This window comes from Sander lucioperca, chromosome 13 (assembly GCF_008315115.2).
Source record: "Sander lucioperca isolate FBNREF2018 chromosome 13, SLUC_FBN_1.2, whole genome shotgun sequence".
In the NCBI taxonomy this organism is placed as follows: domain Eukaryota; kingdom Metazoa; phylum Chordata; class Actinopteri; order Perciformes; family Percidae; genus Sander; species Sander lucioperca.
Genome location: NC_050185.1, coordinates 9,746,702 through 9,890,880, shown reverse-complemented (window position 1 = coordinate 9,890,880; position 144,179 = coordinate 9,746,702). Strand labels below are relative to the sequence as shown.

Genomic DNA, 144,179 nt, shown 5'->3' with positions numbered 1-144,179 from the left:
ATGGAGCACTATTTGTTCAGAGGATAACCTCTAACATGTCATGCGTGTCATGTATTAATGCATACCTGTTTTCTTTGTTGATGCATTTGTTTGCACAATGAATTTCCTCTGGGCTCTTAAAGCTGAATTTGGCAATCTAGTGCTTAGTTTGCATGTACATTACACACTCTGGACTTTCAGAGGATGTCTTCTTCTAAGTGTTGATATATAGTGGACTAAACAAATTAAGTCCATCTGCCTTGAACAGAATATTTCAAATATAATTTCACTAAAGGACAGAATTGAGCTCTTGCCACCCCCTAACAGCAGACCCTGTTTCTATTAGATTAAGCTGTACGCGTGCCAAAGCTTTGGTCCACTCAGTTATATGCACCCATCAGAAATGTTTTGGCTACACTAGAGACACATAGCAGGCTGTAAGGCATTGTTAAAACCTGCCAGAAAAGGCAGAGATAGCCATCTAAAAGCATCTGACCTTGAAGTTGTTATCTCATCCCCTGTAGGAGGGCAATCTAGTTTATTCAGTAATATCAAAGAAGAGCTTCAAATCCTCCTTGTCTCAGTCCCCCATTATGTTCCATGCAGCCTTTCGGGCCGGTTTTGTTGTGACGTATCTTTCTTCCTTTTATCAGTCTTGAGAAAACGATTCAGATAGAACGTGCTTTGCATGAAGCTATGCCCTTTCCCAAAGCCTGTGAAATTACTGTGACTCGATGTTACTCAGCCTGAACCACAAGCTCTTCTTTTGACCATTTGTGGTAGAATGGGGGCTTATCTAGAGCTCATTATTCAGGCTGGATGCACAGTATTTACACGTACCAAGATGGATTAAGTTTACACAAAAAAGGGTGAAAACGTGAACATTAATTTACTTTTAATACATACACATAAACATCAGCACAAAGTATTTCCTAGTTCTTTCTACTTAAGAGGAAGTGGAAAAGCAGAGGTCAAGAAGGAGGTGTGAAGTCAGCACTTGCTCCTCAGAGAGTTGTGTGTGTTTACATGTATGTATGTATGTATGGGTTTGTGTCCCTCCTCCAGCTTCATTCACTGCAGAGCCAGCTAGAGTTCCAAGAACAGTCCATGGTGGAAAAGTCTCTTGTGTGCCGTCAGGAGGCCAAGATCCGTGAGCTGGAGACCAAGCTGGAGTATGAGAGGACACAGATCAAACGCTTGGAGGTGAGATAATCCCCTTTGTCTTCTAAGTGTAAAAGACATGCTTAGTAAACATATGAATGCAAATTTGACATTACGTTTTCTATATATCAAGATGTAGAAATGATATAAAATGAGGGTATGAAGCCCCTTGCATAGCTCCATATCTTTTAGTTGCTGGTTAAGAAAAGCATCCACCATGGGAAGTTTTGACGTGCTTTAAGGGACAAACATTTAAGAGTAAATACAGAACAAAGGAGATCATTGTATCACGAGTTGTTCACTTGTCCAATTTTGTAAGTACAAGTTCTCTCACTTCACCTCAAATCCTCTCCAGAACCTGGTGGGTCGTCTAAAGGAGAACCTCGAAAAGTTGACAGAGGAGAGAAACCAACGCATTGCTGCAGAAAACAGGGAGAAGGACCAGAATAAGCGAATGCAGAGGCAGATAAGAGACATGAAAGAAGAAATGGGAGAGCTGTCCAAGAAGGAGGCCGAGGCCAGCCGGAAGAAGCATGAATTGGTAAGGCTTTGAGTGCTGGGTGACTTGATACGATTCACTGGAGTTCACACTAGAAGAGGTAACACGTGCTTCTTCTATGCTGTGATCCTTTCACCAGGAAATGGACATTGCGAGCTTAGAGGCGGCAAATCAGAGTTTACAAGTTGACATCAAACTGGCCTTCAAGAGGATAGGTGACCTGCAGGCTGCCATAGAGGACGAGATGGAGAGTGATGACAATGATGACTTAATCAACAGGTACAGCGCAGCTCTAACCTTCTCCGAAGAAAGATACAATTGCCTTTGCTTCAATAGATCTGTAATGTGTGCTTGGTACATCAGGGGAAACTGTGCTGTAGCTAGAGGCCTGAGTACCAGCGCAATAGGGGTGCACGATTCAGAAAATGTCACGATTCAATTCAGTATCGATTTTCAGGCTCTAGATTCGATTCAAAATCGATTTCGATTCAAGAACGATTCTCGATTAAAAAAAAAAAAAAACAATTCACAGTCTGTAACTGTAGTTACTTTTCCCATGTGATTGCAGTAGACATACAATTAAAAAAAATAATTAAAAAATATGAATCGATTTTTGGAATTCTATGAATCGATTTTGCACACCCGTACAGCGCAAGTTATCTTGCTGCACGAAACTTAGAAAATGAGAGCTGCTAGTTTTTTTAAGTAGCCTGTCAATCTCAACTTGCGTCTTTTCATTCTCTATTTCCCACATCTTCCGACATCAATTTCTCCCTAACCTCCTCAGTACTCTGTGAGTCATTCACTCCACTCACACATGGTTCATTCGGCTCCCTGCTTCTAACCTTTTCTCTTTTGCGCTGGTTTCCCCTGTTTGGTAACTTATTCCCTCTTTGCAGAGGGGTTGAGGTTATGCTAGCTCTGAGCCCACTGTGGTAAACACTGACTGCAGTAATACAGACCTTTAAAAAGGAAGACATTACACACAACACCTTTGATCGAGATGAGGCCGGCTACAGCATGAGTTGATTTACAGAGTCAGTGTTTTACAATAGTTATTTTATGTGCCTGTGTAAGTGTAAAACTATTTATTTGCTGTTATCTCAGTTTTTCCTCTTTTTGCACTGTTTGTGTATCACCTTCTCTTTTTTCCCTGTTCCCCCTTTTGATGTTTTCCACACTTCTGGCAGTTTGCAAGACACGGTGACAAAATATCAGAAAAGAAAGAACAAAACGTGAGAATGGAAAATGCATCCTTTGTTTCTGTTATTATGGTTTTTTTGCACGTTTTTCTTTCTCAACCACAAGAGGGAATAATGCAGTATTCCTTATCATCTCGGTTTGTGTTGTTCACAATAACACTGTGAGGAGAAGTCATTTTAATTGAATTGAATGGAAAACTGTGTCTGTGGTATACATCTCTGATAAAAGCTTGGCTTCAAGGATGGCCCCGGTGTTTATTTTAGTTTTGTTTTATTTTGTGCCAAGTGTCCGGAGGTGTCTGTACACAGTCGGCCTCGTTGGAGATTCCAGGGCTTGTTTTTCTATCTTCAAACATCAAGAAGTTATTTGAAAAATCTGATGGCACACAGAATACTTTGCAGGATGTAAACTAGAATGGCAAATAGACTCAAAATGGCACCGGCATTCTCCTTTAAGCCAGTCTCACTGCTATAGAAAATATGAATAAAAAACAGCAGTGTTACAGACCTGCGGTAATACTGCATCATTGTCTCCATGAATATGTTTTTTTGCATCAGACATTTGCAGCCTCATCATACACCTTCATCATGAATTCATTTGGATCTTGGGTTAAAGCTGTTTTGCACCAAACTCCACTGATTGTTACCCGTCTTCTGCTCCTCTGATGGTTTTTCAAAGCACATGCAACCACAGGCCACATCTCACTGAGTTTGTACGGGGAATACACTGTGCATTATTTTCACTTTATATGTCCATTTAAAATCAAAAATATAACATGTAAGCAAATTTCCAATATTAGTTGTTTGACATTTTAGAAAAAAAAAAAAAGTCTTATGTTTACATATGATATGAAGCGAGAAGAGTATCAGAAATCATTACAGTAAAACAAAATTGTGCATACTGTATGCTTTTACAAAGAGTAGAACTAAACATCCTATGCATTTTCGCGTAACTGTGATGCTTGTGACTGTGAAATGATTGCAGCACATTGTCTGTCCACAGCTGCACAGTCAGCAAGTGGGGCATGACCGTGATCGCATGGTGCACTACTGAAATGTTTTCACCCAAAAGCTGTTGATTTCCATGCATGCAGGTACTCCACTAATTCAATTTCATTGCATTGTGTTGTGAAACATTTAACTTTAAATACAAACGTTCACCTTTCTTGCTTGTGAAATGTGTAGTCATTGATTGCGAATGTTAATGATATTCTTTTGACTGACTGAATCCCTTTTTCTTTCCGTTTTTATACAGTGAAAGAAATCCTTGTGGCATGTTAAATAATTTAAACCTTCATCAGAGCGTAGTAAATAAATGTAGTCTTCAGTTTGTAGCGGATATACCCATCCATAATTTCCCGCTTTATCCTCTGATTGCTTCTTCAGAGAGACATGGCGTCACACTCTTTATATGCTTTTTTTTGTTATCCATTTTTCATCAGACAACCCGTGTGTATAAGCTCTTTTCTTTTTGTGCAACTCAAGGAAAAGAGCAATGATTTTTTCCTTGTTTACTTAATTGCATTTTTCCCTCCTTCGACATCATTGCATTAGCAGCATGGATGAACAATAACGGAGGAGGTGATTTTCTTATAATTATGAAGTGGATTTTCCAGATGATTTACATTACTATTCAGTATTTTTGTAGTCAGTGCTTCAAAATAGAGGTTACAATAGCTGGATTATTATTATTGTAGAGGGAGATAATAGAAGTTGAATTAGTGTTTTTCAAGCTGGACTTCCATTACAGACTGCAGCAGGCTATATTCAAATACAGGGGTTGCATATAATGTAGGACTGTGTAGTGCAAATGATGTAAGGGCTTCCATCAATGTGGATTGACTGGAATTGTTGCATTTGTTTCACCTTTTGTACGAGCAGTGTGCAGTGTACACAATTCTTTTTAACATAAATTGAAGCCCAATGTGTTTTTTTTTCATCAATATATAATTAGCTCATGTTGAACAGTTACCTTTTAAACATGGTACCACGAGTGCTAAACTGATAGAACCAAGCCATACGAGATTTGATGCTGAGTCTTAGTATTTGTGACAAAGATTTACAACCAGTGCAGGCCAATTGTCAGAAGCTATTAATGTTCACTTCTAAATTCTTGGGGCTTGTTTGTATCTACGAGCCTCAGGACTGGTTAGCTAGTAGTGTGGGGCCAAGGACAAATCGTTTGTGACACCATTTGCACAGCACTCAATTGCAAGCCACCTTTTATTTTGTGTGTGTGTGTGTGTGTGTGTGTGCGTGTGCGTGTGCGTGTGCGCGTGTGTGTGTGTGTGTGTGTGTGTGAGAAGGGGAAAGAGGGAGATAATTTTGTTGTGGGCTGGTTTCAGTATTTTGTTGTGTGATATATCATGTTGAAAAAGTCACAGTATCACAGAGATGACAAATGGGCAGCATGTGTAATCAACTTTCTAGTATTAATGAACCTATTATCTTGTTTCGGTGGGCGTTTATCACTTGTATTTAGCATGCAGTAGAGAAGAGAGGCAGTGGAAAATAAAGGGATGATATAACAGCTGAACTTGGACTCACAATTTTAGCTCGCTGCCTCTTGAAGCACTCTCAAACTCTGAAATAAACAAGTTTTCCTGTAGAAAATAACATAATCAGGCCATTTAGTCTCTCTGGGATCATCATTACCTTCCGCCCAGAAAGCCTGGCTCCGTAAGGTGGATGATGAGAAAGTTAAATGTGTTAATGCTCTTAGAAATCTTGAAAGTCTGAATACCATTCAGTCCAAGAATCCGAGCTCTGTGCTCACTCCCTCACAAAAGACACACACCACCGGCGCCGACACCTCTCTTGTGTAAAAAAAAAAAACAACCTAGCTTTTAGGCAGACCACCAAAAAAATTGAAGGGACACTTTGTTCTCAGAGGAAACATGACTGAATATGTGACACAAAGCTTGGTGACAAAGGAAATGGTATGATGTTCACTGGGAGACCTACATAGATGGATATGTGGTATGTGGACAAATGATAGAGCTCGGCAGTCTGGCTGTCATCTCACACCTCTTTGAATATTGTGTTTGCTCCTTATAAACATTTTTCCAAGATTTTGAAACATGTTTCAAGGCTCAGATGGATAAGCTAGTCCGAGAATAAAAATCAGGAATTGAAAATTGCAGCTCCTCTACAACAACCCTGTCATCATTGCCACTGTTCGCCCTGCTACAGTGTGTTTACTATACAGTATGTTGTCCTGCTCTGAAACCAAAAAGTATATAATGGAAAATGTAATTTTCTCTGACAGAGCTTACCCAAGCAACACAAATGTCAAAAGTCAAATGTAGTTAAGCCTGTGTGAACATATGCATCTCTGTGAATGTGAAAATTAATTTTCACACACCATGTAGGCAAGGAATACAGTGTATATAGCACTATAGTTGGAAGCAGTGTGTGCTCAAATAAATGGAGGATTCTTCATTAAATTCAGCTCCCCAATACATTTCGACTATGATGGCAGTTTTGAATTAGATGCTAAGCCACTCTACCTTCCTCTTCCTCACCATTTCTCGTCACATTAACCTTCTAGGACAACAGGATACATAATTTAGAAAATGTACCGTGCATTTGGAATGAATGAGGATTGATCTTATCCAGGTGGGATCTGCACAGCTTTTTCATTGGGATCCACAAGTCTCTGTATATTGATTGTTATGTCAAGCATAGGGCCACGGGGCTGTCTTCTGGCTCCACTCCAATAACAATCACCAGGAGCAGGTGACATGCCACACAGATGCTAGCAGCCCAGAACCAGCTAATTATGCCTCCAATAGCTTGATCTATATTCTGCCTAGATCACTCATCCACAACTGCTGAACATTTTGTCAAAAAACATTATTATTATGTTATGATTATGTTATTATTGTATCACATAATCATGCTTAACCCTGGTCTGTTTGGATTGTCTTGCATCATACTGACCTTTAAATATAATAAGAGAAGGAATACAATTGTGACATGACTAACAGAAGGTTGTGATATGTGAAAACTAACCATTATTTTTGCCTGTGTAATTCCTGCGAGGGTACACTGCATAGAATATTCACACAATAAGTCATTTAGTCTCATTTCTTGTCAGTAAATCTACTTAAATTGATTCTGAACTGTTGCACAAGGCAGATTAAGGCATATTATTTTAATAGTATCAAGAAGTATCGCTCTCCCATTCACCCCAATAACACCATTGTCAAATTTGCTGCCGACACCACCATAGTAGGCCTGATATCTAACAACAGTGAGTCAGCCTACAGAGAGGAGGTTCAGCATTTGACGAACTGGTGTCTTCAAAATAACCTGGATTTAAACACTTCCAAAACCAAGGAAATCATAAAGGACTTTAGAAGATCAAGGCGCACTGAGCACTCTGCCTTCTCCATTCATGGAGAGGAAGTAGAGAGGGTGTAGAGCTTTAAATTTCTTGGTGTGCACATCTCGGCTGACCTCACCTGGACTATGCACATCTCTCACCAGTTGGGAAAGGCACAACAGAGCCTCTACTTCCTAAGGAAGCTAAAACTCGCTCACCTCCCTCTCCACCTGCTGACCAACTTTTACCAGTCAGTGATAGAGAGCATATTAACCTATTGCTGCAATGTGTGGTTCTCCAGCTGCACAGAAAAGAATATGAAGGACCTACAGCGTGTGGTTAGGGCTGCTGAGCACGTCATTGGAGCACCATTGCCTTCACTCACAGACATCTACAATGGTAGACTGCAGAAGAAAGCCAGTTGTATCTTCAAGGACATTACACACCCTGGTCACTCTCCGTTCTCTCCACTGCCCTCTGGTAGGAGATTCAGGTCCATCAAGTCCAAATCAAACAGGTTAAAAAACAGCTTCTATCCAAAAGCTGTCAAATCCATAACACCAAATGGCCACTGAAAAAGATAACTGCTATCACACATGGGACTGTTCTGTTTGTGCGTGTTGCTGGTTTGTCTGTCTGTTAGCACTGTATGCACGTTCATCTACCCTAATCCCTTATGCAACTTTTTAACTTAAATCTATTTATTTATTTTATCCTGGCATGAATGTTGTGTTTTTAATATTGTGTTATGCCGTCAATGCAGAGCTGCTAAACTGCTTTTTGTTGTCTGCAAAGCAATGACAAATAAACTATTCTATTCTATTCTAAGCTCAGAGGGGATTTAAGAAATTGTTAAAGGAGGTTGATTTGAGTTAAAAACAAGTGGAATTATCTCAGTTGAATGCAAGATTGTTGCACTCGAAGATGCAATATCTTTGCTGTCTTGTCTTGGAGTCAAAGTCTAGCTGATTCCTTTTCTTCACAGTGGGGATGAGACGGAAACAGATTCCGAGGTGGAGGACCGGGTGGATGGAGTTAAGTCTTGGCTCTCGAAGAACAAAGGCTCCACCAAAACCCTGTCTGATGAGGGAAGTCTGAAGAGCACCAGGTTAGTGCCCACATCCTTGTGCGTCATGACAGATAACCATGTACATTCCTGTGGTATCACAGTGGTAAAAGTTCCCACATTCCCATCCGTAAAAAAGGCCCAGGATAACCTGGGGCAGTTTGCAACAGAAGAACGGGTATTTCATGTGATTAAAGGTGTCATCTCTCTCTCCCAGTAATCTGTCTAATGACAGGAGGTGGAACAGGGAAGAGGCTGCTGTCATATTTATTGAAGTGGCCCGTAGCCAGTTGGCACGCCTGCTTAATGACGCCTCTGCCACAGTAGATAGATCTCCTCAATGGTTGACGGCCTCACTTTCTACAGTGTATATTGGAGTAACAGCAATACACTTTTGACTGGTCCCAAGGACATAATGAAATAGACCAAAAGTCTCAGTTACCATTACAAATTTCTTCTTTAAGTATGTGGAGATCTGATTTCTTTTCTTTTTGTCTTCTGTTGGTTGTCTCTGGTGTCCATTTTAATGTTACCCTTTAGATATTCTGCAAATGCAGATAGCAAGGAGGTAAAAGAAGGTAAGGAGAAGATGAATGACGGCAGTAAAGACGTGAAAGAGGCAGAGCAGAACAGATCAGTGTCTGTCATGAGTTCCTTAAGCTACAGAAAGCGATCCAACCTGAAAGACTCTATAGGGGGGACAGGCGATGAGAGCTCCTTGTTCAGCACTCTCAAAGAACAGCCTGACACACCAGACCAGGCCTCTATTCGCAAAGCCAAGTCAAAGTCTGGAGGGCTTCAGGAGGATTGGAAGAGGAGCCAGTCGCAGGACGACTTAGACGAGAAAGGCTCAGTCATCTCCTTGGCCTATTCTGAAGCTACCAGCAGAGCCAGGAAGGGCCTGGAGTCCCGCTGGACCTCCCGCAGCAGCCCTGAGTTTGATAAGGACTCCATGGTGTCCTCTGTGGCTCCCAGCAGGATGTCCACCAGGAGGGGCATGTTGGACATGGATGATGACAATAAGTCGACCATCAGCAGCGTGAGCCGCTCCAGCCCCCGCTCACTGCATCGCAGCAACTCTTGGAAAGAGGACAGACGCAGTGGCTCACGCCTGTCCCTTGCCCGCAGCTGTGGCCTTAGTGAATTCGGCCTGCATGGACATGATGACGACGACGATGATGATGATCGTAGTGTGGCTTTTACTGAAGGGGGGACTTCATCTTTCAGTCCCCTCTCCCGGAGCTTTTCTACCCCAGCCCAGCCACGCTCCTCAGATGGCACTCTGCCAGACTCATCTGATGTTAAAACAGTCACCCACCGCAACTACTTGGACCCTGACTTGGAGGCTGCCATCAATGAGGTGTTGAGCTTCAAACCCATTAAGTTCAAGCGCAGTAAACTTGATGAGTCTAGTGGTGAGGAAGAGGATGAGAAGAAGGGGCCAGGAAGCGAGGACAGTAGGAAGAGAGGAGAAGACGAGGGGCTCGGCTGCAGCACATCCAGCCTGCGTCGCTCTGCATCCGGCTCTGCTCTGGACTACAGCAATCGGCCATCCAGCACCCTGAGCACCAGCAGCTCCCGCAGTCGGAAAGATAAAAAAAGCAAAGTCTCTCTTTCCGACGACTCCTCCTCAGACGATCGTCACAGCAGAAAGAGCTCATGGGGGAAGAAGGGCAAGAAGTCCAAGAAGAGATCTAAGAAGAAGCAAAGTGAGTCTGAGGATTCCTCTTCTTCCTCAAAGTCGTCCTCTTCCTCCGACTCGACCATCTCCTACCGCAGCTCCAGCAGTGTTAAAAGGGCCCCGAAACAACCATCTGATGATGACGAGGAGCCTGCACGGCGTGGGCCATCTAGCAAGATGGAAACCAAGAAGAAGCAGAAGAAGATTGATAGCTTGGTGATGAAGTACCGCTACAAGCCTGATAGTGACTGATACCGACAGTGGAAGGTGATGCTTGGTGTGATAATAACCCAGGAGCCTGGCATAACCAAAACTGATTTGGGATCTTTCACTGAACGTACTAACTTAGTGTGCCGTGTGTGAATGTTTTGTAATTCTTTTGACTCTGATACGCTAATGCTGACTTGTAGTCTACTAGATAAACCCTAGCTACGTGTTTCGAAGGTCACATTGGCCAATTAGTGCATGCCACTGTTTGTTTCTCTCTGCTCCCGCCAACATTTGTCCTCATTTAAGAAGATCACCAATTTACTGCAGCACACTGAAGTTATTCCTCTAGTTTGCCTTACTGACAGTCACTTCAGTTTTATATTTCTATGTCATTATAAACAGCTGCAGATACATTTAATTGAGGATTGCAGTGTTTCTCTTGATGTTGTGTTTGATGCTTTTATAATGACATAGTGTTGAGAGAGGGTAGATGGCTGTGGCTGTTCTTCAAGCACAAACAGATGTTGGCAGTTAGGCAAAAACTAAATTAAATTTTTTTTTTCCTCTAACATGTTAACTGACAAGAGTTCAAAGATGTGTGACATGACTGTTGATATTACTTGATGTGAATACTTTGCATTATAATTAAAACGCTACGTTTAGCTCTATGCTTCAAAAGCCTATCTATTTTCAGAGTAATTTTACTGACAGTTTGAGCATCTCTGCCTCCTGCGTGATTTTCAAAAATGCATGTCAGCGGGCTTTTCATTTTTTTCTTTGTCCTTGAACATGTTTGCTTCTCTAGTTAGTTAGCACTGTCTCTTTCTATCTATTTAAAGGTGCAGTAGGTAAGACTTATAAAACTAACTTTCTGTCATATTTGCTGAAATTTACCCTATGTTTGAGTAGGACTACATGAAGCAGGTAATTAAAAAGAATCTGGCTCCTCTGGCACCACCTACAGCCTGTAGTGCGATTTGCAAAAATCCACAGCTCCCTGTTCAGATGCACCAATCAGGGCCAGGGGGGGTGTCTAACTGTGTGTCAATCACTGCTCATGCACACGCATTCATTCTCCCTTGTTGGGGGAGGAGCTTAGGAGAACATTTTGGGCTTCAGCAGAAAGTGGGGAGGGACTGAGAAGTCGTTGATGTTCAAATTTTTTGGCTCAGTCCTGGATCTTCCCAATCCTACCTACAGCACCTTTAATCACTGTTGGATGAATTAGACCGTTTAAGTGGACTGAATATCCTAGTGGCCATGTCAACAATATAACTGTTTTCATGATCGTACTAAATGACAGTGTTTTAGTTCGGAGTCACTGTTTCTTTTGAGCACTCTGAGTGTGTTCAAAATGTAATCTGTAACACCACTAGAGAGCTCCCACACTTACCAGTTTGCCAAGATCACTGTGCAGCAACAACAGCTAAACCCAAAGAAATGACTAAAACACCTCCTTAAAACAAAGTGTTACTTTCACTGTAGACAAACACGCCTGTAAGTAATTTCAGTTCTCATTCATAGCACTCGTTTTCATGTCTCGATATGGGAACGTCATGCTTGTTTTGACTAATTAAACATCTTGAAACACCGACATGCAGCAGTTTCTATGACAAGGCTGGAACACCGAGTGATTAAGCCTTTTTCAAATATCTAATACTTCAAAATACATAGGTATTAGGTTGTGGATAATTGCAAATAGAGTAAATACAGTTCAGCTTGCTCAATGCGGGTGTTATTGTGCTGAAAGGACATGTTTCAGTTTTTTGTGTATGTATTAAAGGGCAGTGGTCATGGCAGTGTGGATGTATAAAAGCTCTACAGTTGGTATTCAAGTAATGCACTGAGTGCTTGTCATGTCATATGTTGTCATGACAACATAATCAAAGGATGTAAAGCCCTGGTTTTAAATGACCTTTAATAAGTGTGGTCGATGATGACACTGGACATTTACCTTATTAACTGCACAAACTATTTACTAACATGTGAGCCACATGCATGGCTTTCCTTATTTTGTTAAAAGATAAGATTTTCTTGTGATGATTTCTGTGGGTTAAACCCAGTAACACTGTTTCATCTAGGACCATGGATAAATAATCTTTGTGATGCATTTTTACTATATGCTAATTAAAAATATAAAAAAAACAACCATGGTAACAATGTGCACATATGCTATGCACACCTCAGGGGATGTGTTGTTTACTGCCTGGGGAAGAGTGTAATCTCACAGCCTAAATTGCTTGTGGTTTCCCATGCCATATTTTTATAACAGCTCCCCCCCCCTTCTCTACACCTTTCAGTTTTGTTTCCACTGTAAGTAGCCAAGTAATGATATAATGGTGTGTCTGTGTGTGTGTTGACCCCTGTAGCCCTTCTGTGTGCCGCAGACACCTGAGTCTTGGCAGGTCTGATGAAGAGGATGAGGTGGACAGAGACTCCAGCAGGCAGTCGCTGAGACAGAGCGACAGCGAAGGCACATTGGCAGAGAGCACATCATAACCCAAACTCAGGTCACCTCGTGTTTTCAGTGACATCCAACACACAGGAGGGACACAATTCTTTTCCCACAACTTTACCACAACTTCTCAGCCAGCAGGAGAGCTGCATGGACAGAGAAAGAACACTGTTTTCAGATAGTTTAACTGGGGCTTTTTATCGTATTTCACTTATTATGGCGCACTAATTCACATCATAAATTGATGTTGCTTCTATGGTAAACGTGCTTTTTTCTGTTTTATTGAATACAACATATTGAATAAGTTAGTTAATACAGAACAGGGAACTTGAGTGCTATCAAAAGAACTTTTGCTTTATTTATAAGAGCTGATTTTCAGGAAAATTTAAGCTCTCCTCTGCACTCTCCTCTGACTATTCAGATAGCTTTGCCAGGAGGATTTAGATAAGCCCGCTCTGGCTACATTTCTCCAAGAAGTTCTGACCAGCCATTAAGACCGCTCTTATCTCTTCCTCATTAATGTGGACTAGCGCGTTGGGAGGAATTAACCCATTTTTAATTAATTATCTTGCTGTACGTTTACATGTGGCTCTTGTTCCAAGTTGAGATATCCATAATTTGAACAAAGTGATGCTAGGCTATGATGGCTGACATCAAATTAAAAATAATTTTGGAAAATACATTTCTATTTGAACTAAGCTGTTAGATGTAATGCATATGTTTGCATATGGATTTAAAGCAACGTCTGATCTAAACGTGTATAAATAGTATACATACAGTAGATATATAATATATGTGGAATGAAAGCCTTTACATTAAGTCTTTTATTAAGATAAGGTTAATGTCGTGTCGCTGATTTATTCTTATCTTTTGGTGGAGTTCATGACATAATACTTTTGGTGTGGCTCTCTTGAGGCTCAGTCTTGCTTTTGTCCACTTGTGTCATATGTATTAAGGATCAAACAGATTGCATTTCTTTGCTATTATACAGGAGCTTTCTGTAGAGCCTTTGACACCTTGCAGATGCAGAAGTGCAGAGATGTGTGGTGTTTTTTTAGGATGCACAAACACTGGATTTCTACTGTATATCATGAATTAAAGCTCCTTCTCATGTTGACTCCTGCAGAATAATATTCCAGTATAATGAACTCCATTTTAATGTTTCAATTGCATTTTGAAATTACTTGTTAAATGTGTACAGTGCAGATTGTCTTGAACTGAGGGATTTTTTTTTCGGCCATATTGGTAAGCAGAAAAATAATTGCATCATTTTCATCACCACATGGTCCTCCCATTTTAAGGTGCCAAAGACTATGTTCAATAAACTGGTGATATTTTGCAAATGATAAAATTTGGGATTGGGACTTTTAGAAGTTATTTGTGACTGCCAATGAGCAGCACTCATATTATGATATTGAGTTATTCCCAGGCTGTGTTTTCGAAGGGTTTTCCATGTCAGCTTCTTGTTTATTTGTACTCCATCTGACATGTGTCTGGACAGCAAGGATGCCTCTGTACTCTGTATTAGACAGCCAAAATACTGCCAAAATGAAATTAAAGACTTAAAGACTGCTCTTACATGTCAATACCTTTATTTGATTTGTTGCCGTCCAGACACATTAATCTTGCTAGTTATTTCTATATTTGGCCTTACAGAACCATAACAATTTCCTAAGACCTTATGAATTTTAAACTCTATTTAAAATGCATGGAGGTAGATTTGAATATAAAAGCATATGCAGCATATGTGCATGTGGACTGTCTGCTTGTGGGCAAAGAAAAGATTCAAGTGTCTGGATTGTTATTTGCATATCTTCTCAGAAGAGGCTAATCTGCATTTCATGTGTTATTTTCTTTGCTTCGCACATGAATATTAATGTGGAACACAAGAAACTTTGATGTCAGTGATTCAGAATAGACTTGTTAAACAAAAAATATATATTTTAAGTGTCATTGCCTCCAAATGTTTGTTCATACGTTTCATTTTATCATCTTTTGAAAAGGCCTATGTCTATTTTCATTATTGAACAGATCATTTGTGATATGAGTGATTTTGGGATTTTTTTTTGTAAATATATTCAGCTGTTTGTTTACAGAATCAGTGTTCTTCGCTTGCTGTAATTGCAAAGAGGTATAATGTGGAAGCATATTTGTTTCACATTCACCACCGTCAGACAGTTGGAGAAAAGGAGGCAGGACGTTTTTTTTTTCTGCAAAACAAGCCATTGATGTGTTTGATTAATTTTAGCACATCCACCTCAGAGTAACTTCTCATCATACCCATCCACTTTTCCCACGAGACTACAGAGGAAACAAACAATTCATTGAAATGATTAATTCTGAGCCGTTGGAATACTGAATTGCTCGCACTACCTTTGCAACACATGGGTTGTTAAAATGCACAGCTACACAGTTCAAAACCGTGCTTGGGGCGAATTCAGGAAGATCAAAAACCGAGAGCAAGCACAGTCTTCCTCCCTGCATCAGTCTTTATTTTACATAGGTGAAGCTTAGATAGATTTAAAAGGATTGATGGTTTTAGATTACCACCTTGGTTGACATTCACACACTGTGTTTTGTTTTAAAGAATCCCCTATTTATCCAACCAATCTGTAGTCCTCAGTCATTCCTATACACAACCTGTTCTGGCGCTTCACTAGGTGCCAGGGAGCTTTGGCTGTAATTTCACTTGACTTGCGTGCACCCTCTGGGTGGCTGCATGTTTCTGCTTAAAGGCTTTCCATTGAGTGACAGATTAAATTCTGCTCCTGATTTTAGTTATTTTGGCTCTAACACTGTTTCACAAGCCACTGGAGCAGCAAGTCATTAGCTCGACAAAGCCAAGCAAGCCTGTGTTTACCGTGCCACCCTTCCTGTTATTTAGACAGAATGGTTTGGTCACCGACATTTGCTGCACTGGAAGTCTATCCATAGACAGGGCTACCATATGTAGAATGCCACTAATCTTAACTTTAATGCACTGTAAATATGCAAAATGCAAATTGTGTACTTTTCTTGATATATTCATGGAAACCACTTGCCTCTTCAAACTAAATTCTAGGCCAGTATGGACAAATATGCACCTTTTAAAAGTACAAAACAGATGGAGAACAGCCAAACTAAGTCAGAACTGACTCTTAAATCAAACCGTGTGCCATTTTAGTTATTTTTTACATAAGCTGCTCTGTTTGCCAAGCAGCTCCACATTTTGACCTTGGTTAGAGGCCACCCTGCCAGGCAGTAAAATATGTGGGGGGGAGCAGTTAGAGGGGAAAATGTGTTTATCAGGCATCATCTTCTACTATTAGCGCTCCCAGTTTTCTGCTGGATGCCTGCTGACAATAAAGCCCTGATTGGAGGCATTGGGACACTGCCTGCAGGGACCAGGTGAGGCTGCATTCATTTGCAATTCTGAGATGAAAAGACGCAGCAGCGTGCTGCTTGGGAGCCTCTCTTTGTTTGCACATATCATTTCCACTCTAATGAACACTGCACAGTAGTCGGTCCTTGTAACAAGGCTCAAAGGTAGGCTCAAACATTGTTTACATTTTGCATAGGTCTTTGCCGGGAACTGGGGAACAATAAAAGCACTTTTTTTCTCTTCCTGTACCATAAAGTGAAATCCGTTTTAGCACCCACAGCAATGGAAAATCTTTGATATATTTTGTTTAATGCGACTCCTCATACCTTAGCACAGTTTAAACCTTGAAAACAAATTTGCTGACATCTTTGGAGTGGAAAAAGGAAGTGTTATAATGTCTATCACCAATTTCAGTTTTGGATGTGTCGCTCTATCTCCACTCCACAGTATGCAGGTGGCCAAAGTCTCCTGCTGTGCTCAGAGCTGTTCAGTTCTTAGTGTTCCTGCCAAAGGAGAGTTGCTGCCCCTGTCGTTGGTGTGTGTGTGTGTGTGTGTGTGTGTGTGTGTGTGTGTGTGTGTGTGTGTGTGTGTGTGTGTGTGTGTGTGTGTGTGTGTGTGTTCTTGTTTAACTATATTCGTGGGGTCCAAAAACCAGGAATACAGTATACTTGTAGGGTCCGGACAGCTTTATGGGGCCAAAATGCTGGACCCCACAACTTTAAAGGGCTGTTTGATGGTTAAGACTTGGTTTTAGGATTAGGGTTAGAATTAGGTTATGGTTAGGGTTAGGGTAAGGGTTAAGGTTAGGCATTTAGTTGTGATGGTCAAGGTTAGGGTAAGGGGCTAGGGAATGCATTATGTCAATGACAGGTCCTTACGAAGATAGTGAAACAAACGTGTCTGTGTGTGTGTGTGTGTGTGTGTGTGTGTGTGTGTGTTGGGGGGGGGGAAATGTATGTATGGATGTACTCTACAGCAGTCCACTACATCTGATGGATTTAAAAGAGGTGCAAATGGTCCTTTCCTCCCAGCCTCTCAGTGGGAAAGTGTTAATTTAAAAGATAATTTACCTGTTTCCCAAATGCCTTGAGCTTTTGCTTCCATACTGTGGTGCGATTTCATTTCTGCCATCTTTCTCCTTACATTGCTTTTATTATGTTTTTAGCCCTGCAAATGCAGAAACCTATTCAAATGTAGACAGAAGATACAGGGGCATCCTGGAAGCCCATTGTGTTAAGGCTGTATCATATAACTACAATGTCCTATCTGGCCAGGGACCTCTTTTGCATGTAGTTTCCCTTTCTCTCTATCCTGGCAGTCTACTGTTACCTCAAAAACTGAGATTTAATGACAAAAAAACATTAATTCCTTATATACAGAGGGGACCTAGGGTGTGCTGTATCCCACACTCTTCAGCATAACACTGAACATGTAAAGAGGCAAAATATACCTGCTTTGTGCATATGATTGGTGATTAATTGCTTCACAATGTGCTGAGATTTATGACTTGTACTCAAATCTGATTACTTTCAGATTTGGAACGACACCTACCCACCTGTTATTATTTCAAAATATAAACCTACTGTTTGGCCTACTTTTGTTTTCAGCTGCTGAGTTATGAAGAACAGTGCTGAGAGAGAGAGAGAGAGAGAGAGAGAGAGAGAGAGAGAGAGAGAGAGAGTGTCATTTTTGTTGCAAAACCTAAAAAGCTTCATTGTCATGCCCAAATGGCCCATGACAAAGCACTTTTATTGCATCAGTTTTTTTAATCTCTTGGCTCTCTTTTCTCATTAGCTCATTAAAATGCGACTCTATTGTCCATTTTTATTTTTGGCCAACCAGATGGGAGGATTGACATGGGTGGGGGTGGTGACATACTTTTGTAGGAGGCTGCTGCTGTTGGTCTTCCCTCTTGCGCTGATCAATGGAGTGATAGTGGTTGAATAGCTCTTTAACTAGAAGAGGCAATGGGAGGCAGCGAGTAAGTATTATGCCAAATTCCTATTTGCAGCAGATTTTTTTTAACCGACTGAGGTGCTAAGTTATTGTACAGTTCCCTATTTTCTCTGCAGCTATTCATGTATTAAGGTCTTTTTCTAATGATCCTTGAATCTCATGATCCCACTTCCAACCAGGAGGCCCTGCTGCTTCCTGAGAGCTGCTGCCAAGCTGTCCAGTTCCACTTCATGGTCATCACATTCTGCACAGGAGCTTGTCCCTTAGACATTTTCTTGGCAATCCCATGCAGTGCAAGAATATTTTTCTTGATGAAACTTGAAACTAATTCATTCCTAAGAATGCTGAGGTTTTTTATTGATCACAAATAAAACAAGTGAAGTTTGAAAGTAAGTGTGGAAACATTCAGCATGGTGACTTTACCAGACACTTAATAAATTCTTCAGCTCTGTCACTGCACAAGTCATTGCGCTGAGAGATAAAATGTTCTCGACTGGGTGCCAGCACTTGACAGCCTGGTGGTCTTTGCCACCAAACTCACGAGCTATAAACGGATAGATAGCAGGAATTAACTATGCATCTAATTGCAGAATTCACAAGCATAACTCACTGAGCAGATGGAAGTCATTGGTGTGTTTGGAGTCCCTTTATTCAAACCCCAGGATATTGCACTGCATCACAGTCCAGAGGAACATATTCCTCTCCAAAGTGGGATTTATTTAAACTAACACAAAAGCCTAGTGGCCATTTGGCTCTTGCCTGGTTTTGTGTCATTGAGTCTTGGCATGTGCAGAGTGAAAATGACACAGCTCTGCTGGAATCTATACCAGATCTGGATGGCTGTGATAGACAATATGCATATCAGTGTTGTCAGGGGGTGGATTCAGTGGACTGTACTGTATAATCCTGTATAATTGAAATCTAAAATGTAAACAACCTTTAGTGGTTGAAATGTTTTGATTCAGGAGAAAGCATCACCTCAAATGTTATGGATAATTACTGCATCACAGTACACAATTTAACAAAATTAAATGTGTCAGATATTTTTATTTTAATGAAAAGTGACTTCACTGGATCATTAAATTAGACGCTAATATCAATGGAATTATCAATTCTGATAAATATTCACAGAAATTATAGTGTAGAAGAGTAAAACACTAGATCCGTATCCAAATCAGTCATCTGTATTGTGTTTTTGTTTTTAAATACAGCTTCTATATCTCAAGATGTCTGATATTTGTACAGTAATGATGTATTTTAAAGGTATAACTTTTCATTTCTGTAGTGATTGGAAGAAAGATTGTATTCCTGAATCTAAGACATCCTTTCTTTTCCATTTCAACTTAAATCCCCACTGAAATTGGAAAAAGCAAATGTGAACCTACAGCCAATTGGAAGACCTTAAGCAGCCATTCAAGGAGGAGAACCAATCAACATCCAGCAGTGAGGTATTGAATGGTGATAATCAAGCACTGAATAGAAATTCGGAAATGCATAAAATGCTAAAGTAGCGCCTCAAACATATCTGGAGATTGACAGTCAGCCGCTGAGTGAGTCAGACAGGATACTAATGTCTGTCCTGTCATTTGGTCTTCCATTTTAGCGGGCTTCATCTCACTGTCCATGTGGGACTGAGCCTGCATGACAAGCCACTGACATTTACAATCCTTTAGTCTCAAAGTGTGGGCAAGCATGCCTGTATCAAAATGTGATGGCAGTGGATGGTCTGAGTCATCAATAGTGAATTTTATATATTGTGGACATGCATCCTTATATTACTGCTTCTTCATTATACTCGATAATGTTGTTGATAATGTGTGCACTCGTTTTGTCCCATCTGTTTTCAATCGACCGGAATATTTCTCCATCTTGCTGAAACTCATCGTTCATGTCACATATTTTCAGGTATACACACCAATAGTAAAGTACATCTGGGAAAAAATAATGTTCTAATGGTGGAAATATAAAATCCACGTCATCCAAGTTATTCTAAGAATATCTCTCCATTGTTACCCTGATGACAGACATACATAATGTGCTTAAATTACAGGCTTCAGTCTAGGACTACTGCATGGTAATGTTTACTGTGTGACGCTACCTGCAGTCAGAAGTGCTTTTGTGACAAAACCCCTGAAGTCTAGCAATGTTGCTAGGAGACTTTATGTCCAGGCAAACGCTAGACTAATAGGAACTGAATTATTCAGTATCACTACTTAAGGAAGGTTATATCAGCGTAAAAATGGGCTGCATGACTGGAAGTTCAGGTGGATCCATCTATTCACTTATTGAAGGGCATGCAGTCAGAAGGGCTTCTGTGTTCTCTCTGCTCTCTTTCTCTTTTCCAAATCGATGCTCAAGCTTCATACAGTACAGTACTGTATGTGCATGGAGCATTTGCCATGCCAGTGGCACAAATTAATCTACACCGCCTGTCCACCTGCAACAGACCTCATACAGTACAAGGGCACATGCATTTATTTCACTTCTTCCTACGGGCCAAATATACAGAGACATATAATTTAGAGCTGTCTCTTGCTATCTGCTTTTTCTCTGGCTAAACGATACAGAATTTCAATGAGAGGTAAGCTCTTACCTGTACTATTTACACCTTAAAGGCTGGTTTCCCAAAGACATGAGCAATGTGACTATAAATCTCTAGCATTAGATATAATTAATTGCAAACCTCCTATTGGAATCTGCGGCAGGTACTGTATATATGGTGCTGTAGTCTGTAATTCTTAGAAATAACTGTTGTACAGTATTAGTTGTGATGCAGCACTTACAATCTGCTGTTTCTATAACTAGGAGCTAAAAGGAAATTGCGTGTAACATTTTTTTCAGGATAATAACAGATTGCAGACATGTTGAAACAGTGCTAGGACTTCTTTGAGGTTCAGTCTAAGTCATGTTTAGTCAGCTACAGTATGCAGTGCACATAAAAATAAGTGGTGAAGGTGAAACTACAGTGTATATAGAGAGGTGGAGCCATATGATATCATTACATCTGTGACAAAGATGCATTTGACACAACAGCGCCATTTATTTACTCCATCTCACAAAAAAAGATAAATTAGAATTTTATGTTTTTTTTATGTCATCCAAAACCAGTTTAAAAATGACTTAGAAAACCACCCCCCAAAAACCCAATATATACTATATATATATATATATATATATAAATATATATATATATATATATATATAAATATATATATATATATATATATATATATATATATATATATATATATATATATATATATATATATACAGAATATGTATATACTATTGTATATACCAGATACTGGGGGACCACAATAGGCCTTTAATTTATTTTATTTAACATCAGGGGCCATCACTCAGCAAGGGGCCCTGTATAGTATGTCCCCTCTTTCCAATATTAAGGGATTAACATCAGCGTTGGTTAACGATAAGGCTGATTTTATCAAATGATTTGAACGAGTTTGCAAATCATAGCAATGCCAGCTAACTCATGAAACTGATTTAGTTCTGTGCTTGATGGTGCATTGTAGCCAATATTAGATCCTTTCCTAGGAAAGGCGGTGAAAAGATTGTGCTGAGTAAATTGAATATCACATTATGCTGTTCAAAATGGCTTCTTACAGTAGGCTGCATGTTGAATAAATCATTACCAGAAACATTTTGAGACAAAATTATACTAAAGAAATGACATCATTGCTGAGACAGTTGGCAGAATTTGACATTGTGTGGCATCTATTGAATTGGATTTTGCAGGAAATCTGTAGCCTTGTTTTACAACACAAAACAGAAAAAATGGCTGCTGTTGAACCAGCACAAACGTGAAGCATTTACAGTGTCTGGCTTTGGCAAAACCCTCTTTGTGGCAGAAAAAGAAACAGTAGCACTGACAATATGATTGCAACATAATAGAAGCTAAAAATCAGTTCTAAAGTATAATTATAGATTAAACAACGATTTACTGATGTTTAAAATACACAAGGACCTTGAATGTTTGGCATGTGGAAGAATTTCTTCTCGTTTTCAGGATAATGCTTTTCGGGAAACTAAGAAACCGCTTTAATCATGGATTCATTTTCATTCATCCAAAAATACCCCAGTTGTTGTAGAACTAGACGACATATATGTAACCACTGCAAGATTCCTTCTGATTGGACCATTAAAAGATGATTTGCTATGCTGTACTCAGTCTGCAGTGGATCCGACTCTGTTAAGGCATGGGTCTCTCTCAACCACAAAACACCAAGATTTTTTCATCTGCTAGAAGACAGTAAATAACACCTTTCTGAGTGTAAGTTAAAAGTTTAATGGAAAAGTTTCAACAACCAAAAAAAACAATGAGAACCAAAATCAACTCAACTGAATGTGTCTGATGACAGTTTACCTCCGGACACTTCTGACCTGCGTATACTGTATAGTGCTGAGCTTATGAGAGGTATATAGTGTATATGTAGCAGGCTCTGTCACGAGCTCATCCCTAAAGGGCCGGTGGCTGCGGCAATTCTCAAAGTGCCTGCCTCAAATCGAGCGGTCTGGGTGACGGATTGCCTCCAGCATGATGTATGGCTGCTGCTTTCTTCCCAAAGGCCTGCATGGGTTGTGTTTGGTCAAGTGACCTCCGCATCCAGTGCATCCCATCAAGTCCCTGCAGCCCCGATCTGCTTTGTGGGTGTAAATATGATCCATGGTACTACATGGCAGACGCTGAGCGATGGGCCTCATTGTCTGTGCGACGGAAATCAGATTCTCCTAGGTTTGTTCCAGCAGGCTTTGCACTGAGGCACACTCCTCGGCAGAGTTGGGACTCACTTTCAGGTAATGCAGAACTAGTGTTGCGCAGATTTCATGCACTCTAGTCTTTACAGGATAAAGAGAAGACATATATAATTATACTTTATTTTACTTTATAATGTAAAGGGCAATGTGACTGCATTTAAGCATTACTAATCAAAGTCATTAAAAAGTGAAAAGATAACTTGCAACTCTATTTGGGACTATGAATTCAAGTCTTGGTTTAATATTTCTAGCTGTAGGACGTGCACACAGAGTGATAAGAATGTTCAGGTCTGTTAGAAAACAAAACATATGCCTATACAGTCCAGCTGGAATCCATATAGCACAGCATGACCTTTTATTGTGTCCAAACCTTTAATCAGCCAGCCTGTGAAATACTGGAGTCAAATGTGTGTAATTCATTATTTCTCAGTATACTATCAAGTCATTTTACGATTCTTACTTTTGTTGCCATGCACTGCAGTGCACACCACACCACTAAATAATGGGTCACTGAACTTCAATAACAGAGAGAAGTGCCAGGCGCTGACACAATACATTTTCCCCTGCAATAGCTACTCTGGTAAATACACACACTGAGAAATTAGATTTGGCAGGACATTCAACTCTCCCCCTAGGGATCTGCAACTTTGCGATTGCAATGTTTTTTTTTGCAGCTCAAAATAAACAGTTCACCTCAAATGCTCCAAGTGTTTTGCAGATTTGACCATTTCCTTTAACCTCTCGAAATCTTTCAAGGCAGTGACAAGAACTGACAAAAAATATCTCACCCACTAATCAAAGAGCATGTAACAGTAGAATTACAATTTCATCCTTGACCTTTAACCATTCCGAAACTCTACACTTTTACTGCGAGTAAACAGAGCGACTTGCCAGAGGCAAAAAACTCCTGAAGGATGAATTTTGATTCATGATGATCATTTCTATCAGATTTTTATCACTTTGGCTGAGCAACAGAAATAAAGAGAGAAACAAGAAAAGTGAAGGTTTCAAAGCTGAAGTTTGCTCCGTCTAATTTAATGATGGAAAAGCTGCTGCTTCTTTTGCTCCACTGCTCAAGTACATTTCAGCGGCATTAGCCTCACCTCTAACTTTGCCCAGAGCTGGTGGCACTGCTGGAGGATAAAGTCCTGCTCACAGATCTTCCAGAGTATTCATGTATGTCCACTGCAGCTCCCTTGGCAACAGTGAAGGAAAGGACCGCGTCATTCAACACATGCTGCTCTTAATGCTGAGGTCTCTAGACAACATGCACTTCACTAACAAAACCACACAAGTGTTCAGAATAAAAGTAGTTTAATTTGGAAGGGTCGTGTTCGGCGGGATGATTAGGAAAGGCGTAGTCTATATCCATGACGTTCCACTTCCGGGATTGCTCTTATTCTGCCAGAAATTCCGCCAAATGTCACTCTTTTCGGCCGGATGTCCGTTACCTTCCGCTTTCTTTGTGTTGTAATTTTAAACTCTGGTGGATTTATGAGGACTATGGTTAACTGCTCCTCAGATCTCTGCAGGGTAAATCCAGACAGCTAGCTAGACTATCTGTCCAGTCTGAGTTTTCTGTTGCACGACTAAAACAACCTTTGAACGTACACATGTTCCACCAAAAACAAGTTCCTTCCTGACACGGCACCGTGGCTCCGCTTGGCACTTAGCACCGCCCATGACGATTGTGATTGGTTTAAAAAAATGCCAATAAACCAGAGCACATTTTTCTCCCATCCTGGAATGCTGTGTGGACTAGCCAGTATCTTCCTCCGCAGCGCTGGGAGGAAGGTCTGGCAATGCAAGACTAGGAAAGGGGTAAAAAAGGGGGTGAGAGGATGAATGGGGTCAAACAACGCTGGAACGTCTGGGAAGGCACAGTGTTGGGTACACCTCGATGAACTTCCGGCTTCATCATAACCCCTGGTTTAAGTCCAGGATCTTCTTGTTGTAAGGCGATGGTGTTAACCGCCGAGCTGCCATGGTGCCCTACTGGGGGGGGGAGAGAGGAGTGAAAAAGGGTTTGTGAGAACTGAGACGAACGGGAGAGAGAGGGTTAGACACATATATAGGTCTGGACAGTCAGTTAGTGAGAAGCAGATGATTTGAATTACTGGGAGTGTAAAGAAGAGGCAACGCTTGATACTGAACCTCAGTTCAAATAACTCCATAATGAGAGGGTGAGACATTTAAAAAAAATTTAAAGATGTAATTGTTGGTCCATCCATCATTTATAAATACTTCAGATTCATTAATGCTACTACTGTGAGCAATAGACTACCGTTGTCAAGACAAAGCACAAAGAGAAGCATTGCCATCTGACATTTGCTGTTTCCACAATTCCATCTCCCTGGTTTGTTTATCCTGTGTAGCAAAAGGCTTTAACACTGCTGACATGACAGGAGCAATTGGATTGTCTGCCTGATAAAATACATTGTTTTCATTTCAAGTTACTTTCTCTGTTTTTTAAAAGATTACAATTTTCTCATACTTTTCCTATTTCTAGTTGACACAAGCTGCATGCAGGGTTAACATTTCCGTTGCCCTTTTTAAACCTAGGGCTACTAACACCTGGAAATCCACTGAACCTGAAAATGTAAGCGCTACACGTGGATATACACATTGACATCATTACCTACAAATCACTTCCACAGTTGTCATGATTAATAATGTCATAATAATCATCTTCATCAACCCCACTATCACTGCTGAGTGGTTTAAAGGGGCCCTCTTCCAATTTGACACATTAAGGTCAACCACTTTGGTTCTCTAACTACTGGACAGACAGAGATGAAATGTTATACAGAGATTCATGGTGCAGAGAGGATGAATCTTTCAGACTTTGGCGATCACATGCCTTTTCCTCCACTATTGAAACATTTCAACAACTATTGTGTGGATTGCCATGGAACTTTTTTACAGACATTCATGGTGCACAGAGGATGAACCCCATAGACCCTCATGCAGGTCAAAGATTTCACTTATCCCGTGAAATATCTATTAGATGTACTGCCACATAATTGTGTACAGACATTCATGGTTCCCGGAAGATGCATCCTGCAGATGTGAATGAAAGCAGTACATGTACTTGCAATTGCTGTAAAAGTCTGCCGGCAGTAAAACTAAATACTATGTTACATTTTTTCAATCCTGTTTTATCTGTGGTGATTATGTTTTTCTCCACACTCTTTCAGTCTCCAAAAGTCTCCATTTATAGAAATGAACCTGACTGAGTGATGACCTCCTGCTTTTTTTCTGGGTAATAAGAAAAGGCAGATGTAAATCATATGAACTAGTTGGTTATCATTTTGTTTTAACTCCGCCAACTAAAACCCTTAGTGTAAGTTCAGTGTCAGTGGTATGCACATGAGAACAGTCAAGGATAAGAGTTGAAAATGGATGGAGCTTTTGAGCTTGCAACCCTGTCATCTAATCTCCAAAATAGCTTTGATGCTAATGTTAAACAACTACTAGTGACTAGGCTCTGGAGCCATTTCTCGCTTATTTGATCTCTGAAGTGTTAACCCAAACTTTAAAAAAAAAGAATGGCATCATCTAGGTCAAACTAAAATGCTATTTAAACTTTTATTGCATGATACATTATTCTCTTATATGTAAAAACTGCTCAGTTTCAAACTAAACTGGCATAAGTAGGATGTTTGTTTTGTACACGGGAGAAAAGGGAATAAAAAATTGCACGCACGCACGCACGCACGCACGCACACACACACGCACACACACACACACACACACACACACACACACACACACACACACACACACACACACACACACACACCCACACACACACACAAAGCCAGTGTGATTTGTGTATAAGGTGGAAGGCATCCTGCTGCTCCTTTAAAACAACATTCTGGCATGTGTAAAAATTTGCTCTCCGAGGTTGATTGTACACCTGCTTGGCTAGTTTACAGATCCTATTTATGCTAGCAAAGACGGCAGCTTCCTCTGAGGATTTCTCCCCTGTCTCAAACCGACGAGTTCTGTGCTCGCCAGCATGATTCAAAAGCTCACTGAATCAGCCGTAGAATTGTATTTCTACCAGAAAGGTGAGCTTCATTAACTTTTATTTCCAGTTCTGTTGCACTATACTATCATTTTGCTCTCCCTGAAATGCAGTGAAACTGGTTATAATATTGAGTTTGGACTTTCCAGAGACTTTCCATAAATATTTCTGTAACATCTCTAAGAACACATAGCTACTGCAGCAATATCAGCTCAAACTAATCTGCTGATTTATCATCTCAATAGTATCACTTCATGTGCACGTGTGACAGAGCTGACCACAGAAATGTATTACAAGCTAAAAGAGGAGATTGGCCCAGATGGAAGATAATTAATAAGAATCCCTGGACTGACTGAGAACATTCTCCCCATCTTTCATTCCTCAAAAAATAGAATTCAGGTGCATCAACACTGCATCAACACCAACAGAGGAGGGTGGTTATCCAATTTAGGTTACAAAGCATGGATTTGTTTTTAAATGCAATAAGCTTTAATTTATTATAAAACATATTTACTTTGCTCCCCCTCCTCTCTACTTCTTGTTTTTTTTGTTAATTTTGTTTGCCAAACTTCTATGCATTCATTTTTGTCTTTGTTTGTCACCTTTTAAACTGTACTTTACCTCACATCCATGGTGTCCTTTTTAAGTCTAACTTATCATTTTGATAATTAAAGAAACTATAAAGCTGCCAGGAACCCAACATACATGTTAATCACTTAAAATATTATGCGTATATGCTCAGTGTAATCACTGGTGACTAGACTGTCTCCAGAGCAAGCAGCAACTTCAGTGCCTAAAAAGTGAAGCCAATGCAGAAGTGCGTCAGAACCTGCATTTCTAATTTCGAGCGGGGGGGCGTCTCCACTGACTCTAAAAAGAAGTCCCGTTTCTATAGAAGTCTATGGGGAAATGACCCTACTACTGCCTTGATTTATTACCTCAACACTTTGGTCGCCTAGAAATGTCTTGTTTAGCCTTCTGCCAACCAAGCTAGCTAGCTAGAGCTAGCGTTAGCTGGTAACTTAAGAAAAAGTCTGCAGATTTTAAACCAGCTCTGTGTACTGCCGTACATGCTGACGAACGGCACCAGTACCTGGAGGTCCGTTTTTTATATGACTCGCGTCAGAAGGGATAAAGACTTTTCAGACTTTCCCTTTTTTTAGCCATTAAAACCATACACAACACTGGTCATCTTCCCCAGCTGCGCCCTTTTGTCCAAATATTGTTACTTGTGGCTCCAAAATACCAAGATGGCGACAGCCAAAATGCAAACTCCTGGCTTCAAAACAGCAGTCCACAAACCAATGGGTGACGTCACCGATGCTATATCCATTTTTTTCTATGCTCTAGAGGTAAAAATCTAAAACTGATTTCTTTCATAATTTAAAGTGATATCGGTGACACATTTCAAACATGGCTGCAAATTCAGTGCAAGAATATAATATGCTGAATGGCTTACGTTGGTGATCATACAGTATGTATGGCTGCAGGACCACCCGTCTTAATTACCAGTCACACGCATGTAGAAGTCACACCGTTTATTTTTGGACCTGTTCAAATGGCTATCTGCTGAATATTAATGGTGCTCTCTGGGTTGTGCACAGGTTAATGCACGTCCTTTCTGATGAATAACTAAGGGATAATGTATAATGCATAAGACTGGCTGTTCCCTGCTTGGGGCTTTGCCGTTGTCTCAGGTGTCTCTATGTTGGAAGGTGTTGGAAGTCACCATCAGGGGGAATTGTTTCTGAATGTCAACTATACTATAACTAGAATAAGGAAATACTCAGTTTACATTGGTTATAATTGTGTTGAATAATTCATAATCATCATGTTTTCACAGTAATTTTATAGCATTTTGCTGCTTTGAATTAAAGAAAAACAACTGCTTCTGAGGTTATCGTCGTAATTCAGATTTCAGCCGAGAAAACCAGTGCTATAAATTGTGTATAGCTTTTACTGGCAATCCCAGAAACCTCATCCATGTGCTGTTCAGTAGTTATGCTGTAGGCATTTGATGTCAAGCCTACATAATACTCCCACTACCATGGATATATTCATGGATATATAAGTGCATTTCTCAACGGTTTTTAGGGGACTCTAAACCAGCACATGCCTCCCCATCATATTGCTCTATGACAGTTTCATCACAAGACACTGTTTGGTAAAAGAGATGGTGGATTAAGAGACAGACGCCAGTGAAATAATGGAGGGAATATATGAGAATGGCCAGAGGCACTGGATTGTTAGCTGGTTGAGTGAAGCTGCTTTGCTGTACTTGTTTGCAGACCCCTGGGCACCCGGTCCATGTAAACACAATATTTTTTTAATCGTCTTCTTGGCATGTGGGACTGTTTCAACTCAAGTAAAATGCTGCACATGGATTTATTTCTCTCTCTCCACTCACTGAGCTAGTCTTCCGATAGCGTGTAAACCTTTCCCTGCTTATTGATTAGTTGGTACATCGATTCAAGGGAGCATGTCAGTGGAAGATGCTGTTGTTAGTTTGTTGATGAAAACATTTTGCTATTCAGGTATTCAACATAAATGAGGAATTTGAAATTTGTTTTTTCTAAATGCTGGGGAAAAATGCTTTGTTGTGTGTGTGCGCGCGCACGCGTGTGTATGTTTTTGTTCAGTCCTATCTTGTGATGGCTTGCCCCATGTTGTGAGTGCTCCCACTGAGCTGTAATAACACACCTCACTGCTGTCTGAAATATTCATGGCCAGGTAAGCCCATCACTCTGAGTCAGTCACATGGATTCCTTATTATCACCCCCCTCTCCTCTATCCAGCTCCCAGGTCACTTTATTCCACCTGTCTTTTGCTGCATCCCACTCACCTCGCAGCTTTACCCAGTGTTGAGCATTGAGCTCAAAATGCCACTGTCCTGCTCCTCATTGATTTCTTTGTTTTGGTTTTCATATACAGTAGGATTAGTAGGATTCAGAACAGTATTTAATCAGTATTTTATTTATTATCAGAGTTTCAACTTTAAGTGGAAATCTGCAAAAACCTAATTAGATTTAAAGCCTCTTTGTGGCTGCACACTCTCAGTTTCTGAAAAGATTATATATTGGAGATACAAGATTTTTATGACTACCGTGGAAATCAGTGTTGCTTAGACAAGCAAAGGTTAAAGATTTCACGTAGAAATCAAACCCCATTTTTGATACTCGCAATCGCTATTCACTGTATATATTCCATGAATACCATATGTAATTGTTTTGATTTTTATCATTAGTGGTGGAGTCCGCCGTTCTCGCCCTGGATGCAAATTGCCTACCTACACATACCTAGTTTGTTTAGTTGCACTGTAAACATAGTAAACTGATAAACCAGTCACTCTTCCGTTGTATTTCTGACAAGGTAGCTGCACTTGCTGTAATACAGTTACATATTGAACGATATAAAATAATACAGTTAGCATTCCCCATGCTGCACTTTTACAGTAGTGTGTAGTGGAGTACTCTCAGATGGCTTAAACAATGGCATAAAAAAACAAACGTATTTGATCCCTTGTTTGAGAGCAGATAAAGGCAAATATTCATAAATTCTTAATGAACAAATCTTGCCAAAGTCCAGTAAGGTCAAGGCTCCATAAGCTCCAACCCTTCCAGCAGACATGAGGCCAGACAGGAGCAGTGGAGTTGCTCGTAAGCAGCTTTTCCTGGCCAAACTGCGCTGATCACCGCTCCACAACTGAGGCGATTCAGCGAGGTCAAAGTCAACCTGCACCAGGTCATGGCCTCAGCCAGGCACCATCAGTTAGACACAGGCACAGGGGCAGCTGTGGCTCAGGAGGTAGGGCGTCCTTTAATCACAAGGTTGGCGGTTCGATCACCGGCTCCTCCTGCCCGCATGTCAAAGTGTCCTTGACACCAATCCTAAGTTGCTCCCCCCTTGCACGGTGGCGCCGCCACCCTCGGTGTATGAATTTGTGAAAGGGTGAATGAGAGGCAAATTGTAAAGCGCTTTGACCAGTAAGTTAGAAAGGCGCTATATAAATACAGTCTAATGACATTTACAACTTAGAATAGAATAGCATACTTTTAGCCTTTGACAGTGTTTGTTTACAAGCGTTCTTTTTCTAGGGAAGATTTACAGAGCCCTGTTTTTTTTAACAACACCAAGATTCATAAACAGTCAAACCTGGGAGCCTCTTACAACAGCAATCACACTTTCCACTGCTTTGCTGGAGGGGATGGGTGTGAAGGGGTTTGCTCAAGGGCACATATATATTGGTTGTTGAGGGAGGAGTGTGGGTTCAAACCTAGACCAATGTGCCTCCTATCAATATAAAAAACAATCACTTACAAGTGATCTGTGTAATGTCATGTATTCAGCAATGAGACACAGACCTTTGAGGAAATCAACAAGGCAGAACTAAAAATAAATCAATCACTGGAAATGTAACGTCTCCAGGTCACAATGGTGGGCTCATGTACTGTTTTTATCGTCAAGGTTAGTGTTGATATTGTTTATACAGCCAGTGGTTTATTCAGGATGATAGAATACACAAAAACAGGAAAGTCATGTTTATTTTTGTCTTTTAGGGTGCAGGGACAACGAAAAAAGTGTATGAAATACATTAAATAAAATGTGATATTTTTAATCTTTGTATGGTGCATATGAAATCTAATCTCCTGTGTTGACATGTCACACTTAATTTTAGCTGGTTAATGTTAATTACCTTCCAAGGCAATGTGATCACTTACACTGTGGCACACAGACTTTATACCAGTTAGAGAAAACTCTGTTTCGATATTTCATCGGCCAAAAGTTTGTTGGGTTTCTTTTTTTTGTCTCAGCTTTTAAATCTGGTTGCTGCAATTGGAAGAAAGGCTTTCTTTCATGATATGAATTTTACCATCATGTCACTGTAATGAGTACAGTACAATGATGGAGCCCAACAGCGTCATGGAAGCCAACTCAGCGTTATTTTATGCTTTGAATAAGAAGAGGAGAAAAAAAGAGGAAAGAAAAACAGAAAAACAGGTCCAGATCGTGCTCCTGTTGACTATTACATATTGCCTAACATAAGGAGGCCATTAAGAATCTAAGTCCTCACACAGTGAAGGAACATTAAAGGAAATAGAAAAGCATGAAACAAATAAATGCAGCTGGCAATGCCAAGTGCACAACCCCACCATACGGAATGAGATATTTTCTGCCGAGATGTCAGGGAGCGAACTTATCAGAGAGTTCATATTGTGAAGTATACAGTGGTAAAACTGAAAATATATACTGATGTTAAAGCTAAAAGTATAAAGAAAGCACTGCATTGGTCACCAGTGTTGATATATTGCTGTGTGGAGCTCTTGAGAGGTTTTGTAGTCTTTGATTCAGCAGACAGTTCACATGCAGCAGGACTGACAAAGGTGAGAGTTAAGCATCTACAGAGAGATATGATCTGGAATACTGAACAACCTTGCGAGAAGAGAAAAGGCTGTGACAGAGCAGGACTGGAAAGCATCTGTGAGAGTCTGTGTGTATAAGGAGGTGCAACGTGGCACACATGAACTCAACATAGTAAAATTTCAGCTTAGTGTTTTTGGAAAGCAAAAGAGCAATTTGTAGTGTTGAGGATTTCTGGTTATGTGATTTAATATTTGGCTTCAAGAGGGCATTTATTATTATTATTATTATTATTATTATTATTATTATTATTATTATTATTATTATTATTATTATTTCTTGTTTAAAGTGACCATAGAGCTCTGGTGTCCTTTACTTGGACTGATCCAGTAGATGTCATAGAATTAGAAACATTGCTACAGAAAAAAAGCCTTTTTCATGGCTAGGGTGAAGAGATCCAAGAGCTTGAAAATCAATTAAATGTAGGAGTGGAACTATCACATTAAAGACTACAGGGGACAATCTCCACAATCATCTTTGATTACCTGAACAGTCCTTTGATGAACTGAAGTCATCGAAACAAAAAAGGTGCTAATCGACCTTACAGTTAGGTTCTCTGTTTTAAAATATACAGTCATGCTTTAAAACAATAACTGTAAATAATGTATAAATCACAGCTGTCATTTGAACCGCAGCACACAATTTTTTGTTAACCTGGCAGCTCCAGGAGCAGATGAAAAATGTAATAGAATGACCAGCCATCCTCCTTCTTGACATTTGGTATTTCAGGAACACTTCAAAGAGGTCCTCTATTACCTCTGTGTAGCCATCATCACACCCTTCAACAGTGTGCACTACTGTGATTCTATGCAACAAGACGTGGAAGACTCTGCCATCTCAAAACTCCCTTTCCCTGCACTTACTGTAGATGGCTCTAATTATAGCATTTCAGGATGGTTCGTCGAAGCAAAATGTGCGCTCTTTCTTGCCAGAAATTCATTAATTATACTTGATTTTGATTAAAAAAATGGAAACTATGCTTTGGTTACTTTTTATTGTACAAGAGAAGGATTTCCTGCACTTACAACTGATTTTCTTTGCACACATACATACAAAATATTATTGTGTGTGTGTGTGTGTGTGTGTGTGTGTGTGTGTGTGTGTGTGTGTGTGTGTGTGTGTGTGTGTGTGAGTAAGAGCGAGAGAGCCCAAGACAAAGAAAGGCAGAGCGAGAAGCACATTTTAGCTGGAAGGAACAAAAGAAGTCAAACTCTGTGGCAATAAAGTAAAATTGCCTTTTGAGCCTTTTCATTAAAAAAATGACTCTCCATGAACACTATACTTTTTGATTCTAATTGAACATGCGTTTTAATAGAAAAATGACATCCAAATGTAATTAAAAGGTGACTAGAAAAGAGTAGCAAGAAGAACAAAAACAAAAAAAACATTGTCAAATTCGCCTACTGCCTCCCATTAGAGCAATTGCTAATACCTTTTGAAGAGAATAACATAACTTCCAGTTTTCTCAGTTGTCCGTTTAAGTCTGAGAGCTCAACAGTGATTGCCGGCTGGAGCCCTTGCTCTCCCAAGGCAGACAGCACCTTTATGGCTGAGAGTGGAAAGAGCCATTGAATTGAGGAAAGTGAGCTGAGCGGCAGGCAAAGATGAAAGCTGAAGTTAAACGTGGCAAGACTCGCATTTCTGTGACTCAGGGCCTGCATGGTTTAACAGGATGTCGCTGAACTCCAGACACACAGCACAACGGACGTGTCAGTGCTGTGAGCTGTTTGTGTGTGGAGAGAAAGTGTGTGTGCATGCGGAGGCGGCGGCAGAACCGTTGTCTTGTGCAGTCACCCGCCTTCATCTGCACTTAACTTCTCATTAGGGGCTTGTGTGACATAAAGCTACAACCTGTGACCAACTAAGCGTGGTATATGGCCAAGGAGAGCGGGAGGGGGGAGATCGGGAGGATGGAGGTGGAGCTATTTGTGTGACTTGTTGTCACTTGTCAGGTACCGCAGCCACTAGCCTTGAGATACTTGGCTGTTGTCTCAGAGTGCTTTATCATCTTGATAAATGCAGCCTTGGAGCAGTGCACTATCAGCATGCTCAGGGGCATGAGACACACTCTGACTAATGAAAAGAGAAGGTCAAGGAGAGGGAGGGGTATACGGCGTGCAGAAAAGAAGAAATCGTGAACAGAGATGTGGAAAAGTATGGGACAACATGTCACACACTCCATGAAAGGTTTGTGTGGGAGAAAATGTTAATTTCTTGTGTGTTCCTGCCATAACATCATGCATGGTGGCAGTGTGTGCGTGTAGTGTTTGTTTTGCCTTTGTTGCCATGTAAATGAATGAGTGTTTGGTAGTACACAAACCCTTCTTGCCGAGCACTCTATTATACGTTATGGACAGAAAACTTCATTTTAACATACGTCTCTGCAAAGGCACACGGAGTACTGTTATCTGGGCAAAATAGTTTCTTACTGCAGCAATAATGCCATTCTTTCAAAAACATGCATTGCGCCATATCTGTGCCACTATGGTTCTAATTACATTTGACAAGAGGGGTTACATTAATTTTCTTGTACCTGTTTTACAGAAGACATATTCCTTCTATCTTGAATGTTATTATAGCAGGTGTTGAGAATTTCTAGCGCAGTGTTAATTTTGGAGTCGTCAAAGTGACAGCACTGAGCTCGGGAATCCTTTCGGGCTCATTACCATAGTCTGCTGAATCTATTGGCAGGGCCCCGCATGACTGGGCAGACGCTGCTCCAGCCTAGCCGTCAGATTGAAGCAATGATCAGGGGGTTAACAGATGCTGCTTAGTCTTTGGGGTCACATCCACTCTATTCCCACTGTTGGGACTGAGTGAGGACAACAACCATCCACACTGCTCACACACAGTTTGAAAACAAGAAAATGGCCAGCTAAGAGAATTGTTTCCCACTACAGACTCTCCAAACGCTCATTTACCCAGTTACAAATCCACAAAGCAGTTGGTGAAATTCATAATTTGAGATCAAAGGTCAGGTGGAGCTTGTAATCCCCCTTCGTCCTGTTCCTCAATGTCCTGCAAACAATGGATGTTTACAGAACGCTTTGAAAAACTGTCTACTGCACAGTTGACTTGCTCAGAGGGAGATCTTTTCCGATACATGATAATGAGGAGTGTGCAATTAACTGGGCTCTACCAGGAGGAAATACACAACAAAGGGGAAGGGGGAAGAAGAAAGAAGATGCTACAAACTGCATAGAACTATTTATGTAACACAGACATGGGCAAGTTTAGAAAATATTATATATAGATATTTTTCGGTAAATTGGGTCATTGTTGTAGCAAGGACCAGGATAAAGAGTGGCTAAGACAGCCAGAAAAACAATACATTAAAGATAACACAAATACAATATATCCATGGCTCCTTACAGTGGCTTAGTGGTTAGATTCACATAAATAAATGTGAAATTGTCTATTATTTACTGTAACAGATCTATTACAGATATGTTCTCCTGTAATATATATTTTTTCAATTGAGGAGCATTAACAGTGTTGCAGACAACAGGGGAAGCAGTATATGGGTACAGGTATGTGTGTATGAAGCTAGTGTGTATCAGTTATGGCAAGGGCATAAGTTGATCACAGAAATAAAACTGATCATGGATTTCTCTAATTAATACTTTATTGCTGTGATTCTGTTTATTTATTTGTTTTTGAATCTTTACATATTTAAGAATGCATTTTGTTTAGCAGTTAGTTAGATTCTCTCTGCCCTGATGGCTACGTGCCAAAACTGGACAGAGGTGTAATTACCAGCAATACTCTAATATGTAAAAACATTTTGGGTGCTTTCCTCATTGAGCATCATCATCATTTTGCCAATGCTGCCTATTAAATATGTCAAAGCTGTGAAGAAAAATGTTTTAACCTTGAAATGTCAGTTCCAGTGGAGGTGAGGAGCATCAGAGTGAACAGAATTAGTCAACCCTGTTTTGTATTAGCCTGCCTCTCCTCATCAGGGATATAGATTATACACTCCAGCCTGTTTATCCCATTCTGTCTGTTTAGACATTCTGAGGTGACGTTTTACAGATTGAAATAAAAAAACGATGTCATAAAAATCAAATATTTAAAAAAGGAAAAGTCCTGTCAAAAACAAATTCAGTCAAACCACTAAAATCAGTAACATGGAATGTTTACATTATATACAGAACATGCACATTTTTTAGAAAGTACATATTATGTTTGTACAATGAATGAAACAAATAAAGAGAAAGTTTTCTCTTACTATTCCGTGGGTAACGTGCTTTGACAGGTTTCCCTGCATTATTCTGTGGATGAAGCCTTGTGCTTGTGGTTAAATGAAAAGACACAAATCTAGTAACAACACTGACATAAACTTCAAAACATTTGCTGTTGCGACAACATTTAAAAAGAAAAAAATCCATTGTCAGCTTGTGTGCATGTGAAAATATATGAAAACAATCATTTTACTAATGTGAAAAAATGTGTAATCTGTTCCTTTAAGTGGTGTTTCGGTGTAAAAAAACAACAACAAAAAACATGTTCCAGCAATCATTAAAAGAAACTCTTGGAGGAAATCAATACTGTTAGAGATTCCTGTCCCTGACAGTCTTGTGCAGACGAAATGCACACACTAGATGTTCTAGGACCAGACTTCTCTAACTGTTTACTATTGGTAAATAATTTATACTGATGGAACACTGCAATTATACATATTTTTCTAAAAATGAAAACAATTAAAAACACAATACAATTTTAGAAAGACAAGTCAAGGGCTAGGCTACTGAGTTGCATCATTTGATGAAATAAGCTATTAGTAACTGTACTGATGCAGGTACATATTCTTTACTACAACACACTGTGATATTATCCCTCTTCCAAAACCTAAATCTTTCACATTTTGCTGCCCTCTCACAGCTGAAGTCTGATTGGCATAACCTAATGCAAGACAAATAGCAGTAAATAACAGTGAACAGATTTTTGTGCGAGTACTCTAATTGTGATTGTTGGCTGAAAGGGGTCACGGTTCTGCACTGTAAATGTAATGCACGATGATTAGCCCCGCATGCATTTCTGAGTCCTGTGACTGTGATATTGTTGCTGTTACTGACTGTAATATGGGCTGTAATTTGTAGGTTGTAGTGATATGTGTGCAGAGACTCATTGATAGCATTTGGCACACAGCCTTGCTTTGACGAAGCACTTAGCCAAGCTAGTCAATCTGAATATCACAGACAGTGCTCTGCCATCTGATGAACAGTCATCATAAGATGTTTTTTACATAATCCTGCCATCTAAGATTACCTTAATGCATGTAAAGGCATGTTGCCGATGTGTGCCTCATTACCTTGGTACATTGGTCATTTCATTTCAAGGGTCTGATTTTCATTAACTGCTCTGCCCCCCTTACACATTAGCAGAATGAAAGCACGGCTGAAACCATCTGCCAGCCAACTAGACCTCAGGGCTGCTTTATGGCTCCACCGAGCTTCACTAAAGGGAAAGTTGTACTATTAGAGCCTTTTCTGAGTCAGGCCAGAGGGACTACGGGAGTGATGCAAGGAGCGTCCCATGCTTGGGGATGTGGGGGAGAAACAGAGAGATAAATTTAGAAGGAAAAGAGATATGTTGGCACAGTGATTGAGCAGACAGAGGAAGGCAATGTGAGACAAAGTCAAATAGAACCTGAAAGAAAAGTCAACATGAAACTCACAAAAATAGGATACAGTGAGAATAAAGGAGAGTAAAAAATGAGCTTATGTGCAATGGCACAATATTTCTGAAATGAAAATGTCTAAAAAGCAGTTCTTAAGTGCTAGAGATGTGACAGAAAGGAGGGAGATTCATCTAGCGCCTGATGATAACACTTCAAACTTATGGCTTATGGTGGGATGCTGCACATGTAGACCTCAGAGAACAGATGTAGGCCTACATACATACACTGCTCTACCTTTTATTTTTAGAATGAGTGGTCTTGTTTTGAAATAGCATCTGCTCACCTTAATGCCTTCAATGTTGTCTGACTCTGGTTCTCTTTCAGTGCTTTTATATCCCACTCCCATCCCCATCTCTATCCTTGCCTTCTAATTGCTTTTATTTTGATACTGTTTTGCTCTTGTCTCGCACAACAGACTGCCTGTGACTGCACGTCAAGCTGCTGTATCTTCCTCTTTTCAGGTGACAGGGTGCAATACAACAGCACAGAAAACCATCCTGAAAAGTCAAATGTTTTTGTTGCTTGTTGTGAACCATTTCTGAATTTTACCCATTATTGTTCATGCATCACTTATGTAGAAGTCAGTGACTGGATGACAGAATGCCGGCACGTAACAATTATTTTAACTGGCTAAATTAAGTCTCTTTTACTAAACCAGGCTAATATGACCTAGATAACTAAAGGGGGTGTAATAATAAACATAGTAGATATTATCCACGAATGCTTTGTGATTGTTTTGATGTCATAAGAGAAAAGCATATTTCAACAAACTCACAGACTATTATTTTTGAATAATTACTTCATCATAATCAGACTGGATAATGAGATTATTAATGAATGATAGTTTGTAGGGCCTACTTTGCTGGCAAAGAGAATCCATGATGGCTTACCTTACTCTGATTAATTGCTGTTACAAGAACAATGATGCAATACTGTATTGATATTTTCCCTTGCTCTGACTCCACAGGGAGGTCAGATATCAACCACACAACAGCAACCCTTTAGAGCTTCTAGGAGTTCGATGTCTTGCTCATGCTCCAGTTTGGTAACTCTCTGCCTACACAGGTCTTCCTGAATGATTTGTTTCATTGCATGTTACTTTTGTGATCTTTGTCACCGATTTGGCTCTTGCTGTTACACTGGACAAATACTGTATTTACTAGTTGTGCTTTACCCATAGTAACCAATTCAGGTACCTCACTTTATTTATTAAAGTAGAGTTCTCCTACAAGCACTGGGCAGACATATACATCACTGGCAAATAGATATAGCTCTGAGACATGAACTAAACCTAAAAAAGTGACCCAGAGCATGGCATGATTATTTCCAGCACCTGAGGACCGTCTCACCTCAGGGTTCGTCATGCACAGCGGGGTCTGAGCTTTACCGGGGATGGGACTGAAAAAAAACCCACTAAGCTTCTGCCCTGACTCATGTGGGCTGAAAAATAGTCAGATTGGTGTATGCTAAATTTAGGATCAGAAATGAAAGGCAATGCAATCTAATGCTGCTATGGACAATGGCATACAAATATTACAAATATTTAGGTATCTGGCTAGATAGCACACTCACACTGACTGGCAAAATGGAATTTGTTTGTAGAAACAAATCATGTTTTCCCCTGCTAGTCAGAGGAATATTGTTATGGTGATATTGTCCACATACATGGCTCTACCTCTACCTTAAAGCCTATTGTATCACAGTGCACTGCTCTTTATCACAAATGATAAATTCCTCTCGCAGCATGAAAAGATGGGCTGGTCTTCTTGACAGAGGGGAGTTGCCTTGTATATTATTTATCTTCAAAGCTCTACATCAAAAACTGCCAAATAATCTCTGCTCTCTGATCACATCTACTCTAAACACATTTATCATAATGTTAGGTCACAGGCTATTTTAAACGCTATGTATACTGCATGTTCAAACAGAGCTTGGAAAAAACTGGCATTGAATACTAGCCTATAGTCCTCATGAATGGAATGAGCCAGTACAAGTTTTGAAATTAAAATCTCTTATTCCTTTTGAGCATTTTAAAATATTATTCTCAAGCAATTTGTGTGCTACTTGTAATTGCTTTCCTTAATGTGTAACCACAGCTGTGTGTGTGTGTGTGTGTGTGTGTGTGTGTGTGTGTGTGTGTGTGTGTGTGTGTGTAAACTGTGTGTTCGCTATGTGTTCTTGTCCATATTCTGATCTCAATGAGACTAAACATTTAAAACGCATAAACGCACTGTTTGTTGGTGCTTATCATAAGTGACCCACTACAGCAGCACTGGATTGGTAAACCTAAAAATAAATGTATTACATATTTAAACCTGATTATGAAGAAATGAAATGTTGATGGAAATAGAACAGTTTAATAAGAAAATGTATATTTAAAAGATGACCGTGCTCTTAAAAATAACTCAAAGAATGGAAAGGATTCAAATTCAAAGGAAATGCAGAGAGAACAGTGTTTGAACTCCCCCAATTTACTTCGAGGAGGCTGTTCCAGCAGCTGACGCTAGGAGCTCTCCGCGGTGCTGAAGCCTCGGCTGCCGACTGCTCACACAGACAGGAATCCGCTTACAGAGCGTCCAAATTAAAAAGGGACCTTCGCATTTCACTTGATAATTCTCGACTGTCTTCACTCCGCGAATTATAGAGGAAGTGCAACAGCAAACCGCACGGCTCTGTTTGTGTTTCGCAGACGTTTGAATTCTCGCTGTGCTTGTTTCTTTTGTTTAAAGCCCTGGAAGTATTCTTTTCAACACAAGGACGTGTTCTGTAGCTACGCGAAGAGCGACCTCGACTTTAGTAGACATGTGTATGAGACAAGACTGTCAATGGAAGACCCTCTTCGCGGTTTTGGTTCTCGCTGCTGCCGTGGTCAAAATACATGGACAAGGTAAGAACTTGGGTCTTGCACGCACTTTGTGGGGATTGTTCCGTTGTACTTGCTGCTGTCAAACTATACGAGGCGAGGGTAGAGCCGAGTGCTGGGCAATGACACCAGGTTCACCTCTGTCAAATCTACAAGTGTGTATGTAGCGGTGTGAGCACAGTGGAGTGCTTGCAGAACGATATATTGCATTTCATGTTAAGTTTACCATTTGTTGTGAAAAATATTCACAATCAAGCTAAGGAAACCACAATATTGCCGGTTTAAAAGTTGCAGACTACAAATATATCCCCATTAATTATCTGCACACATTATAAACTGCTACTTTTTTCTTAAACTACAGAAATAACATAAATATTAAAATAAAATGATCTTCCAAGTGGCTCCATACTGCACACATAGTATAGCTAATTAGAAGTTATAGATCCTCACATTTTGCCCCTGGGTAAAATATGTTTAACAGTCAGTTACATAACACTTTACTGTCAATCACAACTTACAGAACCTCTTTAGATTACTCTAACTACACGAACACACACACACACACACACACACACACACACACACACACACACACACACATTTGGCCACAAATATAGCATGAAAACAACCCATGGGGAAATTAAACTTCATAAGACATTAACTAATGAACACTATTCTGAATCATATTCAACCTAATGTCATAGTTTTTACAGTGAGATTTTTATTTATTTGTTGAAATCCAGAGTAAACAGTCAGGAAGTGATTTGTTGTGGGCACCGAGGTCTGTGTGACAGACGGTGCTCGGTAATAAGACTCTAATCCGCAGGAATTGCTGAAGATTATTGACCAAGCTGTTTGACACAGTTGAATGCTTGTGGGAAGCTGCAACGGATTCATGCACAGTGGCCTTGTCCTAATTATTTCTCTATTGTGCGTCTGCCCCTTTTATCATTCTAACTATGCATGCTGTTTGTCTACCTGTGTTTCAGCGTGTCTGCACAGTTTTACTTTCACCCCCCGCACCCCCCTCCTTCTGTGGGGTGTGTGATCTCTATCTCTTCTTTGTCAACCAGTTGGACATAGACATTAGCCCAGTAGTGCATGCATATACAGTTTGTTCAGTATGCAGGATACCAGTAATGACTTGTAAATAAGGCAAACAAAATAAGCAGCCACTGCAGATTCTCAGCATTGAGACATACATACATATTTACATCTGTACTTATTTATCTGAGCAGGATTGCATGTAGATTATATAGTAAAAGTAAAGTAAGAATTTGCAGTTTTTCTATGAACAGGACAGAGAACACACAGACAGTTAATACAAGTATCACAAACTATTGTGACAGTCATTCAGCATTATGTAGAATAAATGACAGTAAACTGAATTATTTTCTACATCCTTTTTTGATGAAGCGTTTTATGAAAGCTGTCTGTTTTACACTGAAAATGTACACATTCATGAGGGACAAGTTATTATTAAACAATGCAATAATTGTGAAAATGAATTCACATTGCCTGGGCTGTTTCAGTAATTACATCTCAGCCCATCCAAAACCAATTCTGGACCAGTGCCTGAAACAATATTTTACACTATCAACAAAACATCTGCTGATGGATATCTGGTGGAGGAGAGGTGCTGCATCGCTTCAATACATAATTTCACAACCTTATAAGCAGATTGTGAATCTAGTTATTTGTGGTACAGCCCAGCACCCTCTGAAAACAATTTTTGATTTACTTGAGTAAACAAACACTGTACAGAAGTGCTTATAAGTGGAGAGATGTATGCATTTTTAAATGGGTTTTCAGAGTCACAACTGCACATATCCCAAGAACACACCTGCACTGCTCGCTCACTGCTGAAAACTCTAGGGAGAGGAGAAATGCACAATGCGCTATTTTTAGAGCAAAATAAAATTTAACAGCTTCCATTAGTCAATTCTCTGCCGTCGCTTCGCCAACAAATGTTAACGTCGTAGTAAATTCTCTAAGGCTGGCTATTTCAATTTTTTAATTCTCGTGCTGGTGATGTTTTGCCATTGTTGGAAGTTTTGAATGTGCACACATCTACGGAACGGGTGAGGTTTTATTTAAGAGAGGACTTAATCCCTCATTTGTGGCACAGCCTGTTGTTGTGAACTTGTTTCAGTCTATTACCAGGGAATACACCCATCCATTTCATGTCATAAGCACAGGAACTAGACATTTTGCAAAATTGGGAAATTAGTTTCCATCTGCGGTGTGCACATTCACATTATTTTGTAATAAAATACAATTTTCAGTAATAAATGTAGCTTAATTATCGTTGTAGGGTCATCAAAATAATATGCAACTAATGGGGTATTTTTCTTTTACATAAGCGATCCTTACACTTTCTATTTGCTGTGCAAATTCAGTACATAAATACATAAATAGTGACTAGCACTAATTTCTAATAGCTGATTATGTATTTTTTTTACAGTATGGGCGATGTAATTGTCATGAAGTATTCAGGCATTGTGAAGATTTTTTTTAAACTCTACCCTGTACTGTGCAGGTCACAAGTGTAGGGTTGTCACAGTATATCTACATTCATGGATATATCCATGAATGTTGAAATCCAGAGGGAAAGACATCACACTGCTTAATTTCTTTTCTTCTTTTGTAGAATTAATTCCTTATGTACCTTTGATTTGGTTTTCCCCATTAATTGATTAAGAGGTCATTTGGGAAAAAAAACAGTTTGAAGAAGGATCATAAAAATTATGATCAGAACCTCTTAGTTCTTGATGTACACCTTTAATAAAATGGACAGCCCCTAAATCTGTCCCATGCTTTTCATGAGGCATTTTTATGTAGTTTTTTCCTCCAGCCTTTACCTATGTTCTGTGGAACAGGAATATTGACTCAGTAGTTCTGTGTGGAGTTTGCATGGTCTCCTCACATTTACCTTTCCGACATGGCAAAGATACAGGTCAAGTGGTTTGTGACTCTGAAAATCAGTTATGTGTTCCATCTTTATCCTGGGATAGACTTTGTCTCACATTCTAAATAAAATAAAATAAATATATATAAAAATCTATACATTCATTAATATTAAATCTAATTAAAATAAAAACGGAGCTCACGCAATGTGCAGTGTGATAAATTGAGCTGTCCATGCACAGCAACCAGCAAGTGTTTTGAGGATATGATTACCAAATTGCAACAAGTGCTTAACATAAGAACGCTACAGGCCTTCAATTATCTCAATGCGAATCTCGGAGCAACAAAGTGACACAACTTGTTATGAACATTTACTTGGATAGACAACCTGAAGGCAACAGCTTGAACTTGTCAGAAAAGGTATCAATCAAATGTTATAATAGAATACATCTCGATTTCTAATATAAAGCATGTTGAAATAATGTAACTGCTATTAGTTTTACAGCCCTGGGTCGAGTCAGAAATGATATCTAAAATGTTAAAGGAACATACACTGTATGCATTGATCCATCTTCCCGTGGTTTTTGCGCTCGTTTCCAATTCATTCTTTACAAAGCAACTAAATAATAATTCAATTTTGGTATTTAAATGAGTACGTCTGATAAAATCCTGACAGATAATTAATAGCTAATCACGCATCCATTTAGTGTGGAGAGTTTTTGTTGGCCTTGGTGCGGAAATTGAAGTTTTACACAATTTAATGTCATTCAGCTGAGCCTATTATCTTTATGCTTACACATTATCTCTGCCTGTTAACAATGATGTGCAGTGATCTGGGAGTCAGAGAAAGGAATGTTTTATGTATTCTAATGCTCATTAAAATGAGTTATGATCTCCTCCTGGTTGACAGAGCTGTCCTTGACATGCCACTATTGGTTTCAACAATGCATATTGTGAATTTTGTCAGTCTTTGTTGTTTCAGAACACAAAATCATTTGTCATTGTTCATATTGGATTACACATCAGTAGATTGACAATATCTGACACATTATTTATTATTATGGCATATTGCAATTTGGATTGTATAAAACAACCATTTCACATCCAGTTCTCATGGAGACATTTGTGTTACCCTTTTTAAGTTTATGACCCAAACATGAACAAGACTAAACAAACTCTAATATCATGCTGTATTAGTCTTGACTTGAGGTTTTTATTGGAAGAGGTGCATATTAAAACTGCACCACTAATATTAATTTAGATACTGAACACTGCGCATGAACATTTCTGCGGGCCTGCTTTTGTATTGACACCTGCTGCTACAGTGGAATGTTAATTTCATGTTTCAAAAAAACATTTTGTGTGTACTCATTCAACTCAATACTGAATGTCCTTGTTTGTCTCGCTAACATTACAGGTTACAACACTAGTTTTCTGTTTTCCAGCATTAGGAGGTGTTGTCCATATTCCCAAATGGTCATGAAATGTGGCAGGATCATAGGAATAAGACAGCAGACTTTAGGGTAGATTGTGGCTTTGAGCGATGCGCTTGAAAAATTGGAACCTCCCATAATTCCAGGGGTGGTAACAGAAATCATTCAACACCTGTTTGTTGGATTGCCAGTGATTAACTTCATCAAGGGCTATTCAGCATCTGTGTGCTGTCATAATTAGTTTAACTTTCCCAAGGCCTGTCAATGGTAAATGAGAGTCATTATGCCAGAATGCCCCTCTTCAAGGCTTGGCGCCTGCCTGCCTCAGCCCCTCTCTGTGCCTGTCTCGGTCTCTTTCACTGCCTCCTAGGTGGAGCTCACAGCTTGGCTGAATGCGACTCATTTCCAACTCTTCATGTGCAAATGCCTCTCTCGCTCCGTAAGAATGTTCTATGCATCCTAATTTGAGTCATTGCCTCATATATTTTCTTCCTCAAAAGTGTGGAGCTTTATTTGTCAAAAGAAAGGAGTATTTTTGCAAGGATCTTTTTGGATTTCATCACTGTTTTTCTTGGAATGATTCTCCAACAGCTGGTTTTACCCTATAGAAAATAAAGCCTGGTGCTTTCACTAAATCAGGCTGTACTTCAGCTAAATCTGCAGTTCAGTATTAAAATTCAGATGTGGAGAACATAAAGTGGTCAGACACATGGTTTCTTGCTGTATGGTCAAAATGCAGCATCAGCTTTAAAAAAATGAGGGCAACCAGCTATGTTGTATGAATAGTAAAATAAGTATTTTTATAACCAGTTTCTTTGTCAGGTGCTCGTTCCTCCTTCCTGTTTTATTTAACATTTTGCATTTTATTCTATCTTCGGGGAGAATCCGAGATGAGTGTGGTTGGCATTTGTTTGCCCCAGAGTAATTGAACATTTTAGTGTCCTTGTTTTGGGGTAAACTAATTAGCTAAGCTTATTCTGTTCTCCAGCATAGAGAACATGTAAATAGGCTTTTTCATTTTTTTCCTAATAGAATGCTGTGTTAGCATACTGTATATTTATTATTCATTTCAACATACACTATATTTTGAAAAATCTCTGAATGAAAAACCATCAACACCGTCATCATACTCACTGTTAAAATATGTACTCAGAAGTCAGTGACAGGATTGGCTACGTGACCATTAATCAATGAAGCAATATTACATGACCATTAATCAATAAAGTGTCACTTTCTAATTCCTATACAAGGAAATTACTGTTTACACACTGACATACAATATTTAATGATTGTAGAGAGTTTTAAGCAACATAGTATGCATTTTGTTTACCTATGGAACATTTGCCCAAGCTCTCATCCTGGGTAAATTTGAGCCTATTCATGCAGGTGATATATAAAATAAAAAATAAAATACAGTAATAGTTACAACAAGTAGAATACAGTAAATAAAAGTATGAATAGTTACTAAAAAACAAATGAGCAATGATCAGGAATGACCTGAGAGTAGGATTCTCAGAGACCCAATCCTTAATAGCCATACTCACTGTTTTGTGTTATCACAAATATGTAGTAAAGCCAAGCATTTGAAAAATACAACAATGCAACAAGAATAAAACAATCTTTTTTTTTTATATCCTTAAAGCATTTTCCAACCTGAATATTTATTTGTTTTGACAGATTGGATAGACTTGAAATGGGTTATTGTGTTTAGATAATAATGTGAGAGGTTTCTCCAACAGCCTGTGTTCTGTCTCCATGCAATCATCTCTTCAGAGACTTAAAGTAACACATTTACAATGAAATTGTCAACATGTATCCTCAACAAAGGAGAGAAATTTCCTCTGGATTGGAGGCAGGCAGCCAGAGCCGCTCCATTTATGAAATCTCCCTCCCAGAGCAGACGACTGGGGCAGGACTTCAAGCAGAGAGGGCAATGGACTCTGGGGAACTGGGTGAGGGCATACACATTTAATTTATTCCAAGTGAAGAGTACCCCTCTAGCAAAACCCTAAATGTAGCCATGTCTACCACCCTGTCGAGGCAGTAAGCAGTGGCTTACTTCTACGTGCTTTGCCTTTGGCCTTGCGCCTTATCGATCCCACCAGTCGTCCGCTGAAAAAAGAGTCAGTGTGGTTTGCCTCCCTTAGGCCAAGCCTCCTTTCCACACCTTTCACGCTCTGCCTGGCCATGTACACACCTCTCTAATCAGGACTGGCGTGTTTCGCGGCTGCAGTGGGGATGGCTCTCTGAAACGATTAGGGCTAGGGACAGCTCCAGCTCTCTTCCCCTCTTCTCTACGCCACATCCCATCTAGAAAGCATTTCATCTGTGGCCGTGGGAAGGCTTATGTAGGGTCGGAGAGTGTTGGTTGAAAAGCAGCAGGTAATAGGCTGTGTAATGTGTTTGGGGGAGTAGTTTTAGTATTCACAGTTAGTGCTGACCTCTGGCAGGCTGAGCCAACCCCGCAGTAATTTCCTCTGGAAAGATGTAATTGAATTCATCAGGATGAGTAAACATATTAAAAGTAGCAGCGGAAGATAACAATGTTGTGGATAGATCAAGGAAGGGGATAGTAGCTCCATGAGTAATTGGAAATAGTCAAAGACAAACATACGTGAAGAAGTTATGCTGCCAGTAAGCCATTGCGTTTATTGTTGAAGCTTGTCTGCTTTTCACTTCACATCAGTCTTGATTTTATTTCAAGAGCTTTTTGATTTTCAGTACAAGTGCTAATCTATGACAAGCTGATCATAAGATCACTAAAAACATTGAATCCTTGCAGTGGACGTAAAATCCCACTGAACTGAGTTTGAAACACTGGGCCTAAATGAAACAAAGCCTTGCAGGTATTCATCCATTACCAAGCATTTTGTACAGCTGACGTCTTCAGTCCAGACAATACAGACATAGAGCAGAGGGATGCGATGTAACCCTGAGCCTCCTGCTCTGTAGTGAGATGTATTGAAGTGATGCCTCAGAGGACGTTGTGTATCATTTAGAGGTTCTAACATCGACCACCATCTTTAAAATATCGGTGGTCGGGCAATTGTCTGTCAGTTATAAGGCAGTCCTCTGCCTCCGCTTCTCTCCTGGTGATGGAGAGCCAGCTCATTGTGGCCATTCTCATCTGTCAAGGCAGCGAGCAGCCTTTAAAAAGAATACTCGTCCTTAACAATGGATTACTTAGCAGGGAACAGCTGGAGCTCTGTTAGACCATGTTATTGATTGCTGGACTATAGCTTTTAGTGGTAAAAGCTGCTCCCTTCTCCATTTCTGACATTTCTTTAAGATGATGGGTTATAGATGGAGGTGAGATGTTTACCAGCTTCCTATTGATGGAGGAAAAGCTTTGAAAGCATACTAGTGTTAGTATGCTAACATGCTAAACTAAGATATTGAACAAGGTAAACATTATACCCGCTAAAAATCAGCAGGTTAGCATTGTCAATGTGAAAAAAAAAATAGTTACTATCTTTACAGCTTTGTATTATGGGATAATCACTTTAATGAAAAGGTCTGGCACACATTATGCTGTCAAACTCTTACATTTAATAATTAATTCAATTGCAGGTTTATATTTGTCATTTTGGATGAAATGCGGGGCCAATATGCTTGCATGGAAATACAGTAGATGTCTGCAGTGTGTGTTTAGGGGCGTGTATGTGTGCATATATTGTCTGTTGTTAAGCACCTCCTGGTTGCCTTTTGGTTGTTTTTGGCTGATTTTCTGAATCCCATCGGGCTACACATTCATAGGGAATAATACATACTTAAATTATCTAAATAGATTATTTCTCAAACCTATGAATCCAAAATTCTTTGAAAAGAAATCCCTTTGATTGCAATGATTCGAGGGTTAAATGAAAAGGCAATTCAGCAGCTTGGGGAAGGAGCATGTATTTAGATCTGGCTGGGTGTGCTTCAAAGGATTAAGTCTGAATTATGAAGGCAAACAGAAAAAGGAAATCTGACAGTAGGGGATGATCCTTGCAAGAGACCGGACCTTTTAGGGCCTTTTAAACAGTATGTGCAAAGTAAACTGAAGTATTCAGGAAAAGAATGGGTGGGAATAGGCCTAATGATTTGTAATATTCCTATAGCAATGTTGATCATTCCTTTGATAGAAACATGAGAACAGTCAGCCATCAATGGTATATTTAGGTTATATTTACTGTAATCCAAATAACATCAAGCCTATATAAACTCCATACTCATATGGACAGCTGAGGCTAAAGGCGTTTTTTCACAGGAGACATTTTCACCTGTCACAGTAGGAAAAGCACAGGTGTAAATAATAAAATGAATGGTGACATTTTACCTGCTTCAATTTCAGGGTCTTGGTATTGTGCATTCTGGCCCACTGTCACACATTTTAGCCCTGATTTTTCACTTGCCATCAGTTTGTGAAGATCACAGCCAAAAGCCCCAGATCAGAGGCAAATCGTTGCTCGCTACGTCTGAATATGTGTGAATTTTCAATAACGCATTCTGATATGCGCCAAGAGATATCCAGCAGGTTAAATTTGTGGACCTTACTGCAAGTCCAAATCCTGGAGTGTGAAAATTGTTTTGACCGTCAATGACAGCAGCAAAGACCTAAAGCCAATGAGAGATAGACAAAGTGTCGTAACACTTGAAAAAGAACATCACCTGTGTTCGTTGCAAAATTATTTATTTACCTCCAACTCTCTCTGCAGAAAAGACAATCCTTGGTGCTCTTGTCACCCCAAACATTATGTCCTCCATATTTTTTTCTTTTTCCACCTTGGTTTTTCGCTGAAAATCAGTGGATCGCTAGCGTCATGCAGACATCCATTTTTGGAGGAAAGAACTCATATCTCGTGCGGCCTTGTGCATTTTCCTGTTTCACTTCTCACCTAGGTTATGGTAACAAACGTAGTTTGGAGACCAGGGGGCGGATGGGTTGCCGAGAAAAGTAGGGGAGCGATAAATGGCAAGATTTATAACACTCTCATGCCTGTATGTATAATGCTAAATATGAAGCTACAGCTTGGAGAAAGTTAGCTTACGTTAGTATATAGACTAGGGTTGACAGCTAGCCTGGCTCTGTCAAAAGTCACCTCTAAATTTGACACTGTAAATGAAATGTAATTGAAATGTAATTGAATTAAAGCTTTCTGATTGACATGCTATATCTCCTTTGTTCAATCTGTACACAAGCAGAAATGTAAAAATGCCTTACGCAGGAAAGAAAAATAATGTTTTACCCCAACCCTAAAATGGAATGGTTTGCTTGTAGGGACTGGCTTTTCCCTCCAAATGGGAGATGAGTCTCTATTATGTAACTTTGTGAACTGAATTGTCCCAATAACATGATTAATACAAGTAGGCTACGCATACACAGAAAGAGACAGAAGCAGAGGCAGAAAAAGAGGGAATATAGGGATTGATGTCACCATGACATCAGTTTAACCTCTGGTGAAAATGTCTGCTAACTGAACCGTCAATTATTCTATTTGCCGCTAATAAATTTAAACGTGCATCAGCGAACTTAATGGTGATATTTGTGTCACATTTATTGGATAATGGCTAATCACGTCACTGATTTATATAAGTGACCTAAACAGATGCTTCAACTGAAACCATCTTTAATCATGTAACCCAATTAGGTATTCATTTGTTTCTCTTAAGACAACAATAAACTGACCTTTGGTTCAGCTAGAGTGGACACACCGTCATTTTTGGGTCAATTATGGGTTAGTTTCTTTACTGCAATAAGGTAAGCACATAATGGGCTGTATGGGCAGCATATGTACTCAAAGGCAGAATCTACAAAGGAAAACAAACTCAGATCCAGCTAGCTGAGATGCATTGTGCCATGCCGTGGTAACAAGAAATGCAGAAAGTTTCAAAGAACTGATGATTTTCTCTCCATCCTTTTTTCTGAATAAGAGACAACATGTAAATGGCACCATGGAAACATGGAAACACCATGCATCTGTCCTTAATAGGGAAGTGTAAATTGTAACAATTAGTGGCAGTGGCAATTAAAGGCAATCTGAATAAAACCAAATAAATGTATCGATTTATCGTTTTTAGCAGATGAGCTCTAAGCAGGCCTTTTCACTACAACATGCGTAGCATCATAAACACATCTCTGGTTTCTTTTAGTGGAGCCTCTTCTGCTGGAGCAAAAAAAAAAAACCAGATGTTTATCAGCAAGCAGCCTTTGAAAAATGAGAAAAAATATTATGTGTAGGTATCATCTGGGGGCATTTTCTGAGCAAGTGTCCATGCTTCTACAAACCACTCTCACACTTTCTCAGGATTTCTATTGCTGTTTTGTGAATGAAATGTTCTTCTACATCCTGTGCTTTTTACGAAAACATTTTTTTGTAAAACTGAATTAGCAACATGTGAGGACAGCTGTTGAAACAATGAGTGGGATAGACTCTCCAGTACACAGTGTCTGTCTCTTATTATCTCCGCGACTGATTTTCTTGGCATTGGTGGTTTTGAAAAAATGCGTTTTTCCATTTTTCCACACTGAATTCAGAGTAAGACTGAGGAACATGTACATATGGTATAGCATTAGATTTGACATTGAGAGGAGTAGAACATCTTCAATGAGATCACAGCTGTGAGGGTATATCCTGTGTTTTCATGGCATGAATTGTGCCTCGGCTCAACTAAGGTAGCAGGTTATAAACAATTTGACAAGGAGGGTGCGAAAGTGAGAGTAGAGTTACAGAGACATGGGAGAGAAATGAAAGCAAAGTAGTGGGGAATCTTCTCCCTTTCTATTTATATTAGGGAAAACATTAGACACACCACTTGGTCGATGCTTTTATCTAGAGTGCTTTAACAAAACCATGAGAGCATACTAGTCAGGATCAAAACAGGGCCCAAAATCCTTCCCCTGAAAAAGTTAATATTCATCACTGTTTTCTTACGGAGCATCTTAAAAGGTCCATTATGTAATATATTTACTGCAATAAATCCAAAAATGACCCCAATGCGTCATCAGATATTAAGGAAACATGCTAAGTTGAAATACTATCTTTTCTGACAACAATGCTAATGCCAGTATTTTCTCCTTTTGAAATTTCCGTTCCGTGACGGAATTTCTTTTTGTGTTATGGTCTATTTGTTGTTATCAACTGCCCAGTTTGACAGCTAGGCCGGGTTGCCAGATATACCTGTAAAAACGTAAACCCAGCGCGCTATAGCTGTAACGTCAGTACAGCCATAAAAGCAGCAAACAAACGGACAGGATCAACAGAGCTTGCTTTTACACGACAAAAAAACGGCATGTTTCTAATAGTTGCGTGACCAGAGACGTAACAAACCCGTCTTGGAGATGTATTTGAAAGATGGAGACAGCTTAGAGCCCGAAAGGACGTAGAGTTGGCTAATTTCCTCCTGAACAGGTAAGCATTAGCTTCAGGCTAATTTATCACAGCTACTAGGGACGGACATTTTATGTCATTTCAACATTTGTATAGCTACTCACATTGAATTATATAGCTAGAGTACCCGAGTTGGTTACTCGCAAAAACAATTGAGACACAGCCAGTGAAGTGATCCCGACTGGTCCTGGCTAACGCCGCCATGCTAACCCTGCTAACTGCTAACGTTACCAGAGGACCAGCGGGCCACGGCTGTTTACAACATGTAGCCTGAAATAGCGGCAGTAGCCGACAACGGTGAGTTATTTGAAGCCAAGAGAGGGGGGCTGTAAATCAGAAAGAGAGGACCTTGAATTTGCAGTGTGTTTAGCGATTGTTGCCATAATTCTAAGCCAATAAAGTGTGTTCAGTTGGGTGGAAAAGGACGGCAAGGTAGTGGTATTTTAGCGGTTCCTATCGTAATTCTAAGCCGAGGAAGTGTGTCTGTCTGGCGTGTGGAGAGGATGGCGAGGTTGTGGGATTTTTAGCAGTTCCTACGGTAATTCTAAGCCGAAAAAGTGTGTCTGTCAGTTGGGTACAGAGCTCCACGTGAGCACGGGCTTTTATGATTGTCAATATAGCCAGCTTCTAACGTTAGCTACTCCGCTGTTCTGTGGAGTAATGTCTGGCTATGTGAGACAAGCGTCTAGCAACATTGTTGTGGATGCTCTGGTATCAGCCTGGCAACCAACGTGAACTTCGAGTCTGGAGAGGAGGGGGCGGGGGAGACGACTCTCTCTAGTATTTTGAATTTGTACTGCAGTAACTATTTTAAACACTAGCTGTCAGTATTACATATTGGACCTTTAAGCGATTCTGAGTAGACAAGTTTTATGTTATTTCATGACTACATGTAGGTGTACACAATAAGGACTGTTCCTTCTTAAAGGAGCTATGTTTGTGTTTAGCTGAACTGAACGGAATGTCCCTGTCAAAGTAATTTCATCCAGCTAGTAAATAAATCTAGACAAGGTTCTAGCAAAGCTGGACAAAAAATCCCATCACAAAAGTGCACCACTTGGCTCCAGTGCAATTACCTTCTGTAAATGAAGCTTAGGCTGTCCTGTGAGTCGCTCACACTGTGCAGGCGCTGTGCACATACACTGTGTCAACAAAGCAGCACGGGCCTCTGTTTGGAAGGTGCGAGGCTGTTTACCGTTGCTCCTGTGTGGATTGATGAGGTGGCTGAGGCAGAGGCAGGGGCATGATGTGAATAGTTGGAGTATTACTGTGGAAAGAGGTGTTTCCCCCTCGGAGGCGGCTAACTGAGTTTGACAAAGCTGTTTCTGCTGAGAGGCTGTAGGGACGCTCCTTGGCCCCGCTCCAGAGAGCTCCGCATGTGGATGCACATTTGAGGTAGTGATGAAAGTTAATGCAGAGACATGAGGGAGGAGGCAGCTCCCAGTAACATAGTTTAAGTAGTGTAAGTCAGCCTATAGGGTGTTTAATGTTTCAGTAGCATGGAGAGAATACAAGAATGAGATAAAGCATGGCTTGACTTCCATGGAGATTTTAAGGTCCGGCTATTTTCTATATCTATCTTTTTCTCTCAGCCAGAATCATAATTTTAGACAAAACATTGGTATTGATTATATTTCAAAATACTTCACAAATATGATTAAAAAAATCTTCAGCTCATAGCTCACAGTCAATCCTGTTTTCACTCTGGCATGTTGCTTTCTACTTCTGTCCTTTGGCTGTAATAGATTATCTTGGAATATATCTTTCTCTTGTTAGATTGTTGATCAATTCTGCTTTTGGTGTTTTGGGATTGCCCATTTGAATGGCATATATTCCCATCCCTATGGCTCTTATAGGGGACACACCACTATGCGATTTTTACACAGCTCCAACTGCCAAGCAAATTGGATTAAATGTCTGCAGTGATTTTGGAGTAATTTTATTCTGCAGCCTTTTCGTTTCATTGTCTGTATGTGCACTCTCTATCTCGCCATCCCCTTGCCATTAGTGAGGGTGCTCTGTGCTCTCTCTCCCATATTTAACTCTGGCCAACTTAACTTTTTTTATATTTACTGCACTCAACTGTAAATGAAAGTAGAGATAAGAGAAAGGTTTCAAGCCAACTGGATTTGTCACCCTATAATCCAATGGGATTTCCAAGCTCACATTTCATTGCACAGCACAATCCAGTCTGTCCAAACTGATTATGATAGCAAATATGAGGAAATTTAAAGGCCCAAGATCAAACAAATTCTAAAGTTTTTTTTCCACACTCATTTGCCTCTACATGCCACCGCTTGCAAACGGGGTGGGGGGTCTACAGGGATGAGATGGTCACAGTTTTTGAAACAACTCAAAATGATTGTTTTAATGTATTTGTGGCTGGAAGAAAAGAAAAAAACAATAACTATGGCACCTAATAAAATGTAATATGCTGTATCATCTGGGTAATAAACATTATTATATTAGTGTTGTACTTTTATTAAGTATCAATAACCTTTTTATGATCTTATTGCAAGAAAAACAATAACTACAGATTTGTTCATATTAATTTTCATTGATTCTATCTCAGAGAAATATGCCCCTTTATTGTTTTCTCTTGCATGGTGAAATATATAAACATACTTATATTGTATTTTGTTGCTACTTTAGTCTTTATTTATTTATATTATTTATTAAATTGAATGATGATCCAATATCTAAAAGAGCTGTAATTACTTAACTGATTTGCCAGAGCGTCTTTAATGTTGAGTTGAGATTTGGTATTTTATCCTCATAGTTACTCAGTAAACATAAATACATATATTTCCCATATTTACTATAACATACCGGAACAACTGTGCTTTCTTTATTTATTTTTTTCCTATATTCCTTTCTTCATTTCATTGGGGACATAGCAGAGACAAATGTAGCTTTCTTAAGAAGCTAAACATGCAGAATAATCTACGTTATTCTTTTTTTCCCCCTCTGCTTTTTCTCCCCCCTCTAACCCTAACCCCTTTTTTAATTTTAAAAATATACTGTGACCAAAACAGTCCATCTCTCCTTACGTCACTGCTTGCTTGAAACAAAAATTATTGACCAAGATACACACTGACAGAAGAAGCATAGATGTGTCATATTCACCCTTTTCATTGACTCATGAATGGATCCTAGGAATAGAACTGTTTTAATAGATCCTCTGGGAAGAAAAATATTGTTGTTTCCATGGTAATGGGTGAGGATTGTTCACTTGCAGGGAGTAATTTCACGAAGAAACTTTACTTGAAATAAGGTGAATACAGACAATTGCAGTAGAGATAGAGAAGCCTCAGTCCTTCAATTTAGACGTCTCATCAAGGCTGAAAAACAGAGTGGAATAATAACAATAATAATCCACCACAAAAACTAGTGTGTAATGATTGTGGAATGAAGTGGCACAAGGGGGTACAACAGAAAAGGGTCAATGCATGAACATGCACACACTAAGAGACTGCTCTGCCATTACGCAAATGGATCTGGAAAGGCACTTAAGTATGTTCGCTCTTTGTCTCTGGCCGTCTGAGGATATGGTAAGCTTGAAGACAAACCGCCCCTTGATCTGAAAGCCCAGAATCACATAGGAAACAGATCAAAGCTTGTGCCTTCTCCAGAGATGCTTCTGTTAGAGTCTGTGGAAGATTGAGCGAAGGAAGGAAAGATAAAGGAGGCGAAGAGAGGGCAAAGTTTGTGCGTGTGTGCCTGTGTACTCAGTGGGTGTAATTAGGATAGTTTTCTGGTAAATGTGTAGGATGGGGAATGGATTTGGCTGGGAAAAGCCGCAGAAGAAAATCCTTTTGTCTGGGTCTCACATCAGCCTCGGACACCCAAGCATCATGGCCCCGTCAGATACCGTGAGATGAAACAGGGCCTGCTAAATGAAATGTAGAAGCAACGACTGGGAATTGTAGCGTGATCGTGGAGTAGGCAGTTTCGTTCCTTGCTCATGTTATTGTGGACTATGTGGAAATGCAGATATTAAAATACAGTTTAAGAGCTTAAATTTGAAGGCATTTCTAGCTGTATCAGCTGAACCAATAAAAATGTTGCAGTGCATTTTTGCATAAGGCCTCAACTTTTCAGCAGCTGTAAAAAACAGTTGGCACAGATTGAGACTTCTATTCAATAAAGCATTCAGACACTTACAGGTTTCTTGGCTGTGTTCTATGTTCAGTTAATGATTAAGCAGAAAGATGTCCTTCTGGCCTTTATTTGAAACACTTCCTGTGAGAGAAGCTTCTTAAATTAATTATGTTTGCCTAATGAATAATAAAGTCAGGGAAAGATAATTTGGTGTTACGCAGCGAGCCAGACCATTGTGCATGTAGAGGAACCCGTGCTCTGTGTGCCTGGCTGATTTCACATTGGGAGTGTGAAATGAGAATTAGCAAACAATTTGCCTCCTGTTCCATCCTTCACCATGACTAAAACATCACTGCTGATTATGTCTTGACAAGTGTCAATACTGCACGCCTGTTTGTTAACTGTACCAGAGACAGGTTGCTTATGAGGTTCCATTGTTGTGGTTTTAAATTGTGGAGTGTTATTGATTCACATTTTGAATGAAAGCAGATAATACATTCTATTGTGTCGGGGTGTATTGTCACAGAAGTTAAAAAGAAGTTGAAGTACAGCCCTAATAACAAGAGACATAAACAGACGTTAATAACTTTTTTTCTGTGGCAGTGAGACCCAGAGGATAGAGATTAAGCCAATAGAAAAGACATTTAATTATCTGATTCATGCTAGTAGTTTTCTCTCAAGACTAAGGCGTTGTTAACCATCAATTATATTTATTTATATTAATATACAATACCTTCATTGGAGAAAATAACAATGTTTTCCTCCTTAACCCATTTAAGCATATTCCTTCACAATCATTAATAGCAAGTGAGTTGCCTTCACTCTCAATCATTGGCAAAATGTTACCAGAATTGACATAGATTTTAATTCTTTGTTAATGCATTTGATTTCTAAGTTACATTGCATTTTTTTAAGATTATGTGGCAAATCAAACACGAAACATGTATCACTTGGGGAGAATTATTCTTTTTATTGCAAGTCCTCCAAACCATACAATGATATAGGCCATTTATCCCTACCCTTTAATACGACCCGGAGAAGCGTTTCATAAATTAGCGCCACTATATGTGGCAGGAAATACAACTCAAAGGAGTGTTTCCGTCCTCATATCTTAACCAGAGAACATAACGGTCACGGTTATAAACATGTTGTCAATGTTTGGTGCAGTTGCAGTTTGGTGAAGTTTAGGCACCGGGTTAAAATCACACATTACTTCACTTCCAGTTACGCGCATGAGGCAGACATCATGTAGTGTTTGTTCCGTTTGTTTCGTAAAGTTAAAAAAAAAAAAACCCTTGCTTGTTTACTTTTATCTCTTGGGGGAAAGTCCTGTGTTTGTTTGACCCATGCCTTACACGGAACTTGGCGCTCTTATACTTTCTCAAATCACTTTCTGCTTTGCTCCCAACATTATTATTATTATGGCCGCTAGAGGGCACTGCCACTATAAACGTAAATATGGAGTCATAATTGCTCCTTGAACAAAGGGCTGACGTGGGCATTTTTCAGGGAGGACAGTCTGTTTTATTGAATTCAGCTGTGTTTGTGTGTCTTCTCACTAATATACACACCTTGCTTAGATACATTGCAACAGGACAAACACCACTGACAGTTTCAGTTATGCTGCCTCCAGTGATTTATAGGCTCTATGAGTCACTCACAGACACACACACACACACACACACACACACACACACACACACACACACACACACACACACACACACACACACACACACACACACACACACACACAACCCCCCTTTCTATCTCCTTTCTATCTTCCTCTCCTCCTCTTTGTCCCTCCCTGGTTATAAAGACTTGCCAAGAAATCATTGGCTCAACAGGGAAAGGGCAAATCGTCTTCAGCCAATTTAAATTCTCCTGAGCACATGGTGCCGACTATTCCAAACTAATTAATAGACATGTCATGAATAAAAACACTTTGATTATGAAAAGAGGTTGCCCTATGCCTCCTTTTAGGCTTGTCATTAGTATGAGGACACATGTGGTGAATAGCTGGAGTGTTGGTACCAGCAGCCCTAGACAGCCGCAGATGCCCCCTCTTGATTAAATTTTTCACTCCATGTTTTATTCAGGGCCGGCTGCATGGAGCCAATGCCACAGTCTCTGATTAGCTATACCTGTGCCGACAGGAGAGCCAGGCCCAGCAGGACCAGGAGGGCAAGGCCTATTCAAAGGCCAGGACACAAAGACATGTAACCCTGGAACCCTCACTCACACAAGTGCACTCCATCACACACTACCCTCCTGTTCTCTTTGTCAAAGTGACATACAGCACAGATCTTCCTATTCTATAGCACCACTATAACCTGCATGTGGCAGCACAATTCAGTAGTACTCCTAGGGTTGGATATAGTACATCAGTTCTTCTGAGGAAGCAGGAATAAGTAGTGTGTCTATCATGACTAAAATATTTATTCTTTATTATTATGTTTTGCTTTTGTTTATATTATTTGCTTTCACACTAACAACTTTTTCTTCCTGTGCTGTGGCAATAGCTAAACCTGATCCATTAATAATCCTCGAAATGTAGTTCTGTTTAGAATAAGCCTTTGAAATTCTTTGTTAGCACAGACTTATGCTTATAAACCATTACTTGCAATGGTTTATAAATTATGCATGTGGTAATAGACCAGCAAGTTATAATAATCTAAAAATGCATATAACAAAAATGGTATGTTCATGATGTGTTCATTATTATCACATTCATGGCTTACAAATGCCTGTTATATCAAATTATTTGTAAATTAGTTATCAATAATTTACAAATGCATATACATGATTTGTTAATAATTAGTTTTTAAAACTGATGTAACATAACCCAATTTCCAATGTTGTTTAAATCATCTGTTATTCATTTTTGAAAGTGAAATTATATTTAGCATTTTAGCAATAGGACATTAAAACGCACGCACGCACGCACGCACACACAAGAAAGATTTTTAATAAACCCTATTTTATAATTATGCAACAATAGTATAATTATGGAAAATAGTTTACAGAGGGGAGTCTCACATTGCACATGGCTATGCATAGTCAAGAATGGCTAACACATATGCTGGCGCTGTTAGTGTTGCACTCTGCTGCTTTATTGATCCTACTAGTGTAGCATCTCAGAGATGTACATGGTCTCCAAGCAGTTATAGATGGCTCTGTGGTGCCTTATGTTACACTGCAAAGAGGTTCTGGCTGTCAACATGTGGTCCTCAGCCCAGCTGATTCGTCCCAAAGGGAAGCCGGACCCCCTGCAGGAGCCATCTGTATCCCCGACAAGGCTATCCATCATCCTCACTGCAGCGCTCAATTTAGGGTTCTTCTGCAGACAGCTTCAGGCAGCAGTGAACAGCTTTACATGTACATGTCGGTAATGAGAGCCCTTTAAACCTGGCTAGTGGCTCTCAAAGCCAGCCTCAAGGGCTGAAGAGAATCAATGAGTCAATCCCTGAGGCTAAACCCACGCCCATGTTCCCGGGTTGTTCCAAATGTTGGTTTATTCTCGAAATGTCTCATTGTTGAGACAGCAACACTAAATTAAGTGAAGAAAAAGTGATTGGTGTGTCCAATAACACACAGCTGTGACTTCCAACTCAGAGATTCTCAAACAGGGTGTGCTATAGGATCCTTTAAAGGGTTCAAAGGAACATTAATTCCACTGTTTCTCCATTCAGTAGAGTTCTTTATTTGTTTATTTTCACACACATAATCTAACAAAAGAAACCTCTAGTGCAGAGATCCCAACATTTTTTTTTTACTTTTATCAATCAATTTCATAATTGTACCTGTATCTGCATGGACATATGCATCAGCAATGTGTCCGGAATGATTCAATCATTCACTACTATACACCTACTCACTTTATAGGGAGTTTCATTTAGAGGACTATATAGTGAGCTCATCGGCAAAATGAAAAACGCTTTTGGACACTACTCGGTTCATTTTCTCTGCGTTGTTATTTACGTCATTTTAGACGCATAATTAAGTTGTGTAATGTCAGATCAAGGTGGACAAATACATATACTGAGCGTATTTTCCCAAGTTAATAAATACATGCGCTGCTCTGCTCACATTAAACATATTTTTTTTGTCGTCATCAGGAAAAACTATACTTCCATCGAAAATACTTCTTAATCTTTATTAAACAGCTTTAAGAGCTCCGCGGAAATGCCACACAATATCAATCTTTTTTTACGATAATTCTAATTTTTAATTGGAGAAGAAACTTGCTACATTTGCAAGATGTCGTTAACTTGTAAGTGAAAAAATAAAGATGATGCTAGGCCTTTACATTTGTATTTACAAAAGGTAGCATTAGCCCACCTAGTTCACATCATCCACTCACCGTTGTCGGTCCCTGAAGAGATTAAAATAAATTAATAATCAATATTTCTCTAGTACTTGACACTCCAATATAATCTTGCTACTTACGAATTAAAAAAAATCGTACCCCAACTAGTTTTATCTTATCGGCGCTGCCAATGGCAGTTGCTGTACAGAAGAGGGCTAGCTAATGTTAGCAAAATGGGTTGCTATAGCCCTGACTTGTGCCGTAATGGCATGACGCATACACATTAAATTCACAATTTATTACATGGCTAATAAATGGTTAAAACAAACTTCAACATATCATCGGAAATTAAACTGCTCTCTCACCTCTTGTCTGTACTTTTCCTTCAGCACATGCACATTATAGTATATATTGTTTGGTTGTCTACTACTTTTCATAATGCATTGTGGAATATTTTGAGTCCACTATATAGGGTATCATAATTCTCACCATAAATTCGGACAGCACTACAAAATGGCAAACTAGTGAGTCATTTTGGACACAGCCCATGAAAGTGGAAAAATGAAAACAACTGGAAATTACGGCTTTAAACATCGCTGAAACTGTATGTGGCCTTGAGTGAAACAAATGGAACAACAACACTGGTTTAAACATCCATTAGTGCTCTTGAGTATTTTGATCATAGTGTACCTCTCCTCAAGGCACCCCAGCATCATATTTATGGCACTAATGGTTGATGTTGTGGATTTTTTGTGAAGTTTACATTTTATTTTTACCATGTGTGTTGACTTAAAGCTCACATTCATTTACATCCTTGGGGCAAAGGTTGTAGGGAAAGGAGGATTATATGTGATTCATGAAATTGCATTCACTCAGGCTTGAGGGCTTGCCTGCTGTAACCACAGGAAAGTGCTTTTAATTAATTTCTACAGCTCAGACTTTCCAAGCAACAAGCCTGTTTTTTTTAACCCTAGGCTACCACTGCCCCACTGCTAGGAAACACGTCAAACATCCAACCCTGCCTTTAATGCAGTGCAGAAACAAGAAATCTCGGAGCCTCGGAGAATTTATGCCAGGGTTGAGGGTTGTTATCTTTTACAGTCGGCCCAGTTCTATTTAATGTCGCACTGAGAACGTGTTTATCCTAATGGCTGTCTGAGTCACTGCATCCCTACATCCTAGTGGAAGCTTGTATCAGACACACTCTTGCATTGCCTGGATCTAAAGTCTGTTAGTGATGTGTTCATCTGTCCAGCAGGTTGAGTAAGAAGAATTCATTTTGTGTCAGTTAATTCAATCAGCCTCAGCTGACTGCAACATGCTGACGGTGCTCTCAGAGGCCACAGGGGCTTTGGAGAGAGAAGATAGAAGAAGGATCCTCTTGGCAGGGGGGTGAAATGTCATCCCCACTGTCCTGGCCAGATGAGGCTGTGTTACACACCAACTTGGCGGCTCAAGATATGATTGTTGCAGCTTATCATATGTAAGCTCGGGGAAGGAGGCCAGTGGGCATTCCCACATTTCGTGTTGTCGTATTGAGTCCACATCTCTACTTTACAAATCTCATTCTTCATGCTGGTGTGCTGAGCTCTCACGCAGTTTCTCAATAATGGCATAGGCTGGTTGGCGACACATCTAAATCCCTCTCCTACAAGTTCCCAATTCCACATGAGACTTTTTGTGATGTTTTCTGAACCACATACAAACAAGTAAACAACCTCAGAAGTACTGTATGCTAAAAGCATAGCTAGACAGTGGTTCCGGCAGGATTCTATTTCATATTACGCACAAGACCACCCACCCGCTAGTAGGTATGTTCCTACACGCACACACACTCAGTCTACTACCAGCCAACAGGCTGGGTGTACACAATCCCAATTGCAGCTCTCATACAGTAGCTCATATTTGCAGAAGAGTCATGCAGAAGGCCAAATACACCACACACAGCCAGCTACAAACACAAAAACGCCTACACACACATTCTCACACAAAATGTATACTTTACACATGGTCAAAATTCATATCTATAGTAACTTTCAACAAAACTAATATATATAAATAAGCCACTGAGGGGGAAGGGTGATCTTGTTTTGGTCGCTGCACTTTTGATTCGGAGATCCATTTATTCACAGTTCTATTTCGTATAGGCTTCGCCCTCTAAGCCACGGTTTATCCCTTCGCGCATGCGCAGTCGTGAAGATTTTCTTTCCCGCCCTAGCGTGCCGCTCGGGCTTCAACTACGTCCGCAAATACTGTATATAAACAGAGTGGACCCGGCTGACACCGGCTGATCAGGCTGACACACATGGACTCGTGGATGTCAAAACTGATATCACGGGGCTACACTCTCCAGTTCGCCTGCCTCGTTTTGCGGGCGTGTTGGAGACAACCGTGTCATCCCGGGCAGAATCAGACGCCATGACGTCAGAACTACGGGAACTGCTGTCAAAAGGAGCAATTTCCCGCGTTCCTCCGGGGGAGGAGAACGAGGGGTTTTATTCCCGATTCTTTCTCACTCCTAAAAAGTCAGGCGGGTTACGCCCCATCCTCGACCTGTCCCAGTTCAACCGGTGCGTCATGGAGTCCATTCCACATGCTGACTATCAGACGTGTTGGAATGCGTGCGCCACCAAGAATGGTTTACATCTGTGGATCTGAAAGACGCATACTTTCACATCCAAATCATTCCCAGACACAGGAAATTCCTGCGTTTCTTTTTCCGAGGGACTCATTTCCAGTACAACCGACTACCGTTCGGTTACTCACTGGCCCCCTGCACTTTTTCCAAGTGTATGGAGACGGCGCTTCACCCGTTACGGAAAAAAGGCGTCAGAGTCCTGTTTTATCTGGACGATTTGCTCATCCTGGCTCCCTCTCAGGAAACGGCGGCGCTGCACACTGTGGCAGTTCTGCAGCACCTGCAGACACTGGGTTTCGCCATAAACTGGCAGAAAAGCTCTTTGGTTCCCACACAATCGATAGTTTATCTGGGCGTAGTGCTAAACTCGATTGTTATGAGAGCCAGGCTGTCAACACCAAGGCAAGACGCGCTGCTCTCTCTCCTGTCGCGCACCACGCCACGCGCAAAGGTGTCAGCGCTGTCCGTCATGCGCCTTCTGGGCATGATGTCCGCGGGCTACATGGTGGTCCCCCTGGGGCTTCTCCACATGAGAAAAATCCAGAGGTGGTTCCTCCGTCAGCGTCTCGACCCCATACGTCACAAGTGGCGAATGCTGATCATTCCTCCTTCCCTACAGTCGGACCTGTCATATTGGGGGAACCCCCGGACCTTGTCAACTGGGGTTCCCCTGGGCAAGGTGACGTCATACATGACAGTGTGCACGGACGCGTCCCTCACTGGCTGGGGGGGAATGTGCGAATCACAGGTGGTGGGAGGAGAATGGCCACCCCCCCCTCTCCCACACATAAATTGTCTGGAGCTGAAAGTTTAGAAACACTTTGCCCCGGTGGTAGCAGGGAGACATGTTGTCGTACAGACAGACAACATTACTGCAGCAGCGTTCATAAATCGCCAGGGCGGCGTACGTTCGGCCCGGCTATTGGAAATAGCCAGGAGCCTTCTGCTGTGGGCACACAGTCACCTGCTGTCCCTCAAGGCTGTCTACATCCCCGGGATACTAAACCGGGCGGCAGACCTAATGTCGAGGGGAGGGCCCTCTCACAACGAGTGGAAATTGAATCCCACTATTGTTCAGAAGCTGTGGAGCAGGTTTGAGAAAGCGGAGGTGGATCTGTTCGCCTCACGAGAAAACACACAGTGCACTCTGTGGTTTGGTTTTGGTTTTGGTTGTCAAAGCGCGAGAGCCCCCTCCACAACAGCGTGTTACGCGGCGCGTTGGTCTGCTTTCCAGCACTGGTGCACGGAGAGGGAAACAGAACCCATATCGTGTCCCCTGCCTCTCGTTTTGACTTATCTCCAAACATTGGTAGATAACGACCTGGCTCCATCCACAGTCAAAGCCTACGCAGCAGCCATTTCATCCTGCCACGAAGGCTATGGAGAGAGAACGGGTTTTGCGCACCCCCTAGTAAAGCGTTTTTTGAAAGGGGTCAGACGACAAAAACCCGCTGTGCGCTCTCTCACTCCCCAATGGGATCTGGCCCTGGTGCTTCGAGCTCTGGGGAAGCCTCCTTTCGAGCCCTTGGCACAAGCCTCTCTCAGGTTGCTGTCTCTAAAAACGGCGCTTCTCCTTGCCCTGACGTCAGCCAAGCGAGTGAGCGACTTATGTGTGCTGTCAGTTTCACCGTCCTGTCTCTCCATTAGAGGGGACGGGAGCGCAGCCACCCCACAGCCTAACCCTTCTTTCACACCGAAAATTTTAACAAATTCCTTTCGGTCGAGGGTTTTTTCCCTCCAGGGTTTTTTCCCCCCGCCTCATAACAACGACGTGGAGGAGGTTTCCCACCGATTGTGCCCGGTGCGTGCGTTATCACAGTACGTTTTACGCACGGTGGACATAAGGCGGACACAAAAGCTGTTTGTACACTATAGGGAACACTCCCAAGGAGCGGCCCTGTCAAAACAGCGTCTGTCTCACTGGCTGTGTGAAGCTATCACCCAGGCCTATAACACAGAGGGGGCGGAGCCCCCCCAGGGCATCCGGGCACATTCTACAAGGGCACTATCGGCATCAACAGCTGTTCAGAGGCATGTCAGTAGCCGACATCTGCGCGGCGGCCTCTTGGGCATCCCCATGCCCTTTCATCCGTTTCTATCTGCGGGATATGTCCGAGCCCTCTCTGACTCAGTCGGTCCTATCCTCACTCAACGACGGATGATGCCCCGTCGTATGTGGGCCGGGTGCCGAGAGAAAAGCGGCGTCCCACATATGTGTAGCCTATGTATATATGTACATATGTGTATATATATATTTGTTGCTATCACACATCCTCTCTCACTGCCATGCACGCCTACAATCATGATATGTGCCACTGCATGTGTACTGCCTGGGGTCCTCCCCCCCTACTCTGGGTGGCTGGGAGGGACTCGGGCATCCCATAATTTTCGATCATGTACTACCCTCTAACGGATTATCTGATACAGTCCCCTGTCAGTGCATGAGAGAGAGACAAAAAGAAAGAAGTTTAGTCTATGTTCCACTGTGGGCTCTGGGTCGCAGGTGGCATTGACTACATCAGCTTCGCCCTAACCCAATAGCGTGGCTTAGAGGGCGAAGCCTATACGAAATAGAACGATAGTTACGTTATTGTAACTCCAGATTCTATGAGTATAGGCGTAGCCCTCTAAGATCCGGGCCACCTGCTCTAGTTACATTAGCTGAAGAAAAAGCTTATGTTGGGAGCAGAGCTACGGGCCCGCTTTGTTTATATCCAGTATTTGCGGAGGTAGTTGAAGCCCGAGCGGCACGCTAGGGCGGGAAAGAAAATCTTCACGACTGCGCATGCGCAAAGGGATAAACCCAATAGCGTGGCTTAGAGGGCTACGCCTATACTCATAGAATCTGGAGTTATAATAACGTAACTATCGTTCTGTATAGAAATGCTAACTGTAATGTTCTACTACGAGTCAGAGACAAGAGTTAAGTTATTGCATTAACCGGTCTAAAACAGTGCAGAGAAAACTTGACACAGATGTGTGGCAAGTCTCGCATAAAACAGCATTCTCATTCAACAGTCTTGATAACGACAGCAGAGATTACATCACCAGCGGGCCAGACCTGCCCCGCCAACCACCAGCACACACACTGACCATGCATGTACCATGCATTCACGTGATTGGCAGAGAGATAGTAGATGAAAGACTGGCTCTGCTAATCCAGAACTCCCAAATGTACAAAATCAATTTGAAAAAAATGTATGCACGGTGTGTACAGGATTACGGCTGCCAGCGCCACTGGCCAGACTTGCATAATACCTAATCATCTTTCCATGCCCAAGATCAGCCGGTGCACTTCCACCAAGGAAACTTAAATTGTAAGATGCAAGATTGGGGGAATGAGTCTAACCTGGTAATTGAAACCTTAAAGCACAAAGGTGAATTGCTTGCATCCTACTTGATAACTTTGGGATTGTGGGAGAGTGTGAGGCGAAGTAAACATAAACCTCTTGTGCCTGCAGTCATTGCATAAACATGAACATACTTGTATCACTTTGGGGAATTGGAAGAATAATCTGGATTTTGAGTGTGAGAATAAATCATATAAAGTCAGGATTAATGCAATATGTAGTCACTAATGCTGTAACACACAGTTTATCATTGTGTTTTACTGCCCTAAAAAAGGGACAAGTCGGCGATTTCCAACCTTATCTCTATCTATCTGGGTTAGGGATATGGTGCGAAAAAAGTCTGCAGTTCTTTCCAATGTTTTCTGTGTCTTTGGGGCTATTCTGTGCGCAGCTGCAAAATCTGCTCTACTTCCATACACCAGTGACGTCACTGCAATTAATTTCAGCGTGGGCAGTATTCGTTGCATACTGTCGCCGATGACAGCTCTCAAAGGGCTGTACAGTATGTTTATGTTACTGCATGTTTTTATTGTTTTACTCCTCACTCAGACAGAGGTGTGCCGGAGACCTTCTCCAGGATCCCGAAGATAAACTGGAAAAGACATCCAAGGGCAATTTTTGGGCAGTTTTAGTCATTAGCTAATTTATTGGTCTGCCTCCGAAGAAGGAGTGAAAGCCACCAACAAGCTAACAAAGTAATACATCTCGTCTTGGTTTCGGTGAAAGAGACAAACTTGAAATCAGAAGGTGTACGGTCGTATTTTTCTGTTTAGGTTTACCAACATTTCCTTTCTTGACATTTTGCGATGTTATTTTGTTTACTGAAAAGTTAAGACAGCAAAGCCCAGTCGCCACTCGTGCGTAATGCATCCTGGTACACGTAGGCACAGCTGCAACGGCTCAGGAAACAGGATAACTCGCTTTTTTCAGTCAATATAGCACACACTGGGGAATTTATTTCTTAAATGGACTGCATATACCATCAGGTACCACATTGGTAGATACAGTAGGATGGTTATCTGTGGAACCAGTTCTGTTGGATTTCGTTCACTGCGTTTAGTTCTCAAGATTTGTGTGTTGATGCTTTTGTTTCTGTTCTTAGACAGACGAGCCTCCAGAGGTGCTTTTATTTTGATCACACAAAAATGTATCCTGTATTTCTCCAGTAATGATCCCCATCCTCCCCATCTGCGAGATTAGCAGCAAGACTCCCTATAGACAAACAGATAGTCGAAGTGTCAGAAATTAAAGGGAACATCTCAACAATATGTGGAACGCTTTGGGCATTAAATTCTGTTTAAACCCATCAGCTCTCTTTTAAAGAAAATACTAAAAGTTATGTGCTCAGCTCTATCAATTATGCAGTATGTTATACAAAGTAGCATCCCACCTTTTTGCTCAACACAAAGTCACAATATCCTTTTGCTGCTCATAGAACCATCTTAAAACTGAATGTCGATCCAAAGTCATCAGCGGCCTCTTTTTGAAATAACCGTTTTCTTTCAGACGGCTCTTTTTAATATCAGCCAGCAATTTCCTATACACGGCGAATAAATGCATTCTGAATTCATGCAAGATGTTTGCTCTCACACTTAAACCTAGTGGGTGTATGTGCGTTTCATTCCGTGTATGTCTGAGTCTGTGTGGGAATGTGTGTCTTTTTCATGGCGTGTGTGTGTGTGTGTATGAGCATGTGGCCGAAGGACTGTCACTAATAACAGAAATTACATTTCTGTAGATTAACATATGGAGATTACAGGCTGTGAAATTGACTTGAGGCTGTGAAATTACAGGCAATACCCACTGAGGTGATAGCTCCGGTTGTTCGGGGGTGGGGCATTCTGCACTGTACGTGTGTATACTGCAATTCAATTAGTGCCCTTGATCATCTTCTTTAGCAAGTCTGATGTGGTGTGACTTTGCGATCCAGGCGGTGAGACACCGGCTCAATCTCGGAGAGATGTTTGATTTATTTGTTCATTAGGAACTCTCTCTGCAGACTCAGACCTCTCATCAATCCCTGTTCACCCTCAACAAGCACAATCAACTGACGTTCCATTTCATAGCCAAAGGGAAATAAGAGAAAAATTGCCATGCATCATAACCATTGATAAGACTGTCCCTCTGCCAAAATTTTCAACCAACCCGTAGCTTGGTAATCCCATCTAAAGTGGATTAAATATTAAATAGTTTGGCGTGTGTGTGGAAGGAGAGCAGGCTAGTGAAATGCCAGGAGGATTACATTGGAGCGGATATAGTGCGGCAGTAGTAGCATGCTATCCTAGAGTTGTTGTTTCTCAATAATAGAAATGTCAGGAGGGGCGAAGAGGAATCAAAAGGAGGGGTGAGCGGGGTGTACTAACCGCAAGCGTTAGAAAGCACAGCTAGTGTAGAATTCACCATTACTGCTTCCCACTCATGTCAGATTTAAAATGGCATTAACCTTTGCTGCTGAGGAAAGTCACCCTAGTGATGCTTAAATTACACTGAAAGACTTTTATTGTAGTTTGATTACAACAAATGTGCTCAATAGGTCAGTGTAATACATTTTTTCCAAATTAAATCAAATGTTTCAGTAAGCCTTTACGCACAAACACACACACGTATTCTTACCAAATGTAATAATCCATAGCAATCTATTAATAAGCAATTGAGTATAGTGAAACAAACATTAAAACAACCTTGCCTTGAGGAGGAAGTGTTATTCATATCCATTTTCATGCTTTATTTTGAAATGTTTTATCTCTCCCTGAGCGATCACTGTCAGCATCAGTAATGCCTATAAATCCTACTGTGGAGGAGATTAGTCTGCGAGAAGAGCTGCTGCCTGCAGTAATTAAAATTCTGCTGGATGGCCAGGGTTTCTCCTGCCATCATCTCCTCCAAACATCGCTCGCTGTCTGTCTTACTGACGCTCTTTCTCCTCTTGTCCCTCTCAATACTTTTAATCAACTACAATACATTTCAGGCCTGATAACAGTATTGCTTCACGCTTAAGTGGATGATAAGCGGGAGGAACAAAGGGCCTTTTTGAGAAAATAAAACTACAACTTGCCAACGACAGCCATCTGCTTCTGTGGCAGTCTCAGTATACAGTTTTATCTGAAAATGAAAACAATATCAGACGTCTATTATTTTTTGTGGCTATTCAAAACAAAACGTGACAGAGAGAAACTGATGTGTGATAAAGATTTAAAGTGTAAGATATATTTAAATTCTCAACAGTTCAGGCACAAAAAGTCCACTGACTGTTGATTTGCCATTATAATTCAGTTTTAATACCAATTCTACCACAACAAGCCAAATCTGCTGCGGCAGATTGATTATTGCGAGATGTGGGTTCATCTGTCCATTTAGTCGATAATTTCTTAATAAAATTGCTCTCTTTTGATTGAGTCATGTGGCCTTCTGCTGTTGCTGTCTAGAATTGATCCTACAAACTACACCTGTCTGAGACTGGCTGTCTTGCTCAATAAACATGAATTTTATGACTCCTGCTCGTAGCCTGACAATTGCACTCAATCACAAATGGAATGAAACGCCATTGTGCATCTCTTTGCAGCATCAGCAGTATGCAAAGTCAATGCAAATTTCTGTTCTCAATGTCTGACAAACAGCTTTATAATTTCTCATTTTCACAACCAAACTTGTGACTCCTTCAATTTGGACCTCACTGCACTGGAGTAATAGAGAGACTTCCATGATATATGGATAGTTTTTATCAATCTATCATCATTATGGTTATCTCAGGGAAAAGTGTGTCTTCATGTGATAAAGACACTTACCTAGATGTCAAACACTCATACTGGACTTGTAACAGAATTGTAGTGGGACCTTGACTTTTATTGCTACTTTTATTGTCACTATTTTTAAAAACATTTCGCTACACCGTTACATTATAGACAAAATGATATACTGTATATGTTTTTTGCAGATAAACAAATTCCCTCTGTTACTTCCAAACTCTGTTTGCTAAAATAAATCCATATGCTGCCCTACACCTCTGAATGGGGAACAAGCATTTTTGATTCATTGCCATTAGTTACATATTCATAACTAAATTATAGATGCTTGTTGACAGATAGATGTGACCCTGACTGATTTTCGTCATGTCTTCAGAATGACAACATTCAAATGAATAACATACATACAAATATTGTAAAGCAATCAATTTCTTATCTAAATCTGTCAGAAGGCAATGCTGCCAACTCAGTCAAGCTCAGCAGTCTGCACTTGCACTCAAAGATCTTTGATGACGGTAATCTACGCTGTTTCGCATGCTGTGCAACCGACCGCATTTCAGTATGCTGTCGGTTTTATTTATTTTTGCTCAATTTTTGCTACTTGTTGCCTCAAATGTCAGCTGTTTATCTGCTTTATAACCTTATTGAACTACCCTTTGTGTCTGAGTTATAATGATGGTGCGATTGGTCGATAAGACCATGTCTCATTTATAAGTTCTCCACAGAGTTATGAGCAAAATTCTGGAGTTTTAATCAACAACCTTGCCTCGCTCAGTCGACACCTGATTTTGTTAATGGCGTCAGTGACCTTTTCTGGGCCATAAAACTCTGCCTGTGCCAATCTCTGTGACGTTATAGGGTCATCGCTTCATCAGTTATCTCTATACTATAACAGCTACATGACCTAAACTCTGTCCTCCGCCATCAGGCAGAGAGAGATAGATGGTTTTATCTGTAAATGTAGCTATTGCACTACACATGCTGACATAAATTCACAGCTGATAAGAGGAGCATGTTACATGCCAGGTGGCAGGTCATGGCTGCTGTTGTTATACAGCATGTAATAGAGCAAAAATGAATCTGCCTGGCAGTTTCATTTCATATAGTATTTGGTAGTAAATGATTTGCTGGGAGCTAAGCCACTGAATAAGTCATTTATTTGAAATCATTTTATTTATATATATATATCATATATATCAGATATATATCAGCCATCAGCACTATTGACGCTAAACTTGATGGATACGGCATGGCAGAGATCCTCGACTGAAGAATGTGCAGTGTAGTGCAGTGAGTGGTTGTGTGGCTTAGAAAAGTGCCACAGAAAATCTTAAAATCCTCAAGCAAATACTCCAAGACCAGCTCCACAGGAGATTTGATTAATCCCAATGGGAAAAAATCAACTTTTATCCTTTATCTCAGATTTATAGGTGCATCAATCGTTATTTCATTACTTATGTTGACACCTAAAGATTGAAGACTATTGATTAATAAATATGGGAACCCAGTAGGCATATTTAACTTCTTTTTTTAAACATGTATAGACTTTTGCTTATTCATATTTCATTTAGATTCATCATCCTTCCTGCCAAAATGCCACATTTGCATGCTGATTTTTAATTTTATTTTTCTCGAAAACATCTACCTCAAAACATTGCCTTAGGGGCCGAGGGATGTGTGTTTGTGTTTTGGGTCCAGAATACTGAAATTAAAGTGACGAAGTGTCAGGCTCTAAGTCAGATCTCTGATTTAGTTTTTAGTTGTTTTTTTCCCCCAGGAGAAGCGATGAAAACCATGATGATATTTTGCTACAAAATAAAAAAAATAAAACTCTTTCAGACTCAGTTAAGATCAAAATTAGCATAACCTCTCTGTAAACATAAAGAAGTATATCAAGGTTGCCATCTTTTTAACCTTGTGGTTCGCACCGCTCGCAGCGCTGACACTGAAGTGTCGGACCGCTCGCTTATTCACTTCCCTCCGGGACAGAGCAGACAGGTAGCTGGAGCTGTGTGCGGTTGCTGGCTGACTTTGCAGTGACGACAAGGGATTCTGTAACAAGCTCTAAACAGTGATTCTCTCTAATTGAAGTATTTAAGTCACAGACTGCTGGTGCCACTAAGACCTCAGGCCGATCTGAAGACTGGCTGCAAAGATACTGGTCAAAAAAATATTAAACACTGAGCACTCAATTTTGCAATCACACTGAAATTAATTGAAACATTCAATAACATACACATTCAAATGGTATCTCCAGAACAGTTAAATATACATGTAGGGGCAATAGGATGATTTAAATGGTGGTTGCAATTATTTGGGTACTTCATTTAATTTATCCCTGCCAAAGACGTGACAAATACCAGGTGACCAAATGGAAAAGCTTTTCACTGAGCTTATCAAACATTTAACAATGGGACAATGTGTATCACATAGTATCTGTTTCCAGTAATGCTGGCTGAAATGTTTTCCCCCTGTGCTACTAGACCTGCCAAGATTTAAGGGATTAGACCGGGGTTGTATTTTCCATGGTGCTACAGACCGCTTAACCTTGCTCCACTGTGACAACGGTTTCCCACTCAGATTAAGCAGCACATGTGCACATTCACCAGACTTATTTTGGGACAGGTAGCATTTACTGCCCCACTCCTTGGTAAATGTACATGCTGTACTGATACTGTGGGGAAAAAAACAAAAAACATATTTGTTGCCAGATTTTGATATCATGAATTTCAAGGCCCATACATGACTATATCACAAACATACTCTCAGTGATACAGTTCCTTAATTTAACATTCATTATATTCCACAAAAAAAAAAGCTTGGAGTGCAGGAGAGACCTTAAATACATGTGATTGAGTTCAAAGCAGCATGAAAAATGCAGTGCAGGAGCAAATTTCAGACTGAATGTCTCACACTTCAAAAATGATGAAACAAAGCACTAAGTAGCATCGCTGTTAATTGAAAGGGTTTGTTCCAGAATGTTATGTATTCATTATGAAAAAAGCTGCCTCCATGGAATTCAATCAGGGACTCGAGACAAATAATTTGAGCCACAAGATAATGGCTCTTTCATAATCCAGGCTCTTGAGATGACTCCTCACACTTAATTAGAACCTTATGTACTCTGTGTTATATCGTGCCAGAGATAATTTGGATTTTACTTAATATATCGCACTGTTATTGCTCATTGGGCAACAGCAGCAGTAATGCTTTAAGTTAAAATGACTGGAAGAAAATCAGTGTAGTGACAAGTGAAAACGCTGTGTGTGTCAGGCATTTGTACTTTTTCTGAGCCATTAACAGAGCCGCACAGATTCACATTGTTCAAAGAAAGAAGGTTCAAATTGGGTTGAGATTTTGATGTAAGAGCTAAATCTGTGATGGTAGGTCTATAATTATATATTTTTTTATTTTGTATTAAATATACTTTCTCTTACTCTTTCTCAAGGCCATTCACATTCACACACATTGACTGTCTTTCACTCTTTTCACACCGTGCGGTAATCCCAAACAAATCACCACAGAACACTTGAACAAGACTTGTATAATTGGGTTTTGAATATGAAGGTTTGTACTACATGGATTGCACAGACATATTCCTTCATGAAGAAAAACAGCTCATATCTTAATAGCACTCCTGTAGATGGTATATTGCTTTTGGACTGCACTTTGTTACTTTGTTTACAACAACATCTGATGAAATACTAACTTCATCTCCAGTACTTTCCATTTCATTTCACCCCGTAACGCCCTGCTGTACCCTACTATGACATGAACTACTACGACTACCATTGTGATCACTGTTTCACTATCTTTATTATGACTATTATTGCCACCATTCACCACTCCCCCAACTGGTGCCGTCAGACACCGCCTACCAAGAGTCTGGGTCTGTCCGAGGTTTCTTCCTAACAAAAAAGGGAGTTTTTCCTTGCCACTGTCGCAATAGCTACTGCTAATGCTTGCTCTTGAGGCAACCACTGTAATAGTTGGGGCTTCGTAAACTACAGAGTTTGGTCTAGACCTACTCTATCTGTAAAGTGTCTCGAGATAACTCTTGTTATGATTTGATACTATAAATAAAATTGAATTGAATTGAATTGAATTTCACTGATGTCTTTATCCAGACCTTTCCTATATATTTCATAATGCGGGGTATGTGGTAGGTCTACAACTCAGCAGTGATGAAGGATGACATTTGTGATAAATGCACTGACCATAAACTGTCAAATCAGAGCAGAACCTGCCTCCTGGCCGCTCCCTTAGTTACGCTCTGCCCCCTTTCCCTCCTGTCTTGTCCGTGCAACTCCCCTTCAGCCCTGCGCATGGCTGCCGTGTTGGACACACTTGGTCAGAGTTCACTTTGACGGGAGCTAAAGTGAGTCACATTGTGGCCAAAGGCATTAGCAGCCAACGTTAGTCACCATTAAACAACTCTTCACCTCTCTCCCCATGACTCTTTTTGAACTAGAAATCCCTGCCTTGGGTTCATCCTCTATGTGCTCTGACATACAGCGGCTGAAAAATGTACATAAAGAAATCTGTTTGCTCCTTTTTTAGAAACGCAACGATAAAAAGAGGAAGGGTAAAGGTATAAACACATATGAAAGGACGCTGCAGGAAAAGTATATGGCACTGGGTTACCCACGTCTGCTGGCACGCTTTTATTTTCTTCATCTGTTATTCATTCGCCCAGTTTATCTCCCACTGACAAGTTGTCACTCTCCCCAGGTCTTTTGTCCTTTTAAAAAATACATTGAATTATTCACCCTGTTTCATGCATGATACTGCTGCTGTCAGTCCACATCACTTTGAAATAAGATAAGAGAGAAGTTTTTGGGTCATGTTTGTGAAACCTGCCAGAGGATACTGATCAGCACGGATAAGGATTTTCATTGTTATTTATGGACATGAAGTCATATTAAGATTTTTTTTTTCTTGCTACGGTGTGAACTTTTCTGTTAAACTTCAAAATTTGAACAGAAAGGCTTGAGATGCATTCCATATGCTTGTCATATGGCCATGAACTTCCAGGGGTTCCTGAGTCAAATCTGTTGGAGCTTAAACTGGGTGGAGTTTCAAAGAATTTCTGTTGATGAACCCTGAGTACAAATCACCATGCTGACACTCCGGCGTAGAGTTAAAAAGCGGAAGCAAGCAAACAATAGCAAAAAAGCTATTGAGCAGCTACCTTCACAAACAGCAAGGTCGTCACAGAAAGATGTTATCAGTCTGACTTACTGCTCCTCATGGACACATTCACCATCTCGAAAGGAACCAAAACAAGCCTGAACTTTGTATGCTGGAGCGTATGAAATCCATAAAAAGGCTACCAAGCTGACAAGATTACATGGCAACGAACAATGTTTTTTGTGGTAAATCAGACCCTCTTGTGCACTACAGTGCAGTTTGATTTTGCAGCATAACAATAACACAACATGGATGATCAGGGTGCAGGAGTTGAGTATTTGACGTGTGTGTGTTTATAGCTGGAGAGAACTAATGTTTCCAGCATGCTAAAATCAAGGGCTGTTCATCTTCTATCTTGCTGCGTAGCAATGGGATAAACAAACACCTGCAGATGTGAGTATCAGCTTTGAAGTATGCCTCTTACATGTGCGACGGCACATGGGTTAGTGCTGGCGTGGGTGTTGTGACCACCTGCTGTCTTTAAAGACCTTGAGGATCCATGCTAGATTCTCAAAAGGGTTGAAAGAGGAGCATATAAAAGAGACATGAAAGAGGCAAATGAGAGACGCGTTACCTTATACTCAGCTAAGTGTGTGTCAACGCTCACCTATCAATTAATGCTTATCCTATCACTGTTATCCCAAATTAGCTGACTTTACTAAAAAAATGCATGGAAACCCATTGGCATAAGCTGTTTTTACACAAGGTGAAACTTAACAGCTCAAGTTGTATCAACACAGAGTGGTAAGTTGATGCAGTTGAAAAATCAAGTTTACCATTACTAAAAATCATTAGTAAACAAATAATTTTTTTCTGGAGTCATGTTGTCTAAAATAAGCATGATAAAGTGGCTAGATTATGTAACTTTCAGTTTGTGTTGATTCTAGTGGCCGCTTTGGACAAAAGCGGTACCGTTTTTACCACACCTGCTGTCGTAAAGAGCCTTTTGTTACGGTGCTGTATTACTGAGTTAGCGTTAACGGGAGGGCATATAGTTGCAATGAATGTTTTGCTCAGACATAAAATCAGTTATTTACAATAAGATAATACATTAACAGATGCATCATTGCATTTCAAGTGGTGCACACGGTAACTTAGCCTACTTTGGATGTCTTGTGAGCTAAACCGGGTATCACTGTCACTGTGTCATGAGCCAAAGCATTAAGAGATTTTTCTAGCAACCAACTTAATAATAACTTTGATAAATATAGCACATTTCATTAAAGCCACGGACGCTTTACACAAGTATACGGGGACAGGGGAAAAGAAATTTGTACGGCAACCCAAACACGGACTAAAAGGAATAAAACATCTGCGCTAAATGGAAGGGGGACGTCATTTAATGTAGGCTACTGACGTACAATACATTGCGCATTGTAAAGTTATTTTATGAATGAAATAGAGTGGGCAGGGCTCATTTGCAAAAAGGTGATGTCATGTACCTCTGAGCACCTATCAGGATTTAACAATAATCAAACTCAGTTGTTGCTTATTTAGTCATCAATGTAATATATTAATAAGTTCAAAAGAAATATTTGCAATAATGACCCTCTCACTCTACATTATCCCTTACATAGTTTTAAATTGACAAGTCATTGCTTGAAGCGATCTATAATTAATAGAACTGGATGAATGATGCAACAATTTAATGCCACCCACACAACAATTTAGCTGCATGGAACAGGCGGAGAGTGAAACACCTACCGATGAACGCCTCAAGATTTCTGCTGAGCTGGAACAGACAAACCATTACAAATGTTTATTAACAGTGATGATAGAAGGATGAATGACTGGGCACTAAAATTTCCATTCCAGCCCCTTAAATCCATTCAGGCTAAACCACTTTAATTTTCACCCTTTTATTTGTTCACTCAGTGCTCTTCCACACAGATTTGCTCTTGCACCACATGTGTTTGTAGATCCTCTTAGGGTAGCCAGGCTTGAAATCCAATTTTGGTGAAGCTATAAAGCGCAGAAATAAAGAAATAAAATGAAAAGTTTATAACCTGTAATGATTCTTTTCATTACACAGAAACCAATGAAAAATCAACTTTGCAACTTTAGTGCAAAGATATGTTTTGGGACTTTTCACGTGGACTCAGCACTGTAAAATTTCTTTCTAAAGAATAACAGCTGCTTACCAAGAGACCTGTTCATCATCTGGGTTTTGTTTGTACCATCTGGCAGTGCTTCGACTTTATTGGTTCTACTGATGTTCTCCAATTACCTGGTATGGTAATTTACAGCGCCTCATAATAACCTGCTGCTGCACTATGAGGCAGGGCCCTCCTTTTCTCTGAGAAGTTTAAATAAGATCAGAGCAGAATATTTGCAGTCTCTCAATCATGCTTGAGTACACTGCTCTCAGTCACAGTTTATTAAAGCAATAAGCTACAAGAGGCTGTGATTTGCAGTTATGTAAAGAAACTACTGGAAGAACTATTCTGAGATAAAAAAAAATCCTACTGTAAAGCAGATGATTGCTTTAATAAAACAGGAATAACCAATTTAATAAGTAGTCAATATGACCGAATATGATACAAAATTACTAAGCTACAGTATACAGTGAAAGTAGCCTCCATTGTGTGAGCTTGCAACCCTGTCTCCTACAAAATTAAACTGCATTCTCAAGTACGTTTTGAGGGAAAATGGGTTAAAATGAGTAAGTTTGTAACTTCCAGTACGCTACATAAGTTAAGTACGTTACATACATTAAAATGAGTCAACATTGACTTTTGGTTTCACACGGGACACAAAAAAATCGTGTTTTTTTTTTAGCAATCCATCCACCCAACCTCCTCTTCCCCACGCAGACTTTGATTAGAAACGTATTTGTGATACGTAAAAAAAAAAGTAATGCAGGAGAAAATAGTTTTCCTTCGAAACGTAAGTGAAAATGCAGTTTAGTTTTATGGGAACATCATTTTTAGGAGACAGGGCAGCAGCTTAGCATGGGAATATGGACTTCAAAACGTACAAGTGATGTAAAGAATACTACAATTACTTCAGAAATGTGTATAAAACTACATAATCCATTTAGCAACAAAGACATGAGTTAAATGTAGAAGTATTACAGTATGACCTCTGTTTCTGTGTCTTTTTTAATCTGCATCACAGCTTAGCAGATTCATCATATCTGTTCTTATTATCAACGACAGATATGTTATTTTATCCTCTAAGATCTTATCTTCCTTTAACATTTTTCCAGGCTGTAAACACAGTTAAGCTGTTTGTTGGGAAAATATGAAGGCAATCGCTCTAAAACTAAAATGCGGCTGGCTGATATGTTGAATAGAACAAGAGCAGCATCAATTTGAGCTCCAGAGTGTAGCAACAGAAGACTATACTGTATAATGTATTGTTTTTGGAGTAGAGGGCTGTTGATCTGCCTTTTAACTGCTATACTTCTTCTGAGAGGCCAGTAAAATATTGTTTGAACACAAGATGCTCGATGTCACCTCATTGATATCCAAAAAAACATAATACTAGTGATTACCTTTCAGATGCACGTATAAACACACCATGAAAAATCATCAATGTGCCATTATGATACGTACTGTACTGTAAACCTTTGGTAAATTTGGGAACACTATGGTACCATTCACGATAGGTTTTCTGGCTGTAAGTAAAGTATCACTTTTTCTAGAAAAATAGATTATAGATCATATGGTGTAAATATCACCATTTTAGCTGACATTAGCTATTTTGACTATGGGTTCCACTGATATTCAAAACTAAAAAAAGACAGAATTATGTTTGCTGTTTCAAGCTATTAGTTTTAATTGAAATTGAATCATCAGGAGGAGGTAGAGGTGTGGGGAAACAACAGCTAATATATACCAGATGTGCAAGCTGATTGCTTATTAGCAATCTAGCAATTTAGCTAATTAAACAGTGGTGCTTTATACCTCTTTAAGATTGGACATCAACAAACATAACTGCTCAGAGGGAATACAACTGGTGCTGTGCAGTATGAACATGTTTTCAGGTATATGTAACATTCACTTCAACAGTCTAAATAAACTATATAAGTCAAATATAGATGAAAAAGGCCCATCTATCTTCATGCAAATTGGTATTGTTCAATTTTCCCTTACAAATGCAGGTTTTACCTGTGTGTGTGAAACACACATGGAATGCACCTTTTAGTAGAACATGGTGCTTTTCGGCTGTATCTATCAGACCCCTACAAGAAGCAGCATCATCCATCACTGTCAGTGTTAATATTGTTTCCCCTCACCTCCCAATAGGCTGCTTGTGTTTTGGTTTACAGCATTTATGTTTTCAGACTTGTGTACTCACAGGCCCTCACCTGGCTTTGCTCTCTGGCATCCCCCTGCCAAAACACATAAAACTAATTCCAACATTACATGCAGCCAGCATATTAAAATGCCTCTGCTCGAAGACATCTCTCTCTCCACTTCCGCTAACTCTCGTCAGTCCCTCCAGGATTTAGCTTATTATTGTTTGTGTTTTATATTTGGTTTCTTGTTTCAAGATTGCTTTGAAAAATGTCCTTGTGAAATTGCTGATTTGATGCAGTTAGAAGATGACAAGATTTGTAATCGATTACATTTTCAAATGCTTGAAATGGGTTTTCATTGTTAAAAAAGGACTGACGAGTGCAATACTACCACAACTAATACAATACCACTGTGTGAATAAAATACATTTGTTAGTAGAGAAATGGAAAAAGTTCACAGCTGCACTGTTCTCTTTTAACACTGCTTGATACTCTGTATGAATCAGATGCCAATAACATTTATCTCTATTAATCTCTATTAATGCAAAAATATAGAACAGAAAGCTCTATTGTAAGAAATAAGCCAGTGGTCCTGATCAAAGCAAGAACAATAGACTCTAGCCTCTTTTCTTTGTTTAGGTGAATGTCGTCACTCCACTTACAGTAGATGCAATTTTACAGCTCCAGCTGCTGTTCCAGCACATGTATCTGTCATGTTTAAAAGGGAAGAAAATTACATCTCCCTCGAAGAATGATAACCTAATGGTGGGTTTTTCTATCTCTCTGTGTGGCTGTCTTTCCGTTCAAGAGATTCAACCATGATGTGTAATAAACACACAACTATTTCAAACACAGTGTATCTCTGCTCCTCCTGACTTTTCCCTTACTTTCTAGTCCCTTTGACCACTTTATTTTGCTTGCATGCTTGAGCAGAAGGCACAGAAAATACTTGTGGACAGATTCTAGGAGATGCAAGTGCCAAAGTGATTTTTGTCTGAGAATCTGCCCGTCCACCTCCTTCAAACCAATCCTGTAAATTCATAAAGGTCAAGGCTCACACTACGAATATGATCGCTTCTGCGCTGCTTTCCAGCAGTACAGTAATCACCCTTTCCCTTCCATCCATGGACATTCACATCCACACTTTAAAACATGAACTAGTGAAGGGAGGGGAACTGTTTGTAGATGAAATTCCTAGGCAATTCCCTAAGAACCATAGATTCCCCCTGTCTGTTATTAGCCATATCAGAAATCATTGATGAAATACAAGGTCTTCATGGCAGCATGTGGAAATGATCAGCACTGGCCCGATGCAAGAGATCAGTAAACTAAAACCACAATTTGAGATATCGCAGCGCAAATGTTCAGCCTGATTTTTTTTAGAATAAAGTAGCATTAATCATCGCCCCTAATAGAATCCTGAAAAATGACACAGCATAACCATTTGAATGGCCTTTCTTTGTCCACTTTTGGGTTGTCACTGACAAAAGAGTAACGTGAGTGTGACTGTGGGTTTGAAGGGAACTACAGAGTTGTGTTGAAACAGGGTTACCCAGATGTTTGTGTACTGTATGCGAGTGAGTGCACCAGGCAGCACAAATCACAGAAGTGGTGGTGTACTGTATGTCACACCATGGAAGGGGGAGACAAATTGAACAGCTAGTCAGGTAAGAAATAAGGCACAAGGTAAACTCTACTGAATCTTAAGTATGTACTTAAATAGACGCTGAGACTGTTTCACTGTGAATGCCAGGAAGCCTGTTTCAAAGGAAGGTGACTCTGCAGGAGAAGACTCCCACAGAGCGTAAGACTGAGGCAACATATTTCTTGTTTGCATGAGTGTTCAGGTGAGGGAAACTGTTTGGATAATTGTGCCAGAGTGAAGTGAGCTGCAGGCCTGATGCTGGATTCATTTTACCAAAAAATATTATAGATACTTACCTTGAAGTATTTCTTTTAAAACTATTAAAAAATAATGGTGCCTGTTATCCCGAATAAGTTGACTTTACTAGAAATTTGCGTGGAACCAGTCTATGATGGAAACCCGTTGCCTTAAACCGTTTAAGTTTTTACACAAGGTGAAACTTAAGAAGTCAAGTTGTATTAACACAGAGAGGTAAGTTGATGCAGTAGACAAATCAAGTTTACATTAGTAGTCAGTACTAAAAATCCTTAGTAAACATACATTATTTTTTCTGGAGTCACGTTGTCTGAAATAAACATGTGAAGTAAGGCTGCACAATTAATCGCAATTGTATCAAAATCGCAATATCCAAATCGCAGGGGGGCACAATATTTGTTAAAGGCAAAATATGTGTCAAACCATTCTGAATGAAGTATTGTGGTGCTGCAGAGACGTCCCGGCCTACAAATCCTATCCTACAGACTAAAGAAAAAAATCTTTGTTTGGTACAGATCCTCGCAAAAATCACACTATAATCATTTTAATTTCTTTCCATGTTAATAATTGTCAATGAAAATGAGAATAATGATACAAAAACAATCATTCCCTCCAATACTAAGAAAGTAATTTGCTAATGTGAATATGTTTTTTTTTCTTTATGACAATCTAATTTCAAGAACAAGCTACTGCACACATTTGTTCTGAAATAAACAGCAGGGAGAACAAGCAACTTCTAACACAGACATTTTCCAATGTGCTATAATGCTAAGAGCACTCCCCTCAGGATCCAGTGTTACTTATTTCCAGTCTGTGCATGACTCTTCCTCACTGCCCAGAAGCCATCAGTCCCCACCCGGGTCTCGGTCATGGTGCAACAATAAATACAGATAAACATGAAAACTAAATCAACCATACAAAACTAAAACCCATGCAGAAATGCACACCCAACATTAAGAGAACAATAATAAAACACACTTTAACTAGGACAGAAACCGATCAGAACATATATTTTGTTTCCCATGAGCCTTTGCATCACAGAACAGTTCAAATGACCCCGCCCCTCCCATACAGAAACTTAACATCCTTAGTTATCTCTGCTTAATATGATCTGTGCACTGCATACTTTGATTTGCTGATTATTACAAACAACTAATGTGATTTAGTAATGAATATGGTTTTTAACAAAACAAACAATAAGAAGTGACCACTACAAAATGTAATTACAACTAAATCTGGGTTTACACTGAGATTTTTTTTCTTTTTCTCCTTTTCTTCCTTTCTGCTGCAATAAAAGCTGACTAAAACAGCAGTGAACATAGCAGGGTGCCAAGTAAGCCCACCTAACTTACTTTTGACCTCGTCTCTATGACCAAATACTGCCATGCTTGCACAGACCATTGACAGTACTCAGTTTATTTCAAGTCATCTAATTAACATGAACAAAAGAGCACTGTACTTGTTGTCAATACATGGAAAAAATTAAAACAAAGACAAATATAGCCACAAGCGGCAATTTGCGGGTTCACCCTTTTTTCAGCTTCTTAAAGCACTTTCACTTGTTACAGGTACCTTTCAATCAGATTCATACACTTTGAAATCAACCTGCAGGTCCTGGCGTCAAACCGCCAACCTTCTGAATGTTAGGAAAGTGATCTACTAAAATTCAAAGCAGCAAGCAGAGTTGAGCGGGTTTGTAGCTTCACAAAGCTGAGCAAAACCACTTCAGATGGTTTAATGCTTTATAGAAAAAATGGTGAAACCAACCACACACCTGTTTCATCACTACAATAAATTCAGCAAGCCCTGCGATTTCGCCCCCTTTATCAGATTTTAACAAAACTTGGTACATAAGCCAATTTACTGCTAAGGGCAGTGCCTTGGCGTAATTCTTTAAATGATGGCAGCCATGTTTTTTCACCATTCTTGCTCATTTATAATATAAATGTGTATCTCAACATCAACTCAGCTCTACACCAATTTTAGTGTTGATAGAATCAAAATTGAGAAAGTTCTATTCATTTTACTGTTTTTCACATTATGTAAATTAGCCAAAAATTCCATCACTGCGGACCTCTATGGTCCAAGAGGCTTTTTTGTACAGCACATTGAGCTGCACATGTGTGAGAAATTTCCAGTCAATCGGACTTACGGCCTGGACTTTTCTTTCCAAAATCGCTTTTTTAATCGTTAATTGTACCGCCACCATGTGGCAGATTGGGCTCATATTTCTTGGGAACCGAATACACATCATTTCCAGTCATTGGGCCAAGTTTTGTGTTTCTAGCTCATTCCAGCTCACAGGAATTTGAGCCGTGGTGGAAGACGACAAATAATACTAAGCCGGGAGAAAAACAATAGGGTTAAAACCCCCTTCGGGGTTGATGGGATTTTTTTTTGAGCTGGAGATTGTTTTGAAGAGGGATGGATGGGAGATGGGTGACATCAATCACGTAGCTTTTACATTCACCACCAGTGTTGTAATGTAACGGAGTACAAATACTTCGTTACTGTACTTAAGTAGAAATTTCACGTCTCTGTTCTTTACTTCGCTATTTAAATTTATGTCAACTTTCACTTTTACTCCACTACATTTCCTAGATAAAATGTATACTTTTACTCCGTTATATTTCCACTAAGCATTTTCGTTACTCGTTACTAAAAAAATAAAATTAGAAGAAATGTGTGCGATTGCAATAAGGGAGGTTTGGCGAATCACTGCTCCTAGATTGCATTACGCACGCTCCGCACGCCGCACGCTCTATTTCAGCGCTTGTTTGTTGCTAAAGGAGGAGGAGGACGCACAACTGAAACCGCCATGGAAGCACGAGCACCTACTGGAGGACCTCCCGTTATCGTAGACGACCACCCCGACGATAGTGGTGAACTCGATGAACAGGGTAGTGGTGAAGATAACGTCATATACCCGTGGCCGTATTTGCAAGAAATGTTTCTGTACATTGGAATGAAAGATTCTTCCTACTGGATGATAAGAAGACATGGGAACCCTGAATATGCTTTACTATAAGAAAGCCACAATAAAGTTCACAATAAAAGTTCTAACCGCTTGGTTTTTAAAAAAAAACAAAAAACTTTTTACTTTTACTTCAAATACTTAAGTACATTAAATATCATAAAATTACTTTTGATACTTAAGTACAATATATATCAGACACTTTAAGACTTTTACTTAAGTAATATTCTAAAAGGTAACTTTCACTTCTACCAAAGTCTTTTTCTAGTACGATACTTGTACTTTTACTCAAGTATTGCTTTCTAGTACTTTATACAACACTGTTCACCACTAATGTCTGTGTTGTGAGGAGGAGAGCCAGATGTACAACCTCAACACCCTCAGAGAATAATCCATTACTGTACTTATGTGTACATTGCGTTTTGTGTCCTCTAAATATTGGTGTTATATAATTGCAATGTCAAGGTATTCACCTGGGATCTGATAATACTAAGTAGGGAGCCAAGTTGTAGTTATACAATGCATCTTTTGTTAATCCAGAACTTCTATCTTCACAAGTTTAAAACACGTTTTGCAAGTTTCTCTCATTGCACTGTAGCAATCCACTACAGATTTGAAAGTTGTAGGTCTTGTTTCACAGCTGTATTCTTAATTGACTCCACCATGGAGTAAATGAGGAGAAAATGAAAAGATAAATTACTCTAATGGGAGGAAATGAAGTGTGAAAAGAAACATTCTTCCCAGTTTTTTCTAGGATGCAGCACATTGGTAAATTGTAATACAACAAGCATCCAGCTTCTATATAAGAAAGATTCTGCAATGATTACAGAAAATTATGTGATTTTAATACCAGGCATTTGTAAAAGACATGCACTCATTCATTCCTTAGTTGGTAGAAAAAAAACGTAAAAAGTGAACAGCAAAGAATGCACACATGAAGACAAAATGGGGATGAGTGGCATGAGAAATGAAAATTGATTCAGCTAGCAAAATGATTGATTATAAAATAAATAATTACCAATTACACCACATTCAACCCTTAAGCCTCAACCATAGAGTTCAGATTTGTTTAAGGTTGGCCCATTTAGCCCCTGCAGCTTTAGTGCTTTACAGTAGATTTCATGCAAATAGCGGGGCTGGGTAGCTTTGTTTTTGTTCTGCTCCAGCTTAAAGGTCAGGTCTTACGGGCTTCCTAGCACCATTAAGACACAGTTTGTTTAAAGCCTGTCTGAAGGACAATGCTCAATGAACTGGAACACAGACAGGCCGTGATAAATGAAAGGGAAAAGTTATGGTTCCGCTCAATGAAGTGAAAGGGCAGATGGAGGATAAGAGTGTGTCTCATTTCAATATGCTGTTATCGTCACGACTCAAAAACCAGACAGTAAAAGAAATATGTGAGGCTCAGAAATTGTAATCTCTGCACAGTCATGGATGCACTATTCTGATTTTAGACTGGAAATCACCGTCGGATTTGTGACCTTTTTTTTATTCTTTCAGCCAGTGCTCACTTAATTTCATTTTATTCCTGCTACCTTTCTTTTTTATTATTTATTTCCAGCTCCATGTACTTGTCACACCCACACACCAAATTAAATTATCAATTCATAAACTTAACTAATGGAATCATTTATCAGTTTCACCCCATTATTTCCTATAGTCTTTCCTTATGGCTGTATGCAAACAAGTATAGAATCTGCACATGCTGCAGGAATTGCACCAAATGTCACTACGAGGAAATGTTCACCTTATGTTAGAACCAATTCATGAGCTCTAAGCTCCACTGAGGACCCTAAAAGGAGTCATGTAGAGTGATATGAAGGCCTCGTATCTGAGCCCAGCGGAAGCTGCTTATTGATTTGCTTGTCTAGTGTCTCTCTGTAATAATAAGGAAATAAAGCCCCTGGATATAAGAAGATTGATGTTGATCAGCAGCCTGCCTCAAGTGTGGCTTGTCCCATCTTATTAGTGCTCTCTTCATGCACTGGAGTGTTCACTGATGACTCCATTGATATGCAAGTGAAGAGAGAGGCTATGTGTTGCCATCTTGAGGAGGATTACCCTATGATTGCTCACTCTGTCATCTAAGTCAGTGTCGACGGAGAGGTTGCCATGGATCCATGGGATATCAGGGCAAAGCATGAGCTTGTATCTCCACTCACACACAATCAGGATGGCCGGACACTCTTTATTATAATCTAGTTAGTAGAGACGAGACAAAGAACTGCAAACATGCTTTATCATTTTATAAGTCTTCTGCAAACCACATTTGCCTTCTCTGATGCTTTCATTATGTAGAGAAAAACAAATGAGCAGCCACGTTCAGTTAAGTCCAGATAATGTCCCACATAGGACATTATTTTTGCTGTAAGACAGCATGAAAACACAATAACTTGACACAAGACAATTGTATATTAAAAGCAAGAAAAGGTTTGAAAAAGAAAATGGTAAACTGTGTGAGCAATGTATTAGTGACATAACATCCTCTTCATTTTCATACTTTATCCAGCAAGACAACCTTTAAAGATTTAGAGAAGGACTACACACACACACACACACACACACACACACACACACACACACACACACACACACACACAAACATTAATTTAACGCAGCAAAGGATAAGAATATGCCAAAAAAAAGTAAGAACTGTTTATTCATTTTCACAGCAATTCAACTCACTTGACCTCAGGACATAGACTAGTTTTACTGAACCATTGGTACATGCTTGCTTTGAGAAACTCATACTGTCAAGTCAGATTTATCTGCATCAGTAACTAGAAACGTATCTCGTAATAATGGCTGCATATTTGACTTCAGTTTTCAGGGTTGGTGTGACATTACACAGCTGGATGTGATGGTGCATAAGGACACAATCAATTTCTTTAGAAACAGATGGACATTTTCCACACTCTTAGGACCCCTAGCTTCCTCTGAGACCCTGACATGTCCTACATGGGCTTTACTAAATGTGCATACAGAGAAACATTTCAGTAAGTAAATTTCCCCAAAGACAATAAATGGTATTTTAATGTATTTGTGACACTGCTCAGAATAAAATAACAGTAATCTCATTCTGTCACGGTAATTACCACCTTTAATTTATGAATTAGCTCAACAGTAATTAACCAGCTTCAGTGTGGTGTGGTGTAATGCAGTTACACGCATAACCTCTCAAGTGTGCAGCATGGCATCTACTTTTAGCTGTTGGATCTACTGCAGTAAATCAAGTTTAACTGAGATATATTAAATTTCACATCAGCTCCTACGTATGGCTGCTGCTACGGCTGCTGTCACTTGCACTCTATACCCTATAGCAAAACATTTTGACAACTTGTGGTACTGTATAATACACAACACAACTGTCACACATGTTAGCATCTATCATCTCTTTGTGATTGTATTCATTGCCTGTGACGATGCAACTTGCTGCTGTTTGAATGGTTAAATATGATAGGATGACACCCATTCTTTGGACCTGACAGCGCACATCAAGATCACTTTGTTCTGACAGTAGCCTGGTTATGCCAGCATATTACATCTATATCTGATTCCGGAGTCCTTCAAGCACAATAAATTGAAATTGGCTGGCAGGAGGGTGTGATTTTCTAACTGTGGATGGAATCACGTGAGACCAGGACCTGCCTGTGTTTCTATATAAAGAAACAGGGTCTGGCAAAGGTTGTAATTTTTGTCAATTTGACAGTAATACACGGTTGTATTACATGTCAAATGAACATAATTTCAGTGTTTGCATCTCATTAAAGCTTGTTGTTAAACAAATGTTTGTTGACGACATGAAAATAGCTGTTCTACGAAAGCCTATTTTCTCTTGCTACTGTATGTGGGCTTGTAGTCTTAATTGTTACGATGTCCTTGTGCTTATGTTTGTGTAAATATGAAATTTCACAATATAGTCTTCATTTCATCTTTCATCTGTCTGGATTTTCAGCAGCTCATATGCTCAGTAAGGCATGTCACATAATTTACAGAAAAGATTAGCAATCAGTGACTGCCATATGTGGGTGAATAAAACTAGTTTCCTGTTTTGCATTTATTGATTTACATTACATTAATGCTCAGCAATTTGCATTTAAAATTCAGTTTTTAGCTCTATTCTGTGAAACCTCAACTGTAAACATCCAATTAAGGTTGAGAAATGAGACAGGTTTGGTAGCAGTACTCGCTCCTCTAATCACCAGGGTGAGGTCTCCAACCTGTACACATTGATCCTATATTGATCTGTGTATGAGAAACTCTGGTTAAACCCAGTTCTTCATTCTCACTCTCCACTTTCACTCGATATTCTGACTGAAGGGCAGCAACTCTTTGGTCAACAGCTGACCAACACAGAGACAAATAAAAAAAATAAAGAGGCATGTCTCAGTTGCACTTTGGTGCAGCAATAACAATAATGTCAAAAGCATAATTCCCCAGCTTTACCTTAAACTATGTTAGAGATTCCTCTACACTTGGAATTATGAGGAGGAAGGGGGACAGCCTTATAAACTTCAATCATTCATGAAGACCTCCCCTTACACTCTTTATTCTCGCTGGTTGTGAGACATGTCAAATATGCTTAGTGTGCCTTTATAGTGCAGCTTTCGCAGCTCTTGTTGTGACAGAATAAGGCTACAAGGAAATGTTTCTCCTCCATCTTAGAACATCAAAAGATCTTTGAATTGCTTCTGTCACCAAGAAAGATAATGTGGTGTTGTCGCGTCTGCCAGTATAATGTAAAACCATGTGTCAATTTTGTCAGCCTGGGAGAGGCTTTGTAACAAAATTGTTTACTCTTCCTTTTGAATAGCCCGATCAAACTTTTATTAGCATGCTAGATGGTGGTAAAACAACTCTGCATCAGCGAAATGTTACAGTGGTTTACAGCTACTTTTGAAGTTTTACAAGCAAAGCAGAGCTTCTCCTGTGGCGCAGTTCATTTTCACATTAATTCAGTCAGCAATTCTCATTTAAAACCTAAATGCATGTTTCCTGTTATGGGAATCCTTATATAATCAATACAGACAAAGTCAGTTTTCCAGGGTGAACATTTTCCTCCTGGCAAGCAGCTGTTTCATATGCAGGAAAATCAACTACTGCTTGTAATCAATACACCCAAAATGAGCCAGTCAATTGTAGAATATGCAAGCAATTTTAATCAGATGTTCAGAACTGATCACATGGGAATTGAACAAGTATAGACTGACTGTGAAACTCATCACAAAACTGATTTTTCTGGAAATTGGATATTGAATTTCAAGGCACAACCATTTATAATGTCAAACAAATTTCGCCTTGAAAAGCATTTGAGAATATTGTTTCACCCATGACATGCTTCTGTATTTTACTTGAAATTTATTGTGTACACAAACATTGTATCACCATTCACCTGACCTCTAAAGACCATTTTAAAATGAATCTTACATCTGTTTTGACTTCCAGCCTAATAGATTCACCATGACGATATCTCACTCTTTTGCTGCCTGTGTCAACGTCCTTTCATCTCCAAGCATGAAAAGTGTGCTGGCAGCTTTTCTGCCTCATTAAGACAAACGAATGCAAGCTAATTAAAGTGTCAAAGCTGATGGCATTGTTTCATGTACACATAAGGGGATTATATGAACTCCCTCAGTGTTTTTGATATTCATCTTACTTATTTACACAATACAAAAAACACATACAATTGTTTGATGTTTAGATGAAATTAGATGGAAAGAAAATAAGATGGAGATTACATTGATGCCAAAATAAAAGCAAGAATTCAAAGTCAGTTGTAGTGTTTTTAGTCAGCTCATCTCCCTATCCTAAAAAGATGGTGATTGCCATAGATATTTTCTTTTTATGTCCAGGCCTGTATTCCTACCTCTATCTCAACAAGATAGAAATAAATTCTGCCAACACACACCTTAAAACAGCCAGTCAGCACTAGAATTTTAAAAACTGAACTCTTTCCACATAAAGGTTTGTAAATGAGGGAAAACAATCTGTGTTGTTATTTGACTAAGTATAACTAGCGGCTGGCCTTGAGAACAGTTGATCATTTCAGGATAGCTGCCCTGTCAAAGCCACTAAAGAAAGACTTTGTCTTTGCTAATGTTTACACTGTCTGGAAGATTTTCAGTGTTGGGAACCATCCTTTCATTAGACTTTGCCCAAACAACTGATGTGAGGAAAATGTAGCAGTTAATGGGGTAAATATGGCACTTTTGGACTCACTGTGCAATCATTTTGGCTACAAAAAAGGGAAAAAACATACACTGCATGAACTGATTGGCCTGTCTTTCTTCTTGAGCTGTTAAAAGATATAATGATGTTGAAACTGGCATAGAGGGAAGTAGATAATGAGTTTTAAATCGGGCTGTACTGTTCCTTTAAATTTGGTTGGTCACTCTTTATAGGGAGAGAGCTAAAGCAAATTTGTTTGTGCCTCTTTCACACACTAACCCTAACCCTAACAGTGATTAAGGCTGATAAGACAGGTGTGACATAGACAGGTGTAGCTAACATGCGGCTTTAATCATTCCATTCTTTATTTTATTCCATTCTTTTCAGTTTTGTGTTGCTTACCTCACACCAGTTGTAGTAGTTTGTTATTTTTGAAAGTTATGTTTTGATCAATTATTAAATGCATGCATTTGTCTGTGGTTGGTGATTATTTTTGTTGCTAAATTCAAACTGTGTTTCTATGTTTAGTTAAAACTGAAGCTTAGTCATTGACAAAATGGCAAAATCCCTGGCCTGCAGATCTTTTGTTTTTTACACTGTAAAAGTTCCATGTTTTAACTTGCTTGCAATAATGTATAACATGTTTTTTTGTTGTGGTTTACTGACTACTCCTAGTTTGAATGTTCTTCCTGTGGAACTTTTAACAATTCCTGCACAGTGTGTGTGTGTGTGTGTGTGTGTGTGTGTGTGTGTGTGTGTGTGTGTGTGTGTGTGTGTGTGTGTGTGTGTGTGAGGTCAAAAAAACAGAGCAAATAAAAATACTAACCTCAGAAAAATATGTGCTTTTAAACCTTTTTATCTCACAAGTAGCTATAGTTTTTCTGCCTAGTGTTTTTCTGCTCTGAAATTTTACTGCCTGCGGAGTGTGATTGTGGAATTTGTCTTTGATAATAAACTGGCTTTCTGCAAGGTGCTACTCAACACTGTCAGTATAAATCAGCCGCATCTTAAAATGTAAATTAAATAAAAAATGTTATTCATGTTAGTTTAATGAAATGTATAGTATGGCATGTCAATCAATGAAAGGAAATATCAGATTTTAACACTGAAGATACATCTGAAAACAAACTATGTTTTCTTACAATTATAGGCTGACACAGTATTGATGATTTTATAATGAAATTGTCAAAAAAAGATGTACTGCTCTTGTGCACTGTATGTTGCTTTTGTAACTTACTGGCCTGTGACATTTTTTTTCTTTTTACTCTTAGCTCCAAAGGAAAGCAATGGCATCCGTAGGAGAACACCACACCCTGCCAGGGACTCGTCAACACAGGACACAGAGAGCGAAGTGCACTCTGTCACCACTGTCTTACCAATGAACATCCCCAACCACCGGTCTGTCCTCGAGGGCCTGCGGCTTCATGAACACCTACTTACAAGAGATTTCCAGGGGGACCAGCACTTTTTTAGGAGTGACGGCTCTGTGGCTGCATATTCCACCATGCCAGGCTCCGTGTCTGCCTCAGATGCAGGAGACCCTGTAACTCAGCTGGTGCCCCATGAAGATGCCCCACCTTTCTCAGACATTGCCACTACTGCCACTGAGGCTGCCACCTCCCCACTGACCACATTTACTCCCACAACACCAAGGCCACCCATGTCTCTCCCTCAAAAGAAGTCCTCTAAGACAAGGGGGGCTGACAAGGTAGAGCCAACAACAGACTCCCTCACCACTCAAGTGACACCAAATAATATAGGTTCAATCAATGAAAACCCAGTGGCTTCCTTATCATTGCAGAGAAGTCGACCTCAAAGTTGGAGTCCTTCTCCTGTAGAGGCCACACTTGCACCCTCCTCAATGAAGGTGGAAAAAGGGGAGGCTAGGGAGACTGCACTGAAAAACAAAACCAGCCCTGGTTATCCACTCCCCAACCTAACTTCCCGAGAAGAAGGTACCACCACCACGTCCACAACCATTATCACCACCATCACCACCATGCAAACAGCAGGTAGGCATGTTTTCTCTGACTTTCAAAGATGTACTGAGCTGAGCTGACTTTGTGAAATAAATAGCAGCAGCATCCAAATAACTTTTTCCCCTATGGAAATTAAAAATTGAGGGAACCTTCCCCCTAAGATTAAACACATCCATCCCAGAGGACAAGAGAATAAAGCATCAGGTCATCAACACCACTGCTGTTCATTTCGCATGCTGCACACTATTCATCTCTCCACCAGGGATAACAGAGTCGCTCATGTGTCAGAAACAATCGGATTTTTCCTGATGTGTCCTGACTGTCCTTTCCACTGGCCAAGAGGGCTGACGGCCCAAATGAGCAGTGTCGGAGAGGAGATCTGCAGAGATAGTTAGAGGGTTACGGGGCCGTGGTGACACAGGTGGGCTGTCAGAAAGATCAGTGGTCTGGGAAAAAGGGAATAACTTGTCTTTTCACTGTCTCCCACAGAGCCATGCAGCCTGAATTTCACTGACCCTGAGGGTAACATCGAAATCCTGCAGCAACTTGACTCTGGAGTGGAGTGTAACTATCTGGTTACGGTCTACCTAGGATATGGCATTGAGGTTCAGGTCAGTACTGGCTCTCTATTATGTGATCCACTAGGCGATTTGAGGGGGGATGAGATCCCCTTGTTAGCAAAATAATCAAAATGCATGCCTCTTGTAAACTTGCTATCCTCCCTCTCCATCCACCAGCAGCAGAGAGAATGCAGGGACAGAGGGATTGTTTAGTCTAGTCTGCCTGACTCATTGATCCTTTATCTGACTGAGGTTTGTGCAAGTTACAATCTATGGCCTGGCCATGGCTCTAAAATATCAGTGTAACTGTATTGATAATCCATGGCGCTGTCCACGGTGCTGAAGTAGCAGAATGGTTTGTAAAAAATACAGAACCAAAGGAGTCGTTCATGTGGCAGTTCGCCAATCCCCCCTGTTAAAATAATGTACAAATCACCTACTAATGTCCCTTATTTGCAATTTTTAAACTTATATGCAAATTCTGATAAACTGGTAAATTTGAAATTGCATCTTTAATCCAAATAATAATAATAATTAATAGATTATTTTGGGCACTATATATACACACACACACACAACACTGACATTTTCAGTTCCTATTTACACATCCAGCAGACACAAAGCAACATTTGCGGTCTGGCCACCAGACCAATGTAAGTCCAATAGTTACACTCCTTTTAGCTCCCATCAACTCATAAGGAATAATCTGGCACTTGCTCCAATATGTTTACTAGCTTGTTGCTAATTTTGTTTGCTGTTTAATGCTGGGCAGTGTTTTAACTGAAAACAGCTGCCTGCATCTGCATATGATGAAAACAATGAGCTGAAAGACACTATGAAGCTCAGTAGAGCTGAGAGGAACTGCTGTATCAGGCGACAATTGTCTAAAAGTAAAATAATGCTGCAAAAATGGGTTCCATTTAACCAGTGAAGAGCATGGACATATTTTGGTTTAGTCTTAGCTGTAACAGTATTTTCTGGTCTTGTGTGGGTTGACAGAGATAGACAGGCTACAAATTGTTGGGTTGAGTGGGTAGTAGGGGCACAAGTATAGGGGTGTGTCTGAGGTTGAAATGTTTGCTTGGTAAGTCTTTTCACAAAAGGTTATAAAAAAAATTTACTGACAGTGTGTGTGTGTGTCCCCTGGCATTTGCATTTTCTCAAACGCCTCATTTACTACAGGAGACTTTAAAATGTGTGAGCTTTGTCTTGCTGCCTCTGGAGGGCTAAGATAAGTATTGACAGAGTATATGTTTGAGTGTGTTTTTCTCTGAAAGCTTCCTCTGGGTAACACAAGTACATTTTGAACCACATACAGTAAGCACAGGCACACTTTCCTACACATGTGTAAGCGTACACACATATGCATTTCACCACATTTGAAATGTCAGCTCTCAACTGCCATTGCTTCTCCAGAAAATTCTCAAAACAGCAAGGCTAGGAAAGGACCTTATAGATATTTTATCCTCGACTCATCTACCAGTTCTTATAAAGAAACAGGAGGAAGCCATGTGTTTCAGCACCACCATGTGAACAGATGGGGCCACAGTCTCCCTCCCTCCTACAGCTAAACTGATAGTGATCTGATGGCACACTATACAGACAACTGCTGGCACAACTGAAGAGAATGATGAGCCATGGTCTCTGTTTCTGGCAACGGAAGATAGAAAGATAGAAATTAAAGTCAAGTATGTGTCATACCTTCTCATCAGCAATGTGTGAAGCTCCTCTGCCTGGAGGCTATCCAGGTCCCAAGGTTTTAAAGGAATGAAGGAGATCAGAAAGCAAACTTGAGAAGGAGAAGTGTGCACAGCAAATGTTATGCAAGCAGGACAATTTTTACCTTGCATATTTAATGTTTTTCCACAGTGATGATTTTTATATAGTCCAATTAAACAGTGAGAGGATTTTATTGTGAGAGTCCTACTTTTCATCATGTTTTATGTCATTTTAAAGATACTAATCCTTCATATTATAATATCCAATAAGAAAAGACAAATGAAACAAACTGTTGTTGTAGGGACTAAATTCATTGCTTCATTGCTTCATTTCTCTGATGAGCTTATTTGTCATCATCACACAGTGATTTCTGCCATTTCTCTGGTTGGATCTTGAACAGTTTGTTGCCAGATATTTCTTTTTGTGGTATTTGTTAATCACAGAAATACATGTCTTAGTATTTACTTTGATCAGCTGGGTTTTGATACCCTTTACAGTGCCGAGCATTAACACAGGGGAAAAGCTTTTGCTCCACACTTCAGAGCAGAGCAGCCGTAGGAGGGACATTATGGTTGAAGTGCATGTTCTTGTTTTGGCAACCGGCCTCCGTTATGGAAGGGAGTCATCATTATAGCACAGACAGAACAGCAGTTTGCAAGGGCAAAGGAAGGGAATTAGGTGGAAGAAAAACTCTGAAGGACAGATGAGGTGACTGTATAATATAATATATACACTGTATATAAATAGCTATGTTGATGTTGTGTACCTATGTTTCAGTAAAACATAATATATATATAGACACAGAACACTCAGAGACCCCTCTGATTTCCACCAGCATTCAAAAACATCACAGAGATTGGTGGGGAATAAATAAGCAAGATCAGACCTTTTCTGTGCTTTATTCAATACTCCTTTCAGCATTCTGGCAGCTTCTAGGAGAGGGAGGATGAAAAATGTATCAGGAGAATTTACTGCCCTCAGCCTGACTGTTCAACACCTCTGCCACAGCTAATAGCATATAATGCATTGCCCCATCTGGTGATTTTGGCCGCATTACAATTTATTTGCAGAATAACTGCACAAATATTAGGAGGCTGATGTTACACCAACTTTCAGCACAGAGATAAACCAAGAGTGTAATAAACACTGAAAATATGTATTTTTAAAAAGGTCTTGCACTTTAGTGTACACTGCACCAGCCTAGTTAAATAGTTTAAATATGTGCAGGACATTTGAACAGGTAGTGCAAATTATATTATGTTATAAGTTAATGTATGATGATGATGTAAAATATAGATTTTTGTCTGACGCTCTTAGCTATTATATTAAGTTTAGCAATGATGAATAACTCTTAAGCCACAGAGGGTTACTGTAATTTTTTACCAATGAATTGGCCATATCTTAAGCACATCTTATTTCCGTCCTCTATATCTGTCTCCTCCTCTTCGCTGCAGTCATTTTTGCAATAAGGTTTTAGAGGACAGATGGAGGTTTTCCAGAACTGGGCTGTGGCATTAAAGTGCTTAAAATCTGTGTTGGAGCTTTTTTTATTTGATCAAATAAATCCAGTGGGTTAGCTAGCTATCAGCTCTTTCCAGGCCATCTGTCCCACTCTGATTTCTCCGTCTCCTCTGCTCACTGATCTACCTGCCTGGGTCTAAAGGCGCTACCACATGAGGCTCTGCACAGGTTGTTCCAGCTCTGTTTCATGGTGGCCACATCTCTACACTAAAAATTTATGTATTGTGTGGGGAGGACTGAGAGAGGTTGATACATTTCAGGGGTTATGAGCCCAGACATGGCCAATTTCTCCCACTGCCACAAAGGCTGATTGAGGGAGTGTTTCCATTTTCTGACAGGTTGAAGCAGCATCATTTAAAAGGATGGTGAGGGAGGATTTTGAGGTCAATATTGTATATCACATTTTTTCACTCTTCTCCATCCCTCTCCCAACTCTTGCACCCTTTTTTTTTTTTTTTTACTATTTCCATCCTGCTCTCATTTATACGTTTTTCTATTTGTCTATCATCTACCCTGTCTCAAGCAGTGTCAGTTATTGTGGTGAACCTGGGGATAAATTAACAGGACACATGAATGAATTTACACCACTCTAGCTTCACCTGTATATAATTGATTCTCATTAATACTTTTTATTTTATTCTCTTGATTATTGGTTAAAACAGGAAGTGACCATCAAGTGAAAGAGAACACAAAACTTTTTTTGTACTTTTCTTTAATTATATTTGATAAATATCAAACAAATGCCTTCAGTCTCAAATTATAGCTTCCAAGTTTTTCATCCACAAATGAATGAATATTGTTTCAGACGTTTCCAAACAAAATGAAATACAACTTCAAACATCTAACGAGCTCAAGGCTACATGTACTAATGAGTTACATCTAAGGTAGGGATAAAGTACGGTTGAGGTGGATTGTCAGTGAAATGACCCTGATTGAGATGTTAGAGAGCATGCCAAGTGTTTATAGCTAACCCCGACTCGAGGGTTAATGATTGGTATTTGATGCTGCCTCTGCGACCACGCTCCTCTGACTCCAATCAATAGTCATGTTAATAAGCAGAAGCAATACTTGACACGCAGCCTCCTCTCTGTGCTGGGTGAATTGCTGTATTGATCCTTGCAGTCTCATTTTAATTCCAGTGTTTCTTACAAAAGAAGCAAAAATGCACATGGCATTGAACCTGGTGGAGTGTGGCTGATGAGGGAAGGAATTAAATTTGTTGTGTTGGTGTTCAGTGACAGCTAGTGCTCTTATCAAATGAAAGGGCCACATGAAAGTGTTGTGAAATTTCCACCAAAAGTCTTGACACTTGTAAAAAGCATTTCCTCTTTAAAATGCAATGATGCCTGTAGTCCTCCCCTCTCGCCTCTAACATACTAAAAGTGACGTTTTAACAAAGTAATGCACATGCTTAGGTCATTCTGTGACTCCCCAGCAGCACAGAGAACGCAACACGTAGCAGATATGTCGCAGAGAGACTGAGCCTGACTGAGTAATGGAGGCCAAGATAGGCTTGCTGCCTTTAATCAACTTGAGATGAGGCAGAGGGAAGCCTTCATCATGTTGTGCCTTGGGGGAGTAGGCAGGACATAAAGAAGGCCAGTTTGATCTTGATGAGCTTTTTAGGGTGCCAGGGCTTTTCTGAGATGAGTTTTCATGGGGCCTAGTCATCCCGAGAGGAATGACTTCAGGTGACACTAATTGCTCCTCCACCCAGCTAGCTGTCATAAAGAGAGAAAACTCTGTCTGCCAGAAAACTATGTTCTCTCCAACTCTCTCCGTGTCACGATGAGGCTGGGAAAGTAAATGCCAAACAATACGAAGAGTAATTAGCAATGCATGAATTTAAATCTATGCAAAAATGCACACTGCAGCAAATAAACAGAGATGTCGAAGCCCAAGAGGCACCGCAGAGAGTGAGGCTGATTTATCATAGAGCAAGAGCCTCATCTCATGAATGTGTTCCAAATGCTGAGGGCCTTAGTGCTTGCTTTACTGTAATGTTCTGGAGGGAAAACAAGATCATATTTGAGAGGATGGTCACAACTAGGCTATGTGGTGGAGGCAATTGGTGATCTCAGGAGCGTAAATGTTACATCACAATGTGACATAAGTGACAATGAGCAAGTTAGTATTGTAGTCAGCCACTGGCTCTGGCACATTCTCATTAACATTCAGCTTTCGCTGATTGGTACAGTAAGGAACCATTGTTTTAGACCGCAGGGCAAACAGGAAATGGCCTTGGCTGTTTCATACAGAGATGAATGTTCAATTAAGATAACGTTTTCCATAGAATGAGCACTGGAAGGTTTCTTTTTTTATTTAAGAATTTATCAGGAGACAAACAAAAACTGGATGTGGTGTACCAAGATGATTCAAATGTGAGTCTGAGATATGGTGTGATGAGAGAGGTACACTACCAGTGTGCTCCACTGCATCAGCCATAGTAATGATGACACTGCAGCTGGTGAGTCCAATGGCTGTTGATTTATTGCCCCCAGCAGCAGGGTCATTTAATTTCCATGTATAGTGGGATCATTTTGATTACATACTGCTCATTTCTCTATCAGCAATGGCTCCTGCGAGCCAGTGTAAATGTTCATTGCAGAGCACCGCCAGATGTTTTCAACAGTAAATTATCAGTGAGAGCCAGCCTCTGCGGACAGTTAACATGTACTGTGTGCTTACAGATGAATTAAGAAATGAATGAATAAATGGTAATCTTTATTCACTCATTTCTTAATACAGTGTGTAAAAAGGCTAATTTGCTTGACAGATTGTTTGTTTCAAAGCACCAGGAGAAATATGTTTTTTGCCCTTATTTTAGACAGTAACTCCCTAATTGCATAATACAGATTCATTTCAGTTTATCTTTTGTGTGGACTGTCAGCCAGTGGTGACTATATAGTAACAGATTAAAACCCATGGCAGCCCTCTTTCTGTTTGGATGCGATAAGTTGAATCTTTACCTCAATGCAGCACCCTGGAAGCTGTTCTAAGATCATGGTAAGCACACTAAAATCAAGGTATTTACTCCTGCAAACATTGTTTTCCTTTGAAACCTTTATTTTGGAGAACCCCCCCTCCATTGTATTTTGACCTTGCATGTTGGTTTGTTCATTATAGTGGTTTGATTGAAAGGACATTGTTTAGGGGGACGAGTGATGACCCTCTCTGCTCTTGTCCTCTTATTTTGATTGGGCTCAGGAAATACTTTACTGGAACACTTGGGAGGGAGAAAATAAACGCTTGAGGGTTAATGATTGTTATTTGAAAGAACACCTAGAGGACAGTCTTACATTTCTTGCATTGTTTAGAGCTTTTCTTTTATTAACCTGGGTAAAAACACTAAACAGACAGTCTTTCTTATCTCAACACAATTCTCAAAATGGAACAGCACAGTGTTTAGATGGCATCCTCAGATAATGTTGTGGTTGGTGCAGAAGTGTGCTTGGTCAGCCAAATCCCCGGTCCCACAAATGTGTCTGCTGCACATTTGTGCATACGTGCACCCACACATACACACATGTACAGTAGCCTACATGTATGTGTGTGTAGATAGACAGTAAGAGAACGAATTCCCTCTGGGCATCTGGCTCCAGCACTGGTGAAGATAAGGTAGTGGGATGTCTCCTGACATGGCCAATGATTCATAATTGAGGCAGGACAGCTGTTGCTGGCTGCGCTGACAGGTCCCAGGGTGGATGACAGATGATAGGGCCCTCTGGGACCAAGCTTTCTATCAGTCCAACTGCTCACTGTCCACTATCTGCTCACTTGTCCTTTGTGAGCCTCCCTGGTATATGTAAACCAAGTGGTCACAGACCCACAATCTGTTTGACCTCACTGGATAAGATATTATAAGTTGTTGCAATATCAGAGTGCCTACTAAATATTAGATGAAGACACAATAAAACGCCGTCGCAATGTAATGTGTTGTAATGTTAACTTAATAAACAATAAATAACACTGATGTTTTTTTCTGCTATTTGCATTCAGATAAAAATCTGTATGAATATATAATAATAATAATAATAATAATAATAATAATAATAATAATAATAATAATAATAATAATAATAATAATCAAAGCCAAAACATTTTTAGTTCCACTACTGACAGAAATATTGCACCTTTTTTAAGTTAGGAAAACTGTCTGATCTTGATTAATAAAATGTGATAAATCATAAACTTAATTTGTATAGCATTTTTCTTAATACAGTTACAACATGCTCTTGATGAAAAAAGAACAAAGAAAGGACCAAAGTGTTCATTTTATTTAAATAAAATTGAATTATTCAAATAAAAATAAATAGGTACAGACAAAATAAAAGAAATGACGTAGTGAAACTTAATGCTTGGCACTCAAACACACTCAGATGAAACATTAAATATTTACTGTCTTTCTTAAGATATATAAAAGTGAGTAAGTTAAAGATATAGCCTGTCTGATGGGTGTTCCAATGTCCGGGGACTTTATCTGCAAAGGGTCATCCTTGGTTACTAGCTGAGACCTATAGGATAAGAAGAAGATAATATAATAAGATTATAAGTAGAGCCCCATCCGTCGACCTAAGGTGACACCAAAGCATAAGTAGTCAGCGAATCAGGGACATGCATATACTGTATGTGGACAAAAGCGGACAAAAGCAATTTATTACTTTGAAAATGAGAAGTACATTTTATTAGCAATTCCGAACCAAAATAAGTTGGCTAGTACAGGGGTAATATGTTCATATCTTTTGCTGCCAGTTATAATTCGAGCAGCAATGTTCTGCACCAATGTAATGGATGAAGCTCTGACAGATACTGGTATTAAGTGCATCACAGCAGTCCAGGCAACTTTATGTGAGCAGGAGACAACAAGGATTTTTTTGAGTTGAAAAAAAAAACAAAAAACATAATTGGACAAAATGGCTTGTAGAAATTGCAATTCAAATAAGTATTGGCCCAGGAAATGACATTTTATCCCAATTAAATGGTATTAAATGTTTGTAGGTCCATCATTTGATATCATTAAGGCGGGCAAAAAGATTGATACTAAACTTGGATTGGGGATGGGGGAGGGAGAATTGAGCAAGGATAAGAGGCTTTCCACCAGTTCCATGGAGGGCTTTAGCAAGAAGGACATTTGATTTCTAGCCTGATTTTTTTGGAGAGATGCTTGACTGAAATATTTATGAACCCTGGTGGAGGAATATCAGCCATCTTTTATCGACTCACCATGCAGCTTTACATAATGGTGGAGGCAACAGAAACACGTAACAGAATAATAATTTGAGAATTAAATTCAGAGAAGAAAGAAATAATACCCTCTGGTCTTTTTTTAATCTGAATCTCCAATAAATTCAACCTTGCTTCACTGTAGGCTTACAAATGTGAGTACAATAACAAAGCACATACTTTTCATTGAAGTTCCTTGGCAATGTCTAGAGTTTAAGCTACATTTTACAAAACTGCAACAAAAACAATCAATTACAATCAATGAATGTAATGTTAGAGTTGAGTCTCCTTGGTTTTCAAAATGTGTTACAATAAAGTCAAACATGGTTAGCACAATTGCAATCCACATTGTCTGCACTATCAACTCATTCCTTAAAAATATGAGTATGGATGTTAAATTGATAAGATGAATTGCTGTGCTGTACTGTGGGGTGAATTATGGAGTTATAACATGAGCAAGTAGCTGAATTAACCTGATTTGCAAAACATCCAAGCCCTCTATATTAACTCAGAGACAAAAAGGAAGAAGTGGGGAAAAAATAGAACTGTGCCTAAGGCTTTGTCATTGCCATTGCCCTTGAGAAATAGGGATTCTAAAATCACGTGGCATTCCTTTATTACTCACTGTGACACTGTAGTTTAAGCCACAATGTCAAGATGCACAGTTTTTGTATTAAAAACATACAAGGGTGATTTTGTAAAATACACACAAATTGTAAGAATATCGCTGTTTGCTTGTTATTTTGATCTGTTGTTTGCTCTCTGTGTTTTCAGTTAGTCTGAAAATCTCCAGAGTGATCTTGTATTTAATTCCGGTTGTGATAAAAAACCAAATCAATCAGAGTGGCTGACCTCATGGATCATTCAGGAAGAAGTCACCTCTAAGCTCAGTCTCAGAGTGTCCATTAGACTCTCTGCACTCGTTGTCAGCTCTCCTTTGACTGAGTGACAGGTAGTCAACCTGGCCAAATTCATGTTGCTGCCGCCATTGTGCAATGTGCTCACCCTGCCCACTGTCTCAGCTTTTCCAGGCTGCTGCACTAACACTCCTGCACACATATAACCTCAGGGACATTGGCCTTTTTCTGCCTCATGGCATACCTGAGACCTGAGCCCATTACCTATGACAGCATTAGCTTTCAGAACATGTTATGAATCTCACTAAGAGCTTGAAATAGATGTGGTTGAATAGGCTTTGAAGTTGCACTTGTCGTTCAAAGAAACTGTTCTCCCCTGGAAAAACGCTCCCAAGTTGTTTGTTCAAGCAGCAATTATGACTAATTTTTACGTTCATAGTGGCGGTGCCCTCTAATGGCCACAACTATTACAGGACTTTCAAACAAACGCAGGACTTTCACCTAGGCACTGGAGTTTGTCATGTTTGAAAGTAAAAGTAAACAGTGACTTTTTTTTAAGCTTTCCGAAACAAACGGAACTACGTCACATTCTGCATCACATGCAAAACCAGAAGTTAAGTTTTTTAACCCAAACCACGATATTTTTTCCAATCGAGTAGTTTTGGTGCGTAAAAATAACCAAGTATTTTTTTGTGCCTAAACCTAACCAAACTGCGACCGTTTCTCAACGCTAACGTGTACAACTGTGACTGTTACATTCTCTGGTTTAGATATGAGGGAAAAAAACGCTCCTGTGGGTCAAGTTTATGGAATGCTCCTGTGGGACGTATTAGAGGGTAGCGATAAACAACCTATATAACCTATACCTATACTAGTTGCATTCAAGACATGAGCTGGGTCCATTTGGATCTGGTTGCAAGATGGTTTGAAATAATCAGAGTCATTGAGCGCTGAGCAGTGATTCTTTTGTATATATATTTGTATCTCCTCTTTTTTATTAGCACATTCCAATGCACAAAATATTTAGCTATTTATTTAGCAAATATTTAATCTATCTGGCTAATCTTGAATTTTAGTTATTTAACTGCCTTTTTTAACGTTTAGTTATCATTAGCATGTTACTCTGAATTATTGAAGGCCTCATTTGTATTGCACTAAAGAGTACAATAACAAACCCCTAAACAAACTACCCAAATAACTTGATAAAGAATTTCAAATGATTTGTACTCGATAAAAAATAAATCCTGGATTACCTCTTATAAAAGTCTGTCAACGTTATTTAAGACTGCCATGCAAACACAAGAGAAAATGTGTTGCCTTCTCCATGCACCTGGGAAGTAGGTGAAGTCAGAAATCCATATTCTGCAAAAAAAAAGGTGAAAGCTTTTTATTTGTATCATACAGAATAACCATGACCTGCTGTTGGATTAACATTCCTCTTTTATTAGTTCTATGAATCAGACGTTGCTCCAAAATGTGTCAGTGCTCCATTATTCAGACAGTTTAACTATATGCAATCCTCTCGAGGTTCCTTCACCAGATTTAGCTGCAGATGCTGTTCAAACCTGTTGAAGACATAAAGCACTGCTGTCAGAGTGGCTTCAAGGCACAAGGCAAACACAGAAAGAGAATGAGTCAATCATGCAACAAACCATAAGTGGAATGACCCAGACACATTCTACAATTACTCAAGAACATGTCTACAATCTGGGAGCAGGTTAACAAAGAAATTACTTAACCAAACATATCCCTGTGCAACAGTGTTGGTAGACAACTGAGCAAAGTAACACAGCAGGTGACCCATTTTTCAGAGCAACATCATTAGACCAAACCTGGCTTAAAATGGAAACACAACAGTGGGGGGTGCTGAATTAAGATTCCATCTGGTGTGAATTCAGACCTCATAAGTCAACAGTTAGTCACCATGTTTGTGTGTAATGTGATTTTTTTTAATGTTCATTTAAAAGTGTATAAATTCCGTCTATTGGTCTTCACAAAAGTGGATAGAAATGTGCTTCTAACAGTGCCAAAAATACAACACACTGTTACCTTTGTGCAATGTGTTACTCCAAAGACTCTTTGCAAAGGGTATGCCAGTCAGTAAACTGTTTGCTTGCATGACATCATACGGTATGGGATGCACAGAAGTGCAGCAATAAAATGTGCAATCTCTTTTTTTAGGTGTTAAATGTGAGTGTGTTGGAGGGAGAGCAGGTGACAGTGGAGGACACAGGTGGCAGAGAGCCCTTCATCCTTGCCAATGAGTCAGTCTTGATGAGGGGCCTCGTACTACGCAGCTGGAGCAACCAGATCTCCATCCGATTTCGTAGTGACCAACAGCACAACTCCGGATTCCTCCTGCTGCATTACCAAGGTGAGCCAGTACCATGTCAGATATCTTGTCACGTCATTTAAACTGTGCATCAGTCCAACATTGCTCAGATTAGCCCTGCTCACGATGGATTAAGTCATTGTATTATTATTATTATTATTATATATATTATTATATATATATATATATATATATATATATATATATATATATATATATATATATATATATATATATATATATATATATATATATAATTATATATAATGAGACTTCTGGGTCACTCCTTATCATGTTAAAGTTATCACCTAATTGTAATTGCAGGAATGTATCCGTAAGCTCACTTTACATAAAAAAAGTAGTATTGTCACAAAGTAGACACCTCAGGTCCTTTACATGCCCAGTTTTCATTCATACAAGGCCATGTTTTGTTTTTTAAAATTGTCTCTATGTGTTTTTGTTTTTAAATAGGCAGCAGCAAATATACACATTTTCTTTTAGTAGAAAAATTAAAAGGAGGGCAAGCTTTAAAAACTGTCTTTTCTTTGGGATAAAAAGGTGACGAAACAAAGACACTGGCCAGACTCAGTCTTTACTCAGTAGGGGGAGAGAGCGCTCCTCATTGTCCGACAGCCTGCCTTTCCTGCGGAGTCAGGCTGCACCCAAGCAGCCCTCTTGTGTGTCGTCTTACACGTCAAAAGCGCGTCTCTCCGCTGTCCTCCACAGCCGTCTAACCCGTCCCACAACTCAGTGCGTCTGAATGCCCCAATCTCCTATCCCCTGCTCTCACCCCAGCAGAGCGCTTATCAGGCCTGTCCAATCACACGTACAGTATCTCCCTTGATTAGGTGAGATTAGGTGTGTCCGAATAGTGTCTTTATTGCCTGTGCCAGGCAAGCAGAAAAAAAACAACCCAAAGGAAACACCACACTAAAGAATATTTACAGTGAAAAAATGCAAAACACTAGCTTTCTGGCTACTCTTTGCGACAGTAACATTGTCTATGTTCATATAAAATGCTCTGTTACATGACATATGACCCACAATGTGTACAGGCAACTTTCCATGCTTATCAGTCAGAAGTATGTGCTAGGAGGGAAGATAGCTTGCAACTGGAATTAACAGTTTTGTGAGCACTGAATTCCTTTGGCCTCTGCAGAGATTAAACTATACAGAATGAATTATTAAATGTGATCAAATAACTACAAGAGAAGAGTGTGTTTCAGCAGCAAAATCTGTCAGCAGTGTTACTGTATGTCTTCGGTGAACATGATGGGCCATAAATTCCTCCCTCTCTCTTGTGCTTGTTTTGCGTGTGACGTATATCTTCCATGTCTGCACCAATGTCTGTTTATCTTAGCAATCACACAAAGTGGCCAGCAATTACATGCCCCATCGATTTGAGTTGATGGCGGAAGACAGTGACCAAAACATTCATCCCACCACATTACTGTGGCACTTTCACCAGATCGAAAATGAAAGCGACCATCAAAACAGTGCCGCTGACAAGAGATAAATCAGCCCGTCGCTGTTGGATGTGTGAATATTTCTGTGTGGTCAGGCTGAATGATGACTGCAAGGGGTCAGTGCAGATCACACAGGGTGATGCATACAGTAGATGGGGACAGCTGGTGACAAATAGTTGAAATATATTACAGTTGGTAGGTGCACTTTTCTCCTTCACTTCTCCTTTTTGGATTTCAGAAGATCTTATTCAGCATTATTTTGTGTTCAATATTTTCCAGGTTTGTTGTAAAAATATCTAGACACCCTGTACATATATATCCATCCCCACACTAAATCTATCCATCCATTCTACATTCACTGTTAAATAAACCCAACGATCAAACTGCACTATGCACCTGATGCTGAGAGGGGGGGGGGACCAAGATGAGCCTCATAACTAGGATATTGTGCATGTATGTGGGCAGGTGTGGTGTGCCATCCCCATTAGTACTTATCAGTTAAAGAAAATATATAATGATAAAAGCTGTAATGATGTATACCCTGAAATTAAAGTGAAACTAAGGATTTCTTGAGCTAAGAATAATTGACATTTATGATGAATATAGCCAAAGTTTTGGAGATAATGCCAGATGTTTGCTCCTGGAATGTAAGATGTCAAAAACACCCACTCCATTAAAACAGAGCTTTCTTAACTGTTGAGACACAGAGCCACAAGGAAAAAAAAAAAGCACGTCAAACATAACTAAATTGCTGTACTGAATTTAATGCTCTATTGTTTAAGCATTTAAATACATCTTGGATGATAAAATGTGGCTAGGCTATCCACAAGTGAAAATCAGACACTGCTAATGTCTGCACCTCAGTACTCAAAGGACAGAGACTGTCATTTGTTGTCGTTGTGGAGTTTAAGACACTTCTTTACAGACAACCAGAAACCAGGATGATGATGGAGTCACACATAACCAGCTTTCTTATGTTCTACGTATATCATATCCCAAATGTGATTAGAACCAGGATAAGACTTGTAGCATTAACAGTAGTGTGCATATAAACCTACCCATTTCCCAATTGACAATGTGTTGGTGACAGCACAGACCAGAAGAGCGAAGCAGAAAAAAAGAGAAATCAAACTTGAATGTCATCATTAAATGATTTGGCTATGAAAGAATCAATCTTCTCAGTGGGTGTCTGGCCTAGGGCACCAAAATGGCCGGACATGGCACTGGGTTGGTCAGTGTCTAGTCTCGCTTTGCCAGACCCGCCTCCAAAGCGTGCTGAAGGAGGGTCTGGCTACTCCACAGCATTCGGGGATGGGAGGAAAACGTGCTCTGGTTTAATGGCATTTCTTTAAATCAATCAGAATCGTCATGGGCGGCGCTAAACTCCGCACAGAGCCGCTGCAAAATAGTTATGCGAGAGAAAACTCAGATTGGATAGACAGTTTAGCTAGTTGTCTCAATTCACTCTGCAGAGATCTGAGGAGCAGTCAACAGTAGTCCTCATTAATCCACTGAATTTAAAATTCCAACTCAAAGAAAGCAGAAGGAAACGGGAAATACATGCATCCGGCGGAATTTCCTGCAGCACCAGAACAATCCCGGAAGTGGAACGTCAAGGATATAGACTACTCAGTGTCTAACCTCATTCATCATTTCATTACTTTGTTTAATAATTTATTTGATACAAAGAGGGCTTCATCTCAAACATTAACTCAACTTAACACTGCACCTCTCAATCATTTTATAGATAGATCCTGGGTACAAGTGGCCAAAATGGGTTTCCTCAGGAGGGTGGCTGGCGTCTCCCTTAGAGATAGGGTGAGAAGCTCAGTCATCCGTAAGGAGCTCGGAGTAGAGCCGCTGCTCCTTCGCGTCGAAAGGAGCCAGTTGAGGTGGTTCGGGCATCTGGTAAGGATGCCCCATGGGTGCCTCCCTAGGGAGGTGTTCCAGGCACGTCCAGCTGGGAGGAGGCCTCGGGGAAGACCCAGGACTAGGTGGAGGGATTATATCTCCACCCTGGCCTGGGAACGCCTCAGGATCCCCCAGTCGGAGCTGGTTAATGTGGCTCGGGAAAGGGACGTTTGGGGTACCCTGCTGGAGCTGCTCCCCCCGCGACCGGACGAAGATGGATGGAGATAGATCCTGTTGTGTCTGATGCTACTGTAGATATTCCTCAGCAATTGATATCAATTTTTATCACGCTATAAAGCCTTTATAAAACACTAGTCAGATGTGTGCCGTTAGTTGTCCATCAATCAACATATTTGCTTTGAAAGTTGATGGGACAAATTTAGTTATATATAATAATAATAATAATAATAATAATATATTTTATTTCTGGGCGCCTTTCATAGCACTCAAGGACACCTTACAGTTAAAACAAGCAAAAAATACAGTTAAAAAGGCAAATATAATTAAATTAAAACAAACCCATTTAAAAGATTGAGATAGAAAATGTAAATAAAGCAATCTATCCATTATTTTGATGGAGAGTGGAGTCATGTGGGGTAAGTCTTTTGGAAAAGGTGGGTTTTGAGGGAGGTTTTAAAGGTGGGTAGAGACTCTATGGTATGGATGGATAGCGAGAGGGAGTTCCAAAGGTGAGGAGCAGAATGGCTGAAGGCTCTAAACCCCATTGTGGACAGGCGGGCAGAATGAGTGAAAAGGAGTGAAAAGCAGTGAGGAAGAGGAGCATCGGAGTATTCGGGATGGAGTGTAGAGCTGAAGGAATTCAGAGAGGTATGGAGGAACGAGATTATGGAGGGCTTTGAAGGTGAGAAGAAGAATCTTAAAGTCAATACGGTATTGGACAGGGAGCCAGTGCAGCTGTTTAAGGAGTAGAGTAACGTGTTCAGTTGTTGGCAGATGAGTTTTGGACCAAAGTTACATTAATGAGAAACAAAAATGCCACGAGCAGATTTCTAGAAGACTAAACATACTGGAGACAGAAGATATTTCAATTTGTGTTCCTCTCCTTGGTAAGCAGAGTATCACCTTGTCCTTTATAATAGGCTGTGAGAAATGTGATTGGACAAGCGTGGAGAAGGAGACAGAGCTGTGGAGAGATGGATCTCGGCTCATGGTAATTAATATTTGCCACAGCGTTGACTCTGCCTGCGATGGCAGACTGATGGATGCCTCCATAAGATCAGCAGTGAGCCTGACACTTGGAACATGATTATAGCTGTGTTTTACTGTTTATATGTATAGAAGTAGAAGTGTGGGGCAGGAGAGGAGATAACCACTTTCCATGTAAATCCTTATCCTTTTCCACAATACACACACACACACACACACACACACACACACACACACACACACACACACACACACACACACACGCACACACACACACACAACAATAATATCCAGAGACAGCTACTGCAGCGCCAATAAATGAAAAAAACATAATGCATGCAACTAACAAAGAACCATACATAAAACACAAATTGCATGTAATGCATCCTGAGTGTCAGCAACACATTAAATGTGAAATAACACATTTATCTGTTTAGGATATAGGTTGTTTTTTTCAAGTTCTTGCTGCAGAATTCCAATTTGCAAGTTATTTGGCTCCATGAATCTGAAACCCTAATACAAATTGTATTTAGTCACTATCTTTTTTTGTCATTGCAATAGTTGAATCCATAGTGTGGTCTGAGTGTGAATGAAAGCCTATCAATATGAACATTTTGGGCTATTTATATTCATATTTGCCATAATGACAACATTATCAGTACTGACACAAATATCCTTGGTATTATGCGCACTTACTACTTTTGTAATAAGAACAGGCAGCAATTTTAACCACTAAAACTTCAGGGTCATGCAGTGCATGCATGCATGCATGTTGAGAGGATACTTCAACCTAAAGTGTTAGCACCCAGATGAGCAAACTAAATACAGGACAGGGAAATTAAATTCTTCTTCCAAAAGCATAACGATGGGGTAATTACAGTGCTGGCATGCTAAGCTATTTGTCAAAATATAGAATTCATCTAGTAAAATATATTCAGACTTTTTTAACAGATGGGTCATGGAATGCTGTTATTTATTTAAAAAATGAAAATCATTTATATGCATGAGCATTGTGGGTATAATTAAATGTTACACTGCACATGCAAATGTGGAGGACCCATAGGCCAATTTTACTCCCGATTAGCAAGTTACTTCTTTATAAATTTAATTAAATTCATGATGGAATTTAACCACAACTTCTCTGTTATTTTGTTGATAAAATGATTGCCATCATATGTAACCTATTAACATAATAAGTGAGCTTGAATTGTCATTTCAGGATATTGTGAAGTAGTAATCATTTGAAAGAAAATCACAATCAATGGCATTGCCAATGGCGGTGAGGCTTTACAGGAAATATTGATTGGCTGTGACTAATGTGCTGGGTTGACAAGTAAGGTGACAATGGCCACTGGCAATGATCCACCAATTTGCCACAACTTCTCAGTAGCATTGATGAGATGCCACCTCTAGTACAAAGTTATTTCTCTTTAATAGCCTTTATTGAGTAAATGACCATTAAAATCGAGTTTTTAACCCAACCACATAAATATCAATAGGGCATATCATGGCAGAACTATGCTCTGGCTTTCCACAACTGAATCACTTTCCCAGAGACAACACTATTGATCTTTCTGTAAAAAAGGTAATGCTTTGGTGCACAGCCAGGACATGAAGCGTGGATACAGTGAGAATCACACTCTCCCACAAGTCACCTGATAACTGCAGAGCTATCACCAACAAAACCACAACTGACTAGAGATGACTTCTCATCAGCACAGGATTTTCTCTCCACGGAAACACATTTTACTCTCAAAATGTTGATGTAACACATTGCGGATAATATTCTCCAAATGCCCTGTCATTAAATATACTAATAACAATCAACACTACATTCATTATTTGTGTTCGGTTTTCTGTCACCCACTTTCATTATCTGCTGCCCTCACCTTGCCAAGTTTGATCTCATTCCAGCTCTCTACCTGAAGGGATTCGGACAACACGTGAAATACAACAGTGCAGCAGTTTATTAGGCCTAAATTGAAATGCATTTTATTTGTTTGTCGAAATACGGCAGATACCTTAGGTTTACTGGCTTCCTCACCTCATCTATTGTGCCCTGGTCAACAATATTCTATTGTCCCTTATTGGTTGAAGAGCAGCATTCTCCATTTGGCAAATGAAAATGTGCACACAGCAGGATAAGGCCCATTAAAGGGAGGAGTGTATTAGTTAGTGAATGCACCAAGTGTTTAAAACTGTATTTTGGATCCAATAATTAGTTACGGATTCTTAGTAAAAGTAGAGTTAATTTAGTTTGATAACACAAAATATTTGAATTTCAGATAGATGAGAAAGGACAGGAAACAATAGAAACAAAAATACTTAAAAAACAGGACAAATCCATTGCTATTGCACAGATGAGAGAGAGAGAGAGAGAGAGAGAGAGAGAGAGAGAGAGAGAGAGAGAGAGAGAGAGAGAGAGAGAGAGAGAGAGAGAGAGAGAGAGAGAGAGAGAGAGAGAGAGAGAGAGAGAGAGAGAGAGAGAGAGAGAGAGAGAGAGAGAGAGAGAGAGAGAAAACATTGTGGGATGTGTTTCTCTTGAACTTTTGACAAAAATAAAGGGAAAAAAGCATTTAGCCCATGTTCAGATGCCTGATGATTATGTATTGGTTATGACACGCTACACATAAAAAGCAATGTTCTAACTTCAAGCTGTGCAATTTGAATCCCAAAAGCTTTTATCCATTTTTCCCCTCATTCTTATTATTTTATGGAAGCCTATTTTAGAACAGTATTAAACAAACTACCAATATAAGTCAGCTATAATAGATGTTTGTGAAACATTATAGCATTTATGTCAGTAATGTCTCCTTATTCTGACCTGAGATGCCCTCCTTTGTCTAAACTGCATAATTTTGAAAAAACGTGGGAACACAGTAGGGTGATGGATGCAAGTCCATACTAGTCAGGTATGAGTGTTACCAATGTGACTATTTCCTCTCCTATACAAGGAAACCACTAAAGACACGTCCGTTTCCTGTGGTCCTACAGTACCATCAGCTAATCTTTCTGGCTGTCTGCACCATGGAGCTATAATTTCTAATGGCAAAACAATCAGACTTTATGGCCAAGCACCACATCTACTGGAATGGGGACCGCACGTAATTTAATACTTCAGGAATTGGCTCCACAATTTGTGCCTCCGGCTCTCCCGCTGCATGCTCAATAGGGATGTAAATGCTGCTATGATAATAGCAATAACTAGGTTCATTGGAGCTAGTGATAAACTATGAATTGAATGGATGACCCAGGGGCAGTGTACCTCGTCCTTGTGGCTCAGAGTAGTAAAACACAGTAGATGGGGGCAGTTTTACAAGCCTTTATGGCCATTATGCATTTAGAGCTGTTTTCCCTAGAGTCCAAGTTCAAAGGATTGATAGAATAAAAACTTTGAATATCCAATTGAGCTTCAAGGTAATGCTAGAAACATTACAAAAGTGTTGTTTTTCATCTAGAAATGACTGGCTTGAATGAAAGCACTTCAAATCTAACCTGCTGCAGAGTGTCTACTATTTTTTTTGCTGTTTAACCTTCACTTGCTCCGCATCTGTGCACGCAAAGACCTCAGAACCAAACACAAATATTAAAGTATCCATGTGCATTTCTATCAATGTGACCTCTACTCAAGCTCTGAATGTATGATGTTGCGTAGCCGTTTTATAATGGAACCTGTGTCAAAATCTTTCAACTGTTGGTGTTTACTTCATCAAGACAATTTAGATTGGGTCAGGTATGTTTTCGTAAACATTAACTTTCAATAATACAGTTATAGGATGTTGCCATGTTTGCCTCTTTGATTCATGCCAATAGAAGTTCATATTACAGTTCTGTGATGTTCAATTTAATACAAATCAAGCAAAGAAGCTAAATGTAAGAACAAGTAGAAACAGGTAACACTTAAGCACATTTCTATAGACAGGCTCACACCAAACAACCCATCAACTATGCAGCTGGAAATAGCTTTAGTCCACCTCTTAATTCTGTAAACACCAAATAACTTTAATCATATTAACATAAGTAGATTAAGGTGTTTACACTACATAGTCCCATGCCTGATTATTATCATAATTGCTTTTAAGAGAGCAAGTACAATTTCAGCGCAGACAGGTCTTTTCAGTATGCCCCTCGTTGTTTTCTCCTTCTATTAGCTCTTATTTAGGCTTTACATACCCCATTAAGCTGAAACACAATGTGCAACTTGCTAAGTTTGAGTAAAGTTGCAGCTTTTAAAAAGGTTTCTGTAATTTTTCCGGTGCACAATCACACTGATTGTAACACAAGCCATAGTGGTTCCAATTATGTTGCCTGTTTTGCATTTTGCAGAAGTTTAAAAGTTTTAGTCTGGTCATTAATGTGCCTACACTAATGAGGTAGAACAGTGTGGCTGTTAGATAGGAAGAGAAGGCTGTTTAATAGCTTCCATTACAGACTTGGTTAGCTCACTCCATTATCCATGTGAACTCCATCCCATCCTACACCATTTATTCAAAAACAGGGACAGGACAACAATGCAAAGCTAGTCCAGGAACATTGATCTTTCCCTGCTGGAATCACGACTCTTTGACAACCACAACAGAGGCAATTCCTCTTCCAGCTATCACATTACAGGCCTGTGATGTTCTACTGATCAGCAACGTTTCCATTTGTCAAAGTATTTGCAGTGGCTCTACACCGCACCACACAGTGATGTTAATTACTGTAGTGCTGCAAACATGTCTCTGTACATTTGCATCCCGCATGAACTGGTAAACTGCAATTAAGTAAGAGCTGGGGGCGTTAAACAAAGTTGAAGGTTGGTTATAAAGTGTGTGCGTACGTGCGTGCGTGCGTGCGTGCGTGAGAGAGAGAAAATGGGAAGGCATAAATGGAAAAACATTTGTTTTTCCCCCATTTATATCTAAATATGTAAGGAGGCTCAGTGGTGTTTTGGAGGAGAGACAACATGGTCAACAATGCAACACAACAGCGGGGGTTATACACAATGCAGGACACAGAGGATTATGTTGTGGAGCCAGTTAACATTGTTGGCTGTTTGTTTTGGCCAGAATTGGACTTTTGTTCCGAATGAAACATCGAATCCTGTATACATCTAAAAACTTAGTTTGTTATTTTTACATTTAAAAAAAAACCCTCAGACCTCAAGACGCTGGCAGAATGTTTGAAATTGTGATAAAAGGCAGACCAAGTGGGTCTCTTTATGAAGTGTTCAGGAATCAGTAATCAGTAACATAATCGTAATCAGGACATACAAGTAGTTATTTGTAGTCATTACAGAGCTGAAAATTAGAAAATGAATTAAGTTGTGATATAATTGAATTGGTCACTACTCTATGACGTCTTGGGCATACCACATTGACAATCACAGATTAAATACATTTTACTGACATGACATTGGCAGAACAAAATTAGCACATTCTCCTCCAAAGTAAGTCATATATCACAATATCATTTATATAGTGCTGCTTATCAAATAATGCATTATAGGCCTGTTACATGCCACAGAGATGCCAAAAATATCAAATGTGATTTACTCATACTACTCCTTTGCCCGTTCTCTCCATTTCTGACTTTCTTTCCTCTCCAGCCTTTGTGCTGAGCTGTGCATTTCCCAAAGAGCCTGCCGGTGGAGAAGTTACTGTGACGCACCTCCATGCTGGTGGAGAAGCCTACTTTCGCTGTTTCACGGGCTACAAGTTGCAAGGTCCCAAAATGCTCACCTGTCGTAATGCAACCACACCATACTGGAGTGGAAAGGAGCCCCGATGTGTGGGTAAGACAAACCAGTTCTTTGCTACATGTCATGTTAGCTCATTATCATTAGAAGCAGTTCAGGGCAGTCAGGTATAGAAGTAATTTTACAAGTAAAATATGGAAATTAAAAATAACTTAAAAATGCTAGGTATATTGTAAGCCCTCTTCTCTTTAGCTTTCCTCTGGGATACAGGTGATTTTGATTAACAAAAGCTTTCACGTGGTTGTCTTCTACCAAGTTGATTAGTTACACTCCAAGGCCAAATGAGCGCGTTTGCATGTGATTAGCAGCACAGGGAGCTATTCTTTGGAGACGGGGCAAAATAAGGCCATTGGACCTGGCTGCCTTAATTAGAACTGGGCTGCATGTCTATCCTTCTCCTGCTGGTTAAGGCTCATCTGCCAGTTGCAGCCTTTCTCCGTGCCTTCCTGCAGCTGCTCGGAACTGATAGTGTTACTGCTGCTGTTTTGCTGTTCTCTTTACAAGTCCATCACACACAGTCACACACTCTTAGACCTAGGTGAGCCTGAGATAGTGTAGTCCAGCCACAATCCACTGGATATTGATGCAATCTATGTTCTCAGACATCTATGCCCTCCCCCATAGTTGATGTCATTACTTTTCTCATCTGGTCCCTCCAACTCTTTGTCTTCTTTTCTTTTCTCTTGCTGTCCTTCTTGTATAGCATCCTGTGGGGGAATGATGAAAAATGCCACCTATGGTCGTATCGTCTCTCCTGGTTTCCCTGGCAACTACAGCAACAATCTGACGTGCCACTGGGTCCTGGAGGCCCCTGAAGACCACCGGCTTCACATTCACTTTGAGAAGGTGGCTCTGGCAGAGGATGATGACAGGTAGTGTACACACTGCTAAAATCAATCACACGTTGAGAGTGAGCATGTACAGTGTGAATGTTTGTGTGTGCGTGTCCTCAGCTAATAGATGGCACAGAGCTTCAAACTAATTTTCTAACAGTATGCTTGTGGACAGACCATTAAAAACATCAAAGTCTATAAATAACCAAAATCTTTAGGGAGCGACAGATTTGAAAGGACCTTTTTTATCATTATAATCCTTTAACAGTGTTCTATCAAGTGAATGAATTGAAGGGACTACAGAGGGTAGTCAGAGGTAGGAAACAGCAATTGCATTACATTTTTTCTTCAGTAACTGCTGATGCACATGGCTATTGTCACACATGGCCATTCGCCTCATTACCGAGTGGTGGAGAATGTTATCGCAAAGTTATTACAGCCACAACTGGAACAGTGAGCAGCTCTCGGTTAGCTTGTAACTTTTTTTTTATGCTTCTCTTACCTTTCAAGGCTCACATACATATATTTTAAACTGTCTTCCTTCTCTCTCTGTGCATTTTTTAGGCTGCTGATTAAGAATGGCAACAACATAGACTCTCCCCCTTTGTACGACTCCTATGAGGTTGAGTATTTGCCCAATGAGGGTGTGCTCAGTACTGGACGTTACTTGTTTGTAGAGTTCACCACAGATGGGACAATGACCTCCACTGGTGCAGCTGTCAGATACGAAGGCAGGTTGATCATGCAGTTTGCTTATAGATAATTGATGCCTTGTCAGCTATGTTTGATGCCATGTATTTTTTGTGTCCACAGCTTTTGCGAAAGGCATGTGTTATGAGCCTTTTGTGAAGTACGGCAACTTCAGCGGCAGCGACTCCACCTACAGTGTGGGTGCACTGGTTGAATTCTCATGTGACCCTGGCTACACGCTGGAGCAAGGCTCCGTAGTGATTGAGTGCGTGGACGCACAAAACCCACAGTGGAATGAGACCGAGCCGGCTTGTAGGGGTGAGTCAACAGATTTCATTCGCTCGAGTAATTGTGAGATATGAAATCATTTTTTAAAAATGTGCTTCCACTGAAGCAGAACTTAGAGACATATATGACTGCCCTAAGGACCCGAGGCTTTCGTTGTCTGCTTGATCATTGCAGGAGTCGTTGAAGTCTTTTTTATTGAAATATTAAAGACCACTGGCAGTTAACTATATCTTCCTAAGCTGCTTTCCTCTGATCCATGATACATTTCCCCTTAAAATTGTAACAATGATTTACTTTGATATGTGTGCTTGCAGGGCAGGCATTATAAGTGCTTAAGCTCAAAAAAAGGCATACAATAGTTGGCCTAAGATGAACACCACCACCACAGACTACGCACCATACAAAATAACTACCCCTTCCTTTCTCCTCACTCTCTTATACACCCACACACACACACACACGCGCTGACCTTACTCTCGGTCTTTGTTGCCTGCATGGTCATTCTGCCACGCAGGGAAATTGAAAAGCTCTTCTGTAAAGCTAGATATGGGAAAATTTAATTTCATCTACTATGGGTCATGGTCATCAAGCGGTTCAGTGGTAGTATGCAGTTTTACAAGGTTCACGTCAAGGAGCCTGCACACTCGATTTCCGCTGGGTTTTATTAAGCATTGAGACTGTGGTTCAATCCTATGAATTCACATGTAGTTCATTTATCAATATATTTATAATTTCTTTCACCGTTTTACTTGCACGTCACAAATGGCTTGATTTGATATATACTTTGCTTTCTAATTTACATGTTACATTGATTGTAATCAAAAATGTTCTGTGTTTTGAAATATGTTACAATGCATATATTTGTTTCTCAGTGTCACCCTGAGGTGTTTTTGCGTTGCAGCTGTTTGCAGCGGAGAGATCACAGACTCCGCCGGTGTGGTGCTGTCTCCTAATTGGCCTGAGGCTTATGACAAGGGGCAGGACTGCATCTGGGGTATCCATGTGGAAGAGGACAAGAGGATCATGCTTGACATCCAAGTGTAAGAGACTGCACTCAGGTGTAAGACTAGAAATCACACAAGGAGAGGAGCTCAGATTGACCCCGAGATGTTAAACACTCCATCTCCGGACACAAACACACACACGCTAAGTTTCTTTCTCATCTATTCTCTCACACACTACGACACGCACATGAGGGAGTGTTTCTGTGGTTGCAGCCACTAATTAGATTTTTTTTTCATCCGCAGCATTAAGAATTCTGTGTAGCTTCCAGCTCGCTCTCTGACCAGATTAGCCAGTAAGCCTCCCTGGTCCTACTTCCCTGGTGTGTGTCTCAGAGTTGGCTTTGAAATGAATATGCTCTGGCAGTGAACTACTCTGAGCCACTTATCCAGCTTTCCCAACTGTAATTCAATGCACATTTACACACATGCACACAGATGTCACAATAGACATAGGCACACTCGTTTCTCCTTCACCTATCACTCTTACTGAAGATAAATGTCCCTTCCACCACACACACCCCTACTTTCTCTTCCAATGTAATATGGAGGAGGATATGCATCTTTGTCTGCTTATATTGATTCATCTGTTTGCCTTGTTTGAGTGATTCCCACAATATTTCCATGAAAGTGCATCCTGTAGAAAGGACAACATTTACAACATAAGTAATTTATGTTATTGCCTGAAGTACTTGCACACAATAGGGCACAGAGAGGTTACAATTAAACCAGTGGGAATACTGCCTGAGGTTGGAGAAAAATAGAGTCACTCAAATTTCAAAAAAAGGCTATGGCTATGTTGGTCATCTATGCATGCAGGCATTTCCACCCTTCAATTGTTATGTGGGGTTTTCCATATTTATAATTCATACATTCTTCTGTATATTTCTGAACAGTTGATGAAATTGCAAGCTTTAATTATGACATGGGGTCTGGATGCTGTGCAGATAGATTGAAATCCACAGTGGTAGACCGCCTACAAAAAGCAATTATATTTGTTTGTATTTTTTAGTTGCTTGGGCAGTAAAAAGAAAACATACTACAGTTTTTCCCATTAAAGTGAAATAAACTTTTTTTTTTATTACACATATCTGTTTGTGGTCAAGAGCAATGCATAAAACACTATAATTTTAACTAATTAGATAATGGATTTGTAACACAAAGTCATATGCTGTGCAATCTCTGTAGAACTGGATCAGACGGACATTTTCATCTGTGTGGTAGTGTTTTTTTGGGGCAAAGGATCATCTTTTTGTGGTATTCTACAAACCACTGCTGAAACACAAGAAAAGAAAGAGTGTTTACTGTTCACTTCAATTGGGACACAATTTGGGCAGAAGCTGCACTACGCCCCAGAGCTCAGAGTGAAGTGGTCACAGTCCACAAACATTATTTGGCTTTGACTCATTACCAGAATCAGCCTGTGTGTACCTATAGTGACTGTACTTTCACTGAAAACATAAGAAATCATACTGATACCAATATACTTTGGAATAACAGATTTCTCATATTGACTACAGATTAAAATGTTGTATTGCATGGCAATATTCTGTCATTTTACTACATGTTTTAATTACCAGTAAAGAGTAGAGGGTTTGGTGGGATGGTACAGGCTCAGGTTGTATTCTCTTGCATGGTCATAATACATTATCTCTCAGGCTTACAGTGACTGATATGAGCCATCACTCAAATATGGTCCACAGATCAAAGGGAATAATGGCATCAGAAGAAACAAATGACTCACAATTTCTGAAGGGTTTTTGTGTGACCTCAGTTGCCTCCATGTTCTTTAGTTGGAGATTAAGACAAGTGATTATTGTCTGATGTTAAAAGTCAACCAGAGCACCTTGTGTAAAAAAGATCAGAGAGGATTTTCCCCTACAGGAGTAAACAAGTTGGATTTGAGGTAAACTGATTTTCATTCAGAGATCCCTTTTTTTAAATTGCACCAGCCTTATATTTGTTTTAATCCGAGCCACATGAGGCCGCTCGCTGCAAATTAATGGTGCTGTGGCCAGCTCTAGTTTATCTCAAGGTTGGTCATGCATGGATGATCACTGCAGTAGAAACCCACAGCTTGTCTGATCCCTGCAGACCCTCCCATTACCCTTATGTCTGGTCCGCTCATCTTGAGAAGAGCTTTCCTAAAGATAGGTCAACATGGAATTTGTATGTTTGTGTACACGCGTTATGCGTGTTGAAGTGACAAACGGCTCTTGTGGATTAGAGCTGTCTCATTATAAGGGTGGGCACACACTTTTCCACATTAATGAGAATGTTTTCTGTATTATCATTCATCACTGTGCCTGTGCTGGCAATTACAGTGGAGCAGTGTGCATAATGAGGACTGATTAATTAATTTAGGCCAAACAGGAGGGCTGGCTCTTTGCTAATTAACATGGAGCATGGCTCGAGCAAGAGCAGGAGACAAGAGGTTACAGCTGATAACCCCACCTGTGGAACACAACAAGGTAAAATGATTCACATGTGGATTTTAGCATTCAGAGTATATTGTATAGTAGAAATGTGTTACACATTTCAACACCGAGAGGAAAGTCTGTTTTACAATGTTTTTGTCAGTTTACTGAGAAGGATCAGGGACATTTTAGATAGAACATTCTGGGATTATAGAGTCCTCCTGTGGAGACTCGGAGCATTACATGCCATTTGCATGTGTACTGTGCTAGATAGGTGCCCAGGAAATAAATAGGCGTTTTAATTTAAAAAGAGAACCTTTTTTGGCTGTGCAGAACAATTCAAATGTCAAATATGTGTAGGAAAAGATGTAGAAGGAGTTAGAGTTACTGGATATTTTTCAGGTTCTTTAGACTTGACTTGACAGATCAGTGAAGGTGACAAAATGCCTAGAGGTCTCTACAAAACACAGCTGTCATCCCTTCATCGGCAGAATTGAGCTGGTGCCATTGGTTTGCAGAGTAGTTTTCAGAAAGTCCTTTTTCAAAACAGACTTCTGGAACTTTACAAACACCCAAGTCACATCGATGAAGGAGACATTTAATCCAATAGGACAACTCTAAAGTATTGCTTTTAAATTGTTTTTGAAATAAGGCTTTGTGCATCCTTTCCTGTGAGCTTTAAAAGCCAGTTTTACACTCTCACACATCACTATTTTGCCATCACTTTGGCTAGAGGTAGATTGAGGCTGATGATTGGTGATTTGTTTAAGTTGATTGCTGAGTTGTGCCAGTATGTATTTTAATCATTGCCTATTTTATGCTCGTATTTATAGTAACATGTAGCAGTTGAGTAGCTGTCACCATTTCTTTGTCTTCAAGAATGAAATAATACAGTAAACAAAAACAGTTATTGCATGGGTCAAAATTGTAGTACCTCACGGTAGTCTGGTAAATAATAATGTCACATCAAAATGGAACACAGGACAAGGAGTGACTGCTTTTCTTTCTGGAGTGATTGCCAGGTTGCTATAGAGAAGGCAGCTGAGTGACCTGCAGCAACTCACTACAGAGTGCTGTGTAAATCTGGACTGCAGAAATTGTGTGTTTGGCATTTTGTGTTGATACCAGGATTTCGAAAGCACTTCAAGCAGGCAGTGGAGCAAATTAATGCACATATACTCCCTCTCCCTCATTGAAAGATTCTGGATCTGGACTCGCCCCATCCACCACCACTGCTGCTCGCACTAGGTTAACACTCATTTGGTGACTACATTCTAGCATAGGTTGACAGGTTAAAGCAACAATATGTAACTTTTAGCTGCAGCTGTAGTTCCAATGAGACAACCTGTAAGGGGACCGAAGCAGCGGGTAGCGCAAGCTGTAGTTCCAGTGAGACAACCTGTAAGGGGACTGAAGCAGGAAAAGTTACATAATATTGCTTTAAAGCTAACATTGTGTAAGAATTTCTCCCATCTAGCGGTGAAATTGTATATGACAACCAACTAAATATTACTTTCTATCCCCTCCCATTCCGAGCGCATTTTAACTCCTACAGTGGCTGTATAATTCCAAGAAGTACGACTTCGTCTGTGAGAGTTCCTTCCAGTATAATAATAGTTTTACGTTATTTTGGTACCATTTCATTGCTAACATCAGCTATCAGGTTCCCAAACATATGCAAGCTAATGTTAGTAAAGTATCAGTGCTATCGTTATTCTGTATATTGTACTAGATTAATAGTGTAAGGCAATGTTTACAGCATAGGAGAGAAGCAACGGAGGTTTGTTGTGTTTAATATATTTCTCTGAGCAGTATGAACATTGTCAATGAAACCGAAATTAGCTCTTAGTATCTCCATCGTTTACACGCAGCTGTTCTAGCTGTAGCTAGTTTGTGTTACAACTGCACATGACGTGAGTTGTCTGCCAGGGAAATCACGACACATATGATAACGTTTATGTTACAAGGTAGACAATCCTTTTTCATCATTGACGCGAGGAAAAGTCGACGACGTTCTAGCGTTATGCACAACCATGCAACCAAGCAACTATAAAACTTTGAATTTACACAAAAAGGCTGAATTACCTTTTGAGAAGAGAGCAGGCAACTTCGGCGTCCCTTTTAAAATCCTTGCTCCTTATGAGCTCTTTCCATCTTGGAAAAGCCACTCCAATATTAACTTTGGTCTTGTTGCTTTGCCTGTTTCATTTTAATTCTCTTTTTAACTTCCTTGGCGCCTCCGTTACATGTCCTAGGTAGGCGCTCCATTTTCAACAGGCTTTCAAATCTTCCGACAGTCGCTGAGTAATCTTCTCCCCCTCCCTGGCATTCGTCACGGTGCCAATGTAGTATATGACCATTCTATAACTTTCTATAAACTTTGCTTAAAGGTTTGTTAAAAGGGAGTCCTATGAACTTTACTCTACACTTACTGAGAACATCTGGAAATTGTTAACATGAGTAGGGGTCCCCCCAAGACAGAAGAGACCTTTTTTGGAGTTGTGCCAGATAACAGGCATTGATTGGCTAAGTTCTGTGTCGAACCATGTACTCACACATATCACGCCCTATGTTGATACAATGCATAGGATATATACGTTGCTCACACAAAGGAAAGGCAGAGCGGCAAATTTTGTAGATTGGGTCGGTCGTCTCTCCAGATATCCATGGGTCTGTAAATTGATGCTGAATCTTTGCTTGTAATAAACCTTTTTATAATCAAGATTTTGTAGATTGGGTCGGTCGTCTCTCCAGATATCCATGGGTCTGTAAATTGATGCTGAATCTTTGCTTGTAATAAACCTTTTTATAATCAAGATCAGTGTCGGCGGATTCCTCTTCATACAGCATCACAGCATTACTATTTAAGACACCACACCAATGAGTGTAAAAGCATGAAACGCGAAGGTATGTCCCTCTTTGGCTAACGTATTTTAAAGATGGAGGCGCAACATAGTAGAATACATTGGAGCGAGTCGCTCCAATGTATTCTTTGGAGCGAGTCGCTCCAATGTATTCTTTGGAGCGAGTCGCTCCAATGTATTCTGAATGATTCTGAATGGCAGATTCTAAGCGTACGAGAATACTTTGAATAGTTGGAAGTAATTACACATGAATGAGCACATAATTGTGAAAGAACAAAGGGCTTTTTGAATCAACTCAAAAAAGTACACAGTAGAGCAGCGCAAACCAAGATGGCTAGAAACATTTGGGAGATTCAGCCATAGGCCTACATGTTTAGCCTCACGCCGGGTTCAGAAAGGAGTACAGCGGACAAGCCGTCGAGCCCGTGGAGCCGTTTCATGCAGCCCTGTGGGCAGCCGTCACACACAGCCCCGCAGCCATGCTCGCAATCTGCAGTGATAGTTTTGGCAATCCGACATCCTGTCTGAACCGTAAGTCAGACCCTGAATCAGATGAGGATTCTGTTATGCACTGAAATCAGCGACTAGCAGACGTATCAGAATGGTTAGCGTAGTTAGCATCTATTATTAATAGAGATTGTGTGTTTTCGCACTCTGTACTGAGAGTCCACTCTACGCTGGAGGTTTCAGGTTTTTTTGCTGGCTCGACAGTGATTGGTTTACAGATAAATGACATACCTAATCAAGCTTGCCCGGAATACGTTTGAATCTCAGGTTTCAGGGAAGTGCACAGACATCTCCCCCTCCAGGAGAGGAATGTGATAACATGTTTCTAGTTTCTAGTTTCTTTGCACAGATACAGTATAGTCAAGGTCAGAAATTTTAGGAAACATAAGAAAAACACATTTTTGAGTGCAGGGGGACTTTAAAGGCATCAAGGTTGACTGCAGTATTGTTGATGAGTTAGAGCGACTTTAGGAACCCAGACAGGGGGAGAGGTTACAGTGTGTCAAGTGGGTAAGCATACAATTCGCCAATGCTGTCGACTATAAATCTGATGTTTTTTGGATATGGCTGCAGTGTTGGCCTTGTATCTTTTCCGACATCAGATCAAAGTTGTTGTTGTCAGTTGTGAAATAACTACTGCAGAGGAATGTTTTTGCCTATCAGTAATCAGTTGTGTGTCTCAGCCAGTCAGAAAGAAAAAGCTGAATTTAGTGCTGATGTCACCGAGATTTGTGGGATGGCACAGGCAAAATATTTTGAATCAAAGACAAAGAGGTCCAAGACCAAATCCTCAGCCGAAAATGTGAAGACAAACTCTAGACTTTGATCTCTCCATGAAGATGAGACACAGAAGCACAGACTCAATCGTGAGCTGCTTTGACTTCTAAAAGATAATGATGAACTGAAAGCAGATTTCATCAAGTGCATGTTTGTGGTATACGGTTGTACGAAAGGAGGAAGATCAGCAGCAATGTTATTGAGCTCTATCTCCATACCAGATGAGGGAAACAAGCTAAAGAATATGGCGTTGCAGCGTTAATAAGATGTACTAATGTGAAGGAGAGTAGAATGCATTACAGTAGAAAAAATAGATCCATGTGAAAACCCTCTGTAGAACGGCTAAACGTGTACAGTATGTAGCAAAATGGAGCAGCACTTGCTGTATTTGTGTGTCGAGTTCGATGAAATTCATAAACTGGAGGTAATCACACGTTACAAGATTGCCAACTGACAGTACCACATCCGTCCTTCCCTAGTCTTAATGCAAGGAGACCTTTTGGAGATAAGGTGAAATATAGTGTAATGATAAGGTGCATTGTTGACATGAGCAACAGGTGGACGATATGACCTGAATAGAATTGAAGTGTGAGATGTGGAGATAAAAAATGTGGCTGTGGTGTTCCTCTGTGGACTTTACTGTGACAGCACTACTCCTACTGCTAATAAAAATTCCCATTGTCATTCCATGACACTAAGTGTGTGTGAAGGGGGCATCTTATTCATGGGGTACCTGTATGCCTCAAAGAATATAGGTGCCCAGAGTGTGAAATAATTCAGTTCATTCTGTTGATCTCCTTCTCTTTTTTCACACTTAAACAAATGTCATTTTAAGTTGCACCATTTCCATATATGCATTAAGTGTTCCCATGGCAGTTGAAAATGGGAATTGGCATTGTCATTCCTGTCACTTTTACCCCAGCCACTGTTTGTTGGAGAACATGGTGGTATAAATTGTCTCTATAGCTGTCCAACTAACCAGAGGGATTACATTGTCACTCAGCACCTAATTTCACTCCCATTCATGCAGCTGGCATCTATTTTTGTCAGTTTTGGCTTTGACTTTTTATTTTAGCACCAGCACATTGCACAAGCAGGCAGTGGAATCCAGTCATTGCGGTTATGTTTCTGTCTTAAATATTTGCCTGCAGGGACTTGCTAGCCTCAACTAGTGATCCATAATGAATATACACCTTGTGGGTGTAATTATATAAATTGTTCCTTAATTCCTAGTCTGGGTGAATAAAGCGTAAGTGGGTGCATTTTGTTTGCATGCTTGTTTCTACTTCTCTACGGGGGAGGTTGTGAATAAAACTGTCAATCACAGAAGAAGCCCCGTCAAAGGCTCCTACTACTGCGTTTGTTCCAACAAGGCTACAAAAATTAAGTCTGTGCATATTAAAACATCATGTTCAGTCGTCTAGTCTCATTGGCTTGGTTGATCAATCTGACATTGCCAGAAAAAGAAGGAGACATGCACCTCAAACTCAATTCTTAATACAAGCTTTGCATGTTGAGTCTGTGCATTAATGTGTCTGCACAAGCTCCCCTCTTGAAATGAAAAAGAAGAAGCCAAGCCATCTCATTGATATATATAGTGTGTCAGATAGGTGATTCAAATCAGTGAGCTCACAGGGCAATCAACATGAACATAGACATAGAGTTCTTAGAGATTCATTCATTAGGAGAGAAAGCCCACATGTACATATTTTAAAAGAGTAATATCACAAAGAACAAATTAATAGAAAGTAATCAATTTTTACATCAAAATAGTGTGTTCTTGTATCTTTGTGGTTTCACACCCAAGTGATACAGTGATACATTTTGCACTCATTACCTCAGAGGACAATAGTACCAAACAATACATTTAGCATGTGTCTGTTTTGCATGTTTTTGATGGAGATGCATCATTGTATTTTGCACCCAAAATACTTCAAAATATTTCTGTGAATTTTACATTTAAATTCATATTTTCACATCCACTGAAATGATATTCAAAACAACTTGCTCTTTGTTTATTTAACCTTAAATATTGCACCATATGTGTTACTTCATGTGTTCTCCTGCTGACATATTGCTTACATTTAAATGTATGCATTGCATGCATGTTTTTCTACTTTCTTTCTTTTTACTACTGGTTTTTACTGTGTCTCTTGACAAAGTGGGACCTCTCTATTAACTCTATTTCTATGTTCCTGTTGATTGCCCTGTGACCTCACTGATTTTAATCACCTGTCTTTCTGCCACTCTATGTATGTCTCTCAGGTGCTGTGTGATTATTTCTTTTAATCAGCAGTGCAAATGAATAGAGAACTGCTGAGGGTTTGTTACCATGATGGGAAAATAGTTTGGTTTGCTTGGTCAGGCACAGCAAATGGAGGTGGCGAGCTCATGCAGGGGGCAGGTGATTAAATAGCTACAAATGCAGTGCTCCTATGACGTGCATAAAGATTGGCATTGTGCCATTATTGCTATTAAGTTCTGTTCAACACAACTTGTGAATATAACACAAAACAATCATGCAACCAATTTGCACTGCTAGTTGGACACCTGCCTTAAGGCACATAAATAGCAACTACTTTTGCCTGCTTATTATATCAGTGGGGAACTACAACTTCTGTGGCTTATGTTTTTTACCATTCTCCATCCCCTGTGTGTGAATAAATGTCAAGTCTTACTGATGTTCTTTAAAGGACATATGAATCTACAAATGGAAAAGGTTAATGCATTCTCAAGTTATTCAATGACAGCAGAGATTCTGTCTAACTGACGCTTGGCTGCCTCATATTCAATTTTATATGAGCATTATAGCTAACATTTAGATATTTAAATTTTTTATTAGATCTTATTTACACATCCAAGGCCTTTAGTCTTCAATTACTGTTCTATAATCCTACTGTTCATGCATTGCAGTTTTTTTTATAGGTCTAGTGACCTCAAGGATAATATTATATTATGTTCATATATTTGCAGATATACACTTTAGTACATATTCATGAGACCAATGTGGGGAGCGAAGAGACATACTGTACATCATGAATTATTTAGTGTTTACTTCACATCAGATCCATCCAATATAAACAGAATTAATATTTTTGAAGTACTGCTGACATTGCCTTATGCCATCAGCTTTTGTTTTCATCAGCTGAGGAAGATAACAGTCACTTAACTGTTCAAGCTCCGAGCAAAATACACAGCAAACATACCACATAACCACAGACATGGGACATTCTGTATAGCTATGCATGAACATGTTAATTCATATCATTCAGAAGACATTTAACAACTTGTTTGTCTGTTCTAGTCTCAATGTCGGTAAAAATGACCTGCTGACCTTTTATGATGGAGATGACCTGACAGCAAACATCCTGGGCCAGTACAGCGGCACACGGCCACACTTCAAGCTCTATACCTCCATGGCTGATGTCACTATTCAATTTCAGTCCGATCCTGCAACTAACATCTATGGCTACAACAACGGCTTTGTGGTCCACTTCTTTGGTAAGACTGTGATTTTGGTTTTATTTTTGATTAAATTGGGATATTGTTTTTACATTACATGTCATTTACATGTAATTTAGCTGACGCTTTTATCCAAAGCGACTTACAATTGCTATATATGTCAGAGGTCGCACGCCTCTGGAGCAACTAGGGGTTAAGTGTCTTGCTCAGGGACACATTGGTTGATGTATCGCAGTGAGAATCGAACCCAGGTCTCCCACACTAAAGGCATGTGTCATATCCACTGTGCCATCATCACCCCGATTTTTAAATCAAATAAATACATTTTTTTCTTTGGTTAGCTGCAGTCCATAGCTTTCTCTTGGAATAAAATGTATGATAGTGTAAAATCTCTATTGCAAGACAGACAAGAAACCAAACAATGGTACCAAGCGTGGAATGTAAAATGTTGAACATACCTATAAGCCAGCGGGTTTCCAATTACAAAAAAAAGTCAATTTGTTCCTCTTTCTCTTGATTTACCTCTGTCTGTCTTCTGGCTTAGCCCAGGTGCACAGGATGAGATAACATCAAACAGAAACAAAATAATAGGGTACACTTCGACATCAGCTGGTTTGTCCCAATGCTTTGTGTTCTTGGCCCTGTATGCTGTAGTTTGGGAGGCGAAGATTGACTGCTGCCAAACACATGCTGTGTTTCTCCCAGCAAACATCACAAGCCTCTATTTACATTGTCCTCCCAAATTGCTGCTGTTTAGTGCACACACAACTGACAATTTGCAGTTGTATTCATTTCCTGCAGAGGATGTTGTTATATATCAATGCTAGATTTCCTTGAGGAACCTCACCATGTGTCTCTTTACAATCCCATATAAAGAATGAACATTACACAAGGAAATGTAACAATGCCTTTCCTCATTGTGTCAACATAAATAGGTAGAATATTTGTAATTTTCCATTCCCCATTCTGTCTCTCCTTTCTCCAACATAACCGCTCCAACGCTAACAGAGGTGCCGAGGAACGACACCTGCTCTGAGCTACCGGAGATCACCAACGGCTGGAAGAGCACGTCCCACCCTGACCTCATCCACGGAACCGTCATTACCTACCAGTGCTACCCTGGGTACGAGCTGGTGGGCTCGGAGATCCTCATGTGCCAGTGGGATCTCACTTGGAGCGGTGATGTGCCGAGATGTCAGGAAGGTGAGATGAAGTACACGAAACCTAGTGCTTTCTCCATTTGTTCACACTGAGAGTGAGTGGGAGTAAGACCTCACCAGTCATACAGTCATACCAATCCTTTGGCATAGGTATCATAGTGAGCAGACTAGATTACGTAATAAAACTCTGCAAAAGAAAATGCCACATAAAACAAACAAAAAAAAAACAAGGGGGACAGACCAACACCATGGCATTTCTCCACACCTTGTCTCTGTGTTCACCTTCGCTAGCTCACTGCAGACAATAGGCCATGCTGGGAATATGAACATTTTTCCATAACCGGTGGGTAAACATGCCTTTTAAACAGCAAATGTTGTAAGCATGTTCATTGTTTATCTTTACAACCATTCGCCGAAATAACCTAGCCTGGTGTAGGTTGCTAGCTCGGAGGTTGTTGTTGTTGTTGTTGTTGTTGTTGTTTCACGTAGCGACGGGGATTTTGAAAACAGTAACATAGAGATAGCAGAACAGGAGGAGAATTCCGTCTGAAAAAGGCAGCCAGTACACACAGTGTACATCCTCTGATTCAGATTTTTTTTTATTTTGCCTATGATCCTCCAGAGTAGCAGTGGTTGCAACTGGGATTTGTAAACTTAAAGGGGAACTTCACCGATTTTACACCTCAGTGTCATTAACAGGTCTTGAGGAGTACTACTGCATATGTGAAAAGATTTTAAAAAGCCTTTTGTGGCTCCAGAGGGACCTGGGCAACATCTGATCATTCGCCTCAAGTGATGTCACTTGAGTCAGCATTAGATGAGTCCAAAGAGACTACAAGTTTGAAAATCAAAAAGAAATCTGTGTCAAGCTCTGTAGCCCACTTCTCATCTTTGCTTGAGGCTACCAGCTTCATTAGCCGCTACTAGCCTTAGACAACTCTGACCGAACTGTTTGCGTTGCATTGTGGGTAATGTAGGCGTTGTGGTTTGGACAACAAAGAACAAGGTGGTATCTCTGGCTTTCTGCTTGAATTTTGATCCTTGTGTGGCATTAAGACAGGTCCTTGAAGTACCTGTTATAAATGTACCTGTTCATTTGTCTTTTATCCTAGAAAAAACTATTATTTTGCTTTGTTAAAATGTTTTATTACTTTACTACTATCGACAATGATCATGAATATTCATTATCATTTGTTTCTGTGATGCACCAGTTATGACATGTCAGGACCCTGGAAATGTGGAGCACAGTCATAAGGTGATCACAGGCAACCGTTTCACCGTTGGATCGACAGTGCAGTTTATCTGTAATAAAGGCTACATCCTGTCTGGCAGCAGCCTCCTTACCTGCTACAACCGAGATTCAGCCACACCCAAGTGGAACGAGAGGCTGCCCAAGTGTGCCCGTAAGTCGAATCAGTCAGAAACATACATATGCATGCACACAAACGTACTTAACACTCACCCACGCTGTTTGAGTGCTTTCAATATATGATTTAAACACTTAACTGATGTGCTGATTGTGTGCTCCTTTTGTTTCTTTAGTTACCATAGGAAAGCTTTTTTGCACACCTCTTTTGTCGGGCAGCTGCGTAGGATATGATCAAAAGTAGCAGATCAAAAGCTTAGAGAAAGTCCCGCACACTGACCATTACGCAAGCAATAATTTATTTAGAAAAATACAACGTTTCGGTCTTAGACCTTCATCAGGTAAATTCACACATTCACCTCAACCATAGCCTTAAATAGTTTGGTTGACTAACCAGGACCAATCAGGTCCGGCTCTTGAATGACGTCATTTATTCACAAAATGGCACTCCCATCACAGACTGTGAACAGGAAAAGGCAGAAAAAATGCCACTCAGTACATTTAAAAACAATGGATAATCAGACCAGTTATGTTATAGGCTCATAATCAATGCATTGTCACTAGCCCAATATTTTTCTACACGTAATCAGAGAGGACACAGTCCATTCAAAAGTGGATCATTTGGTTAAATTACATTGTAGCAGTCCATATGCACCTGTACAATGAACAGTTCCTGAGGATAAACTAATAAGGAAAAAAGAAGGAAAAAAGGAAAAAACAAGGAAAAAACATCAAATTAGCATAACATGATATTGAGATTAAATTCATCATTAAGGCCTTTTGGCGATAGCGTCTGCAAAGTCTCTTTAGTTACCACAACTAATCTATGTATACTGAATTATGTATTCTTCGTCTATGGCCTTCAACAAAATAAAATGTCAATCCTGCCTTTCATTTCTCTGTTAATGTGCCTGTTGCTTTTATTCAGTGTGTCAACTGTTGAAAATATAATAATATTTTTGTGACATAAGATATTGTCCTGCCTCTCAGCTGAAAAATACGAGCCATGCAGGAACCCCGGCGCTGCCTCCACTAGTGTGCAGAGCTCTGAAAAGGCCTTTTACCAAGCAGGAGAGATGCTGACCTTCTCCTGCCACTCAGGCTACGAGCTGCAGGGTGGTGCCACCATTTACTGTATCCCTGGACACCCGTCACAGTGGAATAGCACTCCCCCTGCCTGCAAAGGTAAATCATACCCTCACACTGTAGCAAACGTTTTCGTTTTCACAGTACAATTGTCACTTTTCGAAATACAGTGCGACCTAGACCATGTTACGTGCTATCGATTTTGTTGCTGTTTGTGAATGCAGGGACGTATTCTGTATGTAAGTGTAACATACAGTATGCACTGTGCTTTGTGTTGCACAAATACAAACTGTAATTGTTTCGTTGTAGCATCCTCAACCCAATATGTGAACGAACGCAGGCTAGATGGTGAGTCATGTTTTGAATCATCGCAGAATCATTATTATATTTCTTTTTTGTGCATATTTCAAAGAAATAACACCAGTCTTTTTCTCTATCTAGTTGTTAATATGGATTATAGCATGGAGGGAACCAATATTGCCCTTGCAGTTTTGATTCCAACTGCAATCATCTTGGTGGTTGTCCTCGGGATTTATGTCTACTTTGCAAAGTAAGTAGTACCTTAAAACTGTATTTATTGCATTTGCAATCAAATGAGCCTTTACGTGATGTCCCCTGCTTCTCTACTCTTTACTCAGACTCCAAGGAAAGACTATCAGAATGCCGACATCCTTGCCACCGTATGACAACATGACAGAAGAGTCAGCTTTTGACAACCCTATATATGAGAGCGGAGTAAGTACAGATGTCATGAGCATGCAAGACGTGGATTCACAGAACACCAGTGTGCTGTCCTGATCCTTTCCCATCTGGCTGTCATCCTGTCGTCATCTCATGGTTCACCAGCAGAGGGCTCCCTCCACCTCATCTTTCATCACCATGTCAATCATCAGTAAGCGCTAGTGTGATCTTTGCTGATGATGTTACTCCTAAAAATAGAAAAAAATGACACTTTTCCTCACCTCACTCTGTGATCATTTTGCATCTTGGACTTCCATACTAGTAATGTTTTAGTTTTGCGTCATTTACATTGTGGTATGTCATCTCATTCCCCTGTCATATAAATGTATCAAGTTGTATGCTGCAATGACACCAGCTGTGTACATGCAAATTTGCTAGTGTGCACAAATAAAACGTTTTTTCTTACTTTTTTTTTTAAACAACAGTATTATTAATTCATAGATGTTATATACATATAAAGTATTTCACACATCTAGCACATGTGGGAATAGGGTTAGCGTTACAATGGCTTTGAAAAGTGAATATATGGATTAAGTTATCTCTTTTTTGTTATTCTTCTTTTCATGTACTCGTCTCAATTGCGTCCTCTCGTCTTTCCCCCTTGCTCCTTTAGCACTGGCAGTCTCATTCTAGATACTAAACCCTGTCAGTCTGTCCACTTTGGCTGTACTGCTGAAGAGCTATGAGGTGAGATCTCCTTCTGATGCTAAGAGCACATCTCACTCACTGTCACCTGACCCTTTGTTTCGACTACCTCTCCCAACCTGCGACACATTCTGATCTGGTTGATCTTTAGGCTATTTCTTCTATTTACACTGGATGTCTAAACCTCATGTCTGTATTTACAGACCACGCTAATGTAAGTACAGTATACAGAACCACTGCCTGGTGAGAAATGTAAACACAATGTTGGTGCAGTCATGAGACACATGGCCTCTTGTGAAATACAAATCATGTTTGTTTATACCTAAAATGATGGATAACAGATTTGAAAGAGTTCAAAGTTCAGAGTTCCTTCTTCTAATTGTTTTTGTTCACTTGAATCCAGCCTCTTCCCCTTGCATCTCATGACATTCTAACATTTCATTAAAGTTGATTGTACAAGAACAATTGTATGTGTGATTGTGAAATCTACATCACATGCATACTGGTTATAGTTTATTAGTGTCTTTAAAGTATATATTATCAGCACTTTACTTTAGGGTGTACAAGTCATTATTTTGTAATTTGCTTGTTTCTTAAGAGAAGATTGATGAAATAAATGTAGTTGCCAACAGAAAAATACATGTAGAACATAGAGAAATAAGAATTCACTGGAAAAAGAATTGTCAGGATTGGATCGGATAAATCCTGATGTGCATCTTTTTACTCTTTCAATTGATAGTAAATGATAATGGCAATAAGTGTAAAAATTGTCCACCATAAAGTAACATATCCAATATATATATATATATATATATATATATATATATGTGTTTTAATGTTAAAGTTAATTTTGCTCTATTTTAAAACATGTATTCGTGCATCACAAATTATACTATCGTCTATCATTATGATTCCTTGTTAACTGATGTATTTGTCTGGTCTTTACAGGACAAATGAAAAAGATTAAGAGGTGTCCATTTAGAGACCTTAAAGCAAGAATTGCTCAAGCTTTGCCTTTTGGGACCCTCTCTGCACTGCTCATCATTTTCCTCCAACCTTTTTGTTCCCAAATGATTTAGTTTCATTTTCCCTTTGTGTGAAATACTGTAAATATGTCTTTCTGTCCACGGTCAAATCTGTGAAGCTGTGGATCACCATGGTGATATTTTTATAAAGTAAAATGGTGATGACCGTTGGTGGATTGTATGTTTTTAAGTACTTTTTGATGCCCCAATCCAGTAGCAATTAAAGACTGAGGGATATGGTTTTTGATTGTTGAAATCTGTTGCATAAAAACTCCCCATCACCCAACGTTCTTTGGAAATTTGCCACCATTACTGTACTTTATTTTCTTTGTGTGTATGGGTCTGCTCTTTGTAAATAAACTGCCTGTCCAATACGAGTGCCTCACGACTGACTATAACCTGATAAATCACATGTGAACATGTTCGAAAACTTTCGTTTAATCATTATTTTGTATTTGTAGGCCTGACATTCTTAGCACCCCACATTGTGTTCAGTCTTTTTTTTATTATACAGTTTTTTCTCCAAGAAACAAAAACAAAAGTGTTTCAGATATTTTCCTACGAGCTGATGTGTGGTACCAAATGCATACAGCCTCAGAGGATTTCTCACATACTCTAATGTGTTTTTTTTTCATATGGGATCCATCAGTTGTGCATAACTTATGTCACACTGTAAAGTATGCCTCAAAGGATCAGTAGCACTTTGTTAATTAGTGTATGTCAGACCCCAAGATAAAACCCAGTGATAACATATAAAGTAACCACATGATTTAGCTAACTAACATGCTGCATGCAGGCTGTTGAGTCAAACATAAGATTAATTTCTGCATTGCAACTCAACAATTGAAATTTTACAGTGTGCAAAATAGATCCTCATGGGGTTTTCCTTTGGGCCACATTGACCTGGTGTATCTACTTGTGTTACATTTGTAGATAGACCTCCCGTTCTTTGTGTGTATCCTTTATACTCTAACACATCTTTCTTTCAGCTGGTGCAACCACACACAGGAAACCAAATCACCTTCAAATATCTATAATCCTCTGATTAATAATAAAATAAATAGTTGTTTAATGTATTGTCATTGACTCATTAATGAGTAAATTGCCATATTTTCAGACCTGCCAACATGTACGCATTTTTCGTACTCGGCACGCATTTTGACCCTTAAGTACGCTTGTACGATTGCCTGCTCTCTAGGTACGCATTTTGCTCATGGATGTATGATTTTGTTGCATCTTTCATTTCGCCGGTTTCAGTTTCTATGCAATCTATATGACGTTGATTCTGCCGCTCAGCCACAGCTTGTAAATGGAGTGAAAAGCTTTCGGCCAATCGGAGCGCTGCATTTTAACCCTCCGCCCACCTGCCCTTCCTAGCCAAATGCTTCGCACGTTTAATTCAATTCAGTGCCTCAAGCAAGCTAGGCTGGCCGGATAACTGTAGGCTTGTATGCCATGACTGAACCGCCTCAAAAAAGGTTCGGAAACCAACTACGGAAACTTGACAGCTATCGGGAGAGATGCCCTTGAATCCACATGTCCAGGCTAACTCATCACGCGTTCTTCACCGTGTGCAAGACAAACACCAACATCAGTCACCAAGGGGCAACAGGTAACGAACACAGTCCCACACGTAAATACTGAGTCGGGTGTGGTTAATACGAGTCGGGTATGGTTAATACGAGTCGGGTATGGCTGCAGCCTGGAGACCTCCCGTCTCATGCCTCTCATGCCCGCTAACGTAACCGTGACTTCATTTAGAAAATAATTAACGATTTCGTAGGCTATTCTGAACATCTGAGTTTACCGTCGTATTCTGAACATCTGAGTTTACCGTCGTATTCTGAACATCTGAGTTTAGCGTTGGACATGCCCAGGAATGAGACAGGAGGTCTTCAGGCTGCAGCCCCGCCCACCCCCCTTCCCTCCGAAACATAATGATATTAAAAATAAAAGGATGATAAGAAACAAAACGTTCATAGTGTCAATAGGCTAGCCTGTCACAACCGCCATCCTTCCCATTAGTTGGGGGGCAGTTAGAAAAGTGGTGGAATGGCTAGAAAACTAGAAGGTTTTAGACAGGCCAGGTGCTGATTAACTAAGATAAAGGTAACAGTTAGGATATTTTTAGCCTACTTGAATTTATGTACATAAATAATGACCTTGACATCATAACTGGGAGTCCAGCTGTTACCAGCTCAGTTAATGATGCATAGCATACAGTAGGGCTATTTGCTAGGCCAATGTGATGGCAACTGACATAATGCAATGTCACCCATGTCAATCTTTGAAAAGCCTATCTGAAAATATCTGACTCATGTTATTTATTAGCCTATAACCGTGTCTGCCAGGCTTCAATCTTGTGCTTTTTTAATAGTTGCTTCAGGCCTATTTAAAGTTGCTTTATGAGTAAATCATTACTTAGACTACTTTAGTAATCAAAAGAAGGCTATGTGTTAACCTGGTCTGACTCTCATCTTTAACACAGAAGTACTTAGGCCTATTTATTAGCTCTCTCTGCCTCCTATTGGCTAGACTAACAAATATATGGGCACAAAATTGGACAGGATATAAGAAAACATTTAGTTTCAGTACACCTACGGCCATTCATCCACTCCATTCTTCTACACAGTAATAATAATTTTTTGTAATCTAGGAGGTAGTGATGAGCAAAACATTGTATTTGAATATAAATTACATATATCTAGGTGTGTGTGTGTGTGTGTGTGTGTGTGTGTGTGTGAGTGAGAGAGACGTAATTCATAATATTTGTAACAATATGCAGGAATGTGACCTACTCATAGTAGCCTATCATAATCTATCCCCTCTCCACCTACATTTTCAGATTGCAAACGCCATGTGTCTATTATGTATTATGGTGTTAGGTTTCTCACTGGTGGGTGGGCAACGGTGGAGCGTACATTGGCGGCGGGCTGTCGGGTGCATGTGCGGGGGGGGGGGCAGTTGTACTCATACAATGTCTTCAAGGTTGGCAGGTCTGTATTTTGTATTTATAATGAGTGGTTGAGTGAGTGGTTTAAACAACAAATTAAAGCAAGTCTTACCTCTGACAATTAGATATATCCAAATGGGTATACGTGTAGTTTAGTGTCCCAAATTATTTTTCAAAAAATGAGTGTCCCAAATGATGAGGGTCTTATTTGAGACAGGTTATAGTTTATTATTTTCCAAAAACTGAGTGTCCCAAAGCTACCATTAAGCTACCATCTGCGGGATTATGACTGAACGCCTCTAAGTCAGAATCCCTCCCAGACGTAGCGATACCCATGCGCATAAGTGCTTTGGTTGGTCTGGAGTAGCCCGGGCCCTCGGGTCCAGGTGAGCAGAGCCGTTCGTGACTGGGTCGGGGTGAGGCCAGAAAAGCGCCGCAGTGTTTATAAAACGAGTTTTGAGGGGTGGGGGTTGGGCAAGTAGGCCTATCATGATTTCTTTAGGCTACGCTGTAAATTGTGGCAACTGTGTGTATTAGTGCTGGGAAAACATTTGGCCTCATTTGCCACAATCTTTTCCGAAGAACAGGGTCGCCCTGCCATTTTTTCGCTTGTAAATAATGCATTTGCAACAAAATGACTTAATAAATTACTTTTTGAGCGGCAGACTTGTCACGCGCACATTACTATAAAACACCTGTTAAACAGCACAGGTGGTATAGCAGGTTCATAATTAAGGACATTGTATGAGGGAATTTGGGACACTAAACTGCACGTATACCATCCAAATGTAAATAGTGGTTCATATTTCATGAATTACCTTCACAGGTAATGCTTAATAACAAGCCAAATATTCACATACACTTAATGTCTTGTAAGTGTCTGGTGCTTTAAATGATCCATTTTCAAGAAATACATTTTGACATGCCACAGTAGGGAAACCACAGGTTTAAATAATAAAATGAATGATGACCAAATTCCATTTGATGGTATCAGGGTCCTGTTGTGCATGCTGGCTCACTGTTACACTCTCATGGCTTACTGCAACACCTGAATTCAACAGAATTGTTGTTAAGGTTGTAAGTAACACCTGTGCTTGACAAGTGAAAGTGTCTGCTGTGTTAAGGGCCTGAAAACCTATATTATCTATACACCTTAAATACTCACTTTAAAATCACTTTGACTTCGTCAAGCACTAGAAGCAGCAGCATTAACACCAGCATTATTATGATTGTATGCTTCATTTGAACTAGTTACCTCTTTGTTATTGAAGCATGCATGTTAATAGGAGGGGGCACCACATTAAAGGTGTCATAAAGTTCTTTACCTCTAGATGGCAGCATGATAACAAATAGGACATGAGGGAAAGTTCCTATTCTCTAGAGCAGGGATCTTCAATAGGGGTCCGGGACCCCTAGGGGGTCCTCAAAGTCACTGCAGGGGGGCCTCCAAATTATTGTCAAATTTTAAAAGTGTTTTCATAAGTTAATTCTAACATATTCTTGGTAAATATAAATCCCCACTGATGATAGGCTTACTGGTCTATAGGTAAGGTAGTCTCTAAGGTAGCCATCCACAGATACAGTTAATCATAAAGATTCATGGTGCCACATGTATGTGTAACATTAAAATCATGCCAACGATTTGATTTTAATAGCTTATTATTCTATGCAAAAAAGGTATGTATAAAGGCTTTAGGTCGCCCTACGTTATTGTAGGCCTAGTTTAATGTGCAACTTCATTTTATACAGTATATGTAGTGGGGGTCCCTGATCCGTCTCTCTTTCAGTTAAGGGGTCCTTGGCTTAAAAAAACGTTGAAGACCCCTGCTCTAGAGTCTAGACTATGCTCTCTGCCCAGTTTTGTTTTATGCCATTCCATGACACAAAAATAACACATTGAAAGTTAAATTAGACATGGAGAAAAGATGAAGGTACAGAAATGTCTGGTAGGTGGGACTACGTTTAGACTGTACAGAAGGTATCTTAGACCATATTACAATAGACAGTTCAGATTACCAGACACTGGCAAACGAACAGGGTACCATAGGAGAATTGTCCTCAAACATTTTTTTTTATATGGGACAATTACAAATAATTTGTATAATTTAAGAAGGTTTATTGAATGTACTGTACACCAAGTTGTCAGAGCTCATAGTTTACTTGGATCCACATTAGAAGGCAACAAGACGCTGCCTTGGCTCGCAAAGAAAAACTATCTTCAAGTTCAAATCTCTGAGAATAGCTTTTCTACACAGTTCACAAAGACTTCTTTACACTGTCTTGACAGCAGACAGATATACTAGTTATAGTTTTTAATATCAACTTTAATATAGTTACAGGTCACAATGACTATATGTTATTGTGCCCTGCCAGATTATTCCTTCTGGCCCTCTGAGTAAATTTGCATTATGGTAGTTTAAATCTGATAAAATGATCGATTATATGCAGTGCAGCCAAAAGGTTTTATGACCATGTCAAGGTTTTTGTTTTCATGCATGTGTTTATGTGGGAGCTGATTTGTTTCGGTGAGTCGTTAGGGGGCAGTCACCCGCGATTTCAGCTGAGCTTTCACTCTGATGCAGAGGGCACAGAGCAGTTTGAGCCATTAAAATGTAAATTTCCTGTGCAGTCAAGGTTGAGGAAAAAGACCACAACTGAGGATCTGCTTATGTGTCAGCTTGTTCTCTTTGTTCACGTCTGTCACAGAATTACAGAATGCCTCTGAGAAGGGTGCTCCCGTGTCATGGATGCTAGTTTGCTGCTCCAGCAAAAACTTACTCTCTGCTTTATTGTTTAATTTAGCGGCTAATTGCCTGGATTACATTTAAACTACACTAGTTATACTCAAGCACTTATAGTTATCTAGTCTATAGTTCTATAGTTAGCTACTTTTGCTTAGCCATTAGCAATGGCTAATTCCTCTCCTGTTCTCCCTTGCTCAGTGTGTTAAATGTTTAGTTATTCCTCTGCCTCCTTCAGTGATAAAGATACATGTAATAAATGTAGTTTATTCGCTGCTCTGGAGGCAAGGCTTAGTGAGTTTGAGGCACGGCTCCACACCATGGAATCAAAATCGTATGCTTCCGTAGCTAGCCAGCGCTCCGTAGCTGGTGTGGGCCAACATATTGTAGCTTCTGTTAGCAGTCCTCCGGCAGGCCCCGAGCAGCCGGGCGAGTGGGTGACTGTCCGATGGAAGCGTAGCACTAGCTCTAAAGCGGGGAGCACACATGGTGGCGGTCGCTCTAAACCGGAGCCTATGGTTAACCACCAACATCTTTCTAACAGTTTCTCTCCACTCAGTGACACACCCGCTGAGAAGCCAACTCTGGTTATTGGGAGCTCTATACTGCGGAACGTGAAGTTGGCAGCTCCAGCGACCGCGGTCGTGTGCGTCCCTGGAGCCAGAGCGGGCGATGTAGAATCTAAAGCTGCTGGCTAAAAATAACCATAAATACAGTAAGATCATACTTCACGTAGGGTGGTACCTAAATCATGGTTGCAGCTGTCGCCGTGGTCCTGCTCCATGCCATGCTATGCCCTGCTACACCCTGCTATGCTCTGCAGTGCCCTGCTACGTCCTGCTATGCCCTGTAGTGCCCTGCTACATCCTGCTACGCCCTGCAGTGTCCTGCTACGCCATGAACTACTACAACTACTATTTCTAGTCATAGTTTTATTATCTTTATTGTGACTATTATTGCCACTGTTAATCACACCCCCAACCGGCACCGTCAGACACCGCCTACCAAGAGCCTGGGTCTGTCTGAGGTTTCTGCCTAAAAGGAAGTTTTTCCTCGCCACTAAATGCTTGCTCTTGGGGGAATTACTGGAATTGTTGGGTCTTTGTAAATTATAGAGTGTGGTCTACTCTAGACCTACTCTCTCTGTAAAGTTTTATTTGATACTATAAATACAATTGAATTAAAAAAAAAACAAATGGAAAAAGAAGGTTGACTTCTAATTCATGTTATTTAAACCATATTTGTTTGAGATTCAACCTAATTTGAGACTTATTAATGAACTCTAAGACTGCAGGTGATTCAATTCCATTAAGTAAAACCAATTTTTTACATTAAATGTATGCCAATCAAAACTGGGACTAAGACCAGCTGATAATTATGAAAATCATCTGCTATAATATAGCATAAATAACTAGAGTGAACAACAAACAGCTTCCGATGTAGACCTAAGAAAAAATGTAATGTCTTTATGCGGCAGGATGTTAATATACATATATAGTGGGGTCAGGAACTATAGTGGAAAGTAAAATGTCTGTTTGCAAATATAAACAACTGACATATGTATGAAATAACGATTACTGTGTTGTTATATAGCCTGGGTTTTGCTTAAAATCCATTGCTCCATTGTTATCATAGAAGGGTTAGTTTAATCATGGTGCCAGTAGGTGGCAGTCTACTACCAACATCGTTGTCTAAGGGGAATGAGCTGCCTCAAGTGCATCAAGAAGACCATCTCCAACACTTAATACTCCCACCATGCATGGTGTGGGGGTTTACAGGACACGATGGTTCACAATTAAACTAAATCGCCCTACTCACAATCCAATGGAGACCAGGACATGGCAATTAACCCACTAATACTGCAGACCATTAGACCTCCCTCTCTGTGTCGGCAGCCCCAGGGCGTACAGTACGCTTACCATAGAGCTATGGGATGCATATTATGAGACATAGTTTAATGTAATGACCCATTCAAAGAGCTCTAGTGTACAGCATGCACCGAGTTGAAGTTATTTGGGAAAATCAGCAGCATTGTATGCCCAGTAAAACACGTGGGTGAACATATTTAAAGAAAGAGGATACAGTGGTTTGTAATTAAATATTAGCAATAAGTTCTCAAATGGTTATTTTACTAGCTACTAGCTTTCTATTCCACCAGTCTAACCATATAACAGATTTGTCATAGTGGCATTCTGTTATCCCTTTTTAGTTTTTAAGAAAAGTAAATATTTCCTTTCTGTCTGTTTAGGTCTCACATTTGATGTTTAATCAGATGTATTAGGGCTTTGATGGTTCACAATGGGACTTCTTTTATTTTTTACATCTGTGTTTTTAGTCAGGATTGACAGGAAGCTCTCCATCCCTAAAGCATGATTCTATTAATCTGGTTAATGTGCTATTAAAACAGTATAGCAGCAGTAACTCAGCACCAGGTGCAGGAGAAACAAAGGTTGGTGTCGGGGTTGGTTGCTCTACTGAGGTTGTGACCCTCAAAATCTTGAAATTTGTTCACATAGACCTACAGTATATTGGCCAACATGCTTCCTTTTTATAGCAGGCTTGTCTGTACACCATCACCATTAGAAGAAATAAAGGAACTTGTGCTTTATATTTTACACTGCTATTGTGTTGTTATTACACCTCCACGACAATGACAATTGGAACAATTTTCATGCAATTAGCTTATACTGACTGCATATTTGTAATGAATATAGTGATATATAGATGGATTTAGGAGTCGCGGACATTTGCAATTTCAATAAAGACATACTATATAATCGCCAATGTCTTATTTTCGCATAATGACTGAGGGATTATGTAGAGGTATAAAAATACAACATGGCATCATAATTTGAATGATATTTTAAGTGTTAGGGTTGCTCAGTTTGCTGGAACTCAGTGGGTAATTTCAATGTTTCAACATTGAAATGAAGTGTAATATTATGTCCAAGGATGAAAGACAAGACTGAAGGAGATTTTTCTTTTCAATATGAAATAATGTATTTCTTCTAATTCTTCTTTATCTCTTCATTGCTCATGTAAGGAAATTCTCCAGTATGCTACTGTACTGTATTTGTTACAGTCCCCGGGGAGCGATGGCTGATGAGGCAGGCAGCCATGTCATATCGCACAGACAGTGTCTTTGTTATTACAAACTGCAGCCTCAGGAAGCCATTTTGCACAAAACAAAGGGTAAACCCTCTGCACGCCTCTGGTGTAGCTCAATGTGGCAAGTTGCCAAATCTCACTCTCCATTATATGTAGGGGGTCAGGGCTTCCCTAATGCCCTCAGATCACTGAGACTCGTGTAAACAAAGAAGTGCTTGAATTATCTCCATCCCCAACCTCTGGACCCACAACAGGCATAGCTGATCTCAGACAGAGAGAGACATCTTTTTTATCTCTTGTACAGCCTTTATTTACACATCAAATTACTTTTTTTTATCTTGTTTAAAACATGTCTCTTATATGGAAAGGACCCACTACATTCTAAACTAAAGAAAGTGAAAATGTGCCTGGAAGAACACCGTTTCAGAGAATATCTTGATTCACATGATTTGTCTAAATGGAAGAATGAAATTATAAAGTGTATATTTATACAGGGCAAGAAGATTATCACTGCGTGCATATTGTGTTAAGAGAATTTCAGCCTTTCTTACATAATTCACTGGAAACTCTTAAGTAAAGGACGTTGATGAGGTTTGACTGTTTCTGCACAGGTTATGGAGTATGTGAAACATCTGCGCACATCCTCTACATTTGCATTGCTATCAAATCTCTTCCATTTCAGAGTAGATTTGGCTTTACTTGGCTCCTATATTGGTTCATCTTAACTTCTTCCTGCCCAACATATCCAGTCAGACACAGCCGGAGATGTTTTGACCAGTGGGACGCAGCAATGAAAATACATGGCTTGCACTTCCACATGTAAAGTAAAGTGATATGTGATACTGGCAAAGACATATGTTGGCCACTATATGATGATTTAAGGTTAAATGGTGTAAAGGTGGCATTAAGGTGGTTAAGATGAATGAATGTAGAGGGAGGATAAATGATTGTGAGGATGATATAAAGCAGGAAGTGGTTGGACTGGGCTGGCTCAGAAAGAAAATGACTCAACAGTGGGAAATCTGTCTCTCAGGCGTCAGCCTGTTTGTA

General features: G+C 39.9%; 2 protein-coding genes across 20 annotated transcripts in view; both read left to right on the top strand.

Annotated features, from left to right (window-relative positions):
• LOC116064807 (unconventional myosin-XVIIIa-like) overlaps nt 1-14,318 on the top strand; it is a 65,187-nt gene extending 50,869 nt beyond the window's left edge. For 8 of the 13 annotated variants that reach the window (XM_031320088.2, XM_031320082.2, XM_036008899.1 and 5 more), the window contains 7 exons: nt 1,045-1,182; nt 1,496-1,681; nt 1,779-1,918; nt 2,830-2,874; nt 8,154-8,276; nt 8,775-10,182; nt 12,495-14,318. In XM_031320088.2, the coding sequence (XP_031175948.1) occupies nt 1,045-1,182; nt 1,496-1,681; nt 1,779-1,918; nt 2,830-2,874; nt 8,154-8,276; nt 8,775-10,167 (2,025 nt within the window). In that variant the 3' untranslated portion in view covers nt 10,168-10,182; nt 12,495-14,318. The remainder of the gene's footprint in view (nt 1-1,044; nt 1,183-1,495; nt 1,682-1,778; nt 1,919-2,829; nt 2,875-8,153; nt 8,277-8,774; nt 10,183-12,494) is intronic. The other 5 variants (XM_031320089.2, XM_031320087.2, XM_036008901.1 and 2 more) reach the window with 3 other exon arrangements.
• A 26,017-nt stretch (nt 14,319-40,335) lies between these two features.
• LOC116064860 (seizure protein 6 homolog) lies at nt 40,336-134,757 on the top strand. 7 transcript variants are annotated; one of them, XM_036008957.1, is made up of 18 exons: nt 40,336-40,691; nt 92,265-92,948; nt 93,462-93,583; nt 105,034-105,226; nt 115,316-115,501; nt 116,169-116,337; nt 116,863-117,029; nt 117,112-117,306; nt 118,178-118,316; nt 128,147-128,343; nt 129,313-129,507; nt 130,676-130,867; nt 131,821-132,015; nt 132,226-132,264; nt 132,358-132,466; nt 132,555-132,651; nt 133,271-133,344; nt 134,251-134,757. In XM_036008957.1, the coding sequence occupies exons 1-17, from the start codon at nt 40,607-40,609 to the stop codon at nt 133,295-133,297; spliced, it is 2,991 nt and encodes a 996-aa protein (XP_035864850.1). In that variant the 5' UTR covers nt 40,336-40,606; the 3' UTR covers nt 133,298-133,344; nt 134,251-134,757. The 7 variants fall into 7 exon arrangements, with proteins under 7 accessions (XP_035864850.1, XP_035864851.1, XP_035864852.1 ...); XM_036008958.1 differs by lacking the exon at nt 133,271-133,344; XM_036008959.1 differs by lacking the exon at nt 134,251-134,757 and having other exon boundaries at nt 92,265-92,701; nt 92,795-92,948; nt 132,555-133,973.
• Nucleotides 134,758-144,179: the final 9,422 nt, after the last annotated feature.

Coding starts and splice junctions, on each gene's coding strand:
- LOC116064860 (XM_031320190.2), top strand. CDS start 40,607: ATGTGTATGAGACAAGACTGTCAATGGAAGACCCTCTTCGCGGTTTTG. Junction 93,006..93,461: donor CACCACCATGCAAACAGCAG/GTAGGCATGTTT, acceptor TGTCTCCCACAG/AGCCATGCAGCCTGAATTTC. Junction 132,016..132,225: donor CACTCCCCCTGCCTGCAAAG/GTAAATCATACC, acceptor GTTTCGTTGTAG/CATCCTCAACCCAATATGTG.